Source organism: Podarcis cretensis (assembly GCF_951804945.1).
Source record: "Podarcis cretensis genome assembly, chromosome: 3".
NCBI classification, from domain to species: domain Eukaryota; kingdom Metazoa; phylum Chordata; class Lepidosauria; order Squamata; family Lacertidae; genus Podarcis; species Podarcis cretensis.
The window spans coordinates 65525197-65659808 of NC_137172.1; the positions used below are offsets into that span (position 1 = coordinate 65525197).

Here is a 134612-nt window from a genome sequence, read left to right on the forward strand (position 1 = left end):
TTGTTGATTAGATGCCTCCAACTGCACCCTGCAGCTGTTCTTCATCCGTAGGTGATTTAAGTCCAAATGTCAAGTTCCCCAAATCTGTATCCGAGGTTGAATTTAAAACCCCTTTCACCAAGTCCTCTCCGTACTTGTGCAAAAATTGTTCTTTATCTTGTACTGTTCTTATCTTGACTTTCTTTCCTCTAAAATTAAAAGACAAACCCTGTGGAAATTCCCACCTGAAAGGTATGTTGTTCTTCTTCAGCAGGTCCACCAAAGTCTTGAACTGGGTTCTCACCTCCAGAATATATTTTGGGATATCCCTGTACCTGAGAGAGAGAATGCAGGCACAGGGATCTGCCCTGCATCTTCTCCTGTGAAGGTAGCTGCAAAGAGTTCATTCTGCTTCTTTGCAATCTGCTCCTTCTACCTTTGACTCTTTTGTCATTCACAGGTCCAACTGCCTGCATAAGAAGTTTCTTGTTTCTAAAATACCTAAAAGTTATATGAAATGGGTTTTCATCTTTTTATTGGTTTTCATTTATTGGTATTCATCTTTTTAGTGATGTGTTTATCAATTTGCCTTCTTGTTGTTGATAGCTTCCTTAACTATGCTGGCATATGATATTATATATAATATAATTCAATGGCTAATCTTATAACAAATATATTTAAAAATCTATTCTCTGGTTTTGTCTAGGTATGTTCCTTTTTGGGAACAAGCACAGTTGATCCAAAAGATATCAGAACCTTTGAGTTATTGTGTAGAGTTAATCCACAACCAGCCTCTCCATGGACTCTGCTATGGCTGTGACAGAAACATTCAGAAACAGTAAGTATCCTCTTTAAGGACAAAAGCAAGAGTGTTGCCTGCTAAATTGTCAGGTAATCAAATGGGGAAATGATTCCTCATGTCCAGAAATGACATCTGAAATGATTCATCATGTAACTACAAATTGTGTGCGCGCTAATATTTATTTGTCTACTTTGTTCTCCCATCTACAATCTCTGATGCAGGCTGATGTTTTGCATGATGCACTACAAGGCTTCTCTTCAAATATACTGAGGTGCAGGTGGTTAGATAAAGCACCTGCAGTTACATTAGAGAATACACAATTAACTCTATAACAATGCAGTGATTGTGTGGAGCTTTGAGGAGCCTAAGGCTGAAACCACATACAGTGGTACCTCAGGTTAAGTACTTCATTAGTTCCGGAGGTCCGTTCTTAACCTGAAACTGTTCTTAACCTGAAGCACCACTTTAGCTAATGGGGCCTCCTGCTGCTGCCACGCTGCTGGAGCATGATTTCTGTTCTTATCCTGAAGCAAAGTTCTTAAGCTGAAGCACTATTTCTGGGTTAGCGGAGTGTGTAACCTGAAGTGTATGTAACCTGAAGCGTATGTAACCCAAGGTACCACCGTATTGGGCATCAAACCTCTCCTTTGCTTTTCCTAATAAAGTTTAGCAGTACAAAATCTTTGCTGTAGCATCATCATCTTGCAAGGCTGGGATGCTACTTGACTTGATTGTCTACTAGTGCGGGTGGAGGAAACTAACAACGCATTAATGTCACATAATGCATGATGTCACATAATGCATGTTGCATTACTAAAGAAGGAGGAGCCAGCAGCCAAGAATTTGACTGTAGTCTTAGGGTCTTAAAAGTTATGCTGCATTATGTTACTGAATGCTAGCATGATATCATAGATGTGTTATCATAAATAACTGCAGTTAGTCCCTCCCAACTTTGAAACTCTATGTTGGTAGAGAACATGTATGTGGCTGGTGGCTGGTAGAAGCTAAACTGAATATATGAGTAATTCATTCTTTAGGGTGGTCAAGCCGTTCTTGGATATATGTGTACCTAGAAGTGGGGGGGAGGGGGAGAAAAATGTGAATCAGACTTCATTCAGATGGAGTCAAGAGTATTCTTTTTCTACCCGCAAGAATTAAGCAGTGATGAAAGTAGGTGCTGAGATATGAGCTGGGATTTGGACTGGGCTTGCCAATTTGAAGGTTGGCGGTTCAAATCCCCACAACGGGGTGAGCTCCCGTTGTTCGGTCCTAGCTCCTGCCCACCTAACAGTTTGAAAGCATGTCAAGTGCAAGTAGATAAATAGGTACCGCTCTGGCAGGAAGGTAAAGGGCGTTTTCATGTGCTGCTCTGGTTTTGCCAGAAGCAGCTTAGTCATGCTGGCCACATGACCCGGAAAAACTGTCTGCGGACAAGCGTCTGCTCCCTTGGCCTATAGAGCGAGATGAGCGCCGCAACCCCAGAGTCATCCGCGACTGGACCTAATTGTTAGGGGTACCTTTACCTTTAGTGGCAGTGTGGTGTTGTGTAATTTGACCCTGCGTTGATTTCACTTAATATGTTGATGCCATCCCTTAGGGGCACAACAATATGTGGAATCAATGGTCCATCTAATCTGTAAGGGAACCTGTGGCCTTCCAGATATAGCTGGACTGCAGCATCCATCAGCCCTAGCCAAAATGGCTAATGGTCAAGGATGATGGGGGTTGTAGTCCATCAACACCTGGAAGGTCACAGCTTTCTGATCCCTGATCCTGTCTAAATTCTGCTTCCAACAATGGGCAGCCAAAAGCTTCTTGGAAATCTACACAAATATGGTAGGAAGCAGCTTCCCATGTTGTTTGGCTCCCAGAATACCACCTCTGAATTTGGACATTCCATTAGCTATTATGAATTTTCTCCATGAATTTTCCTAATCAGCCTTTAAAGCTGTCAAACTCCATTTTAAGCCACACTGGACAGTAAACCAACACATGAGGGTCCCCACCCCGAAACATCACCTGTAGAGCAGGTCATTAAATTATAGTAGTGAGGTTGCAATTCATCTACCCCTGACTTACAACAAAATTCAAATTTTAGCCAACAGTGGTGGTCATTCTGTTATAACTTACTAAATATGTCTACTTTTCCCCCCTTTAGCATTGCTTTGAGTTTATTATAATATGTACCTACTATTGCTAAGAGTTTATTATAATATGTACCTGCTATTCTACACAGCTACTTATCCTGTCTCAATTCTCAACAAGATTTTTTTTAGGCTGGATCAGTGGTAAACCAACTTGGCTAATGATCTTAAATAAAGGAAATCTGTATTAGAATATGCTTCATTGTTTTCTACAGAAAAAAAGAGAGAGACCAAGTGCAAACATCTGACAAATGAGATTTCCTGCTTTATAGTACTTCCTGTGAAAGTTAACTGTAGCAAGTCACTTAATTCTTGAAAGTATTTCTTTGGAGCTAATAATAACATCAAAGAAAGGGTTGAGTTCTTTTTCTTCCCAAAGTTGTTAATCTTCCCATTGATTGAGGAAGCTGACTTTCAGATTACATTTCTTCCCCAAGTATATCCACCATTATTCTACCTCTTAATCTTCTGAAGTGTCTTCCGAACAAAAACTTGCTCTCTAATGCCTCAGAGGACAGGCTAAGTTCTAGTGGGACTGAGGAATAGGAGGTTGTGTTGTGACTGAACACGGAGAGTAAGAGCAGTTCATTACTGGGACCAATTACCGTATTTTTTGCACCATAACACTCACTTTTTTCCTCCTAGAAAGTAAGGGGAAATGTCTGTGCGTGTTATGGAGGGAATGCCTACGGGTGGCATGCCTACGGATTTTCCTCCTCTAAAAACTACGTGCGTGTTATGGTTGGGTGCATGTTATAGAGCGAAAAATACGGCACTTAGGGTGATGGTGGGCTCTCGATCTTCAAATACAGGCAGGACAGCCACATGTTGGACATGTTCTAGCTCTAGATTTTCTGCATTGACTAGATGGCCTAGGCCTCCTCCACCTCTATGATCCTAGGCCAGGGGTGCACAACCTGCAGCCCTCCAAATGTTTCTGGACTACAACTTCCCTTAGCCCCAGCCAGCCCAGCCAGTGACCAGGAATGATGTAAGATGTAGTCCAGCACCATCTGGAGGGCCACAGCTTGTTCCAGACAGATGCTCCAGGCCATAATCTACAAAATATCCACTGTACAGCAGCTTATTTTGCAGCATGGTAATGCTTTCAGACAGGGACGCGGGTGGTGCTGTGGGTAAAACCTCAGCGCCTAGGACTTGCCGATCATATGGGCAGCAGTTCGAACCCCCGCAGCAGGGTGAGCTCCCGTCTTTCGGTCCCAGCTCCTGCCCACCTAGCAGTTCGAAAGCACCCCTAAGTGCAAGTAGATAAATAGGTACCGCTTTATAGCGGGAAGGTAAACGGCGTTTCCGTGTGCTGCGCTGGCTCGCCAGAGGCAGCTTTGTCATGCTGGCCACGTGACCCGGAAGTGTCTCCGGACAGCGCTGGCCCCTGGCCTCTTAAGTGAGATGGGCGCACAACCCTAGAGTCGGACACGACTGGCCCGTACGGGCAGGGGTACCTTTACCTTTAATGCTTTCAGACACCACATTGTGGCATCATTTTATCGTGTGATAACAAGAATTGAAGCTATGGTCACAGCCCTGCAGTATTTGAAAGGGTCAAGGAAATGTTTGCCTTTAGGCAATACATTTAAATCACATTTAAAAGCTCTAAACAATGTACATGATCTATGAAGTGAGCATTGACTGAGTGATAATTTATTTCCATGTGATGAATATACTAAATGAATATTAAAATCAGAAAATACTTGGCACAGCCTATTTTAAACTCACAACGATGGTGACCACTGCCAAAAGGTTGCTGTATTCCTCCTAACAGGATTGCTCCTGTTCAGAGATGCTTTTCTTTGGGATACTGTAAGATGTTTGGGGATCCAGGAAGCCACTTCACTCTTCCTCCTGTTTTCCCATTTTTCTTTTCCAATAGACACTCAACATCCCATGGGTCTTTTGATGTTTGAGGATGTCCAGTTCTTATTGGGCTTTGTGGGAGTTGCCCTCTTTAGGGTTGTTGTGGTTTTTTAAATCATCACTGCTGCAATACTTGAGGTTATCTCAAGCATGCTTAATACCACTTGAGATCCTTTCTGGTTTAATTTCCATCAGCACAGGAGTACTGCATTTGCTATTAGAAGGAGTGATTGTCATAGGGGAGTGGGATAGCTCTGTTTCATAGGATCTGGGAAGTGATCTTTCTATAATATCCCTTCTTGCTTTATAGCTTTCATCATGAGAAGCCGATACGCACTGGTGGAGGGTACACATACTTTAGCAAAAAGACATTGGCATCTCCACTTCAAGAAGGTTGCCTGAGTGAGTAATAACAACTTTAAACAAATGACATGGAAGTTACAACATCATTTCACAGGTTGTGCTTGCTCCACACTCCATCAACTGACCTGGGCTCAGTTCCTGTCATTTGCACCAATTCACTGTTCCATCACAATGTTCAGCTTTTCCGGGGTCAAGTTATTTGTTCATCCAGCCCCACATTCCATGCCCTGCCCAGCAGCAGCCAGTCTGAGGCATGGACCTTTACCATCACCACCTGCTACATGATCCTTTTAACTGGAGATTAGATGCTGGGTATTGAGTCTCACATCTTCTGCATGCAAACTGTCTGCTCTAGTCTCTCCAGCAAAGTGCCACCAGAAAAGCAGCCCGCAAATCCTCTAAACCCTGGTGCTTTGTGGAAGCCTAATCCACAGTCTAAGCCAAAATCCAATTCCAGATACCACATTAGTTACAGCACTGTGGTGCCCACATCTATGTTCCCAAACCTAGGTTTGCTCCTGCGATCTCCAAGCTCACACAGTTCTAGCTCTCCCCAGGGCTTAGTACTTCCCAGCCTTGAAAACCCCCCATATACATTCATAGCTAACAAGGACCTTCTGCTGACTATAGGAGTTAAAATGGATTTTTTTTACCCATGAGGGCTAGAAACTTCTTGTTATGACTGACATTAGGAAACCGATTAAGCCAAAGAGTGAAGCACCCTACTGAGACACCCATCTGCAAAAACTACCAGGCTTATGAGGCAGGGACTTTTCTGCAGTAGCTCCTCATTTTTAATGATGTTAGGCAGGCCCTGTCTCTGAACTCTTTTCAACACACTTAAAAAACAAAACACCTCCATTGGTCTTTGTGGGTTAAATTTTGGTGCTGAGTAACATGTGCTATTTGTTCTGTGCTGGTTTTGTATTTTATTTTGAGAATTTACTTAGCTTTTGATGCTTTTAACGTTTTATTGTATATCCTTCCTAACTGTGGGGCAGTTTGGCCTGAGAAATGGCATAGGAGCCCCTGAGAGCCCTCTTTGTGCATTCAGTGAACAGAAATGGAGGGTGACACCACAGCAGCAGCCTCCAACCTCATACATTTATTATGGCATTTGCAGAAAACTTCAGCTGCACTAGAGTTCTCCCCCATAGACCATGCATTCGTAGAAAGATTTCTATCATGCTGCAATGCAGCATCTTCACACAGACAAACAGATGTGTCTTCACTGAGCATGTAAAGAATGTCTGTTAAGAACCTTATCATAAAAGCAGATGAGGTGCTTGGTATTTTAAGGAAATGTCCTTGGTGGAATGAACAGATAAAAGTTGCAGTCGCCAAGACCAGGGATGCTTCCAAAAAGCCCTGCAACTAGCCACATTTTCTTGCAAGTCCTAGTCCAAAATGTCCTAAAGCAACCAGTATATACTTCTAGTTCCTCACAGCATTGTGAATACCATTATTACTTCAAATTGACTAGAGAGGATGGTCTATTTGCTGTATACGAACCATAAAAACATCCAGCCAGTTCTCAGCTGAGGAAATTGTTCCACTCATCAGCCTTATGCATTGGCACTCTGGCTACTTAAAGAAGGTTACATCTCAGACTCAAGCTTTGCTTGGTATAATATGTGTCTTCTTCCTAGCTCATAGAGATGAGGACTTTTGAAATCACCATCTGTCAGACAAAAAAAATAAAAAACACCCTTCCCTGCTATTTATATTAAAAAATAATCCTCTGCATTTTTTCATGCTCATGGGATTGAATTCCTCATGGCTTTGGATTGTAGCAGCTATATTCTCACTTTCTGTGGCTATTTTAGTAGTATGTCCTTTGGTGGTGTTTCAGGTTGAGTCATCATTAAAAGTCAAAACATTTTTGTGGCCTCATATCAATGGACAGTTACTGTAGTGCACACACTAAAAACATTATCTCTTTGAGCAATGCAGGGTTATATATGTTATTTTGAGCTACACATGTATTTTTTTATTTACTATGTGTGCTTTGTTTATCCATCATAACTTTTAATTACTGTTACACTCTGTCATATCTTTTTTTAAAAAGCAACGCCAACACAAGTTGTTTGTTTGCATTAGCTGAAGTGACATAAAACAGACTCTCAGACCTAGACATTTCTTTCAAAATTCCTCTCCCACTTTTGATGTCTTCGCAGAAGTATTTAGACCACTGCCGTCCATCACCTCACGACCTCTTGCAATTGCCTCCAAATGAAATTATCTCCCCTTAATCCAAAAAGGAGGTTGTGGTTATCATAGCTGACCTCCCACTGCTAGGCCCAACTCTCTTGCGGTATTTATTTCAAGCTTTCTTAGCTCTCGTACCTGGAGTGGGAAGGGCCAGTCCGGAGTTTTAACTGGCATATTTTAAAAGTCTTGTCTATTATGTAGTATTTATGAGAGGAAGTAGAGTTGGACATTCCTGCTGCCCGTACGGTGTAAGAACACTATGTACCTTTTGCCACTAGAACATGTAAATGCAGATGGTTATTTAACAGAAGACACACATACCTCATGCCTTTACATCTGAAGGGAGATGCCAGAGGAATGTAAACTTTTATTTGGAGCAAGCCTTCAGGTGGAGGATTGCCATATGCCACACAAGGAAATTCCAGCCTACCCTCTAAAAATTATACTGGGGAGGAAAACTATGAATAGAAAGTTTGTACAGTGTAATGAACATGGAGCAAGTACATCACTAGGGATTGGATGGTGGCATGCAAGACTGAAAACACATACTTTGGATCACATCATGTTTTCAAAATTATACCGAGAAGACAACAAATTAACATTTTAATGTGTCATTGAAGTGTCTGAAGAGGCATTTTATTGTCTCGATAATTTTTTCTTCTTCAAGCATTTCAGAACATAGTGGATGCCTTTTCATAAAGGAATACCACCCACCCCCCCAGTTAGAATTGTGTTGTGTTGTCCATTCATGGAAACAAACCACATTTTCTCTGAAATGTAACAACTGAGCTGGTTTCATGATTGCAGGCTGAACCATTAATAAACCTTTGGTAAACTTATAGCACAGTGAGGATTAACAAGTAAGATCCACCCTCTATTGTGTGGGCAGGTAATCCCTCCCCTTACCTGGCCTGGTTTCCCTGGCAACGCTTCCCCCAGGTGGGATTGGACAACTCACTGGGGTAGGCGGGGACCTCCAGGTATCCCACCTGAGGGAAGGCAAAGCCTATGCTGATGGGGCCACTCCAGATCCAGGGCTGCACGCGTCCACGCAAAAGGCGCCCCCCATTTTAAGTGGGGAGCGGTCATTCTCCTTTGGTATACTGTCAAGACATAGAATCTAGCCTTTCTGTACATCCTTCACAACTGAATGCTGAGATCAAATTTTGAATTAAAATTGAAAGATTTTATTCACATTTTAAATGTTTAGAATTAATTGCTTCTCTCGGTGAAATGCATTTAAGTATCTTGTTACACAGACCTTGCTTGCTATCAATCATCTCTTGTGGTATTTTAGAAACAATGAATATGGACTGGTGGCAACCCATCCTGGCTAAGCTCTACACCTACATACATAATACAGCTCAAATTCCAGCTGGCTGGAAATTGAACATCATCATGCCAATCTACAAAAAAGGAGATAAAACCCTCCCCCAAAACTACCGCCCCATTAGCTTGCTGGATATCCCCTCCAAACTCTATGCTCGCCATCTGCTCACCAAAATAACAATGCAATGCTTCTCTGAAAGCCAATTCAAACATTTCACCTTCCCACAAGTAGACCACAATGCCTTTGACCACCACTGCCAAAAGAAAACTTTCCATACGACCATCCCCCATATAGGCTATAACATTTGAAAACTGCTCACAGTTTAACTGCTGTTGCTGGTGTAAAGGCAGCTCTTGTAGTTGGGACCATCCCATGGGGATACTGATTCCAGACATTCTGGCCTTTCAGTAGGTCACCACCATGCATAAACATTTTTGGGAGCTTCTGTGGTGAGGGATTGTAGCCTTTGAATTGGTCTTCAAATAATACCATTTGACAAGTTCCCTCATCTGAGCAGCCAGGCTGATCAAATCTGCTAACAGGTCATAAATATTATCCCGAGCAAAAGAATTGTACTAAAACAGAACTTCCAGAAGAAGAATATCATGACCTGCTGACAGAACAATCACCTCAGATAATTCCCTTTGACGTGAAACTAGGTCAGTTTTCTGGGAACTGTGCTCCCAGAATGAAACTGTGCCATCCCAGTCATTGGTAAGCAGGCGTAAATCATTTGCTTCACAGCTGCTGTACTTGAAGGAATGCTGCTTTTGTGTTTCACATACATTTATTATTACTTGATATGTATTTCCCCTCAGAAACATATGGGATTCCTGAAGATGATCCAGAATCTCTGACATTGCCTGTACAGGTCTGTCCAATTGCAGTTTTATCATTCTGTATGTGGGGGTGGTTTGGGTTTGAGCATATTTCTCTAACTACAGATGGTAGTGATTCAAAATATAAGCCAGCTGATTAACATTTTACACATGTACCACATGCTGTTTGATTTTTGCAGAAATGTTGTGTGTATATGAACCTGGTAGCTGTGAGAAAATACACTAAACAAGAAAATCAGCAGCACAACTGACCATTCCAGATGCCTTGGTTCAGTGCCTGGAATAGTGATAGGTACCAAGGAGAAGGTGCAAAATGGAGGCAGGCTGGCAGGGAACTGGTACGAAGGAGGAAAAAGACAGCTTGATAGTCTTCCACATTCTTTTAATAAACTGCCTATGTTGAGCTACAGCAGGCAAGGAAGCACTGGCACACGGGCTGATTTATTTTGATTGCACCCTATTTCATGGTCTTACTATTTGCATGTTATTGATTGTTTTAATGTTTTGAATTGCGTATTTACATACTTGCATAGTACAGTGCTACCTCGGGTTACATACGCTTCAGGGTACATACGCTTCAGGTTACAGACTCTGCTAACCCAGAAATATTACCTTGGGTTAAGAACTTTGCTTCAGGATGAGAACAGAAATTGTGCTCTGGTGGCGCAGCGGCAGTGGGATCCCCATTAGCTAAAATGATGCTTCAGGTTAAGAACAGTTTCAGGTTAAGAACGGACCTCCAGAATGAATTAAGTTCTTAACCCGAGGTACCACTGTACGTGGTTTAGTTTATCTGCTTATCTTTGCTGCCTTGTGAGGATTCCCCCCCCCCAAAAAATAGGATAATAATAATAATAATAATTTATTATTTATACCCCGCCCATCTGGCTGAGTTTCCCCAGCCACTCTGGGCGGCTCCCAATCAGTGTTAAAAACAATACAGCATTACATATTAAAAACTTCCCTGAACAAGACTGCCTTAAGATGTCTTCTGAATGTCAGGTAATTCTTTATCTCTTTGACATCTGATGGGAGGGCGTTCCACAGGTCGGGCGCCACTACCGAGAAGGCCCTCTGCCTGGTTCCCTGTAGCCTCACTTCTCGCAATGAGGGAACCGCCAGAAGGCCCTCGGCGCTGGATCTCAGTGTCCGGGCTGAACGATGGGGGTGGAGATGCTCCTTCAGGTATACAGGACCGAGGCCGTTTAGGGCTTTAAAGGTCAGCACCAACACTTTGAATCGTGCTCGGAAACGTACTGGGAGCCAGTGCAGATCTCTCAGAACCGGTGTTATGTGGTCCCGGCGGCCACTCCCAGTCACCAGTCTAGCTGCCGCATTCTGGATTAATTGCAGTTTCCGGGTCACCTTCAAAGGTAGCCCCACGTAGAGCGCGTTGCAGTAGTCCAAGCGTGAGATAACCAGAGCATGCACCACTCTGGCGAGACAGTCCGCGGGAAGGTAGGGTCTTAGCCTGCGTACCAGGTGGAGCTGGTAGACAGCTGCCCTGGACACAGAGTTAACCTGCGCCTCCATGGACAGCTGTGAGTCCAAAATGACTCCCAGGCTGCGCACCTGGTCCTTCAGGGGCACAGTTACCCCATTCAGGACCAGGGAATCCTCCACACCTGCCCGCCTCCTGTCCCCCAAAAACAGTACTTCTGTCTTGTCAGGATTCAACCTCAATCTGTTAGCCGCCATCCAACCTCCAACCGCCTCCAGGCACTCACACAGGACCTTCACCGCCTTCACTGGTTCTGATTTAAAGGAGAGGTAGAGCTGGGTGTCATCTGCATACTGATGAACACCCAGTCCAAACCCCCTGATGATCTCTCCCAGCGGCTTCATATAGATGTTAAAAAGCATGGGGGAGAGGACGGAACCCTGAGGTACCCCACAAGTGAGGGCCCAAGGGTCTGAACACTCATCCCCCACCACCACTTTCTGAACACGGCCCAGGAGGAAGGAGCGGAACCACTGTATAACAGTGCCCCCAGCTCCCAGCCCCTCTAGACGGTCCAGAAGGATGTTATGGTCGATGGTGTCAAAGGCCGCTGAGAGATCCAGCAGAACTAGGAAACAGCTCTCACCTTTGTCCCTAGCCCGCCGGAGATCATCAACCAGCGCGACCAAGGCAGTTTCAGTCCCATGGTGAGGCCTGAATCCCGATTGGAAGGGATCCAAATGGTCCGTTTCCTCCAGGCGTGCTTGGAGTTGTTCAGCAACCACCCGCTCAATCACCTTGCCCAAGAATGGCAGATTTGAGACTGGGCGATAGTTGGCCAAATTGGCCGGGTCTAAAGATGTTTTTTTAAGAAGCGGTTTAATGACCGCCTCTTTCAGCGGGTCTGGGAAGGCTCCCTCACAGAGGGAAGCATTCACCACCCCGCAAAGCCCATTGCCCAGCCCTTCCCGGCTCGCTTTTATCAGCCAGGATGGGCAAGGATCAAGAAGACAGGTGGTCGGTTTCACTCGTCCAAGCAGCCTGTCCACATCCTCGGAGGTAACAGATTGGAATTGATCCCATATAACAGGACCAGACAGAACTCTAGCACTCTCCCGCCCTGGCCCTGCTCCCACTGTGGAGTCTACTTCCTTCTGAATCTGAGCGATTTTATCTGCAAAAAACTTTGCAAAAGCATTGCAGGAGATCTTGGGGTCCCTACCAGGCCCCGGTGGTACAGGTGGTTCCGATAAACTGCGAACCACCTGAAAAAGTCTCCTGCTGCTGTTTTCTGCAGATGCAATGGAGGCGGCGAAGAAGGCCCTCTTCGCCGTCGCCATTGCCACTTGGTAGGCTCGACGTTGAGCTCTAACCCGTGTCCGGTCTGATTCAGAATGAGTTTTCCGCCACCGGCGCTCTAGCCGTCTCAACGATTGTTTCATCACCCTCAGCTCCGGGGAGAACCACGGGGCTGTCCGGGCTCCATGCAATCGGAGAGGGCGCTTCGGAGCCAGACAGTCAATAGCCCTGGTTAACTCCGCATTCCAGCGTGCCACCAGGGAATCAGCTGAAAGGCCATCAACTTGGGATAAAGCATCCCCTACCACTCTCTGGAAGCCAATTGGATCCATTAAGTGGCGGGGGCGGACCATCCGAATCGGTCCCACCTCCCTGCGGAGGGGAAGGGTTGCGGAGAAGTCCAGTTGCACCAGGAAGTGATCTGACCATGGCACTTCTTTTGTTTCGCTTTTAGTTAATGTCAGATCACCAACATCCGTAGAGGTAAACACCAAGTCTAAGGCATGTCCGTGGCTATGAGTTGGGCCAAACTTATTCAGGGACAGCCCCATGGAGGCCATGCTTTCCACGAAGTCCCGAGCTGCCCCTTGTAAGGTCGTGTCGGCATGGATGTTAAAATCCCCCAGGACAACCAAGCTAGGTGTCTCCAGGAGTATATCCGCCACGACCTGAAGCAGCTCAGACAGGGAATCCTTGGTGCAGCGGGGAGGTCGGTACACCAGTAGGAATCCTGTACTGCCCCTATTGCCCAACTTCCAGAACATGCACTCAGAAAACTGGGTCTTCCCAATAGGACGCCTGGTGCAGACTAATGACTTCCTAAAAATCGCTGCAACCCCCCCTCCCCGCCCACATGACCTGGGTTGCTGTGCGTAAGAGAAACCTGGTGGGCAAGCAGCGGCAAGGACAGGCCCATCTGCCTCATCCAACCAGGTCTCTGTCACACATGCCAGGTCAAATCCTCCATCCACAATCAGGTCGTGGATGGCAGTGGTTTTATTCATCATTGACCTGGCATTGCACAGCAACACTTTCAGGTCATGTGGGTTTCCCTTGCTGATTACTGTATCCTTCCGGTCAGGACCAGACCTGGAGGCAGGGATAGTCCTCAAACAACGACTAAACCTGCCTCCTCGGTAATGACATGGTCTGGTCTTAGCATAACTCCTCCTCCTGCCCGTGATCACTGAGATCGGGTGTCCCAATACATCTCCCCCTGTGGAACCTGCCCCACCCAATCTATTGGCTGAGGCCCACTCCCAGGCAGCCATGACCCTCCCCCTTAAAAGGCAAAATACAAACTATATAATAATTTAACAGAATAATAATAATAATAAAACAAAACAGAACAAAACAAAACAAAACAAAACAAAGCAAAACAAGGAACAATAGTGCTGACTCAGTGCTTATCCCACCCCAAGCAAAAATAAAATAATGAAATAATATAATATTATAAAAAACAACAACCACCATTTAAAGTGCTGCAAATTAAAAGCGATTAAAACATTTAAAACCATTTTGTCCATTGCTGCCGGTAGCTACTCAGGCCTCTTATGCTGTGGCAGTGAGTGCAGGCCCCGCCCCCTAGGCCGGATGGAGTTGGCAGGAGAGGGAGCGGTCTTCCCAACACTCACGCAAGCAGCAGCAGCAGCAGCAGCCGCAGTCGTGTCCCGGAGGCCTCTCTCAGGCCTCTTATGCTGTGGCAGTGAGTGCAGGCCCCGCCCCCTAGGCCGGATGGAGTTGGCAGGAGAGGGAGCGGTCCTCCCAACACTCACGCAAGCAGCAGCAGCAGCAGTCGTGTCCCGGAGGCCTCTCTCAGGCCTCTTATGCTGTGGGTGCGAGTGCAGGCCCCGCCCCCTAGGCCGGATGGAGTTGGCAGGAGAGGGAGCGGTCCTCCCAACACTCACGCAAGCAGCAGCAGCAGCAGCCGTGTCCCGGAGGCCTCTCTCAGGCCTCTTATGCTGTGGGTGCGAGTGCAGGCCCCGCCCCCTAGGCCGGATGGAGTTGGCAGGAGAGGGAGCGGTCTTCCCAACACTCACGCAAGCAGCAGCAGCAGCAGTCGTGTCCCGGAGGCCTCTCTCAGGCCTCTTATGCTGTGGGTGCGAGTGCAGGCCCCGCCCCCTAGGCCGGATGGAGTTGGCAGGAGAGGGAGCGGTCCTCCCAACACTCACGCAAGCAGCAGCAGCAGCAGCCGTGTCCCGGAGGCCTCTCTCAGGCCTCTTATGCTGTGGGTGCGAGTGCAGGCCCCGCCCCCTAGGCCGGATGGAGTTGGCAGGAGAGGGAGCGGTCCTCCCAACACTCACGCAAGCAGCAGCAGCAGCAGTCGTGTCCCGGAGGCCTCTCTCAGGCCTCTTATGCTGTGGCAGTGAGTGCAGTGAGGATATAAATTTATGTGGCAGTGAGGATATAAATTTATTAAACCAATAAAATGAAAGGTATCTTCTAATTTCAATAAGCAATGCAACTAACCATGCCTGAGAGCATTCCGATCTGTACTGTTAGCACCCCAGCTTGAACTGCTTATGGTTCCTTCCTTCAGAAAGCGGCCCTATGGTGCAGAGAGCAAGGAATCTCCACCTGGCGGTTGAATGGGCTCTTCAAGTCTCATGATGCCTAACACCATGACCCTTATAGGATAAATTAACAAATACTCATAAAGGAAAGTGAGAACCATGTTGGACCCTTGAAACAAGGGAGAAAAAACGCTTCTTCTGTTTGTGTAGGAGGTCTACAGCTGATCCACCTTTCTTTCTTCACGTGGACATATGTGCGCTGTCTCTTTTAGCTCTGGAATCACCCTGGAGGGGAGATGAAGAAGCTCCAGTTTCAGAATTCTGAAACAAGCAATGGAAGACTAAATGTAACTTGCTTGTTGTTCTTCTCTGCAGCACCTCCCCACCACACCCCAATGTCTTTAGAATATCTAGAGCCACTTGGACTTTGGCACTGCACACTTTTCTTGGTAACTTTAGAAATAATAATCAGTTTGAATGCCATTTCCCTGGTCCCAGATTCTGCCAATTAACTCTCTGCAATTTTTTTTTTAACATCAGCCACAAATATTTAAAGCTTCTGAGATTTCCCCTTGTAAATAATCCGACCCTCATTTTCAGTCACCGCCTCTCAGTCCGTGTACACAGAGGAGGAGGAGACAAGGACTTGCTGTGGTTGCCAGGATTCAGGGTTTGCTGTGAAATTTTAACATTCTGTTGTGAGCCATGTTGATATGCCGCATGAGCATAAGTCAGGTGGCACTGGTAACAACCTGAACTATTTCACTTGCCTCTGCAAGTGACGCATATGCATTGTACACAACATTTTTTAAAAAATGTATAGATTGGAGTACAGCTCATAGTACTGTAGGACTGTTTGATCACATGCTCATTTGAGGAATGCAAAAAGCTGAAACTAAACCAAGGCATAACCTGACCATCTTTAATGCACTGAAACATATTTGAAGCATTTTGGCCCAGCAGCTAGAAGCTCAATCTTTTTAACACTGATTGCCCTATCAACATCTGTCTTTTTTTAAAAAATAAAACACTCTCTCTCTCTCTCTCTCTCTCTCTCCATACCTTAAAATTTGCATATCACATGCTAGCTTTACAACAGCTTCCTGTCTATTAAAGTTTTAATTGGGAATTCTTCAGTAGTGTCACTGTTAGAAACAATGGGCAACAGCCCCAGAAAACATAACTTCCAAATAGGGATGGCTAAGGATGAATAAGGTGAGTTGGGGATTGCTAGCACTGGAAGCAGAAATCTTTTATCCACGAGCTTGGTACCAGTTCACATGGCTTGCATTTTCAGCTTCCCACATCGCCATGGCAAGGCAAGTGATCTTGGCTCGGACAAATGGTGCTCTGTCATTTTTTTGGAACTAGTGCATCTTCAGAAAGCAAATGCTGCCAAACAGGACAGTGTCCCTTCAAATTCCATTTCATCTCCTAGATTATAGTGATCTTATTGAGGAGTGCATTTTGCCATGCCAGAAAGAAATTTAGGCATTCACTGACTGGCCACTTGAGTGTTTTTGTGTTTGGGGGATAGTTCTTCCTTTCCCCTACTCTTCTTCACCAGCTCCACTGCTTTTTAGGACAGCAAGACAATTGGCAGAAGAATATTTTCATAAACACCCTTTTCCAAGCACTCATCCATCTCTGGAAAATAGTTGTGAAGTGGGCACATCAGACCCACACCTTACACACACCTTACACACACACACACACACACAGAGAGAGAGAGAGAGAGAGAGAGAGAGAGAGAGAGAGAGAGAGAGCGAGCTTGTTTCTCTCCTCATGGGATGCAATTTCCATTCACGCTGACAGTTTACAGATTACTTGTGGTTTACTGCTGCCATGCCTCTTCTTGTTGTTAGGTAGCTTCATTAGCACTGGAAGAAAAGGACAGTAGCTTCTTGCTCTTTGACCTGGAAACTCTGAAAGATGCAGTCTTGAGAATTCTAGCATTTACTGCTTGAAATTGCTGTAAACTCCCTTTTCAAAAGCAGAGTCCTTCTCATTTCTTCACTCAAAGCAAGGAATTGTGGGGTACTTCTTCCTCAGCATGGGAGTTTAAGCATAACACAAAGGTGCTGAATCTGATCTCTGTGAGACATGGGGGTTAAGTGGCTCCCAGTGGCACACTGAAGTAGCTGAGACTGTTGTAAAGGAGGCCTGTGGCAACAGTCAGATAGTGTCTCAAAGGACGATGGGCTAAGTGTTTTAATTGTCCTATGGGGAAGGGAAGGATTGCAGAGGATTGTAGCATGAAGCTTGAATGCCACGCAGTGGCAAGGGCTCTGTTTGCAGTGGAAGGATGCTTACTACAGCATGATTTATATGTATCACAAAATTCATCGGTTCGTCCTTAATTGAAGTTTGTACAGATATAGGCTTGGATCCTAAGATAAGTATATGGAAGAAAGTTCATGGAAAGAAGGGGGGAAATCCTAAACCACCCCCACCACCTCTAAGCTGCCTGTGCCCCCTTAAAAGCCTGTTCAGAGGATATGAGGCTCACCCTGAACTCTGTCTAATGGGCAAGGAGCTTGCTGGGGGAGAGGGAATTACCAAAATGTGGGGGGAGGCTCTGTTCAGATTTGGGGATTGCACCCCATCCCACACTGTATATAGGACAGCACACCCAACCATGCAGAATTTTCAGGAGGCACAAGGAGAGAAGATGGTGGGAATGTTCTTTCCATTAATTTCATTCTGTTCACTTATTTTTGGAGCTGAGCCATAATAAACAGCTGGGGAGGGAAAGCAAGGGGACACAGGTGAAACTCAGGGATAAGAGGGGTTGGGGGCTGTTTTGATTTGCATGTAACTGTCCCTAAAGGTATGCTTGCACAGGTTTAGTTTGCACATAATACCAAGCCATGGTTTATTAGAGGTACTCTTAAAAGTGTAGCAAATTGTCCATGTCTTGGTTTAGTTGTAATAAGATTTAGCATCACTGGAGGGTCACCACTGGGATTTTCTGACCTAGGAAACAAACTAGTCTTTCCCCCATCTCTTGTAGCTTTAACAGCATATTCCAAAGTATCCCTGCTGATTTCTATGGGTTTGATTAAAGCAAGCCATTTGAGCTTTGCTGCCCTGTTGTGTTGCACTGTTTGGCATTTCTCTCAACTCTGAGCCTCAAGCCACCCATGGAGCTAGCTAACAGTGCCGCTGTTTATGATGTATGGGCACTGCTGTTTATGATCTCTTTTCCGTTGCCAGCTCTGAAAGGAAGTAGGAATAAATTTGTGGGAAAGATTGTACATTGTCCATACTTACACATACTTGAATTAATTCCCCATTTTTAATAAGAATAAGAATAATAATCTGTTTGAGTCACTATTTGGGATGAAACTTGATTTGTACTGGACTAATTAATTCTCCCAGGATTATCTTAAGAGGAGATGGCTAAAGTGTGACCTGTCTTTGGGTTTTCTTTTTCAGCACCTCCTGCGTCTGGCTGCAGAAACCGACCTACTCCAACACATGAGAAGACTTGCTTCCTGTACTATGGTACATAAAACTCAGGACATGCTTGGTTTGGAATTGCTCAAAGAGTTTTTAGAATATGACTGTGGGATTCAGCAGGAATGCATCATAGAAGGTCCAAATGTCAGTAAAGTTGTGGAAGAAGCTCAACGGAGGTCTATCGTGGATCATTCTGAGCCATTAAACTCACAACACATCCAGTCAGTAGAGAATTCAGCTGTGCTTCTAAGGTTGTTGAGAAGTTGCCATGTCAAAGGAGGAGATGCAGCAGCTGTCATCGAGTTCCTTAGAAAGACTCTAGTCAATAAATGGCCTGATGGAGAGAAGGCAACTCAAGAAACTTCCAACAAGGAGCAACAGATTGATGATGGGCGCTGGTTTGTTTTTCAAAGGATATGTCTACCAGAGCCTTTTCAGAAGAACTTGGATAAGGGCAAAAGAGGATTTGAGCAATCCCATTTCAAAGATCTAAGATGTGCAGAAGAACAAGAAAATAAAGGAAATAAAATGTCAACTGTTTTCAACTCCATAATGATGTTACCTAAACTTCTTCGTGAGGAAGAGGAAAAAATGCTGCTCCAGTCTTTACGAAATATGTCCAGAGGAGAGAGAACAGTATATCTCAAACAACATGGTCTTTTGCAGAACAGCCCCCACAAGCCATTCATTCCAGGACTAAGTGAGAGACCTCGTGGTCTTTGGACAGGTAGCTTGCCTTTCAGCCTTAAAAAAAAATAAAAAATACACGCTTTAATCTCACTCCCCCTTTTAAATACCTACAGCAGCATCTGTCATTTGGCAAATTTTGGAGAACTCGGCAAGCCTTTCCCTACCAAAGGAAGTTGGCAACCATGATGAATGTGCCTTTTAAGGTCAAATCAACCTTGCATTTGTAGTGACCCATTAAAAATCTTACAAAGGCATTTTGTTTAAAGTACTTACATGCTGTCTTTCAGGACTAAGCCTCCCAAGGTGGCATCTGTAAGGTAACTTATTTCACATACATAATCAAGCCTCATATACACATAGCAGGAACGCTGAGCTCCCAAATGATTCACAGTGCAATCCACTTGGCAATGCTTCCAGTTCAGATCCCCCGTGACCTTCCTTTTACCTATCCAGTTGGAATGCAAAATCCTGGCATGCAAAGATGGGATTGTTGCTTTGTGCCTGCAAGAGAATAGAAGACATAAATGGCCAGTTAGCAGTCTGAGAAAGAGATGTTACTGCTGTGATCTTACGCTATACCAGGCTTCCTCAACCTCGGCCCTCCAGATGTTTTTGGTCTACAACTCCCATGATCCCTAGCTAGCAGGACCAGTGGTCAGGGATGCTGGGAATTGTAGTCTCAAAACATCTGGAGGGCCAAGGCTGAGGAAGCCTGCTCTATACTACCAAGTCTGACAAGTCTTTCAAGCCATGTGGACTTTGAGCCTGCAGTGCGCTGAGGCATTTCATGTGTTTGCTGACATCTCTTATGCATAGAATTTTGGCACTGACTACCATCCTGACCATTCAAAATTCCACTTGCACAAGTGGGACTGTAACAAAGCATTGCCATGTGGTGTAATGTGGGAACCAGTTATCCAAGCCCTCTTCCAGAAAAATCCATTCCGTTCCTCATTCATTTCCCCTTCTGCCATACTCTTCCATTTTACCACCTCTCAACATTGGTCAGCATTCTGTGGTCACTGAGCATGATCATTCTTTATTGGACTATGTTTAGGGTTCCCCCCTGAACTTTTGCTCCTTTAAGTTTTTGGTACTTCTGCAAACCTTGGGGTTTCCTTAGGCATGCTGATATCACCATCTTGTCAGTGGTGATAAGGATCCACAGTCAAGTAATGAATTTGCAAACACCAAGTATGCATAAACAGATGTTGGTGAACTACAATTTCCATCATCCCTGACCATTGGCCATGCTTGCTAGCAACATCTGGAGGGCCAAAGTTTCCCCACCCCTGGCATAAATGAGAATAGTGTGTTCAGGGGGAAATCCTTTCTCAGTGAGAATTCAATACATGTAGCACGCCCACTGTATAGAAGCCATTACATGTTTTTCCTTGTGTTTTAAGAATGCTGTCAAAAATCCATCTCTCTCCCTCATTTCCATATCTAACAGAGCCTAAAGCCTTTAAAGTACAACACAAGAAAATCTTCACAAGGCCTGTGTCTCCTTTCTCTAACGATCGTATGTACAACATCAAATCTCTGAAGGAAAACTTCCACGTGCATAAGAGTGAGAAAGAGCCAACACAGTTCATCCAGGTCAAGTTACCTCAGGTACAGGAATATTATCTTAAGTTCCACCTGAGTTAAAGTGAGATCTTCTGTAAAAGCAAACAACAGAAGTAGATTGCTTGATTTCATGCTTGAAATTTAAAAAGAAATACATTTCCTTATGTTTTTTTCTATATCTGATTACTTCTCAGCATATTATCTGTACATAAAAAAGATTCCCCATATTCAGACATATACAACCCATAGCTTTTAAAAGTTCATTTACATAAGGAGTAGGGAACCTTTTTCTCCTGCAAAGGACTGCATTATCTAACAATAACAATAACAACAACAATAATAAATTTTATTATTTATACGCTGCCCATCTAGCTGGGTTTCCCCAGCCACTCTTAGAGGTAAACTGGCACTTTATTCCAGTGGTGTTGGGATAAGAGCCAGAAGTGGGTGGAGTTTGCCTCATTACATGCCCCTCCTCTTTCTGCAACCTCATCACTTTCTCTAGTTATTTGTACCCCATATCTCCCTCCCAGCCCCTGCTCTCTCCTCCCTCTCTCTCCCTGTTTTTCTCTTTCTCTGTGTGTGCCACCCCATCTCTTTGATGCTACAGGTGATGAATGTGACCCAGATCTGACAGAATCTTGTAGGATTTTGGAAAAGCTGCCAGAATTTTTCAGCAAGATTCCAAACATGTGATGCCAAAGAAAATTTGACCTAGATTCTACTTAGATTAATATCGGCGATAGCACTAAGTGCGTGTGTTTTTCTACATGGGCACATTCTTCAAATCACTCAGTGCTGACCTACACTTAATAGCCATAGTCCAGAGAGCAACTTTAGGTACGCTGTAGGGTTTAAGCATGCCCAATGGGATTTTCTGGGGGTTTTATTATTATTGAAGAGCAGGCCTGCATGCAATATAGTTCACAAACTGCTTCTGAAAGCATCCTTAGTTTCACAAACATTGTGTTCCATAAGGCATGTTGGCTGCTGTTTGAAAAACATAAGCTCAAGCCTTCTTTTGGCACACAGTACTAGTTGTACTGTTCTTTGGATCCTGGCCACTATGTTGAGCAGAAGAAGATGAAGAAGAGAGATGCAAATCAAAGGATTATAACCCCACTCCATAAACATTCCAAGCAAAGCTCGAAAAAACGTTCAGGGAGCATTCAGGGAGCTGGTTCTTTCACTTCTCAGTCCTTGGGGGAATCAAAATATCACATAACATGGATTCTGTTCAGTGTTTTTTGCTCCAACAGACATTTCCTTTGTAGGTGTTTAGGAACCAGCTTACCAGTGGGAAAGAAATAACTCTTTGAAGAGGACTCTGCTTACACAGTTACTTATTCACTTTCAGTTCAACTCATCTTCCCACAAAAATAACAAAGATGGGAATGCATTGAGGTAGGCTGCTTTTCATCCCAGCTGGTGTTGGCAAAACATAGGTATTTTCACCTGATTTCAACAGATTTTTATCTGTCATTTCACTGCTCATGTGGGTGGTCTGTCCTTCTGAGAATATGATGGACACCTAGCTGCTTAAAAAGCCCTCGTGGCTTCAAGAATCAGATACCTTTTTCAAAAAAATGCTCATATTATGCTGTTAACTGTTGGTAGTGTGCCAAGATATCGTTAGAAACTTCCAAGCAGTGATGAATATACTGTAGAGTCCAGATCAACCTCTCCCTGAACAAAAACAAATCGAAAAAATTCTTGTAAATCTCCAGCAAGCCACATCAGTGATGCCCTCACCACATCAAGACCTCATAAACATCTTGCAAACAACATGTGGACCACATTAATTATGCGCGTGTAATATTAGATATCTGAAGCATGCATCCTGTTTCTTTTGCAATGTGCCAGCCATGCTCATGGCATCCAGAAACCACCTGCAAACCACATCAGCTAAAATTAATCATGCAAACTACATAGCTGTGGATTTCCAGCTTATAAGAGACATTTTTGCTAAACAGCAGTTTATCAGTTGGGTGGGTTAGTTTCTGGCTGCAGGTAACAAAAAGTAAAATTTAAATTGATCAGGGAAGCTTGCAGTCTATAACAAGAAGGCATGTCGGTAACAAAAAAAAATGCTTTTCCTAGCAGCATAGTGGAGTAGCACAAAATAGAATTCTATATACATTTGCAATCCAATAAACTTTCAATCTTCATATGCACATTCAAAATCTGAAGATGTGGCAGGTTCTTTTTCAGCAGCATTCATTTAACTTTTATTTATGTTATAAAGTACAGTACTTAAAATTGTTTGGTACAAAATCCATTATTTCAGATGCACATTGAGAAGGACTCAAAGTATTACATGGTATCTTCAACAAAGTGCATGGGAGTTTGATGTTGAGGTATATAAAATAGTAGGTGGATTTCATGAAACAGTTGCTGTTTCAGACTGCCTATCCTTTCCTGATTCTACAGGCCATGGTTCTGCCTGGCTGAACTAACAGGAATGACTGTGGCTGGCTGTGATTTGTGAATATTAGATGTGTCCAACCAGCCTGTTTAACATTCAGGAAAGTGCTGTCTGGAATTACACGTAGGTCACCAGTATCACAGATAATGTACACAACAAGTGCCCTGCTGAACTAATTTGGATCATGTCAAACCACTAGACAAGTAGTCCTGCCCTAAAATATCTCCCCGTTAGGAAGTTTATTTTGCTGTGGCTCCTGTCTCGCTCATTTTGTAAGGAGGTCTAATGTACTACATTATCACTGATGTGGTTTGCATGTGTTTATCCAGTAATTTTCCCCAACTGTTTGCATTCAGCACTGGATCTGATTGGAGTTCCTTTTTCCTTTACCACAGTGATACTTAGCATGACTAGAGGACTGTAGCCAACACTTTGATTGGTGAATTCCATGGCTTCCCACCCCTCCTAGCCATGTAATCACCAGACTGTGGGGCGAAACCTCTTATTTATTTGGTACCCTGCTCAAAAATCCAAGATTCCCATGGTTACTCAAAATAGAGAATGTAAACCATCAAAACAAAAGACAAGCCATTAAAGCATAACTGATAAAGCAGTGTTGAAATCAATTGGCCCTTTTTGCCACCTGGCGTCAGACAAACTCCCCTAGAGATAGAACATTCCAGAGCCAAAGTGCCACTACAGAGAAGGCTCTGTCTTCAGGGATTACCTTACTTTCAGGAAAAAGGCAGACCTTAATCCTCCTCCTCCTCCTCCTTTTTCTTCTTCTTCTTCTTTCCAACCTTTCCCCAACTTTTCTTGTCTGTCTGTCTTCTATGTGGCACACACTTATCCATCTGTCTCTGTTCCTCACAGGCCTTTCCTTTTTCTTCTTCTCTCTGGCTGTCCAATTGGCTTTCTAAAAAATTTTGTGCAAGCTCTGTTCTCTCCCCCCCCCCCCCCGATGCTTCTGACTCTTTGCTTCCTGTCCTTCTGCCAGTCTAATACACACACTGTTTGTAGTGAGGCTTCCTTCATTACAAGCCCAGGAACTAAGCAATGCCTTAGATGGGAGGGGGCTTGGTAAGAATATGGAAGATAATTGTTTGTTTGTTTGTTTTTACTGAATTTATATACCCCCATACCCAGAGGTCTCAGGGTGGTTCAATATTAAGCTCTACTTTTGCAGATGAGCCACAGATCTGCAAATCTGGTACAAAACCTTGTCGAGAGATCTACACTTCTTTATGCATGATTTGTTTTTGAAATATTTGTTGCTGCTCTCAGTGGCTTAAAGTATATGAGAAAATAATGTGGATAGTAATAGGTCTGGCTGTCTCAATTCACTGGGCATTCAGTTCTGGTTTGGGAACTATTTTTGGAAGCCAATTGTCCAATGGGGCTTCCGTGGCTTCTGATTGGCTGCAGGAGCTTCCACCAGCTAATCAGAAGCCGCACTTTGGTTTTCGAATGTTTTGAAAGTCAAATGGACTTCCAAAACGTATTCCGTTTGACTTCCAAGGAACGACTGTATCGTAAAACAAATTGCAGGATACTTATTGTTTTGGATTAAAAACCCAACACTGAAGAAGAAGAAGAGTTTGGATTTGATATCCTGCTTTATCACTACCCTAAGGAGTCTCAAAGTGGCTAACATTCTCCTTTCCCTTTGTCCCCTACAACAAACACTCTGTGAGGTGAGTGAGGCTGAGAGACTTCAGAGAGGTGTGACTAGCCCAAGGTCACCCAGCAGCTGCATGTGGAGGAGTGGGGAAGCAAACCCAGTTCACCAGATTACAAGTTCACCGCTCCTAACCACTACACCACACTGGCTCTCACTGGCAACTCAGTGAGTGTGCAGTAAATGGTGGTGTGACCGCAGCCTCATAAACACTATCTAACCCCAATATTGCAAGGTCTCTGTAAAACAAATGTAGTCTTTAGCTAATTATGATGTTCCTCTTCCATTGCTAAAGCAAATGTTTGAAATTAGAGTTTGAAGTTCTTATTGTCTCACTCAACTAAGTATCAAATACAAAAACTTGCCACCCTCATAAATAAGTGTATAGGTTTGACCACCATCTTCTGGGATACCACAGTGTCCTGTACAATGATATTACATTGCCACTGTAAGTAGATATATTGGTCTAAATGTTTTAATACTGGATTGTAAACTGAAGATAAGTGCTCCCGCCTTTCAGCTATCAAATTTCCTGCTGTTGTTGGAAGGTAATGGATGCTGGAATATTAATGGGCTGTGCTTGTGTGAACATGGAAAAAGGATCCTCCCTTTTTGGTATTTCAGTAATTACCCCGTGTACTCTGCCATATCCTATGCTGTACCCACTGTGGGAACTATTGTGTTGACCCAAATACTTCAAATGCTTTAGTTAGTTCTCTGATTTCATGTTTGGCAGAACAAAGTGGATAAAATTCTTCTTTCATTTCTTCACTACAGTTTGAAAGTGTGCTTTCCCTGTTTTTAGAAACATAATACCTGTGCCAGGGTCCCAATGTGTCTCTTCCTACCAAAACATCTTAGCCCAGTTCTTTCTGATAGGGAGGTATTTTTGGTTCTATACAGGTTTTAAAGAAGATGTTGCAGCATTTCAAGATTCACATCTCACTGTACAAAATCCTTTGCTCCACTCTGGAGGCCACCCTGTGCTTTAAAGGATATTCCCTCTCCTTTTATGAGTTTATTTCTTGATAGAAGACCACCATGCCATCCTGCTCTATACACTGGAACGCAGTAGGTCATTTAAAAGAGAGAGGGGTGGGGTTAATCACAGGACTGCCTAGAACCATGCAGAATTTAGCTGAAAACTTTGACACCCCACAATCTTCAGTGTATATCGACTGTTAAAGGAAAAGCATTCCATAAAAGCTCGGAGGAAGTTCAGTTATCTTTGTTATTCACCGTTTTCCAGGACTGAGTCCTGGCGGACAAAGCATTTTACCGGTGAACCTGGCTCAGATTATGGGCCCAATGTTCTGCACCTGACTACTCAGGGAAAACTCTTAGGTTCACCCTGCTATACTAATCAGAATTTAATATTCTATAAAATTTTGCTTTCCATTCTAAAATCCATTCTTCCCGCCCTCTGTCATTTATCAGATTTTGTGGCTGAGAGTGTCTGCAAATTGCTAGATATACACACTGCTCATTTATGCCTCTATATTGCATGATAATATGGAAAAACCTGTTCCAAAATCATTTCAGGCAGTGTTACACTTGAGTGTCTGGTCCCTGAAGTCTAGCCTCCCTTTGTTGTTGTTGTTGTTGTTTAGTCATTTAGTCAGGTCTGACTCTTCGTGACCCCATGGACCAGAGCACGCCAGGCACTCCTGTCTTCCACTGCCTACCGCAGTTTGGTCAAATTCATGTTGGTAGTTTCAGGAACATTGTCCAACCATCTCATCCTCTGTCGTCCCCTTCTCCTTGTGCCCTCCATCTTTCCCAACATCAGGGTCTTTTCCGGGGAGTCTTCTCTTCTCATGAGGTGGCCAAAGTATTGGAGCCTCAGCTTCCAGTGAGCACTCAGGGCTGATTTCCTTAAGAATAGATAGGTTTGATCTTCTTGCAGTCCATGGGACTCTCAAGAGTCTCCTCCAGCACCATAATTCAAAAGCATCAATTCTTTGGCAGTCAGCCTTCTTTATGGTCCAGCTCTCACTTCCATATTTACCACTGATGTGGCCTCCATTGCAAAGTTCACTACTATGTTTTCTACAGGCTTCTGTATATATTTCTCAATTTCATAAAATTTTAAAGCAATGGTTCCCCAACTTCCCCTACCCCCTTGGCCATTTCAAAGTTGCTGAGGGTCTTGGAGACTGTGATGTGCTCTGCTAAATGCTGTAAAGTTTTTTTAATTCTATTTTTACAGATGTGCCACAAAATACCTGAACAAAGCTCGTGGACCACAATTTGGTAACCTCTGGGCTAAAACTTTGTTAGCTAACATTATGCCCTCCAGATGCTGTAATTCTCATCAGCCCCAGTTAGCATGGCCAATGGTCAGCGATGATGGGAGTTGTAGTCCAGCAACATCTTGAGGGCGCCATATTGGCTACTCCTGATCTATAGGCAGAATAGCAATGGGAAAACACCGAACAGCATTTGAGCCAGGGCTCTTGCAAGGAACTGATTAAAACTATTTTTTATTATGTTGCATATGACCAGCTCACTGCTGCTAAGCTTTGGCATGAGAAACTGATTAAAGAGAGGTTTGTTTGCCTTCTTTTCTTTTCTTTTTTTACATCAGTTATAGTTTTTAATAGTTTCCCACCGAGAAATTTATTAGCACCATAATAGCGGAAGCATTTTGTGGTAATGGAGGACAAAACATGAAAAGAAAATAATGTGAAAACGAGCCAACAAGTTTCTTTAGGATGATTAGTCACAAACAATAGTGACCATGCTTTCATTCCACCTCCCTCCACCGAACGCAGCTGTGAGCAGAATTAGTGATTGTTCTTTCAAAGTTCTGTGGAATTGTAAAAAGTGACAAAGTTGTTGCACTTGTTTGGAAGGCAATCAGAAGGAAAATGGACGACACATTGCTACCATGTGTCTAAATCTAATCCAAGTTTCAGCTTAAGCTATTGCCAGTTAAGATTAATGCAAATTCTGCAAAACAGAAATTGTCCTTAAAATGTATACTGGAGTCTTGCATTGCTTGGCTTTAGGTTCATTTTTCTACTTCAGCTTCTATGTACTTTCAGATATTTAAAATGTAGAGCAGGTTGTTTTTTAAAAAATGTGACTGCAATTAAGATAGCTATATCTGAGTTTCATGCATTCAAGTGATGGTATATCAAGAACATGCACATGGTTTTATAAAAAAAACCTTTTATCATCTACAGTTAATTTGTAATTATTTCACAATTCTTATCTATTATACACCAACAGACAGCACAACTGCTGGAAGATAACATTTGATGTTCTCAGTATGGCATATTAACATGCAACCTGAATTTGTTATATTGCTGCAGGTCACCCCAATCTCCAAGCAGGGTGAGATTCCAGGGATTCCAGGGTTTGGTTTCCTTGGAATAAGGGATAGCAGAGACTGTGATGTCTTTAGGATATATGGTTTATTTACAAAACCTGACCCTGTGATGGAGGGTTTTGGTTCTTATTTTTACATTGTAATTTATATTGTTTTTACATTGTAATTTATATTGTTTTTTTATATTGTAATTTTGTTTTGCGAACCTCCTTGAGATCTATGCATATAGGTCTGAAACCCCTTGAGTTATCCTCTTAAAATACCCATGATTCTCAGATTCCATGATATGGTCACATCCAGAAGGTGTGGAAGTAATCTAGTTCTACTAGTTTGCAGCCAGTTGTTATTTGAAATCACCAGTCTCTGAAGATCAGCCACTGGCCAGGGCCCATCCTTCTCCTACACCAGGGTGGTTTCCCCAGTAACTGTCAGAGACTTCATCCCCACAAAATCCCTTGGTGCATTGGAAGGAAGACCATTTTATGTGCCCGCATATACAGGCACCCAGCCCTGCAGCTTAATGCATCTTCGTTTTGCTGACACAGCATTCAGCGTTCCCTGAGGGACTGACCTAAGGACAAAAGCACTATTGAAGCACTTCAGACTTCATGCTTCACCAGCCCTTGTCTCAATGGATAATCTCATCATTTTGAGTCAGGGTCTGCATTTCTGATTTAGCAGAGCAGTTCGCGAACTATTTCAGTGCTCTCTTTCAATATTCCACCCAGTGTTCAGGTGAAAAATATGTCAGGAGGAAACATAAAATTCAAAATTTTGTAGCATTTTAGCACTTAAATGTTCACATTTTGCTTTTGAAGTCTGCCTTCCAAGAAAACCAACAACAATAGCAACATACAAACCTAATTCTTAACTCTTGTTGAAGAATATAAAGATAATGGTACTCAGGAAATATGTTCATATATTTACTTGGACTGCTTAGTTAATGTAGAATAATGGACACCAGGTGGAGACAGGCACTTCATTGTTGCAGTTTGTGTTTCTTCTTGTGAATTGATGCTTCTGTTAACTAAATACCTTGAGCTAATCTTGTGAATAGGCAAGAGAACATTAACATTTGAAGGACTTGTTCCTTCTGCATCATCTCAACTCTGAAGTGTTCATGTGAGTTGTCAGAGGTGGGTAATCTGAAAGCTGCTCCTAACCAAAATTATCCAGAAAAAGCTAAATCTCTCTACTCCCCACCCACACATGGCAATTGGTGATTAAACTGTATTCAAATGCTGTTAAATAGTATAGAAGTGGATCTGTTAGACTGCTCAATGTTCACTTTTTGTTCCACTTTTTATGCTGATTCATAGGCACCAAATGTCATTTGACAGAAAACAACACTGCTAAAGTACCAAGGTCAAGAGATGATGAATTTGATAAATATTGTGGCATGTAAAATAAAGGCTTCTTCTCCTTGTCCTTCCCCCTCAATGGTGCTCACATCCCAGGAGGCTAACACCGCTTTTGTGTTGGCCCTCTTAGGCAGGCCAGATCGGGCCAGACCAAAGGCCCAGGAGCTCACAGGGGGCCACCACCCAGGGCCCCACCCCGCCTCACCACAGCACCACGAGCCACTAGGCACACTCCTTGCTAACCTGATGCATTAAGTGGTGCAGGAAGGTGTATGGTGCTGCTGCTCTTGAATGAGAGCGATTCAGCTCCTGAGAAATGGGCTCCTAGGGTAAGATTACCCAACACACAATGTCCCCTGGATGATGGGCAACGTGATCCCAGGCAACCACTGTGCAAGGGAGCTGAGTCTCTCCCTTCCCTAGAGCACCACCACCAGATGCCTTCACACCAAACCAGGTGTGCAGGAGCGAACAAACTCATTTAAGAACACTCACACTGAGGGCTGGGCAGAAGCAATGGAGGCAGCAGCTTTTACCCAGTCTACACATCCCCTTTATCTCCTTCCTCGTGCTATGAAGGGGATTCTTTGAGGTGCAACAGAGAAAGTCCAGTGGGCTCTTCTCTTTTCTGCACCCCGTCCATGGCACCTTCTTAAAAATTTGGATAAATCCCTTTCCTCCCTAAGACTCCATTGCAGAGATGGGGCTTGGCTTGGATTTGTTTACACATTTGGGTCCTTCCCAGGCCCAGCCCTATGCATATTTTCACTTTTCCGGAGCAGAGCCTTTGGATTTTCCAGTGGCGGCTGGTTACTGGGGGAGATGTATGACTCCACCCACCCACTCTGCCCCACCAGTCAAAACCATACAGGACCAAATTTCCATTCTATTCTACACTACTTTTCGAAAAGAGTTTTGAGGAGTTGAATTGTGTTCAGGCCATTTGACTGCACCTTAGCTACTATTAGTACTATTACTACAAACTGAGGTATATTTGAGCATGCAGGGCAGATAGCAAAACTGAGCTGATAAGCATCCTCCAAAAACAAGGAGTTTGGCTGGCCAGCTTCTCAGCACTATTCTAGGCTTGTAAAGTTGGCACAGAGTGCTACTTGTTCCTCTGCACTGGGGGCTCTTGGGTTTTAGAGCTATTGAGCTTTCTGTAGGGATAACATTTCAGTACGTGTCCTAAATGCTCTGCATATAAACAAGAAGGCCCCAATAAGGAGTAACTTGTGAGTCATTGAAAGCCGAAACCAAACTTAAGAGAAGCTATTTTGTTTTCTTAAGGAGGGATTTTTTTAGAGAGAGAAAAGAAAGTACAATTACACACTTGAGCTATTTGGCAGGTTTGTAGAGACAGGCACGGCTTGCAAATTAGAAAACCTTCTCCTCCCTACAGGAGTGCGTCATTGACTTGAAGAACTGTTATAGAGGCAGTTTCTAAACTAGTCCTGTTTGCTAGCCACAGAAACTTTATATATATATATATATATATATATATATATATATATATATATATTATAAACAGGCTGTTTTGCATGAGGCAGATGCCTGCAAATTGGCTATTAACTGACTTCTGATCCCTAGGAAATTGGGTCATTCTGTGATAAAAGATATCTCAACTGTGAAGTAATGGTACTGGGTAAACACCAGATAATGTTGGCCTTTCCTAGAGGAAAAAACATTAACTGCTTAAAATTACTGTACCATAACACTCCACTTTTACTTCTGTGCTACTGACTCTCAAACTTTGGGATTGTTGAAATATATACAATAATAATAGTAATTTGAGTTGTGTGACTCAAATAAGGTCTACTAGACCCAATTTTTTAGAGTAATGTGAACTTCTGGGACCCCTTCAGGATTAGGGGCCCCGAAGCTGAAGCTTCATTAGTTTCACAGTATTGTTATTATTATTTATTGAATTTATATACAGCCCTATACCCGGGGGTCTCAGGGCGGTTCACAGAATAAAATCAAGATATAAAATCACAAAAGAACTAATAAAAATAAAAACAACAACCCACTAGCTCCCCCCCCCAACACATTTTAAAAGGGCATAGGAGGTAAATCGGATCAACCAAGGCCTGGTTGAAAAGGAACGTTTTGCCTGGCGCCTAAAGGTGTATAATGAAGCATTCCACAGACAGGGAGCCACTGCAGAGAAGGCCCTGTTCTCGTGTTGCCACCCTCTGGACCTTTTGAGGAGGAGGCACATGAAGGAGGGCCTCAGAAGATGATCTCAGGGTAGGTTCATATGGAAAGAGGCAGTCCTTGAGGTATTGTGGTCCTGAGCCGTTTAAGGCTTTATGGGTCAAAACCAGCACTTTGTATTAAGCCTGGAAACTAATTGGTAGCCAGTGCAGTCGGACCCAGATCGGTGTATTATGCTCAAACCGTGAGCAACCTGGCTGCTGAATTCTGCACTAGCTGAAGTTTCCGAACCATGTTCAGAGGCAGCCCTATGTAGAACGCATTACAATAATCTAACCTTGAGGTTACCAGAGCATAGACAACAGTAGTTAGGGGCATAGCTGGGCCACCGAAGCTGATGGCAGGCACTCCGAGCCAGTGAAGCCACCTGAGCCTCGAGTGACAGCAAAGGATCCAGGAGTACTCTCAAGCTATGAACCTTCTCCTTCAAGGGAAGTGTAACCCCATCAAGAGTAGATCCATCCCTGTGCATAGTCAGATTAACCAAAAACACCAACCCATCAGTGGCCTGTCAAGGGAATTGGATCCACTGTGCTAGATTTCCAACAGGTGGGTTGCTATTGTGTAGCAGGAGAAAGAAGAGTGAAGCAGAGTGGAAGTTAGCACAGTGTTAACTTATTTCAGATGTTCCTTTCATTTCAACAATTGTAAGTAAGAAGTGGATTGGAAGCACCTAAAAATATTTCCCCGCCCCACCTGCCACCCAACATTATGCTTCTTATTTCACAATGTAATAGACATGAAACATAAAAGAAAAATGAATGGCATGGGAAAAGGAAAACAAAAGTTACAGAAAAGTTACAGAATTGATACTCTAGTCACCAAATGGAATGGCTGCTGAGAAGATAGTTGTGCAGGAGGAAAAGCTAACCAGCAACTGACTTCATTCAACCCCATGGCTTCACTGTCTTTCTTTAGCCTCTCACAGGAGAGACTTGCTACAGTGCTACTAATGTAGCTGATTGGATGGCATACAAAACCCAGACAACATTTGACGTACAGTGGTACCTCAGGTTACATACGCTTCAGGTTACAGACTCCGCTAACCCAGAAATAGTACCTCGGGTTAAGAACTTTGCTTCAGGATGAGAACAGAAATCGTGCTCCGGCGGCGCAGCAGCAGCAGCAGGAGGCCCCATTAGCTAAAGTGGTGCTTCAGGTTAAGAACAGTTCCAGGTTAAGAACGGACCTCAGGAACGAATTAAGTACTTAACCTGAGGTACCACTGTATATTGTTTCTAGGATGCTTGTGCTGTTAAAAAGAGCTTAAAATGAGGCTTTTTGTTTTTAATGTAGGTGTTCTTTCTTTCCCCCCTCCCTCCTTCGTCTGGGTGGCTGTCTCACATTTAAGCCAAAATCTTAAGTACAGTATGCCCTGTACATGTAGCTTCGCCTTTTCCTATTAGTTCAAATATTTTACTGTACTAGTTCATTTTAGTCAGAAACCGCTTTTCAGTTCGGAAAGGAGAGACAGGAAAACAAAATATCCTTTTAAGGTGGGTGGCACCTGCATGCTGCATCTCATTGGAGCGTCTTAAAAGGCAACAGTGGATGAGGTTGGTGGCGTCAGCAGTGTCTCTGCTGAACATGTCATAGAAGAGGGTTTTTTTTATGTCCAGCATGCAATTAGGGTTAGGTAAAGGAAATTGAGCAATCATGCAATGGCCAGTGTTATATAACTCACTAGGCTGTGGCCCAGGGAACAGAGTTGTAACTTAATATTGCCACAGAAAATGCACTGCCGCAGCCAAGGGTCAATAGCTATTTCCATTATAAACTCTGTCTTGCAGTTAATTTATAAACCAGACCTTTATATTATGTCAGGCAAAGACTTCGCATAGGGTTGAAGGAGGCATACTTTTTAAAAAATACTTTCAGACATTTTTTTTTTTAAATTCTCAATTTCTTAAATTAGACCATTTTAAAGAGCAAGAAGAACATTAGTGGTTCATGGCATTTTTTTCATGAGCAGCTTTGGGATTAAATTGTGTTTCCTTGGCCGCTTTTGTCCCATAGAACTAAATATGTGAGAAGTAGATATTCCAATGACAGCCATATCCTGAGAATAACTCTACAGTACCAAATGGCTGCCCGGTACCTGTCTTCCACATTCCCAAGCAACGTGTGAGCACTGATATGCAGAAATCACATATGGTGTGGTCCATCTGGACTGTACCACTGAAGGTTGAAGTCTGGAACTTCATATTAGAATGCTTGGTCATGTAAAAATACTCTCTATGTAGCTATTCTATAGCCCTAAGTAGCTACTCTGCTCAAGTGTAAATCTTGCACACAAGTGGGAAGAACAGGGACAAATGCGCTAAGCTTTGTCCTCTATTCCTTCCAACTCATAGAGGGTGACAGCCTGAAGTGGGGAGCCTCCAGTACTGGTGAAAGCTCCTCATGCTACTGGTGATTGCCCTCCAGGAGTTGGTGGGCAATGGGATATTGAGCTCAGTGTGCTCATCTCCCCTCTCCCTGGTCATGTGCAGGCTTTACAAATGAGCAGAATGTCTGCATCACACTCTGGATATCCTATTTTTCTCCTAGAGGGAAACTTTAAATAATGGAGGGATATTCAACATATGATCCACTCCTAGGCTGAAGTGATACTGTTTAGGAGAGGCTGCACCTTGTGCTATTTGAATGTGCCAAGGGATCTGAATCTCTTGCTGAAAATGACCACCAATTTCCATTGTACGTATTTATCCCCAAACTCAGGGAGCTGCCTTATATTGAGTCAGACCATTGGTTCATAAAGCTCTATATTGTCTACACTGACTGGCAGGGGCTCTCCAGGGTTTCAGACAGGAAGCACTCCCAGATGTACCAGGAGATGCCTGGGATTGAACCTTGGACCCTCTGCATGCAAAACAGAGATTCTTCCACTGCACCACAGCCCTTTCCAAATGTTCACCTGCGAATGTGTGCATATAAGAATGAAGCATTCTTCCTGGTGCTCATAATGGAAAGCTAACTACAGAAATATCTGCTCATCTCTCTAATCTGATGCTACAGTATTCACTAAATTCTACAGACCGCCTTGTACAATAAGTCCGCTCACCCTTCTGGTGTGGTGGTGTTGCAGGACAGCAGAGGCTCCACTGGGGACCCCGACAAGGGAATCTTAGCTTCAGTGCCCCTTCCTGTTGGGTGGTGTGGGCGTAAGCCCATGCAGCCTATCAGGAACCAGATCCTGGCCTGAATTGGCCAATGGGGATGCAGGCATGAACAATTGCCTGGGTCAGGGGGTGGAACTGATGGAGTGGAAAGGCTTTCCTCACATCCACTCCCTGGCCCTCGCCTTGAAGGTGGGCTGCAGTATTCATAAATTGTACAGACCTCCTTGTACAATAACATGGGCTATAGGTCGACAGGTGAAGAGTTAGCAGCATTTTGGAAACAGGCACAATAGAGTGTTTAACATATAAAGCCTCTGTCCTTGATTCATGTTGATCCTTTCTCAAAATATAACAGTGTGTTTGTTGTTCAGTTGTTTATCTGAATTTGCTCAGTTGTTTATCTGAATTTACTACATCCATGTACCATATATTATTCTCAGACCTTAAAATATGAAAAGAGAGAAACACTTCACAAAATTGACCCTCAGACACTTGGGTGGTAATTGGCATGAAGTGAAAGGAATTTTGTCAAATACTGTAATCTTTTGGCCTGATGAAGAGCAGTTCATTTGTTTTTTGTTCCTGTTCCAGCATAGTATAACATTATTGAAGATGACTTCATAGGTCAAATTGCACTAAGAAACAAAACTTGAATTTAGCATTAAAATCTTCTAACTTGACAGTCAATTATGTTTATTAGCGTTGCTCCATTCCAATTTCTTAAATTTTTCTGCCTGACTTAATCCCATTCTGAAGTTGACTAATTTAACATCCACATCATACACTGAAAGCATATGGCTTTCCCAAAAGAATTCTGGGAACTGTAGTTCATTCCGGGTTATGGGTGTAATTATGCATTATCAACTAAATATCTGACACATGGTTCCTTAAAAAAAATGAGCTATGACCCAGGACATCAGTACTCGGAAAGGTGTGACCTGGCTGGAGGATTTAATTTCTAATTTGTCCATGCTCCCAGGCATTATCAATAATGAAGTTTAATTTATCATTATCTCTGAAGTGAGTTCTTAAATAAACAGCAGAAGACAATACATGGAGTGCTGTAGCTCTGTGTAGGGTAAACTACAGCTCACAGGATTCTTTGGGAAAAGCAGCATGTGCTTTTAGGGTATGGTGTAGTGAATTTGGTGAATGGTCTGAAAATCAGCTCTGCTTTATCACAAAGAGGACTTGCACAAGGAACTGATTAATTAATTAATTGAAATAATGTGGTTTCCAAGAGTACATACAGTATGTCTTGACTATGTAGGACCAAATCAGGACTTAGTAGTGGTTTTGTCCTATTTTGAGATCGGTACACAACATGTGTCATTCAGAATGCTGGCATTATAAATGCTCATGTCATTCAAACATAATCTTGGCACAACAGTGATTAAGGAAAAATATTAATTTTCTTATAATGGCTTCTTCATTCTCCAGGCTTTAAGTGTAGCAGGAAACATCACTGGAGCATACAGTTTCACTAATACCCTAGCGTGTGTGGCTTTTTTCATTCATGTCAAATGCATTCCTTAAAAGGATACCATATGTTTACACCAAAGTATCTGTTTGCAGTTGAAGACCATTCATTTGCCCCCTATTGAACCAAATTATTTTAAACACAAACCAAGCTCTTAATTATCAAAAGATTCTATAGTTACTTTTAATGATCCTGGAAATCTCGAAGTATGGTGTATGTGCCTGTGATATTTCCTGCTTTGATAAATGCCTAGAGAAAAAAGGGGAATTTCCAGAAAAAGTTATGTTCTAAAACAGCTCCAGCCTTTTTTTTTCTATTCTGTATTCATGTTGACTAGCTTAAATCTCCCACATTGAAACAAAAAACCTGAAACCAACCAAAGATTTGAGGTTTCCCCAGAATGTCATATATGCTTATCAAGTAGTTAAGATGAGTACTGAGGAAAAAAGCTTGCAATGTATTCTCATTACAGTTATGTTTTTGAATTTTCCCAGTATGTTAATCCTACAACCAGCTTTAAGATTTCATAATGTCTCTCTGTGAAATGAAAAGTAGGCCAGTGATGGTATGAGTGAAACACTTCTAAGTCTTAATGGTACACAGATTTTGGATGGTGTTTGCTCATTGTGATCATAGGGCTGGATGCTAAAATTACCTGTTCAATAGTGTATTGCATATGTAAGGATTTGTTTGTTCACTTTAGTAGATCTGTGTGCAACAATTCTTTCCACATATGGTGGAAAATCTTTCAGCCTAATATAAATAGAGACCTTATCCACTATGTTTCAACTATAGACTAAAGATGAATTTGGTTGAACTGGCTTGACACTTGCTCATGTTCTGTAGATAACAGAGTGCCTTCAAACATTCTGAAAAGCATAGGGATCCGGGACCAAGAGACCCATACACTTCCTGCTTCCTTTGCTTTCTGATACAACCCAAAAATTGTAATGTTTTGACAGCCAAGGACAGCATGTACTTCCCACATTCTAGAATGCCCAAGTCCTCCATCTCTGGGGGAAATGTAGAAAGAAATATTTGTTTTCAACTTCTGCAAGTAGTTCATTTTTTCTTATTTGTTATATATTCCCAGACATTATTAACTGAAATTAAGTCTTAACAACCATCTTTAAGGGGACAGAACTTTGATGAATATGAGTTAAAGTGAGAGGTTGTCAGTGGTTCTGTTTTTTTAAACAGGTAACCTAGAAAGCAAAGAAGTGTTTTGTGGACTGCTTTATATGAATAACATTTGTTTTAAAATTTTGCATTTTTTTAAAAAAACAGATGGCATCAGATAGTTCTTCCCTACAACAGATGAGACTATCAGAAGGCAGCAGTAGACAGAACCCTTCAAATGCTTCAAATCCTCCTCAGCATGAGAATTTTGATAAGAACTGTCCGGTAATGCAGACTTTTACTCAGTTCAGTTTGCACTGTGTTATCAATAAATTATTTACATTGGAATGGACTGAAGCTAAGTTAGTAAGTCCCACTGAAATTGGGTCTGTGAATATTTCACAGACAGAAAGTTGGTCCTGTCCCTTTTTCAACCTCTGTGTGGATTTTTTGAAACTTTCAGAAAAGTACTTACAGTTTTATAAAGTGGTCCAAGAACTGCCTTTTATTTTGTCTTTCTTTTTAAAAACTATTAAAATAATAATAATAATAATAATAATAATAATAAACCTTTATTGTCACTACACCACCTGTGTGCAGTGAAATTTCTAGCTATTTGGAGCGGCTATGAAGAGCAAGCCTTTTTCCAGGCCTGTTTTAAAATGTATCTGAAAATACCCTGGAAATAGTGGTATGTTGTGACACACACAAAAAAGATGGGGTAGCCAGATTGGAGTAGCCAGATTCTTTTCATACAATGCCCCTGGGAGGCTACCAGAAACAGGAGAAGGTTGATCATTTGGAACTGAGAGGGAAGAGGTGTTTGGTAACAAAAAGGAGACAAATTGGCCTGGATTCCTATGTATTTTTAGCAGCTGGGAGTATGATCTTTTTATGAACATGTTGGGCTGGTAGTCACCATTTTAGATTTCACAGAATGCCTTGTTCCAATGGGGCCATTTTTGCAAGAAATGGCAGGTATCTCTCTCTCTCCCCCTCCCTCCCCTTCCTCTCTCTCTCTCTCTCTCTCTCTCACACACACACACACACACACTTTGCATTGTTTTCTCTTTCTTTTTTGCAGTAGCTGTCTTCCTCCCTCAGCACCCCTCATTTGCCAGCCTGATGCTACATTAAGAGCTCCGGGATGTTTTGTCTACCCCCCTGAAGATCATTCTGCCCTCCAAACAAAAAATATATATGTTCCCACTCCTTGTGGTGAATCAAGTCACAAAATGGAGAGGCCATTTTGCCTAGTGGTACATGAACACACATAGATCTTTTGGCTTTAAGTAATTATATAAAAAGAACCAAAAACCTTACTCAAGTTCAAATTTTTCTTAAGTCAGAGGTAGTATGATTCATGGCATGGTGTACATTCTCCTTTTATCCATTTCCTTCTTTATTGAAATGCATTATGGAAGTAAAGTTCCCAGAGAGGATTGTGAGACAAGAGTGCACAGTCCAGGCACTGGTGTTTCTTCATGAAGCCTCCAACTCTTCTGAAAAACAACAACATGATCTTCCTTCTAGTCATACAATCAGAAAGATCTTGTGTTTTTTTGTGCTGTTCACCATTGTCTATGGCAAAATAGTTACTTGGAATAACATAGATCACTGACTGAGAAGCTATCATGCTGAGTCTTTTTAAAAATAATAATAATGCAGGCATCTTGTCCCTTCTCCAGCCTCCTTTAACGTTTCAAAAACATCTAGCTGGAAGGAAAAAGTTACTTAACCTTAAACAAAACAAGAACTGGAATTTAAATTTGATGGCACAGCTGGTCACAAATTAGAGCAATAAAATGAAAACTGTAAATGAGCTAACTAAAAATAACGAAGATTGGCTGGCTGGCTGAGAGACAGTTTTGAAAATCTGGAGTTACTCTGGAGCCTTGCAAAATAATCCAGTAAAAACCCATTAGCAGATCACTGAGATTTGAATGCATTCATTTCCTTATTCCCTAGCTGAGTCCTGTTTGCAGTTTGCTCTTCGTTGCTTTGATATCACACTCTGCCGAAACAAGCTTTTATATCACACTCTACTGAAGCACTAAAAGCAGAACCTCAAGAAGGATATCTCTGTTCAGTTTGTCCTCTAATAACCACTATATTATCGTTAACAGCTTATTCACGTCTATGCTGCACATGTAAACAAATTTGAAATGTTTATCCCATTGAAGGTTCTCCCTATTGAGAGAGCATGCGTATCACTAACCAGATCCAGCATGCTGAGGTGGCCTAGCCCTTCAAGCAAGGTCGAAAGCTTAAAAGCTCTTTTTGTGCCAGGCATCCCCAAGCAGCTCTGGCACAAAAAGACCTGCTACGCTTGCAGACTTGCTTGGGACTTGATTTGCACAATTTCAACCATCCTGCCTGCAACCATGTTGACATCATTAAAGTCAAATGTGCCTAAGATGATGTATGAATGTAGCTTCACACCTCCCGCAATGGACAGCAGCTCCTCAGTGAAGTACTTCCCATTGTGCTTCTGGCTTGCCTGCCACTGTTCCTGAGTCCAACAACTTCTGGAAACACCCTGAAGAGCTGACGTTCTAAAAACATCTAGTATGTTGTCATTCTCTTTACCTAGTCTTTCCTTCCTGTGATGGAGACACCTGGGAACCAAGAAGTACCAAGTTCTGATAGAGATTCAGAGATCCTGCTGGAACAAAAGGTGAGAGAATGAATACTGAAAGAAACTCAGCAGCAGATGGAGGGCCAGAAGAAGAGGAAGCATGATTTTGGAAGGCAGCTGAATTGGGAGAAAAGGTATCCTTTAGAAGGTTGCGGCAACCTTTTGTCATGTTCACGTTTCTCCAGGTTCAGAAGCCACAGCAGAAGTTAACCAATGAGATGCCAGCTCTGGAGCAGCAAAGTTTCCTTCCTTCCAAGTTTCCTTCTCCTTGGAATGAAGATAAAGTGGATGGAGATAAAGGCAGACAATCTGATGACTCTAAGGTAAAAACTGCAAAGGAAGAATATGATCTGTTCTAAGGCTCTAGTCACACGTTCACCCTTTCCTAATGAGGAAGCCGGTAGGTTTGACCCTTCATCCATTAAGTGACTCTGTTTGTGGCATCATAACAGCCACAAGAATGAACCGGAAACTTCTAATAAGTGAAGCACTGTGCCTTCATTTTAGCTGGGTTGTTTTATTATAAAGCGGAACAGCATGGCTAGGCATATGATGTCATGTCAGTTGTAGTAGATGAAGTCAAGGTAGATCATTAGCACCTTCCCAAAACATAACTGCAGCCATTATAATGCTGATGGAAAACAAGCAGCCGATAAATCTTCATTGCTACCATCACATTAGTTTTATGCTACAGAACAGATTTGTAAAAGAAAAGATTTGTAAAAGAAGGCAATGCATAAATATCTTTTTTATTGCTGGCACTACAGATATTTAATAATAACATATAATGCCATTAAAAAAAAAAACTTTCTTAAATGTACTTGCAAAGGAAGCACTACAAAAATGCTAGAAAAAGCTAACAATAGATTTATACCAGTTAGTCACACAATCATCTTTGTATGTTCAGTAAACAAGTACGGGAGATGTGATTGGTGCTCCCCCCATGTTCAATCTATTTTCTTCTTCTTTTTTGCAAGCAATTTTTCCTAATATAAAATATTTCGTATATTATTTTTATTAATATATTCATTCTTATGCATACTTTTACCTAATATATGCATTTCTGTCAACAGTGATTGGTTGGAGAACTGCATCACAAAATTTGGATAACATTTCTAAGTATTTCTAACTATGTTTTAGTTCTCAAATTGTTTGGGAAAGTGAAAATATGATAAATGTGGCTTTAAATGCAAACTGAATTGAATTTATCCACCATCCCCACACCTGACCTACTCCAAACTCATCAAGTTGAGTTTTTCCCACCTAATATCCACTCCTGGTCCTGACCAGGTATTTTATAAATATAGGCTGGCATCTCCATTTGAACCTCCCTAGAAGTTGCTTGTCACATTAAGAGAAGGAAGTTCTTATGGGAAGTGTATCTCACATTTTATCAATTTCAAAGCATATTTAACCATATGAAAATGTTCTAAAATTGGCTTGTGCTCTTGTGACTGAAGTTTATTTCATGAAATGCTTGCTTTTTGTGCAAATCAGTAATTTTTATCAGATGAGAGGGAGCATGCAGAACTCATGATGCTAAAATATGAATGACATATATTTGCTTCCTGTTTAGCACAATTAGGTCTTTTGATATAAAACCCATAAGATTAGTGGGGTTAGGGACAATATTTTTTGTGGCAGTCCTTTCTCCTTCCAAAGTCAGTTTTACAGTTTTTTTTATATATAAACTAAAAGAAGCTATAGGTTGATGAAAAGGAAAATCAGATGGAATATGGAAGCATTGTAGTGTGTTTGTGTAAATAGAAAGTCAGGAAAGTCAGGATAGTGGGATAATTTGACTCAGAGGGTACATATTCTCCCAGGCCAATTACTGCTGTCTCTTGCAAACCTTTAAATGGTGGAAGGTTGCCTGCTGGGGAAATGGCTTAGAGGGCATGTGCGGCCAATTCATCCTACCCCCTCCCTGCAGTCCTTTAAGCTGCCATCCCCGAGGCAGGCCTTTTATGGCTTTTGATTTGATCCTGGGATGTCCCTATTTCCTCCACCAGTGCCAGCACCGCCAAGCTCAGGAGGGAGGATGAGCTGGTGTTTGTCCTGAGCAGCCATGGCAGGAGTGGCGAGGGAGCATTCTGTTGCCTCTCCATGTCCTCTCCATGGCCGCTGCCGCTGGCCTCCTCCCTTGGGCAGCTTGTAGTGACTGCTGGACAGCAGTTGAGGAGGAGGAGAGGCTGCTGCCACCAAGGCCCAGCCTTGCATGGCGTGTCCTCTCTGAGGGAAAGGCAGAGGGCAGGACAGCTCTGGGCAGGAAGAAGGGGAAAGCAGAGCAGAGGGCAATGCTTTGTGCACCCGTGTCTAATCTTGTCCCTTTCTAAAATATATTTGTGGGTGCTTTTCTTTTTTGTACCAAAAGATAAAATAATATAAAATTGTGATGTAAGGGTTTTCTTATGACAGTGGAGGGCATTTATGCTGTGCCCGTTGGCCACAGTGGTGGCACTCTCCCTTCTTCTGACAGGAAATGCTCTTGGGGTGGGAGCAAAAAAATGGGGGATCGAGAAAGGTCAGTTGGCGGAGGAGTGAGAAATGTCTCTGTTTTCATCTGAGGAATGTTGGAGGGTACACTACACTGGCCTAGGCTGAAGGGAGGCAAGCAATCTGCCTTCAGCCTGTTGTTGTTTAGTCGTTTAGTCATGTCCGACTCTTTGTGACCCCATGGACCAGAGCATGCCAGGCACTCTTGTCTTCCACTGCCTCCTGCAGTTTGGTCAAACTCATGCTGGTAGCTTCAAGAACTCTGTCCAACCATCTCGTCCTCTATCGTTCCCTTCTCCTTGTGCCCTCCATCTTTCCCAACATCAGGGTCTTTTCCAGGGAGTCTTCTCTTCTCATGAGGTGGCCAAAGTACTGGAGCCTCAGTTTCATGATCTGTCCTTCCAGTGAGCACTCAGGGCTCATTTCCTTAAGAATGGATAGGTTTGATCTTCTTGCAGTCCATGGGACTCTCAAGAGTCTCCTCCAGCACCATAATTCAAAAGCATCAATTCTTCAGCGATCAGCCTTCTTTATGGTCCAGCTCTTACTTCCATACATCACTACTGGGAACACCATAGCTTTAACTATACGAACCTTACGTAATTCCAAAACCCAACTAGCTGGTGGTTTGCTGAGAAGCACGCTTTTCTCTGTTGTCAGTGTTCGGTAGAGGCAGGAGAGCAATGCATAGAGTGCTGGTTCAGGGAGCGGCAGGGAGCCATTTTAGCCCAGAATTGCTTTGTGGAAGTGTAGAGTGAAGAACTGGGTAAGAATCTTAAGCTGGAAACATTAAATCGAAATTAGACCAGTTCCTTCCATACCTTCAACCCTCCCTTTGTTCCAAGTGCACCCATTTGCTCAATACTATCTTTTCTAATATAGAAAGTGATGTTTTTCTTTTTTCTTTTTTTATAAAAATAAACCCTAAAAATAAAGCTGTTACTATTTCAGTTCCAAATATTGTTTAACTGGAAGTTTGCTTTCCAGTGACAATTTTTCTTTTTAAAAAGTGATTTCCGAAGACATACTTTCTTACCGAAAATAAGGCTTCCTGGAAACGGGGCACTTAAAATGAATATGGAAAGCATAATAAAAATAGCTGTAAACCTCTCATATAAAAAGCTCTAGTAAATTTTTGCATGGCTTGAAAGTTGGTATACTTGCGGTATGGAGAGAAAATAATGTAATTTGAAGAGTTCAATTTTGTCAAGAACGACCAGCAAATTCTTTATTTGTTCTGATTGTTCTTTGGGTGGGTCCAGATCTAGGTAAACCATTTTCCTCTGAACTGACAGATACAACTCATCACTCTCCACTCCATAATGTGCTTTCCCTACACCATCATAGTGGATCTGGTGGTTTTTTAACTCAAAAGTAGAGCATATATTCTGCATGCAGAGAGTCCTAGGTTCAATTTCTCCAGGAAAGACTGTACCAATAATCAGGGAGTTTTGTAACTATGCTAAGTTTTACTACCCGTGCAACTTTTCTGACTGGTGTTTGGAAAAACACATGAACCAGACCTTTGAAGAGTTTGTAAGTAAAGCAATTTTTAACTTACCAAATGTGTGGTCTTTTTGAATGCTGAAGGAAGAGGAAAATCTTTGGAACTCACTTGCAAGGGCAAATTTTAAACACCTAACAATCAAACAGTAAATAAATTTTGTTGTTTTAAAATAAATATATAAAGTTTTGTATTTTGTATTATGTTTTTGTATCTTATTTCTGTAAACTGTCTGCGTGTTCACAGAATGTATAGCAGTTTATACATTCTGAAATCAATCAAGCCATCAAATCCAACTTAAAAATATATATTTATGAATTTTATACCCCACCTTCCTTTTATAAGCTTTCTGTTGTTTATTACAGGAGACATCCTTCAGGCAAACTGACACTTCACTGGCAAAAAAAGTAAAAAGAAGAAAGTCCTCAACAAAAGACATCGACATTCACCTTGGGCAGCAGAATAATTTAACCGAGATCAACCAGGTATGCAATCCATCCCATCTCCCCGCCAGAACAGTGTTATTTGTTAACTCAGGAATCTATCTTGAAAAACTTACAACAGAGGTGGGTTAGATAATGTTTCCAGGGCCATTTGGGACAGAAAGAGATTCTGTAAACATGACACTACAAGTTTGCCTACCCATGGCTTAGGGGATGCACATGTGAGATTGCAGCCCGGAAAAAGCTATTTTGGGTTTTTGTTTGTTTTTGCTTTTTTGCTTTTTTCTGGGCAAGATCTTGGTGCAAAATCACACAAGATCATGACACCCAAAATGGCCACCATGCTTTCGTGTGAGAAAACAGGATGTCCCTTCTCCCCCCACGAACAAAGGTTTGATGTATACTTACTTCTGTATTGATTAGGTACTTAGAAGTGGGTACCTTTTCCTTTCATCTAGACTTCAAAATATAGGGCAAAATTAGTGCTAGCACAAGATTTCCTACCTCTCCTCCCCCTACACGTCATCCCAAAATCTATCTTTATTTGTGTGTTGCCTGAATCTTTACCAGTTTTGAGTATACACATTTCACAGACTAAATGTGTAAATAATATCATGATTGCGATTTTGAAATGGGAATTATTTATGTTTTAGTTATGATTTAAAATTTCCCCAAAGAAGAGGTGCCGTCTTGCTGTTTGAATTGTGTTGCATCCTTTTCATTAAGTACATTTCTATTGCTGTAAAGAGGCATACAGAATGCTGAATACTCCACCCTCTTCTCTCTGCCCTAGAAGTATGTCTCAAAAAAAAAAAAAATGCATCGCGTAGCATTGTGCATTGTAGAATGATTTTCATTCTCTGAAAAATGCAGGAATGTTACACCACAGGGTGCTGTGGCCTCGTGCTGCTGCCACTAGCATTAGAACCAGCAGATGCTGTTGGCAAAACATCATGAGTTGTGGTATTGTGCAGCTCCTGGAGGCCTTGTGCAGTATCTGAAGGGATGCTAGGGGTAAAATGTCAGCATCCGGCCTGTCATTTCTGAATTTTCCCATGATGGGGTTTTCTTTGTATACTCTCATCTGCTTTCCCAAAGATACATACAGCTATGCAATGCAAACTCAGCATTCAGGGACTGCCAGCTACAGATTTTTCTCCCTCTCCCCTTCATTCATTTCATGAATCAATGTGTGTGTGCTGTGGAAGAATACACACATGTGTATGCATGCACACACCCCTTCTATATGTATTTGGCTAAGAACAGGTAAAGCAAAAAGTTCCATTCAGTGAATACAAAACAAATGAGCTTGCGAAAGGAATGACAATCAGCGGGGAAGAATGCAATTGTTTGCAACCCTAATTTGAGAGGGTTTGTGATCTGTGCAGCTTTGGAGTCTCCTTTGGTACAGAAACAATAATAATCAAGGTTGGAGCCTTTCGTCTTGTTACCAAATATATGTACATGCAACATTACTGTGGCTTAAAAGCTCCTTGTTGTTGTTTGAATGTCTTCTGCTCATTCTCTGGGTTTGTTTCCCGCAGCAACAGAAAGAATGTGTCAGGGTGTCATAATAATCCTCCATTAAATCTGTAGTATTTAAATTTTAATGCTATAATTCAACAGCTGACAAAAGCCCATTGAGCAGAACTAAGGAGAGGAAAAGAGCCAGCCCCATTTTCTCAAGGGTGATGCTATAGCAACACAGAATGAATTTGGGGTCAGGGAACAAGCTGTCTCCATGCTTTGTTTGCACTTCCTGGCTAAAAGTAGAATCTGGTGGTATAAATTTTACCAAAATAAATGGTTATTTGGATTTGTACAGAAATAGTTTGTTTTGTATAGCCTCTTCTCTTGAAAAGATGAGCAGGAGCCACAGAATCGCCACTAGACCAAAGATTTTAAGGATTGTCACCAAAGAGATTGTTTTAGAGTCTCTCTGGTTTGCCTCTGTGTTGGTGCATCACAAACAACACCCTTTGACTGTATTAATGTTTTAGAAGAATTAGGGAAAGCAAAGAAGGAAATAAGCTCCTATAATCCTGTTTGAGTGCAATAATTTAATATTCCCATCCAATCTATTATTTGTATTCATTGCTCCCATAAACATGATGCATGAGATTTTAGTTGAATGAATAATTTTTTAAAAATACTTAAAATCAGTGCTTCCCCCCCCCTAGAAAAATAGGTGCCAGTACTCATCATAAAGTAGTTACAGTAAGTGCCATACTTAAAAAACAACCCAAAAAGGTGCTGGTACTACTTACCCTGAGTAACCCCTGAAAAAAGCACTGCTTAAAATGTGATTCTCTTTTAAAAGTTCAGCAACAGCAAAGAAAATCATCAACATGATCTTGTTCACTAACTATGGTTTCTTTAGCAGGGCTTTAAAGAATTTTTTAAAAAATAAATAAATCATAAAATGTACTTTAAAAAATTGATGCCAAACTACTAGCTACCAGTTTAGTCCTTTATGCCAGTACAGTGGTACCTCAGGTTACAGACGCTTCAGGTTACAGACGCTTCAGGTTACAGACTCCGCTAACCCAGAAATAGTACCTCGGGTTAAGAACTTTGCTTCAGGATGAGAACAGAAATCACGCGGTGGCAGTGGGAGTCCCCATTAGCTAAAGTGGTGCTTCAGGTTAAGAACAGTTTCAGGTTAAGAACGGACTTCTGGAACGAATTAAGTTCTTAACCCAAGGTATCACTGTATAGAGCCTCTGTTTGCCTGCACAGCTTAGGACCAAGGATGTACCCTTCTATGGAAGTAGGAATAGCAGCCAGCTGCTGTTGGAAGAGGATATTGCAACAAAGAGCTAACCCTTTCTATAGCACCACTTACATGTTAAGTGGGAAAGGATTTGCAAATTCACTGATCCTTGAGTGTAAGCTTTCTGCGGGGAGGCAGGGGAAGCAGATTTATATTAAACACAAGCTTGTTGCATCTGTTGCTGTTGCAGAATCAATTTGTTTTTTGAAATGCAACACCAGTCACAACTGGTCCTTTAAAACTCTGAGCATTATCCAGTTAAATGTTAGCATTTGAAGCACTTTGAATAGAGCCCATGCAACTGAAATAAATGGGACTGAATCCCATTGTGGTTTTTGATCAATCATGTGGATTTTAAAAGTTATTTTTTTTCTGGGCATCCAAGTGACTGTTCAATATTATAGATACTAATAGATATTGAGCAGAAAATGTGAAGGTTCAGGGTGGGGCCTTCCCCCCCCCACTCATTTTACCCAGTACTGCTAAGATGACCAGATGCAAAAGAGAACAGGGATCCAGAACCTCTAATAGCTGTTCAGAGGAGGGATTTTCAGAATACCGGTATATAGCTTGCATGCTGAAAATCCAACATCTAGATAGCTATTCAAGGGCCAGAAGCTGTCTCCTCTTTTGAGTTCAGGAGAAACACCAGTTTCTAGTGTACAGTGGTACCTCGGCTTACATATGCATCAGGTTACATATGCTTCAGGTTAGAGACTCCACTAACACAGAAATATTACTTCGGGTTAAGAACTTTGCTTCAGATATAAGAACAAAAATCCTGCTCCGGCGGCGCGGCGGCAGCAGGAGGCCTCATTAGCTAAAGTGGTGCTTCAGGTTAAGAACAGTTTCAGGTTAAGAACAGACCTCCGGAACGAATTGAGTACTTAACCCGAGGTACCACTGTACTATCATTCACATCTATTAAACTCTCTGATTTCCTTAATTGTTGGATAGCACAACTCTGATACTTTTATGTTGATAGCTAATCCTGCTCTGTCTCTTTCTGGCAAATTCAAACCCCAATCCCCATTGAAGTTACACATATGTTTCTTAGACTTGCCACCATGTGACAACTAAAAACACAGGTCTTCTCTGTTATGTGCTCATCCATACTGATATTATTTCAAGGTCGATTTTTATGGTATTTCAGAACTACATTTGCTTCCCAGTGCCCTGTCCCGCTTTTTCTTGTGCTCCCAAGACAGATGGATCAGCTCACTTGACTTTCTAACCCCTTTGTTCAAAGCATTCCTGCTTAAACTAAAAAGGAAGAAGTTAGTGTGCAAATGCCACTGAGTCATTGCTTTTAGAGTGAGCCCATTTGGAACATAAAGTGTAACCACAGGAGATTCCCTTTCACCCAATAACAGTGTTACTTATTGATTATAAGTGTGTGATCCTAAGCACACTTATTAGAGAGTGAACGTCATTGGAAGACACTGGGTCTTACTTCCAAGTAAATATTCATAGGATTGTACTGAACATTCTAGTCCTGGCAAAATGAGGAACGTGGCATTTTATTGTTAGTGAATTTCTGGAGTGAATTTCCAAAAGGAGAACAGTTTTACACTGGATTGTTACCTGTGTGGCTAACTGATAAGGGAATGAGAATCTTACCTGCCATTTAATTCTAAAGCACTGCGGGCTATAAACATTGTGTTTATCCTTATTATGGTGATACAGCCGCCACCAAAAAATTTGATTTTTAGTTGTGAAAAATGTAGGGAGACTTGAAAAGGGCTGTGGGAGGGCATTTCCCCTCACATTCATACACTAATAAAATTAATATTCCTGGTTCATTTGTGAGACCAAAGTGGAATCAAATTCCACTGTGCTGAAATCAAACTCTGCTCAGAAAAAGAAACTCTGCATTTTGCATTCAGTAATGACCATAACATTGCTTTTTTAAACGAGGGCATGCCCCCTTTTGGCCTGACATTCCACAACTACACTTGAATGACACTGTCTGGAACTCACTCAATGGACCAGATGGTGAACCTTCAATTCCTGGCATTTGATAGTTTATCCACAGGTGATGGTCCCATAACCTTAGCTTGAATTGAAGTATTGTTGAAGAGCAACAGGCGTTATTGTTTGGAAGTATGTTTTGCTTTTGTGGGTAGAAAAAAAAGGAAGCAGTAGAATCAAGCTGGAGAAAGACAGATTTAGAACCAAATTAGATGTATCATGCCAACCTGTATATTTTCCATTTGTTTGTTTAAAATCAAACAGCTTCAAGATACAGTTTGAGAGGAACTGGCAGCAGGAAGCATGGAGTGTTTCTGCTTAACTATTTTCTCTTCAGATGCTTTTTCTGATTGTGGTGATTATGAATGGTGATTATGAATGTGGAAAATGGTGGAAGAAAGGTTAAATAGCCCTTCCTCCTCTTCCACTACCACCACCAATCTTCCACTTAAACTTTCATTCAGCTAAAGTTGCATTTGATTTTTTTTTAAAGTGAAGAAAACACTCCCTTTGTTCCTGTATCAGCCAGTTCATTCCACTGATCTCAGTTTAGTTCCAATTTTTTTTTTGAAAATTGTTGCTGTAGTGCCTCAGTCATTCACAAGACTTTTCTTCCAAGCTTCCTCAGAAGGCAGTAGGAAATGCTTGTGTTTCTTCCCTCCCTGTTTCCCTTATTGCAGATGTCATGGCAGAACTTACTCCTTTACTTTAGCCACCTCCTCCCTGCACCTTTATAGAGAATGGACACTTACCCCTTCCTGGGTGGGTGCCTGTTGCGGCCTTTTGAGCTCAGCTGCCATCCCCGGACAGTGAGAACAGAGCACACATGGCCAGGTGGCTGTTAGGGAAATTCCTCTGTCCTCCTGGACATCCGGCTCAAGTTCCCGTCTCCTGCAGCATCTCAAATGGGCCAATCAGTGGCCTGCCTAGTGGGTGTGCCTCACAGGCTGAGAAGACATTGACTGCATGCTTACTCTTGCAGCCGGCCAGGCATAAAAGCTGGCAGCCCTGTCCGGTCTCAACACAGTTGGCAGAGAAGCAACCCACCCCCCACCCCTTATCATTCATCTTCTTTATTTTCCAGGTCAATTTCATTTTGTTCTAAAATGTTTTCTGCCTTTCAGGTTGCTGCTTTAACAACCCTCAATTCCTTTCATTCGCAGTTTAACCTTATTTTGCTTCCCCTGTTTCTCCTGACCTTGCTGTGGTCGCAGATGGATGCCATATTCGGAGCCGGGAAAGAATTTCCCCTGTAGACGAATTGGCTGGTCTGGAGGTTTTGCCTTCCTCGTAGCAAATCATCACAACTATGGTGGTTAAGGCATTGGGTGGAATCCTAGTCTTCAATCGTGGGGTGAAGTGGTGCATCACCCAGTATGATCCAGCGGCGTTTTCAGGGTACCCCATTAAAGGAGTCTCAGTGGATGTTCCTGTCGTGAAGCCAAGCATGTGACGGATGGTCCATAGGGCTTCCAGGAATGGCCTTAGGACGGCCAACTCAGTAGATTAACGCTTGGAGAGGCCACAATCCTGGCACAACCCTGCATTGGTTCTAGCCCTCCAGTAGGAGGCTGGAATGGCTACAACCAGTGCCTGAGCCAAAATTCCACCTACATTCTGTAATCAATAAAGTTGTGGCCATTTTTTAATCCAGATCGTTGTCTGCCTGAGTTATTAAACATATATTACCTTTAGATACTGATACAGGGTGGGCAGCACTGCGACTGGGCTCTCAATTAGGAGCCTTATGGTCTGAGCATAAACCCTACCCTACTGATCCTACTAAAGTCTCTGCATATTGAGTCAGGCTGAGACTCCTTCAGATTTGGATCTAGGGGTTATGGTTTCCTCTGCCTAACTAGTCTTCGCTGCTTCTGGAATGACCTGTCATCTCCCACAAAGCTGCATGTTATTTGTTCTTTCTTCTGCATCTTGAATTGGACGAGGATACCAATCACACACATTTCTGCAGGAAGTGATACTTCTGACTGTGCAATGTACACAAGGGCATAATTTCAATTTAAGGAGAGGCAAACAATACCTCTCTTGTATCTTCCCAGCTTCCTGTTACCATTTTTTCCCATCTAAAAGACTTGGTGTTTTGTTTAGAAATGGTGAGACTGGCATGGGAAGGGGCAAACATTTCACCCATTTGTTTGTTGTTGTTTTGAACTGCCTTTTTCAAGTATTTCCTAGGGAAGCTCAGAGAAACAAACAAAAAGAATGTTATTGAGCCAATTATAGATTGCTGGCCTGGCAGTAGAAGCAACAGGAGTGTACAACCTCAGCCTTTGTGATGGAAACATTAACCTTCTGGATCATAGGAGCAACAGTAGGAACCTGGCTTTCTGGTCTTCTGCCTTTTCTTGGTCAACACAACAGTATTCTCTGCATTCTGTGCTTCAGGCACTAGATCCCAGTTCAAGTTATAGAACTTAGCAACCAGTAGTAACCATAGAAGTATGCTCCTGAGATAGATTTGAGTGCAGGCATCTCTGGCTTGGCCCTGCTAGATCATCTGAAATGTGATGTCATTGGCTCATGAGCTGGAAGGCTTTGTTTTCTATTTACAATACAGACGCCTACCATTTTCCACGCTTCTGATTGATACATGACCACCAATGTGCAGGTCATTTTTGACCCGGAAGAGGGCAGGGGGTGGAATGGGGACAGAACAGGGTATAACGGGGCTCATGTGCCCTCTACCGACTGGCACAGGGGCCAGGAATTGAACCCCCATGCAAAATGGTTGCTGCCTGTATATCACAATGGATAAAAATGACCTTTCTATAGATGTCTACTATGAAGTAAGGCCCAGTTAATTCAATGGAACTTTCGAGTAAGTTTACATTGAATTATATTCTTAGGAGATAAAAAAAAACCCTACATTCAGAGCTGCTGCTACATGTTGTTTGATCAGGAACCTGTTCTGATGTGACCAAGTCCTTTCTCCATCAGGAAATACTTTTTTAAAAAAACTTATTAGCAAGCTGTTACCTCAAGCCATCAGTGAACTAGGAACATTCCAACAAAGAAGGAATACTGACTGCAAATTGTTAATGACAGATATCTCCCATCCTTTATGAGAACATGGCCAGCCCAGCTACTAGAATGAGACCATTTGCCTCAGACTGCTGATTTGGGGTGTCATGAAAAGGCAGCAAATTGCTAATTATTCAATTTATTATTATATTTTTATTGTCAGGGAGTGGGGAGAGGTGCTTGTGGGGTTTTTTTTGTTTTTTGTGTGTGTTTTTTTGCTTGAGATGTCAAAATAAATTGGTTGGAGCTTGGACAAGAGCATAATTTGCTTCCCTACCTCAGGCAGCAAAATGTTTTAGTTCAACCCTGCATGAGGCTTTGCTCTGTGATAAACGTGGACCTCTATGCCAGACTTGAAAACTTACCAAATAAATGTCTGTGAGATGTTTTCCTAGAACTCCATAACATTTTGCTCCAGTTCCATATTCATCTGTGCCTTTCTTCTGATTTGCACCATACTCTGCCAGCTCAAATGCAATGAAAATCTACAACTTGTCCCACACCCTACTCATTTGTCCAAGCTTGCAGTGCTGGGAATTGGGGTTTGTCTGACTGGCCACCCACTCTCATTCCAGTTCGGCTAAAGTCTGTTTGCACCCTTTTATGTTGAGAAAGTTAGAATAGCAAAGTATGAGCAAGCTAAGCTAAGCTGCCAACAATCCACAAGCGTCTGCTTCTTTCAATGGTGCAAGGATCCAAGATCAAACAATATTTTCTTTAAGATTCCCTGACCAAGTATTGGATTTAATAAGTGTTCTCATGCCCTGTCCAAACTTTTGTGCATTTCTCCTTTTATAGAGACATATGGAGCTGTTGCTCTTTAACAGAGACAAGAATGTTAACTCAAAGTCAGATGCTTGAAGCCTAAGGTTTCCTTCGCTTTCAATTTTTTTTCCAGATGCAAAGAAGGATGAAACACTCACAAGAACTGGATTCTGCATCCCAGTCTAATTTCAAGTCTGATTCCGAAGGTGGGCTAAAAGGGGTTTGGATATTTTTAGCCACAGAATATGCAAACCACAGAAAGTATGTAAACTACATGTGCATATTTGCCTGTCCTTTTCAAAGGAACTGCAGTTGAAAAAATATGTTGCCCACAGAAAGCTGGCGGCCTGGCAGGTCAGTATCGCAGCAGAAGCCCCAAGAATGTTCCTGGCTGCTCTGCATGCTAAAATGTACAGCATTATAAATAGTGTTAAATATCTCAAGGGCTAAAAAAAAAGTTGCACTTTCCTAAAAAGCATATGTGCAATGCACCCCCAAAAAACATGCTAACCAGCCACTCGTAGCTGCTAATCCCAGTCACTGTTTTAGAAATATAAAGCCACCTAACAAAAGCATGTATTCCATAAGAAGACTTGCTCTTCCAAACTTGCTTTTGATGCTTGTTCTGTAATATTGGTGATCAGCTGGTCACAGAAACCACCCTAAAAAAACAATCTCTGCTGAACAGTAGCAAGACTCAAGGGGCCTTCTGGGCACTCAGGGTTGTGTTTCCATTGGAAAACCAAGGCACAATGGAGTCTGCAGTGTCTTAGAAATATGGCTTGTTTCCATATATTTACACCTGAATTTTAAAGAGAGGGAGTTCACAGCATTTACATCCCAAGAGGGGGCTTGCCCTCCCCAGCAGCACAGCATTAGACTCAGAGGCATCAGCCAACAAGACTGCTGTCCTTCAATCCCCACATGGAATTCTGCCCACTTCCTGCTCGTTCTTCCCAGAAACCCCTGTTCCCCAAACCTCTGCTGTAAAAGGACACTCTCTCTTCCTGTGGTGACATCACACACCCCGTTACCCTGGCAACTGCCCTCTGTGCCTGCCAGAGCATTCTGCCTGGTTGATGGCTTCCACTGAGGGGCCATCAGCACCATTGTTGGCCGTCAGCATCAACCCACCACCACCAGACTGGCCCCGTGAGGAAGTTAGCTGGCGTCATTCCCAGCCCTTGCTAAATTCAGAAATTTATGAATTTTTCAAATTATGATGCGTCAGTGAATGTAGAGATTGTAGAGAGTCTGCCCACTCCAATTCATAACAATGTAAATCACATAGCATACAAGCCTGCTTAAAAGCATATAGGAACATCATTTGTGAAAACAACTGAACAAGTGCTCACATCCTGTATGATTGGCTTAAGCTGAGGGGATATAATAATGTGCTATTTACCATACCCTGCAATATACTCCATGAACATCACAACCCAAGTGCTATTTCTGATTGGCTCTGCTTCTCAGCTGGGCCTTTGGAAGACAGCACCAATAATGGGGTAGACCCAATATTAGACATACTCAGAGCAGACACATTGAATCCAATGGCCTTAAGGAATTTGATTTTAGCAGGTCTGCTGAATATCACCCAGTATTCCTTGTGGTGTCTATGCAGCCCCAGGATACATTTTGCTGATATGAAAAAGAGGCTAGGATACTTTTTCACAAACAGATTTTCTGAAGGGTGGCTCTTTAAGCAGCACTCTAGCTGAGGTATCCCCACACATCACTTTGCTAGGTGAGATGTGATAAATCATAGGATTTACCATGTTGCTTTCTATTACTTTCTCTCTAAAATCACCATTTCATATCCCTTATTAAGGCTGCTTTCTATACTCTGTTCTTAGGAGACAAGAAAGTCAAACTTTAAACATGTAGCTACTTCTAGGGGCAGACGTGGTACTTACTGATCCAGTTTGTACTGCTGTGGTATACAGATTAGTACAATAAAAGTTATTCAAGCACTAATCCAGTTACACATTCTTAGCATGCATGCACATTTTTCCCCCAGGGGATTATGCATGCATAATAACTTACCATGTTAAAAACTTTCAGACATAGGATTGAATTATGGGAGCATTCCCATGACGCAGTATGGGAAACAGCCCTAAGTGTGTTGATTTTCAGTGGCATCACATCAACATAACAAAACTTATTACCATATTCTTACTGCCAAAATTAACTAAGCACAGAATTGCATTGTTATTGTAGCTGGAATCTCTGTTCTTTCCCACCCTGTTCCTTTTGACTCCCATCTATCCTTTGAGTTCAGCCATTCAGGGTTCCACTTGAAGGACTCCTGCTGCTGCCTCATCTGCGGACTGCCCTGGCTTGGATGAGCCATTGTACCAAAGAGCTGAGAAGTGCCATACTGGGCACTCTGCTCTGCTGCAGCAATATTTATCGTTTAGATAGTACTTGAAATTTGAAAATGCAGTACCTCCGTTTGGAAAGGAAGGTAGCATCATTCCCATTGTATAAATGAGGAGCTGAGACTGAAACTGGCTTAGGTCACTTCCAGGTGACTCATTTATTGAACATACATCCTGATTTGTTTATACAAAGTTTGTGGGGAGGTTAGATGATAATGGATATTTATTTAGTATTCCTTCTGATTTGTTTGCAGAGACATCACGTGATGTTTCATCAATAATTTTTTTACTGGCAGTGAGTTGCTTGCTTGTTTGTTTTTTTTGCATACAGGAGAATTAAAAAATGGCACCCTTTACCTGCAGCATGGAGACTTGCAGTCCATTCAACCGCTTCATTCCACTGCAGGTATGTAAAGGTAAAGGACCCCTGGACGGTTAAGTCCAGTCAAAAGCGACTATGGGGTTGCAGCGCTCATATTGCTTTCAGGCCGAGTGAGCCAGCGTTTGTCCACAGAAAGCTTTCTGGGTCATGTGGCCAGCATGACTAAACCACTTCTGGCGCAAGGGAACCCTGTGATGGAAACCAGAGCACACGGAAATGCCATTTACCTTCCCGCCACATCAGTACCTATTTATCTACTTGCACTGGCATGCTTTCGAACTGCTAGGTAGGCAGGAGCTGGGACAGAGCAACAGGAGCTCACCCCGTTGTGCAGATTCGAACCGCTGACCTTCTGATTGGCAAGTCCAAGAGGCTCTGTGGTTTAGACCACAGCGCCACCCACGTCCCTTACTCGCAGGTATGTAGCTAACATAAGACCATGACCTAGGGCTCTTGCAGAGGCCTCTGGAGATATGTTCTCACACCATACATTCCACAGAACTTTACTAGGAGCTGTGTTTGAGTCCAGTACAACTGTCCTGGTGGCCTCAGCCCCATGGTGGCTCTGCTGCCCTTTGTCGGACTAGCTGCAAACTCAAAGGAAAAATACAGGGAAATGCATTACTCCTTTGAAAATAAGGGAACACAGTTTTAAAAAAATGATTATTCATACTTTATGAATCACTCTCCTGCTACAGTTGGAGAAGATCTGCCTCTGAATATCAGTTGCTGGGGTTCACAGGTAGGAAGTATGCAGCATCACAGATGTCCTGTTTCTGCATCTCCCCATCAGCATCTGGATGGCCACTGTGAGAAATGGATGCTGGACTAAATGAACCTTTCTCTCATTAACTCTCTAAGGTTCTTTGATATATTTCTTGAAAAGTAAGAGAATTAAAACACATTTAGGGCAGAACTAAAAAAGTGTTTTGGTCATATACCTGCCCCAGACTGTTACCTTGAGGATAGGGGAGTTGTTGCAAAGAGGACGACAGATAGGTATTGATCGGGGTTCTATTTCTCCCCCCCCCATTTTTTTAAAAATGATTCCTAAGCACTTTTGTATACTGCTTTCATAAGGTGAAACATTTACAGCAATTGAGTGGGGGAAAAGGTTAGCGTTTCCTCTTTTTTGAACAGGTCTGGTGTCAAGCAAACAGTTCTGCTTTACAATGCATCTTTGTTGCCACTGCAGCGGGGACAGAAAGACAACTTTGGACTCACTTAAAATAATCTGCAAAGAATCATGAAAGAATATGCTTTTTTAATTGTTTGAGTGAAAAAGTCAAAAGGTGAAATGGCAGCAGTTTCAGCCTCTGAGTGATAGGTTGTAAAATGCCTGCCCAAGTAATCCACAGAGATCTCTGACTGAGAAAGCATTGTGTGGTCAAAATGTAATAACAATAAGAGCTCAGGGACAAGCTGGTTCCATCGTTGTTTGAAAGATATTTTGTCCCCCCCCCCCCGCCCCCGTATTAAATGCACAACTACTAGCTTTGCCAAATTGACAGTTCAAGACCCAGGGACTCTTTGGAGCTTTAGCATCTGAAAAAGGGGAAATCTTCAACGCCCCAAAACTTCATTTTAGAAGGAATAAATCTGCAACATGAAGGAGTTACCTAACAGCAAGTCAGTGGGTCCTCAAAAAAAACCCCATAAAGGCTTTGTAAACTTTAGAAAGTTTGGAAAATCCTATTCTAAATGATGCTTCTATGTTATTTTCCAAAACAGTGTGTGGATGACAAGGCTGGAAAGTTTCTGGAACTGTAAAGTACTGGGAAGATGACTAAGTAAATCAAAGCATCAGTAGCACACCCCTTACCTTACTTTGGGTCATGACAAAAAGAGTTTCCAGACAACCCTTATTTTAAGGTAGACTCTTTATTTTAAAGGGATCTTATTTCAGATCATCAAGTTCCATGCAGGACATCAAGGAAAAGGAATCTTGTTCATCATATTCATTATAGATCTTTGTATTGAGGGACCACTAATAAGGAGGAAACCCAGGAATCTTGGAAACCACTGATTTCTAACAATATATGTTTGCCTTCAAATAAAAATGGACAGATACTGCCTTTCTTTAAGGCTACACATGCTACATCACTACTATGTCAGATAATCCCACACAGAATCAAAACAAAATAAAAAAATTCCTTCCAGTAGCACCTTAAAGACCAACTAAGTTAGTTCTTGGTATGAGCTTTCGTGTGCATGCACACTTCTTCAGATACACAGATGTGTATCTTCAGATGTGTATCTGGAGAAGTGTGCATGCACACGAAAGCTCATACCAAGAACTAACTTAGTTGGTCTTTAAGGTGCTACTGGAAGGAATTTTTTTATTTTGTTTTGACTATGGCAGACCAACACGGCTACCTATCTGTAACCACACAGAATCAGTCACTGTACATGAAATTTGTTCATGTGTAAGCTGTTAACAATACATTTTCTCCATGCTAACACAAACTTTCATTTTTGACATTGGCTAGAAGAAAAATTGCCCCCAAAACATGACAGACCACCTTTCTCTGGCAGCTGCCCTTTTGAAACCATTTAAAACATCTGCTCCATGCTTTTGTGTGATGCACAAAGAATCCGGTATACACCATGGCTCTCAAAATTTTCTGCTTTCATTATATAAAAAAGTATCTTGCCTGTGTCTTGCCTGTATCTTGACTGTATGCAGAAGAACTTGAAAAATGAGGGTTTTTTAAATGTCAGATGAATGCACTAAAGGCAAGTGGGACTGTGCCAGGATTTCCAGGGCTCACTCAGTAGCTGGCAACCCAGTGCCCTTCATAATACCAATCTCCGGTGACTACCCTTTCCTGGCCTTGGAACAGTTTGGGTGCCAGACTTCACAACTTTAAAGTGTACTTGGCTCCAGTTCAGTTAACATGTAAGATTAATTAGGAACTAACCATTTCATTGAAGTGCATCCAAATCCAAGCCAGCCTTTCCCCCCTTTCTTTTCAAATTCATGGTTTGCCTCTCCTCATTATGGTGGATCAAGGTGTGCCTGCATTTCGAGACATTTCCGTAAGGATGTGATTATGAGAGAGACCTTTTTGTGGTCCTTGGTCTGAGAACGCTCCAAGAGCTGCCAGTTTCAGTCCATTGCAGCTGCAATGTTCTGAGGAAACCAGGATGAATATGGCTGATAAGTCAGGCATGCTTCATCTTTTCCCAACAACATTCTTGTATGGATTACAGAGTAATCTGACATGCAGGCTTTGCCAATTAAAACAGCCATGGAAATGACTGAAAGTGTTTTCCTTGGCTGCATCTGGCCATCCTCTTTACCGATCGAAAGGAACAAGGGTTAATTTGATTTAATGTGTGTGAAAAGTAATATTCCTCATACGAGGATACCTCTCTCATTTTTGGCGTTCCCGATCAATCCGTTCCACTAATCCTGTCCCAAAATCAATGAATAAAACCAACTGATTTAAACCAGAAAGAGCTGAACAGCTCTCTTTTGTTGGAAGTGAGTAATGGCAATTTAATAGGAGACAAGCCACTCAGAAAGCCTGTGCTCAAAAAGAGCTAACGTTCAATTGTCCCAATCAGAGAATTTTGTTTAAGAAAACATGTTAAAAAGCTTCCCGTCCATTGTCTCTATTCCCTCTGAAATGCTTGACGACGTTTAAGATTTAACTTTATCACTGTGGAACAGTGATGGGTTGCATTCAAAGCAGCTCTACGAGAATGTTCCATTGGCGCAAGGTTTTCTGCTTGTGCCATGGAACATTTCCCCCCTCCTCCCCGCAGTGTGCCCCCTAAATCTGTTCTAGAGGTTCTCTCAACCTTCTGGAGCAGATTTGGGGAGGGTGCACACAGGGGGAGAACAGAGGGGAAAGTCCCACTGCCTAAACAGAAATCCTTGTGCTGGCAGGATAAGTTAATTGAATGCTGCCCTGTGTATTGCTGGACTACAATTCCCATCATCTCTGAACATTGACATGATAGGAATTGGAGTCCAGCAAAATCTGGAGGGCCACAGGTTTCCCACCTCTGCTGTAGGAACACTGAGGAGCTGCAAGTTGCTGACTGACATCAGGATAACGTTGAGCGATCTAAAGTACCCAGGCAGAGAAATAGTAAACCAAGTAAATAAAAAATAAAAAAGATGCTCCAAGATATAGGGAGCACATGTCTCTGGTAATTAAAAAACACACACACTATTCACCCTCCTGTACTACATTTGGTTTTAACAGATTTTGTCAATTATATTTCTGTTCTTCAATTCTTTCAGGAACTCATGAAGTAAATAGAGATCCAAATAAAGAAACCTCATTGCTGTCAGCTGTATCTCTTCAATCAACTGGCAAATCTGAAGTTAGCAGCAAATTAGGCATGGAAAGTTTGCCCCTACAAGTGAGAACAAAAATCGGATGCATTTTAGTAGATTTTTACACAGAATTGCTTAAATCCTACTTGTTAAATTTGGAAGGAAATTTGCAATATCATGTACTATATACAGACTGGGGTTTTCTGTTTAAGTCAGAGGTCATTGTAAATATAAGGATGGCTATGCAAGGGCGGCTGTGGCTATAGGAAGTGCGCGCTCTCTCTCTCTCTCTATATATATATATATAAAACACATGCATGGGAGTTGCTGGTTCTGTGTTGAATCTACAGGTGACTTTATCCACTACATCCAGCTTTTCTAATAGAGCCAAAATATTCTGGGAAAAGGAGAACGAAACAGCTGTGCAAATAATGCTTGCTCAATTACTTTTAGACATTTTAGTATTTTTGTTGAAACATCTAAAAATGATTTCCTTTGTACAATTACAAGATCCATTACATCTGGTTGCAGCAAGATTACCTTTTTATTAGAAAGCAAGCATTGAACCAAGTAAAACCAAATGGTTTAGAAAGTTATCGGTGATAGCCAATGCCAGTAATATTCAGAGTAGACTCAACGTGAACTCAATGAGCCTAAGTTACATAAACTCAAAGGTTTAAGTAGGTCTACTCTGACCATTAGTAACATTGGATATTATCTTATTAAGAGTTACTTACTGCAATTAAGTTCACAATCACTCACAGGTCACAGCTACAATATCTATAATAGGTAATTGGAGTGTAATTGTTTTACTTATTTATTACTTTCCTTAATTTCATAGCTCACTATACAATCCAGTAGAATTATCAGCATTTTATGGAATATTTTGCCTTCACAGCTAGATTGGGCTGGGCATCCTATGTGCATCAGATGTTAGCTTGCACAGTTCATCATACATTTTTCATACAGCTGTATTTCTGTACTGTACATATTTTTTTGTTACCAGCTGAATTTCTGATTCTCACCTATGTCATCAGGACTTTTGTGATGCTCTTTGCTCCAAAGCCATAGGTTTCTCTTTCATTCAGACCAAGAGAGATCAGTTGTGTGTGCCTCCTATAATTTCTGTAGCATGTTCTTTTTCCCTAATTAAGAAATGTTCCTCAATATTCCAAAACTGGGTTAGCTATTTTTAAAAAAGTAATCTGACTACCAGAATATATTAACTGCACCATTGACAATTAGGGGATAGAGGGGAAAATCTCCAAACTTGAAATGAACACACAAGAGCCAGGTCAGATTTCAGGTTTATCCACCTTAAACCATGTCTAGGGTTTTATAAACTACAGGGCATGGAAACTTTTTTCATGGTGATGATTCATGGGGCTACATGATGTTTCTCTAAGCCAGTGATCAGCAAAGTTTGCTTTCACAGGATGTGCTATCTTCAATGAAACTGGAACAGGGGAGATTCACTGTGTGTGGGTGTGGTCCTGTCTACCTTATAAAGTGCTGTGTCTTCATGAAACAGCCATCTGTGTTTAGTTACACAGTTTATTTGAAGGCAGCTATTTCTGTCCCATTTCAAGGAAGATTCCATGGCTGGAGTCCTCTGAGTCCATATGGCAACCCCCAAAATAGTTATTTCCTTAAAACATACACACACACACACACAGAGACACACGCACAGGTGCAAAAGAATAAAGTAAACAAAAGACAAACAGTAAAAAAGAGAGAACTTGTTCAGTTCTGTGCTATGTGTGCATCTGTATAGAAAAAGCAGAAGGAGCAGAAATGGGCGGGAAAGAGACAAAGGTTGCCTTTTTCTGATAAAGCGTGTTCTCCTTCAGGGAGAGCACGTGTTGCGGTGGGGTCTACTGAGCCACCCCTTTGTTGCTGGTTAAGTTCTCCAAGATGGCCGGGGGGCATTGATTGGATTGCCGAGTTGCTGGGGCAAAAGTTATGTTGCAATTTTGGTGGGAGGGGTAAAAGGTTTAAATACTCTGCACACAGCCTTGTACTTTCTCTTTTGCTGCGTGCAACGGATCACCCGCCCACCCGCCCTAGAATAAGGGGTTTGTTGCGTTGACCTTGCTATGCCTGTCATGGGGTCGTCTGCCTTTGAGCAGGGGCCTGGTAGGAATTTTTCCACCTGGCAAATTGGCTGGCTGGGTGGTTTTTGCCTACTGCGTAGCAAATCGTCACAACTTGTAAGGTTGTGGTTAGGCATTGGTTATAAATCTGGTGGAGGAGGGGTTAGGATAGGCTGGGCCTACCCCTCCATGGAGGGGTTCAGGATAGGCTGGGCCTGCCCCTCCATGGTTGCTGCGGAAAGGGAATTCCGTTAAAGGAATCCTGGGGCTTGCCATCTTTTCGTCCAATCCCTGGAATGGGACTAGGGCCGGCAAGCCTTCGGGGAGCAGGCGGGTGAGAGTTGAGGGTCTGTGTCTCAGCTCCAATTCTTCCCCGACTTGCTTTCCCCCGCACTGTCTTTCGGTGGTGCCCGGAAGTCAGTTCTGTCCCCAGGCGGGGGGACAGATAGTCTTAACCAATGCCTAAACAACCACTCACAGTTTGTATTTTAATAAAGTTGTGGCCAAAATCATGCCAAAAATCTTAAACAAAAATTACGTGTCCGTTGTGAGTTATTTTGGGGGGTGGATTGGGGACCTCAACACGCAAATGCATTTTCCAACCATTTCCCCAAAATGTGTAATAAATCCACAAGGCTTGAAAACCATTTCCCTTCAGGCAAACAAACACCAGACCTGAAATGCTCTAGATGTTTGATTAAAATAATATTACAGTCCCTTTGAATTGTTTGAACCATCCTCCCATGCTGCCTTTAGGAAGCTGCCGTCAGTTAACACTGACTAGCAATGGCTCTACAGAGTCTCCAGCAGGAATCTTTTCTTGGCTTACTTGGAGATGCCAGGGATTGAACCTGGAACCCTCTGCATGCAAAGCATGTGTGATCTGATGGCACTACACCCAATCTCCTTGGTAAGCAACATAAACAGAGCCAGTTGCTTAGTTCCTGCCCAATCAAAATTTCTGTCCTTCCTGACCTTGCAGTGATATGCTAGGAAGGTGTCAAGTAATTGGTTCCTATATTTCTATATTCAGATGCTTACCAGAAACCTAAAAGAAGGTGTCTGGAAGTATGGACTGTATAAGTGTGTGTGTGTAACAGCATGTTACTATATATATCCCTTTATTACCTTTGTCTCTCTTCTGTCCTTCTCACTTCATGCAGTATAGAAGACAGGCAGTCTGGTATATGTCCATGGACTTACAATGCTTTGTAAAGCACTGATGGTACTGGGGAAATAATAATTGTGTCGTTGAAGTAGCCCTCCTAAATTGATTTACTTGTGTCCAAGACTGAGGGGGCCCAGCACGTGTCATGCATGTGTTATGTCATGTGCACTTCATGCCTTGCTTGTGTGTGATGTCATGCGCCCAGTGTGCGACATCATGTGCACACACCATGTGCACTATGTGACATTCTTGGGAGGAAACCAAGCGCAGAGTGGGTTCAGCTCCTCCTCTCACACACTTGGCTTTGCGCTCAGCCTCCTCCATCCTCTCCATCTTGAGGGTGGGTAGCCCTCCTGCCAACAAATATTGAGGGGGCCAAAGACACCTCGAAGGACATTTTCAAAATATGTATTGTGGATTGGATACAGTGGTAAATTAAGAGCAATCCTGAATTAAACTTGCTAATAATAACCATCAGGACTTTCACTCTGCCTTGTTAAATAGAACTGCTCTTCTATGACGTCCTGGAAACTCTGGGACTAAGAAAAGACACTGTTGGCCACAACTTGCAATCCAGTCATGCACAATTGATACAGGAGGGGTGTGTGGGGACAGATTTGCATTATAATGTTAATTGTTTAATGTGTGACCCACCAAGCTGAATGTAGCCTGCCAGCTGAATATTGTGGTGCTTCACACACACACATATCCCTTGTCCTAAGCAAAGAGCAGAAGCAGGAAGTTCATCAAGTCCCTGACTCCCTGGTAGAACACAGAACCGTGGATAGGTAACATTCAGCCTAGTGGATCACAATATATGCAGGCCTAGTGTAGCACTCACTTGAACATCTTTGCGCTCTCTCTTTCTCTCGCACTCTCTCTCTCTCACACACACACACACACGCACGCACTATACATCTAGGGTTGCCATTTGAACAAGTGGGAATGGAACATACAAGTCCTATGAATAACTTATGCAAGCAATGGGTGAAAATGGAATGAACGATGGAAACAATATTATGAACATCCACCTTTTGCTGGCATAAATTCATTTCAATACTTTTGTGTTTGCTTTTTGCACAGCAAAAAGAAAGTATTTCCGATACTAAGAAGAACAAGTATTTGGTTTTTTCCACTGACCCCATGGAATATAATATGCCACATCAAAGAGAACCAGATTCCCTGGTACATCAGTATACTTCTGCTGAAAGAACGAAATCACATCCTGTTCAGCCAGTCGCATTCATACCATCGGATGCATTCAAGGAATGTAACGACAATTGCAAACAAAAAATAGTAAGTATATCAAAACCAAATTCACACCTGAAAACAAAGATTTTGCTTTAAAAGGAAAGGACATCATGCATACATATGCTTTAAGCTGCCCAGAGTGGCTGGGGAAGCCCAGCCAGATGGGTGGGTTATAAATAATAAAATTGTTGTTGTTGTTGTTGTTGTTGTTGTTGTTGTTGTTGTTGTTGTTGTTGTTGTTGTTGTTGTTGTATAAAATTGTTGTTGTTGTTGTTGTTGTTGTTATACATGTAGGTAGATAAATACTGTACATGGATAGTTGAAATTACCACCTTTGAAATAAAAACATCAGCTAGCAGCCTTAAGGGAAATATTCCCAAATCCACACTATTGGGTTTGTCATTGTGAAACCTTACTGACAGTACAATCCTATACATAGAATCATAAAGTTGGAAGGTACCCTGGGGATTATCCAGTCCACACACCCTCTGCAATGCAGGAATGTGCATCTGCCCCATAGGGGGTTCAACCTGCAACCTGGATGTTATCAGCACCATGCTCTAACTAACTGAGCTAAGCTGTGTAATGCCTGTTTAGAAGTGTGCCCCAATGAATTCATTGGAGTTTACTCACAGTATAGGACTGCAGCCCTGAGAACAGTGTTATGTGTGAATAATGGGTGATGCCCAACATTAATTCCATTGGATGGTATGCAATGTTAGTCCTACACAATATAGACCTGTTGGAAGTGAATCAACATGACTTAGATTCATTGATTTCAGTGAGGCACTCTGACTAGGAATTAGTTGACTTCCACCCATTGAAATTAATGGGTCTACTCTGAGTATGACTAATGCAGGACACCACCCAATGGAATTACAAGCCTGGCATGCTTCTGAGGGACCACCCTTTCCAACCTCCACTGTCTGAAGAAAGGACGATTCTCCATGGCCAAACATTCCTAGGGACTGAAAACTAACATTCCAGAGAACTTACCACAAATTAAGTTTATTTTTGCCTTTCAAACTTCTGCATTTGGGTTGAAGAAAAGAATTTGCAACATCAGGGAGAATAAATTAAGCCACATGCACTGATGTTAGTAATGAAGACAGCAGGGAGTTCCGATAGATACATTTGATGTCAAAAGAAAATTACTCTTTGGTGAGACAGAAATTATCTCACTTGAATAATATTTTTCCTGAAGCTCTTTTCTCAAAACCAATGGCAGTCCTTCCAAAAAAGAGAAAGAACAAGAGAGGTTCTTGGCATCCAAAAGGTCTTCCCAGATTTCTGAGTTTCCTTTTAATACAATAAACTGTGTCCTAACAAAACACTTTCTGGAGAGCCGGCTTATGTTATTGTTAATCCAAAAAAGGGAGAAAGGACAGGGCTAAGTTTTGTATATGGATCTAGCATATTGAAAAGGGGCAGAGCTCAGTATATTAGCAATGTCATCATATTTCAGTGAGTAATCATGCTGAATTAAAGCAGGCAATCATGAGCAGGGCAAGGCAAAACAAATACAGAAATATACTTATTGGCTCTGAAAATTCAAAAAAACTATTTGGCACCCACTTCAAGAGATGATTGGATAGATGTTTAGGACAATGAAATAAGGTGCCTCTTCACACAAAGTATAACTAATACTTGCAAGCGACTCCATGGATCCCTGATGTACTATGGGTTTTAGAAACTGTTGTCTTCTATACACAGTGGGCTGGATGGCTTTGGGTAGAGTGATATAGTGTAGTAGTAGATGAGAGCCTATTCTCTGAATGTGCTTACTTCCATGTAATCTTGCTCAGTCGACAAATGTATATGAAGTGGTCAACTGTGCTGTTCACTTGTGTCTTGGAAAGTGGGCTTCAATTGTTTCAAATACTTGACTGGAATAAGCAGAAGTACCTAAGATGTCCTGTGATAAATAAGGGCATTGTGCTTTATGAACAGACTGTTTCCCTCGTAAGCTGCTTAAAATCTTTTCTAATGTTTCAGTTCTATTTGTTAAAAAGCCATTAAAATTACAACATGGGTAGCACAGAGGATGATGACAATATGAGGCCAGGGACTGTTTGAAAGACTAGCAAGTAGCTGCCCTGAATTGTAATCCTCAACAGGACCAGTGATCTGGTTTGTCTCCTTATTTAAATATCACCATCTCCTGCAGTTAAATAATAAGGCTTCTTCATGTTTTTTTTAAACTGGCTTACTTTGACAAATTTATAAGCATTGAGGTCTGTCTAGAATCAGTTCCAAGGTCTTCTTGCTCTCATTCTCTTCCTGCTCCCCAAACTGCATTCTAGAATTTTTGCTGCTGAAGCAAAAGCCTTGTGAAAAAGGAAACTCTGAAGCAAAACATTACCAAATATGTCTGCTCTCCTGCCCATGTCTTTTTTATTTCCACAGGAAAAGCCTCCAGACGCTGGTGACGACAGGCTAACCAATGAACAAGCAGCAGATGCTCTCGTCACTGGGAAACAGGAGGGCGAGCGCCTGCCAAGAGCTGGTCTCACGAAGAGGAAGCCCTTGTAGGTACCACAGTCAGCTAGAGTAAAAGGGACACTGTCAGCTGAAACGTCAGCATAGTCAAAGCGTATCTGTTTGAAATTGTGGCCTACCTTCGGGAATGTCTCTTATTTTCCTAGCCAACTTCTCCCACTCTTAAAAAAAAGTTCTCTTTTTCTTTTCAAGCTGCACTTTGCAGTCAGACACAAGCGCTATGTGCTCTTGTTTCTTCTCTGCTTTCCATACAGAAGGTCCAAAGTTCAATTCTCAACATCTCCCAGTAGGGCTGGGGCAACCTTCTGTCTAAACCCATGGATAGCCTCTGTCAGAAGATGGTCCAGTGGTCTGACTTGGTATAAGGCAGCTTTCTGTGTTCCTGTGTTTGCCCTTCTTCATTTAATTTAAATCCATTACTTCTAGCCTTACTCTGTTGGGCAAGAGAAAACAAGTCTCTGTCCTCTTGTGACAGCCTTTTAGGTACTCATCCTCCTCTCCTCTGGTGTTCTTCTGTTCTCCAGGCTTAAATATGCCCAGTTCCTTTACCCTACCTTGTAGGAGGACAGTTATTTGTTTACTTATTTTTACCCCAAAACCATCTTTGTTCACCTATGAACAATTTGTTTACATCTTTCTTAGCATGGAAAAATATTGTCGGTTTTATTTTAGAATGCTACATGAGCGAATGTGTCTGCCATTTATTTTCTAATTGCTTGCTTATGCAGTTATGTAACTGGATGCTAAAAAGCAAATAATTTGGTTTGAGACCTTGGACCCCATCAGTCTTAAAGGTAATGGGAAGAAGAAGGGATAGGACAAAATGTGGAACTCAAATTCTCTGAGCCCAGGTAGCTCCTACTTGTCTACCAGATCCTTTAAATTGTGATGGGCAGAGCCCTGCTGCAGTCTGGAAGGGGAGGGGGCGTGGATTTGATGCTTGTTGATAAGTGCATCTCCTCCATGTACTAGTTCCTCCCTCATGCAAGTCAGCCATGCAACTGCAGGACAGGACACTGGTGTCAGAGCAGGAGTTCCCCAAGCCCACCTCGTCCAAGCTCCTTTCTTACTCCCCAAATATACTGTAAATTGCAAATTTAAAGGACAGTGGGATAAGCTGAGTGCACATCCATATACGCAGTCAAGTGGAGATACAGCCTATTGGTGATGCATTGCTTTTAGTAGAAGCCGCATAGTTTTGTATCCAAGTGCTCATTCTGCAGAAATCAGTGCCATATAATTATAAAATATCTGCTCTCAAATGGACATTTGGAAGCCCATCTAAATGCAGATGTTGTCAGCAAAGCTGTTCTGTTAGACAGCATCTGTTCTCGGATGCACATTTTGATGTGCATCTGATTTCACCTGGCACAAACCATGAACATTTTTTCATGGGTCTAAGCTTGTTACATATTTATTCAAGGAAAAAGCCTCTGCTACAAAGAATTTACACTGTTGTTCCAGCTTGCCCTGCATGGCTTTAGGTCTTGGGATGAAGCTGTGATCTGAAAATTACTTTTCCATATATTTATGAGTGTTTTTGAGTGCATATATGATGCTATTAGAATAACAAAATCTGCATGTCCACTTTGAGTTTATTTTGGTCTCTGCATGGTGCTCCACACCACTCAAAAAGTAAACATGACAGACACAACATCTAACATCTGTATTTAGTAACGCCTCTGTTCACAGCATCAGCAAAATGCAGCCTGGGGCTGCTTTTTATGTGGAGGCACTTTCCCCTAAAAATAGATATGTTCTCCCTCCCCTTTAAATGTGTCCATTTCTGCACAGTGGGGACATCACACAAAGGGGGGAAATGGCACCAAATTGCACATGCCAATCTGCTCTGAGAGTTAACTCTCCACAAGTTAATTCTTCCATTCCTGTGTTCCCAGAAACAGAAGAGCCTGTGTAAAGTTCCTTGTATGTTTCTTTGGGAAAGTGATTCCTTAGTTTCTTTGAGCTGCTCTTTGTTAGAACTTTTAGGGTCCATCACTATTTTTAGGTAGGATTGAATCACTTACTGGCAAATTTGGGTTATGCCGTTAAAGTGGATTTGGTGTTCTTGCTCAACAAACCTGTTCCCCATTCCAAAAAGAGAGTGCGAGTTTTTCTGATAAAAGAGGTGGCAGGAAAGTCTATTGAAAAGTATGGGTTAGGCATAGGATTGCTTGAAGTGATATCACGCCAACAAACAAATCAGAATGAATGTGTAATCAACAGATGATCAGGAAATGAACTAAATTTCCCTTCCTAATTATTATGCTGGACATTGACTAAGGTGGGTGAATACTCTCCATTTCCCCTTTGCTTTGTCTGGCACAAACGTAGATGTGAGCATGTGTGTTTGGTTTTAATGGTCTGGTTTCTTTGTTTCCATGAGTTCACAGGCCAAATAGACAGTAGGGAAGAGAACAAGGCCCCTCCCTTCTCATGCAAGCTATTTCAAACTATTAGGTGCTTGCCTCCAGGAAAGTAACTGTTATCTTAAAGCATCTTCCTATCACATCCAAACCAAGTGGCCTGTGATAAACATGAATGCCACCACAGTTACTTGGACATGTGGACGTATACTGGAGAAAGTGCATCCCACATTATGTAGGCATAGAGGATTTTCAGACCTTACTCTTAACCCTTACTCCTCAAACTCGGCCCTCCAGAAGTTTTTGGTCTACAACTCCCATGATCCCCAGCTAGCAGGACCAATAGTCCGGGATGATGGGAATTGTAGTCTCAAAACCTCTGAAGGGCCAAGTTTGAGCAAGCCTGTCTTACCCAGATAGATGGGACTCATCAACTTGGGACGGTAGCCCATCTAGGAGGAGGAAAACTCTGATCCTAAACATCCACTGTCATGAGGCATGTTTTTTGGGAGAAGAAAAAGTTAAGGAGTAAATCCTACAAAAATATGGAGTGGAGTCCCCAAGGTGACTTGGACGCCTCCTTCCGGCAACTCCTGCAGCCAAGCTGGTGCGAAATGTATTGCTCTGCTTTTCTTTGGACCACGATCAGCAAGGACAAAGGAGGGATGTCTTGTCAAGTGGGCTGACCAGGATCTCCATTCACACTGCCCAGGCTTGTGACCCAGGGAGGTCACTTCAGTGTTGCTAATGCAGCGGTTTAAGTTCACCCCTGGAGGAGCACTCCATTGTCTCTCGAGACCAGACAGATGCCAACAACAACTCTTAGCCAATACAAAGATCGCCGTTTATAAGTTCCAGCTATGCCTGTCATTTCCTATTAATTGTAGTCCTATGTGGAATCCTATTTCCTGTCTGCATCCTTTTTTGTTTCTGAGTAGAAAGTTGCGGAGAGAAATAAATTATTGGGGTGGGGGACTGGTTGAGTTCACAGTGTTCCTTCAGGGCCTTGCCTTGCTTAGATGCTTTACTCTGGCACTTGTCCAAGTATGGCTTAGATAAAAATAGCCAGGGCTAAATATTTACCCCTCTTCTAGTAGACGAAACTCAGTATCAACCTTCTCACTGTGCAAATCCCGGGATTTACCAATGTTTGTCAGCTGGAATTCTTTCAGAGGTCCAATCTGATGAAAGCCCAAATAAATGATTACTTCAATGCAGAGTTTCACAAGATGTTACAAGGGATTAGAGCAGGACTGAGCACAGGGATGCCATTTTTGGCAGCAGTCGTGTGTCTCCATAACATTTAGATATGACCCAAATCTGTTAGAATCACAGATTCCAAACTGTGTTGCTGGGAAACATATCAGGGTTTCCCCAATAAGAAGATCAGTAGTGGACAAAATTTCCTGCACGTATGGATGGGGAGAAATTCAATTCAGCTCACATTTAAAAGCAAACCTACCTGATTCACACCTTCCAAAACAATGTACAAACCAAATCAAAGCTAGCCTTTGAAGTTCATACTTCTTTGAATTTTGGGACAGTTTTCTGTTCATCTGTCTGTCCCTCCTTCCTTTCCTCTTTAATTTGCAAAGGCCGATATAAATAAAGCTCAGTTTGCCTTTCCATTTACATCTCTGCCATGGTTATGTAACTGGCACACCTTGTTGCCATAACAGCTGCTGCTTTCAGTCTAACCCTTAACAAACAGTTCTACCCATCAGGCTGGGGAAACTCTTATATTGGCATTTCTGAATTTAGAGAGCCAGTTATGTTGCTGCTGTCTTCTGGTTATGCACCTCCCCATTCCACTGCCCCATATGCACACCTTTTACATGCCCACATGGTCTCTCCTCTACATTTGGGCTTCTGTGCCTGGTTCAGGAAAGCCGCAGTGAATTTCTGCTCCTTGAACTTTGTTTTCTTGGATTTCTCTCCACATCCATTTCCCACTCCAGACTCATAATATTTTTCAGACTCTGAACAATGGATTAGCTGTTCTCTCCAAGTCGGTTTCCAGAAACAGGCTTTAGAGTTTTGCCATCTGTTTATCTTTCTTAGTATTCCAGTGAGTAGCTCCTTTATAAACTTTGCATGCAAATAACACCAAAACACTGAAAGGAGTTGTTTGTTTTTACTTCTGAGGTGGCTACCATTGCACGTGAGTATCCGTGTGGGCAGCAGATCACAGAAGCAGTGACAAAGGTGACAAACATTACTTTGGGTCAGCAATGAGACGTGCTTTATTTATGAGATACAAGGAACACGGACTGGATGGGGGAGGAACACTAGCTAGTCACAATTTTAGATATGGGATGACAGTTTCAATTGAATCATAGGGCCGAGAAAGGGCAGGGGGAACATCCAGATGCCCCTTTTCTTGTGCATTCATGATGTTTGGTGCTCATGATGGTATCAGAGAAGTTATATGCGACCTGATGGAGGACAGGTTTCTGCACAGCACTACTTGTTCCACAAAAGGGACGTGGGTGGCGCTGTGGGTTAAACCACAGAGCCTAGGGCTTGCTGATCAGAAGGTTGGTGGTTCGAATCCCTGCGATGGGGTGAGCTCCTATTCCTCGGTCCCAGCTCCTGCCAACCAAGCAGTTCCAAAGCACGTCAAAGTGCAGGTAGATAAATAGGTATCGTTCTGGCGGGAAGGTAAACGGCATTTTTGTGCGCTGCTCTGGTTCGCCAGAAGCAGCTTAGTCATGCTGGCCACATGACCTGGAAGCTGTACGCCGGCTCCCTCGGCCAATAAAGCGAGATGAGCGCCGCAACCCCAGAGTCGGTCATGACTGGACCTAATGGTCAGGGGTCCCTTTACCTTTACTTTACTTGTTCCACAGAGATACTGAGGGATTTCCACCATATAAATCACACTGTCCTTCATTACAAGGACTGGCTAACAACATCCTATCTTCTTCCCTAGTTTTTACAAATTCATACCTACTAAAATTCCTGATCATCTTTGGCAAATGAACCCACCCCCCCATGTGAATTATTGTGAGGTGATCTCAAAGATGTGAAGTTTTCCTACAGTTTTCTGGTAAACAAATCAAAGCAAGGGATTCAGCATTCAGCTGAAAAGGATATCAGCTGCTCAAAAGCGTTGACAGTGGGACTGCTCACATGCCATTTAGCTTGGGAGGTCTTCAATTTGTAGGTCTGCTTACCCATTATCACTGACTTGTGGCAAGACATTGCCTCACTCTCTGGCTTCTGTAGGGCTGCTGACATTACTGCTTCCAAACGCCCCCCCAAACAATGACGTGATTATGTTTGTTTTTATTTTTAGCACATCTTTTGCACAGATGGGAGATGTGGTAGTCTTGTATCATTAGTTACACCCATATCGTGTATAAAGATCAGAGTTCCTGTCCTTTGCTATTTTGTTTGCTTCACAAGATTCATGAGGGTTTGAAATATTTGTAAACATGTTTCTCAGATTGCATTACCGGCATTCAGAAAGCAAGCTGAATACACAGTAAAATGGTCATCATCTGTTTTCCTTTTTTGCAGCAGCAGCTTCAGAACTGTTAGTCTGGTAATTCTGAGCATTCCCCACTCCTAGTGAATAGTTCTTTTCCTCAGGGCTGGATAAGATGGGGAGGCAGGCCTCAGGATCATGACATCCCCCTGGGCCATGCTCACTGATAAAAACATAAGAGGAGCCAAGCAGGATCAGGCCAGTGGCCCATCTAGTCCAGCTCCCTGTTCTCACAGTGGTCAACCAGATGCCTGTGAAAGAACAGTCTCCCTTCCAGCTACATGATGATGGGTGCTGTCTAAACAAATACATATTTATATTTTAAGGTTTGAACTCAACAGAGTAACTGAGTGAGCGGGATGTCAGGGACTGGCTGGGCACTCAGGGGTGGTGGTCAGATACTGATACATGGGCACCAGGTGAAGTGGGGTTGGAGATGACTTGCAAGAAGGGTTCCATGGTCTGGAGGAATCTGTAGCAGCCAGGAGACAAGAGTTAGAGGCAGGAGAAGTTGCAGGATTGGAGAGTGAAGGACACTTGATGCAGGAGGAGGGAGAGATAAGTAAGGCTGGTGTAGACACAAGGGCTTCCTCACCTCCTCCTCCTGCCCCTACTTCTCCTGCTCCACTGTCTCCCAGGACCAGGTAGAATTGTAGAGGGATGAGCAGAAGCAGGTTACACACAGATGTAATATTTGCCTGCTTGCACACAACTCGGGTGGGGAAGATGGATAAGCTGAAGTTGGGACGGGGCCTCTCTTTTGCTGCAACTGCCTCATCGAGTGCACACCTAGGAGGAGTTGAGAATCAAAGGACTGATAGACGTGCTTTTCCCCAACTTATAAGTGTACTTTAGACAACAACGAGTTAATTCCTCATTTTGCACGTTCCTTGACTGACAGTGCCGTGACATGGAATGACTTCTGCTTGCGCAACAGAACTTCCCCTCCTCTCCTCCCTCTGTGTGCACCCCACATCCCCTCAAATCTTCTCCATAGGGGTGCAGGAAACTGAGAGCAGATGGGGGAATTGCGGAGGTGCATGCAATACACGGAGGTGGAAATTAAGTTACGTGGAAGGCATTCTGCTTGTGCAATAACTAGTTGAATTCAAACCTGTGACACAGTTTTTCAAGTGGCAGTTTCTACCACAAAATAACTGCAGGTAACAGGGGACGTCATGCCTCGGAGGCCTCTGCTTGCTGCACAGTCTGTTACGAACACATGGAGGAATTGTGCAGCTTGGGATCAGGAAACATTTTGTTCCCTGATTTTGCTTTCTCACTTTCTTCAGGCGGCATTCCCAGCCAGAAGAAAGTGAATTTCTGCCAGAACATAATGGATTTTAATCACTCTCATATTCAAACATAGGGTATGCTAAAAAGAAAAAAAGGGGGGGTAGAATCCACCAAGCCTTCTACTTAGTTGCGGTTTGATTATTTGCTATGATGAACAATAAACCAGAAGAGCGACATTTCTTTTATAATACTGTAAACTTAAATGACATTTTGGTTAAATAATCTGACAATGAGGGAAATGATCCGGCTGCAGCTCCCTTCTATAAACTCCAAAGAGCAAACAATGATCTCATCGATACTGCAGTTGCTTGCCAATGGTAGTGGGAATGAGCAATTTGTAAGTGCAGGAAGCAAAACTCACCCCAGTGAAAAGTTCAATGAAGTCAACAGTACTCCACCAAAAGGAGACTTTCCCGTCTATCTAGAGTACAGTGCTCGAATATATTTCAGGAGTTTGCAGATGTATGATGCTTTTCAACTGACCTGAGCTATTACATATGAAGGTTGAGTTGAGTTAGACCATTAGTCCACCCAGTCCAGTATTGCTAGCAATGTCTGGCAGACACTTTCCATGGTTTCAGGCAAGGGTCATCTAAGAGGGAACGGGCCATATAAAAGGCTGCCTTATAATATTACAGATATTAAAAGTGGAAAGGGTTGAAGGAATGGGAAGAAGCATCTTGAACTACACAAGGCCACAACTGGCCTAGTCCGAATGATTGCATGTTACCTCCAGGAAGCAGAAGCAGCACACCTCTGAATACCAGTCCTGGGGAACAACAGTGGGAGAAGGCAATTGTATCTAGGACCTTCTTGTTGGCTCTCCATAAAGTTTATGGCATAAGCATCTAGTTGGTCATTGTGGGGAACAGGATGCTGGACTAGACATACATTTGGTTTGATCCAGCTCTTATGACCAGCTCACTGCAGCTATGCTAATGCAGCTATCAGGGTTTGGCCCTAAAAGGTGGTCTATAAATATTATGAACGAATGAATGGACGGACGGACGGACAAACGAACAGAAACCCCAGGACACCCCCTCTTGCAATGATGATGTAAACGTTGCCAAGGCTTCTGCCATTCCATAGCCTGCTTGTGCTGTATCAATTTTGCCATGGGGCCTACTAGAATACAATTTGCACACCATAAGTTGCAATCTAAATATATAATTAAACCATTACAGCGGTACCTTGGTTCTCGAACGCCTTGGTACTCGAACATTTCGGCTCCTGAACGCCAAAAAATCAAAGTAAGTGTTCCAGTTTTCAAATGTTTTTTGGAAGCCGAACATCCAGTGTGGTTTTAGGTTACTGTTTCTGGGGCACCTGCACCAATTGGAAACAGCACCTTGGTTTTCGAATGTTTCAGAAGTCGAATGGATTTCCAGAACAGATTACTTTTGAGAACCAAGATACCACTGCATTTAAAAATAATGACAATATTTATATCCCGCCCATCTGTCTGGGTTTCCCAGCCACTCTGGGTGGCTTACAATACATTAAAAATTATAAAACATTAGACATTAAAAATTTCCCAATACAGGGTTGCCTTCAAATGTCTTCTAAAAGTCAGATAGTTGTTTATTTCCTTGACATCTGATGGGAGGGAATTCCACAGGGTGGGCGCCACTATCAAGAAGGCCCTCTGCCTGGTTCCCTGTAACTTCACTTCTCGCAGTGAAGGCCCTTGGAGTACCAGACAGGCATCTAATATTTAACCATGGCAGCAGGTGTGGATATTGGTTCCCCATTATGTAAGAGATGCAATCCTTCATTAGATAGAAGGTTCCACTCCAGCTGCTGCTATCTGATTAGGATAGGCAGTGGATTGTTTTATGTTGTGAGGTATTGTTAAGGGATTCCTGTCCAAAAGGTTTGCATTAGTCTACCTCTGTTATCTTTGTCCATGGAGTTTTCTTGGCAGGGATACTGGAGTGGCTTGCCGGTTCCTGCTCCAGGTGGATCACGTTTGGTCAAAACTGTCCACTATGACCTGTCCATCTTGGGTGCCCATGCACAGCATAGCTCATAGCTTCTCTGAGTTATTCAAGCCCCTTCGCCACAGCCACCTCATGAGAAGAGAAAACTCCCTGGAAAAGACCCTGTTATTGGGAAAGATGGAGGGCACAAGAAGAAGGGGATGACAGAGGACGAGATGGTTGGATAGTGTTATAGAAGCGGCCAACATGATTTTGACCAAACTGCAGGAGGCAGTGGAAGACAGGAGTGCCTGGTGTGCTCTGGTCCATGGGGTCACAAAGAGTCGGACATGACTAAACGACTAAACAACAACAAAATCTCTGTTATCATTCAACAGCAGCCACATAGGTGAATACCAAGCCCATTCAAATAGATTTATTGATGGGGCACTTTCTACTGCATATCAAATTTATACTTAAGATCCACGGAAAACAATGCAACTACACAGATGTATGTGCATCTTGGCACTAGGCTGGGGTGCAGGTGTGAGAAGAAACTACCACCAGATTTTGCTATGCAGTTATTTGTAATATTCAGAGAATTTCCTCACAATGCACATTTGGAAGCATGGGCTTTTTGTTCTGCTATTAGCATAACTTACCGGGGCTGGGGAGTGGGGGGAAAGAAATCCCAGCTTCTGATAAACCTGTGGAGAATGAAATGTCTGGGTTTAAATGAGCTTTTGTGGTAAACGTCACTTGGCTATTTTCTGATTCGTCTGCTAATGAGCTGGTTTTGCAGTGACTTTTCTTAGTTGATATTCCTGGAGGGCCCTTGACATTCCATGAATGTTTTTGTTTTTATTTTTTAGAAAAATGTTTTTGCTGCCTCATGGTCACTTTCCAGTTGCAAATCTTTCATTCAGATGCTAAACAGATGGACAGGTTTTAATTAGCTGGAGTCTGATTGCCAAGGAGACCTCCTTATTTAAACCCAACAAGAGAGTCTGCTTTCAAATCCAAATGTGCCCATAAAAGACAGCTTTATACTAAGGAGGGAGCAATAGTTTTATCACTGTGTGGTCATTAGCACAGTTCACATGGGTTAAGTTGGAAAAAGACCTGCGATAATATTCATGCCTTGCTCCCCATTATAACCCATTTGTTGCCAGTCTGCCAGGGAAACTAAATCTCTCTTTTGCAAAAGCACAGGAAACAGTTGGCATTGGTCTCCAAGCATTTTAATTTAGCCTCTCTTGAAGTTGCTGTAATAGTACCTATATTTTTAGTATGTTGCCCTTGGCATTTCGCATCCTGAGGGGCAGTTATAAAAATAATAACAAGTAACCTAACTTGTTTTTATACTGTTGAGAACAGTCCAGCCTTCTGGCCACGTAGGCCCTGGCCTAGGAGGTGTTGAATGACCTTTCCCCCTCCTAATGGTAGTGAAGGTCAAAGTAGGAACCGAAAAACAGTGCTGTAATGCACAACATTTCAGTTTCCCTGAACACAGCCCTGGAGAAAAAGCACTTTTGTCTAGAAGTCACTTTGAATGAATTCTTTTTACACCGTATCCTAGCTGACTATAGCAACACAAGTATGATTTAACAGCAAAGTAGGTGTGCATAAACTTCACAAAAGGTACTCCAAAACTTACAATACTGGACCCTAAATAAATTTCAGTAACTTTCACCCATAATTTCCCAAGATGCCTGTCAAGTCAACAGCAAGCATTCCATGCAGTCATTTAAAAGTGAACCTACTTAATTCACACTTTCTGAAAGAATACACGAACCAAAACACAGCCATCCTTCAAAATTCGGACTCTTTCTTGAATTTTGCAATGCCGTACTCTAGCCCCGTAATGTGTGCAAAAATGCATATACTAGGATAAAGCGTGCAATAAAATGTATATATTGTTGAAAATAGTATTCAAAATGCATTTTATCAGGGGAATTTGCATTGCAAAAATGTTGATATTGGGATAAATTCACACATGTTGGTGAATTTTTGTGAGGTTTTCTTTATTAAACACATTACAAAGTTCTGTGGAATGTGGAGAACTGAGCCTGGAGAGTTACTAGCACAATGGTAGCCTATCGTTCAAGTGCTTCTGCTGTTGCATGTACATCTGGGGCTGGCCCTGATGGCAATTCCTTCTCTGAATTCCCAGCCCCATTTCTTGAAGAAGGGGGGTCTAACCATAGGGTTATGAGACAGCCCATTGTTTTAGGAGTTAGCAAACCCCTTGGCTTTCTACCCATGTTTTGTGACTGTAGCTACCTTGGATACTCATGACTCCTGGATGGGAGAAGGCTGCTGCATTGAGTTCCATAATGGAAGAAAGATGGAATATAAATACACTAAAATGAACAGATAAAAATGAACAAGAAAGGGCATATAAATCAGAGATTTCAAAGGTTCTTGGACACGATTCACTGTATTTCAGAGCGTTAGATTTCTGGCAAATGTATTTCCCCACATTACTGCTTTTCCCGTAACCTGGAATTGGTCCCAAGAGTTAAACAGGACCCATTTGTGATGTATGGGCACACTTTATTTGAGATGCTATGTGATGCTAGGGATAGCAGTGTTGACCTTGTCAGAATCTCTCCACAGTTAAAACGAAAACATGAACCCGCCTCAAACAGAAAACAATAAAGGTCATTTTGCCTTCTGGAAACGTTTTGCAGTAGCTGTAATCTTTTGTTGCCATTGACAGAAAATAAGCAGCTAACCGGTAAACAATAATGCTTTCAATTAGTCATTATGATCATTCTCTGGGAGTGCTAATGTCATTTTTCTACAGAAAAAGAACATTAAGTGCCAGCAATGATCAGTTTATCCCAGCTTATTCTTCCAGTAAAGCTCTTTAATGCAGGAGTTTTATTTCTTCTTATTCCTTTTGCATTTGTACTGTGCGTAGGCCTTAAGTCTTCCAAATCCTTTGGATGATCACATGGATTTACAAAGAATGGAAATCTAACACATGCTGAAGATCTTTTTTCTAATATTTAAAATGACTAACTAATGGTGGTGTGTGTATATTTAATGGAAGTATTTGTTTTGCATGAAAACTGAAGGGAATATTGAAAAAAATGGTGTGTGCATTTGCTGTGAAATAGTTACTTTTGTGCTTAATGTTAGGCTGACTGCCATGTGTGCAAACTTCCAGAGTCCACCATGAGGACTTCACTATATAGGCAGTATATCAATGCAATAAATAAATATGTGGTATGCAGTAGCAGATGGCATGGTGGAGCAGCAATGCTCACCTGACCTCTGGTTTGTTGAGTTACTGCTGCTTATTAGGTCAGTGGGGGATGCAATGGTGGGGTTCGTTGTTGTTGTTGTTTAGTCGTTTAGTCGTGTCCGACTCTTCGTGACCCCATGGACCAGAGCACACCAGGCACTCCTGTCTTCAATGGTGGGGTTAATGCAGTGCAAATGCCCTGGTTGAGCCAATCTAATGGTCCCACCATTGCAATTGCATCACACCAACATCACTGCTACATCACCCCCTCTACTTCCACATCAGTAGCAGCAATGTGACCTCCGTTTTTGATACTACTAACAAATGCACTTCTTATACCAAATAATCACTACAATTCCCACCTTTGCCCCAAATTAGAAGAGGTAGGGACCATGTTTAGGTGGCCCAGATATACCAAGCTCACTTAAGCAGATACATCAGAGCGTCTTTGTATAGCCTAGTTGCAGACCGTACACATTCGTTGAGCAGATCTGCAGCAGGAGCCTACTTCACTGTGCAGATTGACTGCTCATCTGGGACCCAATGAATGGGCCAGATTTGTCTTTTGATAATGATTATGGGACTGGGCATCGCAATAAAGTAGGTACAACAAAACAATTTCTTTTTTTCATAAATGTATGGAGAGAGGTTGGCAGGGGGGCAGAGAATGCAGGACAAAACTTTGGATACCACTAGCCTTATAGTAGCTGCCATCACCACCAAGGTTGAGAGAGCATAACCCTCATGAAGGCAAAGGGAGGGGGAGATGATGATTATGGGGACACTGTACTAGATTATTCAGCAGGGTGACTTAAGGACATGGCATCTGCTTTCCTTGTGAATGTTCTGGCTAGAACTGAATCCCTTTATTAATGCATTTTGAAAGCTTATAGACTAAAATTTCCTGTGATCCTCCTCACATTAAGGCATTTGTCCCACACACAAGGAACTACCTAATCTTTACAGATGCTCCATTGTAAGCCTTTGCACCATATCCCTACGGCTGTCCTGTTTCACATAATGCTCTAATTGAAAGGCACGATTTCAAAACCTCTTGATGAGATCATGATGCATGTTTTTAAAAAACTGTGTTAATAAAACAAAGAAAGTCTGAGAGGCGCGGGTAGGATGATTATTCTGCTTGTTTGGATTACAGAAGGGATTTTCAAAATACTTCGACACTGACCTCACTGCAGAAAAGCATCCTTGCAGTAGAATACCACTTTAAGTCTCATTCGAGAATAGCCATAGTCTTCTTATTGTTTGTGTCCCATCTTTCACCCTCACTCTCACCCAAGGGCCAAGGGCTGAGATGAAGTTTTGTGCATATGTAGCTGGACTGAATAATGGTCACTTTATTCAATGGTAGATCAAGCCTGCAGAGGGAAACAATAGGTGTGGGAGCTGACCACAAACCAGGAAAATCCCCCAGCTATAAGGGTATCACACAACCAAAGAATTGTAGAGTTGCAAGAGTCATCTAATCCAACCCACTGCTATGCAGGAATCTTTTTCCCAACATGGGGCTTGAACCTGCGACAACTGAAATTAAGGGTCTCATGCTGTGCATTCTGAGCTATCTATACTTTGTAGTCCAATCCCTGCCAGGTCAGAGGCAGTGAATCTGCATATCCAGATTATTCGGCCACACTATGAACGTGAGCAGGAGACTTCCTGCATCACTACCCCACAGGCCTCCCAAATTCCAGACTGATAAGGCAACTTTGCATCAGAGGTGGTCCTGTCTTGTCCCTGGCCCTACAGCCCTGCGCTGTAGGCTTCAGAAGCTGCCAGTCACCCTCAAAGGAGCCTAAGTGTGTGTGGGGGGGTGTCACCAAGCTCCCCTATTGGGCTCCCCTTCCTGAACCTTCCTGCCAAAGTGACCAAGTCAGCCTCTCAGCCAATCAACAATTAAGAGCCAGATAGCCACAGTCTCCCACCCGGACGTATGGCAGCTAGAGTAATTTTTAAATAAATACCCCCTCCCCAAATGTTCCTCAAAAAAACCCTCAACAACTTTTTTTAAAAAAGGTTGACATCTTTGTCCAAATTTTCACTTTTGGGAATTTGGCAACCCTGATATATTCATAGTATGGAGCAGGCTGGGGAAACCCTTTGCATGCAAGGCATGTGCTCAGTCACGGAGCTCTGGCCCCTCCCCTGCATTCCTTTATCTGCATAGCCACACCCTCTTTTTCATTTCTTGGATTGTGTACACAGCATACATAAAGCATCCTCCCCAAAAAGAATCCTGGGAACTGTAGTTTATTGAGAGTGCTGGGAGTTGTAGCTCTGTGGGAGGTTAACTATATTTCCCAGAATTATTGGTGGTTGTGGGAATGAGTCTGGGAATCAGTCTGGGAATCAGTCTGGGAAACCCAGGGATAAACCTTCTATAGAAGAAGAAGAAGAAGAAGAAGAAGAAGAAGAAGAAGAAGAAGAAGAAGGAGAAGAAGGAGAAGAAGGAGAAGGAGAAGGGTTTGGATTTGATATCCAGCTTTATCACTACCCGAAGGAGTCTCAAAGCGGCTAACATTCTCCCTTCCCTTCCTCCCCCACAACAAACACTCTGTGAGGTGAGTGGGGATGAGAGACTTCAGAGAAGTGTGACTGGCCCAAGGTCACCCAGCAGCTGCATGTGGAGGAGCGGAGATGCGAACCCGGTTCACCAGATTACGAGTCCACTGCTCTTAACCACTACACCACACTGGCTATATTATTTTCTTCAGCCATTTTTCAGTGTTTTCTCCTCCTTTGTTGTTTGATTCCAGTGCCTTCAATATATGATAAAATAAAACAACTGGCATTAAAACAGCAATAGCAAACAAATTATAAAGCATGGGTAGGCAAGCTAAGGCCCAGGGGCCACATCTGGCCCAATCGCCTTCTAAATCCAGCCCGTGGATGGTCCGGGAATCAGTGTGTTTTTAGATGAGTAGAATGTGTGCTTTTATTTAAAAATGCATCTCTGGGTTATTTGTGGGGCATAGGAATTTGTTCATTCCCCCCCCCCCAAAAAAAATATAGTCTGGCCCCCCACAAGGTCTGAGGGACAGTGGATCGGCCCCCTGCTGAAAAAGTTTGCTGACCCCTGATATAAAGCAAAGCATTTCTCTGCCCCCTCAGGCCACAGTTGAACGAACTCAGCTTAGTATGGTTTGGCAGGGTTGTAGGCAACATGAGACCACTGAGAAACAGGAAGGAGATATCAGCATTCTTGGGGAAATTATTCTATATTAAAAAATATGAGGGAGGGGCCTATTGCAGCCCTAAAGAATAACCAACCCATACTCAAGTCACAGAATATTAAGTGTCTTCTGAAGGAAAACTAGAAAACCAGGAAGGGAAATGCAATGCCGTATCCTGGAAGAAGGTATTGCTGGTTGGAAGACTAAACACTTGGGTTTTTTGTTTTTCATGTCCCACTTGTTTTTTGTCAAAATGTTCTGTGCTCTCTTTCCAGATATGCTAGCATAATAAGACAGGGAGTGGGATGAATATCCATGTCAGGGGTTGTAATGGGGTACCCTCTAGCTGTTGTTGGATTCCAACTCACATGAGCACCAGCAAGCATGACTAGTGGTCAGTTCTGATGGAAGGTGCAATCCAACAATATCAGGCGCACCACATGGTCTCCCTTCATCTATATTATTTTGTCTTTATATAGGAGGCAGGCAAACAGGTGTGCTCACATTCCCGATGTCCCCTGGATTGCCCAGATCCAAAAAGGAGCTGGTTCAAAAGCCCTAATAGGAAATTGCATGTTAAATTACTGGTTGAGTAGGATAATGGGGACTAACAGAATCTCCTAGAGTATGAGTGGAGTTGAGGGCAAATTAATGAGTGGGACCATACATTTTCCTGCTTCTGTTCATTTATCTAATTTCAAAAATACTGTATTGTCCCACTATCCACTTTAGGTACAGACAAAGAATAGTGCTTCTTTCAAATTATGTCATCAACCTTCAGTGAGGCTTATGAATTAACCTGATATCCTAAATTCCCCCAGAACTCCATAATATGTTGTCATTCTTCTAATGGAATAATTTGTGAAGTGTGTCTCTCAAAACCCCACTTATGACTCGCTTTCCCCCAATACGTGGGTGTTGTTCTTGTTGTGTTGCCACAGGCCACATATCAAGAGAGGCTTTTGGAGGAAGAGCCAGAGTAATAGAGTTATGATGGAAGAAACACAAAGAGTCAGGCCAGCCATTCTGGATTTTTTAACCAAGTACTGCATCATTAAGTAAGTCTAATCCACTGTTGGTTAAAAATAGACACTTGTGCTTATCACATTCACTCACTGGGAAAGAATGTAAACCAGTCTAAGAATGAAACACTGCCTGAATAATATTAGCAACTTCATGGTCGAAAGACACGTACTCGTATACTTCCCCCTTCCTTAGCCGAGTGGAATGACGTGATCGTTTATATACAAAAAGAGTTGAAGGAAGGTTGTGTCATTAGAAAATATGTGCTGAAATAAGGTCTTTTCCTTCTCGTTGGACTTTAAAGGAATTTGGGTAGCCAGAAAATGAAACACAGTGAGTAACAATGCATTTAAAGACCTAAGGCCATCTTGGTCAAGGCATAAGATGGAAGGCTTTCAAATGACACAGAGAAAGTGGGGAAGCCCCATGCCTGCTCAAAAGTAGAGGCGGGGGAGAAATTTGATTCAGTTCACACTTAGAAGTGAACCTACTTAATTCATACTTTCTGAAACAATGCGCAAACTATTCTACATAGCTGCCCTTCAAAATTCACACTTCTTCTGTGCCACAGAACTTCTACTCCCTTTCATTCCCCCTTGTGTACCCACAAATCTACTTGGGGGGGGGGGTTAGAGGGAAAACCCGGAACAGATTTGGAGGGGCATGTGGGGAGCAGAGGGAAAGGAAGTTCCATTGTGCAATCAAAAGCTGTTGTATGGATGAGACAACTTCACTGGGTACAACCAGTGCTTTTTTCTGACCTAAGTGCTGGTTTGTAGAACCAGCACCTTTTTCTTGGAATGATTTTCAACATCAACTTTTAAATTAAAACTTTTTAATTAATAGTTGATCACAAATCAAATGGAGAAAGAGGGAGAGGTGCAGGGAGAATGGAAAAGTGGGAGAGGCCTTTTACAATTTAGCAAGCTATATGCACTGGAACCTCATTTTATTTTTACAAAACACAGCACTGGATGACATCCAGAAACTCTACCAGTTGTATCAGTGATGTGAAACATGGGCAAAACAGGAAGTGTCGGAGCAAGTCCAGAGCAGCTGATGGAACTTCTAAGGCCCTCCACCTCTCCCACCTAAGCAAAGCCATGTGTGCTACTTTGCTAACAAACGCCCTAGCATAGAGAAAGTAGTAAAAATGCAGAAAACATATATATTTTCAGACAGGTACGTTTTTTTCCAAATAACTATAACTGCAGACAAGGATCCCAATGCTAAGGTTCAGTGTTCTCGTGTTACCAGACTGTCCTGCATCAAAGATTCAGAGCTACGCCCCAAACTAATACACCCTTCCCTTTGCGCTTGGAAGCTGCCGCCTTTGATCTCTTGTTACAGTTCAAACCACAGGCAGGTTCCAATTTCCCTTTCTTCACATTTTAAATGTCTCAGACCCAATGTCAGCAAGTTCTCATCCTCCCCTGCACCTGGGTAAAGTCCAGGCCAAAAAAGGCAGAGGGGACCTGCCAAAAGGGGGACCAAAAGAGTGTTCTTAGGCTGCCTTCTTATTTTGCTCCTTTTCTCTCGGATAAGAAAAATATACCCTGGAGGAAAAGGTTGAGTAAAATAATACTGTCTAGGAATACTACTTACCCCTGCATTATTTCGCTATAACCTCAGCAGTTCCCGAAGATTAGTCAAATGCAGATGTTAAAACATGGAAAGTCTACAAATTGGTGGGTGAAGACAGATGTAAGATTAAAGAGCAGGCACAGCAGTTTCTTCACCCCTGGTGCGAGGCTGGCTTGGCAATTTGCATGACAGACATACCATCTTGCCTCTACCTTCACGTTTCAAGCAGACTTTTCGCTCCCCAACTCCCTTTTTAAAATGGTTTGTGGGATGTACTAGGGTATATATAGTAATTTGTCGGCTTATTTTAAAACCTGCAAATGTTGCAAAACTGCTCTAAGGTTAAGATATGGTCTCAAAAGAAGTTACAGTATCTACTGTAGTTTTTTGTTGTACCCATGATAACATAAAGAAAGGGTCTTCCCTGAAACAATGCCAGTGAGTTTTACAGTCCTAGTTTTGATTAGGTATCTAAATGGCCCAAAGGTCAGGTTGTGTTTTGCCTGTGGTGCAAGGATGGTGAGCCTGTGGCTCTTCATAGGTTGATGGGTTATCATTGGCCATGTTGGCTGGGACTGATGAGGCTTGGAGACCAACAACATCTGCAAAGCCTCAGGTTCCCTGCCCTAGCATGAGGTCAGAAATATATGCTAGGATATATCTCTGCTTATTTACACACCAGCCTCTGCGGTGAGCATTGCCATTCTACCAGCCCCATGTCAAGAAGAGCTGGACATGTGTGTACATAACTCAGCAGCTCATGGCTGAATGTGTGTTGTGTTTGAAATGACATGTCGTGATATTAAAACGTGGTGATGATAAAATAAAAGCACAGCAGTTCAATCTGTTGTGGCTGTTTTACACAGGAATGTGATGTGAAGTAACTTTGCTTTCCTGTTTTTTAACATCGTTTTTTTCCTTTCAAAGTCCAGAACGCTTATCATTTTACGAAAGAATTTTCCTAAAGTACTGCAGTCATGAGGTAAGATACTTAGGAAGACCAAAGGTAACTTAATTTGTGTTTTCTACAAATAGTTCAGCCTCTACCAAATATTTTTCTGTTTTAAGCCATGGTTAGAGTACTGTGTTAAGACTGGGACTAATTCCATTTCTGAGTCAGCCATAAAGCTCACTTGGTGACCTTGAAGCAGACATCATATCTCACCTTAACTACTCAGAGGGTCTTTGTGGTGATAAAATGTGGGGTGGGATGAGAAATCGTGTATGCTGCAGAGTTAAATTGAGTGTAGGATCCTTACTTATCATGGTGCAACAGGTTATATATGATTTTTTCTTATGAAAGAAAGGAGAAATAGTTGCTAACAATACACGGGACAACAGAAACGTTTGGTGACCTTGAGGTTGTGTACTAATTTCCATTCCCCTTTTTATCTTGCCTGCTTTGCCACAATCTTACCCTCTGTTTTGATATTCTGACAATCAGAAACTACAACCTTTCCAGTCTCTCCTAATTTTGACTGGAGCCATAGCAACTGTGACAAACATAGTCCGCTAATAACACAGAAGATAAGGACTTACATCCTGTACAAGTTTGGAACTTCATCATCCCAAGTGTATCTCTTAGCTTTTATCTTTTTCTTTTCAGTGCCACAGAATAGTTTATTTCTCACTCCTTTTGTCCATTTCCCTGAGAATGATAAAAACCTCATTGCTTTATCTATTCTGGCAGCTCTTTCCTTACCGTTCTATTTTTGTTGTCTTTAGGCTAAAAACACATATCCCTCTCACTCACACACACTGGCTTTTTTTTTTAATTATAAAAAATTGTATCACATTTTCTCCAGAAATGGTAAATGAAGATGAAATTGGGAAGGTGAGGAATGCAGGATGGCAATCTGATTGCAATGACATTGTGTAGACAAAGCAAAACAAAAACTAAAAAATCTTGCATGTATGAGGAGGGCCAGTTCCAGTCTGGAAGCACTTTCTGTCACACTCTCTGCCTCTTAGGGCAAGTTATTATATTTATTTTTGTAATGAAACCACCCTGAGACATTTTAATGTAATGTAATGGAGTCTCCACCTCCATCATTCTGCCCGGACACTGAGGTCCAGCGCTGAGGGCCTTCTGGCGGTTCCTTCGCTGCGAGAAGCCAAGTTACAGGGAACCAGGCAGAGGGCCTTCTTGGCAGTGACGCCCACTCTGTAGAACGCCCTCCCACCAGATGTCAAAGAGAAAAACAACTACCAAACTTTTGGAAAACATCTGAAGGCAGCCCTGTTTGGGAAGCTTTTGATGTTTAATAGGTTATTGTGTTTTGGTGTTCTGTTGGAGGCTGCCCAGAGTGCCTGGGGAAACCCAGCCAGATGGGCAGGGTACAAATAATTAATGATGATGATGATGATGATGATGATGATGATGATGATTAAACTACCATTGCTACACTGAAGAAAGATGTTTCAACACGTTCGTTTGATGTGGTGAAACTTTCAGACCCTTCCGCATTTGCATACTGGCTCCCCCTTTGTGTCGCTCCCACTTTCAGAGCAAATGTTCACCAGCTCAGAGTACGCACCATGGCGCACTTGGAGCTCAAAGTGCTTGCATTTTAAAAGTATAACAGTTCTTTCTTTGTACTTTTTAAAAGGACCCTGATGAAGAACCTAGAGACCAGGAATCTACTGATATGCCAAATGCAAATTTCGATCAGGTGCCTGGTGGTTTTGATCACGTAGAAGAAATCCTTATACAGAAAAAGGCAAAGGAAAACATTGACATTGAGAAAAAGATCCAAATGATTCTTGAAAGTGTGAGTGGAGATTTGTAGTTGTTGCGATCAATCTGCATTCCATTAATGCTAATCATGAAATTTCACTCAGGTGCATATATCTCTGTAGAGGTAAATGGTGAGCCTGACATCCCCAAAGCTCCCAAACTCAAATATCATAATTTATTTTGATTTGTTGTATTCTACGCTGCTTTTCATTCAAATGAATCTCAAAGCGGCTCCAAACAATGAATAACAATAACATAATAGAACAAATACAACATAAATCATGTAAAGTAATTAACAAATATAATTTGCTTAACATCACACATTTTTCCATTTATTTGCATTAATGGATGCAATTATTCTGACCTGCATTTTTATGCGTATTACTTGCCTGGAGATCTGCACTGCAAAACTTGGAGAACTGTGAATTTCAAAAGACAGCTGGGTTTTGGTTTGCCAATTATTTTGGAAAGTGTGATAAATTTCATATTTAAATAAAAAGCGAATTTATATTTCTTAGGAACCCTGAGCATTAAGCTCTGCTATTGCAGTGGCTTCCCTGAATCCCATTTAAAACAAAGGAGTGGTGAAATGCCATGTCACTAAAAGTCTCATCTAATCAATTTCCCAAGAAAAAAATTTAACATAACAAGATAATGTGCAGCCTTCTTAAGGTAATATAACGAGCATCTTGGGCTTGTCAATCAGAAGGGCGGTGGTTTGAATCCACACAACAGGGTGAGCTCCTGTTGCTGTCCCAGCTCCTGCCAACCTAGCAGTTTGAAAGCACACCAGTGCAAGTAGATAAATAGGTACCGCTGTGGTGGGAAGGTAAATGGCATTTCCGTGTGCCAGAAGAGGTTTAGTCATGCTGGCCACATGACCCAGAAAACTGTCTATGGACAAACGCTGGCTCCCTCAGCTTGAGTAAAAACATCAGGCAGGCCCCACAAATAACCCAGAGATGCATTTTAAATAAAAGGGCATATTCTACTCATGTAAAAACATGCTGATTCCTGGACCGTCTGTGGACCGGATTGAGAAGGCGATTGGGCCGGATTTGGCCCCCGGGCCTTAGTTTGCCTACCCATGATCCTAGCTAGGGTCAGGCTCAGGGCAAGATCTAGTCAGCTGCATGACAGTGATTCAATTGCATAATTTTTAGATTATGAATGCAAAACTCTACAGTCATGGGGAAGAGACTTGGCTATTCAGAAGCTGATTTACTAAAAGAAAACACACACACAGAGAGATGCACATTTTGTGGTAACTTTACATGAAAATTAGAGTAATCCAGCATAACAATACCATCCTTTAGATATTTGATAAAATGTATTCAATGGGACTTGTTCCCAGGCATGTGGTATTGGATTATAGGCCCCTCCTTCTTCAATTGCTTTTCTCCTCAAATGCCACTGAAACTTTTGTGAGCACCAGATCTTTAGCCCTCAGAATTTCTTTGATATTATTTGTAATAAGCAGATGGCCAAAAAGCAAAAAAGGCCTTTTTGATTTTTTAAAAACCACTTACTAGAATAATAACTTGGATCCAAGAATTCTGTGGTGATTGCATTTGCCTGGGTCCTTTTGATACAACAACAGAAAAATGAAACACCAGCAGCTTTAAACAACACAGACACCCCAAGCTGTGTTCTGACATAATTACGGATGATAAGCCTTTAATTTCTTACCTCACATTAACAGGAGAGAACAAATGTTAATGGCTGAACTTCTTTTCCTCTCTTCTCCCTTTAAAATCCCAAGGCGCTGTTTGTTTTTTTCCCTTTCTCATTCTTTTTTTACCTCATAGGGATCTGTATCAGATCAACTGGAAAAAATGCAGTTTAAGATGAAGACACTTTTGGAAAGAAAAAAGGACATTGTGAACACAGTACAAGAACTTCAAGGCAAGATTATTTAAACAGTGAAGAAGCTCATTGAAAAACAGGAATAATGCTATGAAAAAGAAATTGTAATGGAAAAGAACAGAGTCTGTAGACACTTGAAGTGCAAAAAAAAAGGAAGAAGTTAGGTCTCTTTTTCACTTTGCACTGGTGATGTAGGTGTTGCTGCAACACAATCATTTCCATGTAATGTGTTAAAGCCTTAAATCACATAAGCGAAGCGACACTGCAGCTCTTTCCCATGCTGACATCCCTCTAGGAATAGGGACAGTGTTGCTATGCGGGGGAACTACAGTGTTGGCTTCTTCAATGTAGCCCGGGACTTTTTCCTCTCCTGTTCTGCAGAAGAAAATTGTGACCACTACTGCCTGCACATTGTGCAGAATGAAATGGTAGATTGTGGGCACATTCACACCATATATTTAAAGCACATTCAGCACACAGTTAAATGCATGACTTTTCTGGATTGTGGATTTAGATTGGTGGCTTTTGTTTTTGAATGAAATGCTCCCTACGGGTACTAAATTAGTGCATCAGTGATATGATTATGCTAAACTTTCCTTTTGGTATGCTCTCACATACAGAGGATTTTGTTTGTTTACATTAGAGAGGGTTCAAGCACTGTTCTCATGTGCAGTCTGAAATGGTACATTCTGGAATTTGACCACCACAGTTTTCCTCTTTTCACTACAGTTTGTTTTGTATAATGGCAATGATGCAAAAGGGGCAAATGGAGGAGATGAAGGGAAGCAAATTCAGATAGCATAATGTTGAATAATGAAGGGATCCTTCCTTTCTCAGCTCTCCCTCTGATGCAGCTAATTGGAATGGCTGGTGACAGAATTTGTGTGATGGATAATGTGTTGAATGGCTCTGTGTCTCATTAAAGGCAATGGAATGAGTCCAAGCCTGGTGCCAGGAATCAGGGGCCCAGAGGCTCTAAAGAGCTCCTTACTAGTCTAGCCTGGCCAAACCACCATTCACTGCTATGGCCCACAAGGCCCTCAGACATCTGTTTTTAGTGGTGGGCAGGTGATGGTGCCGTTTTTGAATGGCAACAAAGCTCAGTGCCCATCCATGGTGGTGGCTCACATTTATCCACACTGCAATGCCACAGTCTGTAGGTGTATAACATCTATCAAACCCAGCTGGGGAAACATTTTGGATAAATAAAGATGGCAGGTAGCCACCACAGATAGGAACCAAGCTTGGTTCCCATTCAAAAGTGAGACTGCCACCTGCCCAACCACTAACATGCTTCCAGGGGGCTGGCAGGGTGTTGTTGCTGCTGCAGCAACAGAAGAGAGAAAATACTGTGTAGTCATGACCATGAGAGTAGGGGGGCCCAGTAGTAGCACTGTGCTGAGGGCATTCTGGAGGTCTAGTGCCAGCCCTGAATGATACTGATTGAAGCTCACTTAAGTCCTGCCAATGTCAAATAAACATTTAGACCTGTTCTGTGTGTTCTTCTTCAGAGCTTCCATTGAGGTTAATGGGCCAGGTAAGCATGCATGGGACGCGGGTGGTGCTGTGGGTTAAACCACAGAGCCTAGGACTTGCTGATCAGAAGGTCGGCGGTTCGAATCCCCACAACGGGGTGAGCTCCCGTTGCTCGGTCCCCACTCCTGACAACCTAGCAGTTCGAAAGCACATCAAAGTGCAAGTAGATAAATAGGAACTGCTCCAGCGGGAAGGTAAACGGCGTTTCCGTGAGGTGCTCCAGTTCACCAGAAGTGGCTTAGTCATGCTGGCCACATGAGCCAGAAGCTGTATGCCGGCTCCCTCGGCCAATAAAGCGAGATGAGCGCCGCAACCCCAGAGTCAGTCATGACTGGACCTAATGGTCACGGGTTCCTTTACCCTTTACCTTTAAGCATGCACAGGAATACAGTTATAGTCACCGCTCCACTTTTGCTAAATTGTGTGCTTGTTTCCTGATAGATAAATTACACGCTAGCCAATATATTACATGGATTCCTCACTCTTCCTCCCCGTCCCCAAAATAAAACCTGGTTTGCAGCCTATCTTCAGGAACAGCCTCTAGCCAGTCAATACACTAGATAGATTTGATAGGCAGGCAGGCAGGTGTCACACAGAATGATGTACAATGACCACATTATAAGCTACAACTTGTCCACCTGCATTTGGCAAATAGAAATGTTAAATCCTTTGGGAAATGCCTGTTTGGGGAGTCCAGATAAACACCTCCTGTCAAATGCTAGGCATGCAGAGCTTTGGCTGTACTTTTGGTTCTGCGGTGGCTGAAATGCCTTTAGGAAAATACATATTAAAACCACGCTCTGTCTTCTTGCTCAGTTGTCAACATTTGTTGATTCATACAAAGCAGTTGCATGTTAGGGGTGCAATAAGTCTAATTAAGTAACTTTGTTGCAGCCTACTCCTCTGCCAAATTGAGTTGCCATTGTGTTTATCCTCTAGAATTCTGCCCCTGACTCCCAACAGGTTTCTGATAAAATCTGCCTCTCTGGTTGGATGCTTTGCCCCTTTGGTGCTCTTGACGCATCATCAGTATCTGTTGCAGATTAAAAGCAGGAGTCATGTGCATCCTCCTCCATTGGCTTTGCCAAGTGGTTTCATCACACAACATACCCCTTTTTCAAAGCTGGTTCCATTCATAGTGCTAAATTGAGTTTCCAAAGCACAGAGTCTGCATTTCTTCATAACTTAATTCTTGATTGCACAATCTGCTCATTATTCCACACTGTGAACGATTTCATGTTCATGTTCTGGAGCTCAGACACTGTGCTACTGGGGAATGGAAGAATGTGCGACTACCGCATGATCTCATATTACTGTTGACCAAAAGATCACAGCTAGCCATGTTCTCCCAGAGATGCCCTTTTATTCTTCTCAAAAAAAGTCCTCCTCCTCTGAGGCCACAATGGATGGTTGTAGCTCACCCAGCACAGCTCAGATAAGCTGCCAAAGCTTGGGGACAAAAGACTTGTGTGATCCTTAAGCATGCCTGGCCAAGAGTTAGGAACTTCCTGAACCCAACTCAGTGAAAGCTTCAGTAAATTCTTTTTGCATACTCACTGTAAGCTCCCAACTCCAGCTAGCTTGTGTGACCGATTCCACCCCAAGCCTTGCCTGCCTTCACGTGAACTAAAAGCAGACTTACAAAAAGCATATAAAGGCCACTGCCTAAGCTTTAGCTCAAGTGGCTGTGGGACCAAACAGTGTTTGGAATATTTTGCCTAGCTCTGAATTAACTGTTATTAGAATCCTTAGCTTAGAGGGCAAACAGAAAACACTTCCCTTTTTTGTAAAATTTGATTAACTGCTGGGAAAAGGTTATGTCATTTTGACATGAGAATGAAACCCATCTGCCTTAATGCTCTTCTCTAATTTCAAACCCATCTGGGGCTATTATGCACTTCTGAACATGGTATTCAAGAGAACTGACTTTCACATACATAATATATGCCAAAAAAAAAAAGCATTTTTTGTGCAAATGGATGGCATGTTTTCATATCTACCTTCTTCTTTTTCAAAAAAGAAAAAGTTCCTCACTGAATAACTTACTCAAAATGAAGGAAGAAAGCCCTCACTTGAGTAGATAAGTTTCCTTTATGTTCAAACATACTTCATACTTGGTTATAAATGGTGAGCCAATCCTGGTGTTCATAAAAATACATACAAGGCAATAATTTTTTGTGGGTCAAACTATATAACATGGCGAATATGTGACTGCATTTCAGGTTATCTTGTTTTGTTTTGTTTTGTTTTGTTTTGTTTTGTTTTGTTTTGTTTTGTTTTGTTTTGTTTTAAAATCCAAATGGCTAGTATTTAAAAAGCAGCTGTGAGGATCAGGATGATGGCAATGTTAATCAATGGGAGTTAATCAATGGCAGCTTCACTCTCTAAGTGTAAAGCAGTTTTGGAGGGCAATTTTGTGGGGGCTGCAGTGCAGGAGGGAAGTGTTCACCACACATTCCATGTATCATCTAATTTGGCCCTAATTTGTCTACCTAGCTGACTTTGACGTATCAAAATTTCTAATATGGTCCTTGAGAAGATATAAGTCAAATTTCCAAAAATCTGAGAAAGCCTTATCCGATCAATATAACTAGTCATCCATACACAGTTGCTTACACTCTCCTGCCTAGGTTTGGTGTCAGTTAACATTCAAAATCTACCAGTGCCAGGGACTGCTTTCTTGCAAATTGCATGATACACCTCACAGTGTAGTCCTTAAGAATGTACAAATTAATTGGCCACATTATTTACCACTCTTCTACAAACAACACTAAATCGTTCTTGTTTCATGGGGTATGCCTCATGGAATATCCAAACAAACTGTGCCAATAGCTCTCATAATGTTATGCTGGCAGTTTAAGCTTAGTGATGAATGTGGGCAAAAATAGACGTTATAAATGGCTACAACCTGATCTTTCTTAATGGTCAGATCAAAGAATGCAACTCCAGGCAACAATGACAGAGCAGTTATCCAAAACAACTAAGCAGAAGAAAGGACAGAAGAGGCGGAAAGGCAAAGACACGAAGCTTCTTCTAAATATGGATGGAAAGGGGGACAACCTTTGTGGAATTCCATCCTCTAAACTTTCATCTATGCTGGTCAAACAGGTAAAATAAGCAGCAAGCATCACTCCATTCATGATCATTGTTTGATGAAATGTTGAAAACATAATAAAACAGTGATGTTAATTCAAGAGGGTAAATACATTTTGTACTTAGCTATATGGTCGCAAGTCCTGTTAAAGTCAACTGACTTTGTTGCATGTATATAATAGGAAGTGATAGTTGGCCTCTAAAGCTTCACCTTGAGCAAAATTACTTGTAATCACTCATGACATAACATATTAATTTATACAAGGTTCAAAGGCACTAGCTTTCTAAATGGGCATTTGACCATGCAAAGCCCAGCTCTGCTTCCCGCTGGATCGCATTGTACATCCTGCCTTCAGACTGACAGCCAGCTGTTCATTAATAGTAGTATTGTTAATTGGACTTATAATAAAAATAATAATTTATTATTTATACCCCACCCATCCGGCTGAGTTTCCCCAGCAACTTGCTAGTTGCATTTAGAAAAATGAATATAAAGATATTATAAAGACAAAACAACAACCAATCCCCCTAATAGTAAGAAGCAGCTTTGGCAGCACACTAGTAACAGCATCATCTCAGTCTATCAAAAGACTGGGAGGGGTGGGGAGGATAAATCTTTACCTGGCACCAAAAAGATGTCAGTGAAGGTGGATCTCGCTGGATCCTCCTATTCATGAAAGAGAATAAGAGCACTTCCTGTTCCAACCAAGCCTTCATTGAGCAACATGGTCTTCCCAAGTCCTGAAACATTCCAGTATCCCTAATGGTTTACATAAATTTTAAATTGGCCCTGATAGCCATACTTCAGGCTGCCGCACACAGCCTAGCCCTGGCATAAACATGTTCAAAAGAATCTCAGAAAAAAATGCCAAGAAAGGAGTGCCTATTTTGATGATGCTGAAAATGTTCATGAAAAACAGTAATTACGTTTTGCTTCCTAAACTTTTGCTTCCTAAAAAAATCCTCAAATGTTTAACCTGAGAATCTTAGATTCTCCTTGTAAATTTCACGTTGGGTAAACTTTGGTAGCAACTAAAGGAAAAGCAATATTTGGGGGATGGAAGGAAGTATGGAAAGATTTGCACAAGAATAATTATTTTTTCACTTGCTTATGAACAGCTACACTTCAAGAATCACTTCAGGAAGTATTTTTCCCTGCCCCACTGATAAAGCGGATGGCAATAAGTCACTTGTGGTGCTTATTAGCACAAGAAGTCCATGTGATCTACAGGTTTTAGGTTGTTAGAAACCAGATTACAGAACCACTGCAAAGTGACAAGAAATCTTAATTATCATATGCAGGTATCAGTGAAGGTATCAGAGCAGCCATTTACCAACACAGGATAAGGGAAACAAACAAATATAATTGGCTGACTTCTCCCTTTTTTTGATGAGATCACATAAATTAAAGAGTGAGTCTAAGAGAATCCAGATATTGTAAATGGTGGGAGCTCTGTTTCTGCACTTGTAACTTGGTATCATAAGAGTCTGTTAAAACTTAAAGGCTTGTTTTCTCACCTTTCCTTGCCCACAAAAAAATTACTAGCCTGAAAATCCATTGCACTAATGCCAGGATGCTGTTGTGCCTGTGAAGAAGGAAATATGTACGAAAACTTGCTTTTTGGGGTCCATTTAATTGAAACTAACCTTATTTTTAATTTGAGGCTAATGCATATGAAAACCTTGACCTTAAAATAAAATTCTTCTGGAGCAGGTATAAAGAAATTTGTTCAAGATTATCAGAGCTGAGTGGTAAGTATTTTGATGAACATGACTTTTTAAAATAAAGAACAGTAAATCACAAGCCATTTTTCATTGCACAAATATGATGAGTTCTATTCCAACCTCACATTTCCTGACCTTATTGTTCAAAGTCCCACCGAGGGTCATGAATGTTAAAGTGATGTTGGATTTAAAGAGAATATGGCATCAGTGATCTAGTTAAAAGGAGTATGTAAAAAAAATTAAAAAGAAAAGGGGGAAAAGATCAGAGTAATATTATGTCAAACTTAAACAAAATGGCATAAAGGTTTAAGTTATTAAGAATAGTCAAAATTTGATAATGAAAAGAGAAGGAAAATTGGAGACATAATAGGTTGAAATATATAATTATAAACGAGGTCTGAAAGAGGGTTAGAATTTGCTGAACTTGATTGTGTAAAGGGGAACACAAAAAAGGGAGATGTGAGGAAGTCAAGAAAGGTTACATAGATAATAAGTTTTTTAAAAAATGGATTCTTTTTTGTTTATGATTATGTTTTTATTGTCTTTTTCTGTTTCTTTATGATGTACTTTTTCCTTTTGTTATATCTTGTTATATCTTTTTTCTCTTCGTATGTCTGTTTTATTATATAAAATCTTAATAAATATCTTTAAAAAAAAAAAGTCCCACCGAGGGTCAGGGATGACGGAAATTGTAATCTCTGGAGGGCACCAGGCTGGCCGCCCCTGCCATAGAGGAACAACCCCCATTCATTTTATTTTTATTAACAATTTCCCCCAAAAAAAATCCTAATACAAAAACACAGAGAGGTGATACCATGTGAATCTGAACTGATAGTGCTATTTGCATTTTTCTGGTTTCAGAATATTTGCCCTGTTTCATTATGTACCCAGTCAGGAAATCCTCTTCTTTTTTTAATGACTTGCACAAGGATGTTGTGGAGAAGGCATGTCTTGTAATATGCTATCAGAGCCCTCCAGTTGTTTACCATGGCCACTTGCGAGCTGAACTTGATTCTTACGGATCTTCATTTACTGGCAAGAGTTGTCTTCATTTGGGAAACAAAAATATCCCCAGGCAACTTCAGGACTTCCTTTTCACTCTCTTATCTCATCATGTCACAGCACTAAGGAAGAAACAGAAATGACAGCAGGCTGTTTGCTTCCCATTACTCCTTATTCACATAGTAATGGGACATTTGGCCCAACAGAGTACATCTCATCCTTTTAGGATAGGGGAAGGGGGGTTGTAGAATGGAGTTGGACTGTGCCCAATGCTTCCTGAAAACAACTGAACCTTATGTGCTGCTGTGGGCTAAGAAAAAAATGAAGATTGTACCATGACAACTGTAAGTAAGAGTTCAAGAGGGTTACAGAAAGAAAGAAACAATAACCAGAAAACATTCACAGTAGAATATTGTGATATAAAAAAAAGAGATGGGGAATCTGAGGCGTGGGAGCCAAATATGGACATCCATTCATCTTTCTCTGGCCCTTGGGACTGTCCCCTGACCACAAACTCTTCCCAGGAGAGATTCAATTTTGTATGCATTTTAAGGAGAAACTAGCCAACTCACACATCTCCACCCAATGCACAGACTGAAACCGTGCTAGACTTCAAAATTCTCACTTTGCCAAATTTAGCAATGCAGTTCTCCAACTAGACAATGTGTAGAAAATGCGTATAATAGGAGAAAGTATGGATAAAATGCTGGTGAATTTTAATGAAGATTATTTTAATTAATATTCACAAACAGCTGTGGAAACTGAATTTAAGACTGGAAGAATGGGAAACTGAGGAAACTGACACTGACAGAGTCTTCCATCCTTAGTTGCAGATCAGGTGGCTTTATATAATAACTAGAAATGATTTCTCAAACAAATTTCTCAAATTTCTTTGTGGATGCCATATGCTTCAGAGCCACAAAAAAACTGAGATGCTGCAGAATCCTGAGAATCTTACTTTATTTGATAAAGTTGTTTTACCAGTGTTTTTGTTTGTTCATTTCCTGTCTCCTTCACTTTCTGTTATCTAGATACAAAGAGGATTTTAGAACAGAAAAATAAAGAAGCTTATTTAGAGTCAATTGTTCAGAATTCCAAGATTCCTCCAGAAGAAAGAAGGCTACAAAGTGCTCTATATCAGAGATTGCACCCAGATAAGGTACATGTTAACTACACTGCAAACATACTGAAGTTTGTGGGATATCATCTTTGTCTGCTGTAACTTAGGTAAAGGTAAAGGGACCCCTGACCATTAGGTCCAGTCGCGGACGACTCTGGGGTTGTGGCACTCATCTCGTTTTATTGGCCAAGGGAGCCGGCGTACAGCTTCCAGGTCATGTGGCCAGCATGACTTACCCGCTTCTGGCGAACCAGAGCAGCGCACAGAAATGACGTTTACCTTCCCACTGTAGTGCTACCTATTTATCTACTTGCACTTCATGCTTTCGAACTGCTGGGTTGGCAGGAGCAGGGACCGAGCAATGGGAGCTCACCCCGTCGCGGGGATTCAAACCGCAGATCTGATTGGCAAGCCTTAGGCTATGTGATTTAACCCACAGCGCCACCCACATCCCTAAGCGCCACCCATGTCCCTGTTTTAACTTAGTGCTCAAATAAATGTGAAAAACCAGAGTGTGAAGGCTCCCATAATTTTAATGGTGAGTGGGGGGAAGTCTCATGATCAGAACTTTATAAAAATTGTATAAAAATGATAAGACATCTATATACATCAAGAAAAAACGTAACTGTAGCTATTAAAAAAGATTAAAGTAAGGTTCTGTGCTCCTACAATTGCTTTAGTGAACTTGTAAAATAAGATAAATTATTTTATGATTTATAAGCTGTTACAAAGCTGTGTTCCACATAGCTAATTAGCTAATATTTGTCAGCCCTGTGAATGTACTATTGTGCCAGAGAGCGTTGTGTTTCCACTTTGCAACTGCACTGTCACATCATTTTTATCAGTGACTTGGGAGACATTCAAGGATTAAAGCAGAGCTGTTCAGCTTCTTTTCCAGAATACTACTATACTGACCTGCAAAAGCCAACACTGACTGAGCTAACTTATCCAGTCTCAGCCCTACCGCTAGCCAATTTGAGCCCTTTGCCTCAGGTTGCATATTGGGAGGGACGACAGAGTGAATGTGCACCTAGCCATTGCTCTCTGCCTGCTCACCACTGCTGAAAATCCACCACCCCCAGGAAAATACATTTGGAAACTGCCTTCTTGCATTGAAGGGTGCTGCATCACTGCACACCACACTTCAATCCAGCACAAAGGCTGTTGGCTGCCATTTTGCCCCTCTTAGGGAGAAACCAGTGCCACCTCAGATCTCACCCCTGAGAAGTGAAATGCCTATAAGAGCGCCACCGCTGCCTTGCAGTGACAGCGAAAACTCTTTCAACAAATGAGAAGAGAAGGGCCGTCATTGGCATGCCTGTGGCTGAGTACAGCTTATTCTCAAATCTTGCCCACCTCTGCCTCATTCTTTGAGGATGTCCACATCCTGTCTCAAAGTGAAGGCACTGAAGGATGAGATCTGGATGGCACCAGACTCACCTTCCGGAGTCACTATGCTACAGCTCATGAGCCAATGGGAACACAGTCAAGGGGGCCCTGGGTGCAATGGTGGAGGAAGAGTACAGGGGGAGCACACCGCCCCCCGGCAGCGCAATCCTGGTAGGGTGCCATCGCAGCTACCCCCCCCCCCCCGCATGAAGCTCCGCCACTGCCTGGGTGACAGAGAACATCCAAGTAGGAAGGCTACTGGGTGTGGCTAATTTAGACTCTGCTATTCTACTAGCAGTGGGTTGTTAGCAGAAGGCCAGAACATGGCGTCTAAACCATGTTGTACAAAGCAAGAAGATGAAGATGGGGTATTTCATCCAATATAACTTTCTGTATTTTATTTTTTCCCAGGATTTTGTGCTTGACCTAAATGACCTTGAACAAGCTCTCCAGGATGTGAACAAATGCCTAGTTTCTCCAAAAGAGTTCTCTTATATTTTCCATGTAAGTTCTACTACTGTACCATTTGTCAGCAGTTAGACTGCTATCACACAAGCTTTTCCAATACTTCTGCAGCTGGGCCAAAGGCAATATGTCTGAGCTGTCTTCTATATGTCTTGGAGATTACAAAAAAAAAAAAAAGTTTGGCGGCTGACTCATTAGGTTTATATTTTATCAATTTTGCCAACATTGTGTTCAGTGTCTGGGAAGCTAATGCAGTACATAGCTGTGTATATTGGTAATGGCAGTGATTCACTGAAATAGTCTGAAGTATATTAGGCTCATGTAACAGGATTAAGATTTTTCTCTTACCTGGTATAAGAAATTTTAGGAATCCTTCAGCTATTGTAAATGGTCCTTAAACTCTTCCTTTTACCTTAGATGCCATCTGGGTGAATCACATGTGCCAGTCAAATGAAATTCTTCCATCCCACCCTGCCCAGTATAGTTAAGGAAGTCGGAGGGGCTGAGCTGTACAAGTCAGGGCGTTTGCAAAAGCTGAGAATACCTTTTAGTCTGGAATGTGCCTCTCATAAATATTGTTATTATTGTGGGAGAAAAGGCACTATAAGGCTGTTTGTAAATCAAATATACATTCCAGTCATTCTGGAAGGATTCTAGCCAATGTCTGTTTTATATTCAGATTGAAAATATAGACACTCATACACAAAGCACCCTGGAAAAAAGTTTAAAAGTCACACATGCAAAAATGAGCTACATTTCCGCTGCCAAGTTCCTTCATCAGCCTTGCAGTCTCTACGCCTTTGGTCTGTCCTTTCCCATTCTCTCTGGCTTTGCATTCGTAGAGTATTCTTGGAGTGCAAAGGGCTTCATCAGCCCTGCAGATCTACTCTAGTACACTATGTAGTGCTTCTGATGGTATATTTGTTCTATTTTTTAAATTTATCTAAGAAATTTATAATACCCTGCTTTTCACCATACATCTCAAAGTGGTTTACAGAAAAATCCAAGCTTGCAAATACGTGTTTAATACATAGATTGAAACACCAGAGACTAGAACCTTAGAATAGTATTGGAGTAGTGATACCTATCTACTGAACATCTTTTGTAATTTATACCGTGTTTGAAACTGAAAGCTGTAAACAAAAGCTTACATTCTCCACAAACAGATCCCCCCACCCCTTTTTTCTGAACAGGCATAGTGTGGTGACATCATCTTGTTCTCAGTGCTTTTTTATGCGGTCATAAGCTAAAGAACAGCTCTTTTAAGTGCAAAGGTTTCAAAGATACCATTCACCTGAACTCCATCATCTGTGTTTTGGTTATACCAAAGTACCATTTAGTACAAAATGGTAATCCCATTCCATTGTCAAGCACTACTATTTCCAGGATCAGAGGTGAAATGCCTCTGAATTTCAGGTAATGGGGAGCAGGAGAAGTCTATTGAAGAAGAGATCTATTGCGTTTAGCTCCTGCCTAACGGCCATCTGTTTGGCCGCTGGGGGAGGCAGGTTGTTGAGCAAGACAGGACTTTTGTCTTAACCAACAGGGGGTTCCTTGTGTTCTTATTAAGAGCTTTTTTTGCATTCGACTGCATTTACCGTGCTTGCTTTAAATTCTGAGTGTATTCCATGGTATTGAAATGAAGCACTCCACAGTTATGTGGACTATTGCACTTAATAAATATAGCTTCATCTTCAAAAAGAAGAAGCAGAAGAAGCTAGAAAAAACAGTAACTGGAAAGGCTGTTGGTTGGTCTGAAGGACCGAATAAATCTGGACGTAAGATATTCCAGTGGTTTCAAGAGGGATCTTTCCTTGGTTCATTTGTGGCACAACTCATTACATACCCTTTTTTTCTGGGTGTGTTATTTTCACTCTTAGCAACATAATTAGGGTGTTCGTTATTTTGTAAAGAAAATCTATGGAGAACATGCCGTACTAAATAATATTTGAGGCTGATGTGACCAAAAAACCAAAACCGGGCCTAGAGTTTATAATTTGTGAATTATAGGTTCAGGTGTATTGGGAGGGAAATGGTTTAGTACATTTCACACCCTCAAACATCCAAGCTTTCCCTCATGTTACTTCAGCCTAAGTTGTGGAGCAGGCCTTCAGCCTGAGTAACATGTGTGGATGCCAACACAGAATGACATTGAACTGGTCCTCTCCTTCAGCCCCCAAACCGTCTTTAACGGGAAGTGTGAATGTTTACAGATTAACTGAAGGCTAATCACTGAACTTCCTAGCTGAAGAAGAAAACAGTTTGGTCACATTTTGCCATCCTTCTGGGGGGCTGGAGGGGAGATGTAAAAACATTTGCATTGGCCAGAAATAAAAGCTCATGCTTCACACACTTGTAACCAACCCCAGAAAGTGGGGGGAGCCCTCAGTCTTCTTGGCTTTGAACATTTTGAACAGGAAGCCATTTAGAGCTGGAATGCCTGCCTAGCCAGTCCAAGAAACACCCGTTCTTATTACTTCTGGGCTATCGAGAAAGCTTGAGGTGAAAAAAGTATAATTTATAAGCAGCCCCTCTTTTCCTGTTTTGTTTAGATTTTTTTTTCTCTGCATCTGCCAAGCCTGTTTTTCAAACTTTGCATGAGGAAACACATTTATACTTGCCTTTCATTTTATTTACTCAGCTGTACATCTACCTAAATTGATAGCTGCTGCTCCTACCTGGCTTCAAATCCAAACAAAGAGAGAGGAAGGTGCATGTTATACTTTCATGGTTTCTGAGGCAAAGGAGGAATCTGGGCGGAGGGCAGGCTGCTGTGGGATTGATATCAAGGGGAGTTACCAGCAGACTTTCTTCCTTTCAGGATATCCACAACTGTATGTTTTAGGAGGAGAATGCTCTATAATTTGCCACACATTCAAGCTGGCCAAGATCCTCATTTTGTGGAAAGGATGGCAATGTTCCCTGAAGAGACCAGTGCTTTTCAAATGCTATTAAAACAATAACTGCCAGCCACAGAAAGAAAGAAAGAAAGAAAGAAAGAAAGAAAGAAAGAAAGAAAGAAAGAAAGAAAGAAAGAAAGAAAGATCACCAAGGGGGTGTGATGCAAAGCATCCCCTTGGGCTTACCCCAGTACAGAGGGTTGAATCTGGAAAAGTCATTGCACACACAGAATTTCTGCTCATGCAATGGATCTTCCCCTCACACCATGCACCGTCCCCCAGTCTGCTTTGGAAGGTTGTGGGGAAGCCCAGAGCAGATGCTGAAGGCACAAGTGATGTGGGGGAGATGCTCCATTGCAGTGACTTTATTGGCTGTAACCTAAAAGTTTAGAAAATCATGGAAGCATAGAAGGGAAATCAGGACCACTCAGCTACACATGCATGTCATTGCTTGAGTCTAGTCCAACCAGCTCTTGGAATACATTTTATTTATAGGCAATGGCCATTGAAGTCTGGAGCTTATGATGTTCTGCATCTAATTTAAAGTATGAACAACAATTGCATTGTCAAGTGATGTTTGAGTAGTGTGATTATTAGTTTCCCGTCTCACCCATGATTGGCTTAGGAAGTCAGATATAGGGAGCCTATGCTGCTGCTGTGGCTGCTGCACATACCAGGTAGCACATGAGAAAAAGGTATTGAGTGCTTACTATTTGAGATATTTTTTATAAAAAAAAATCTGCAGGAGATTAATCCAACCTTCAAACACTGTGGAGGAAAAAGAAGACCGCTTTAGTCTGTCGAAGTATTTGCAAAACAAATTTGAATTACAACTTCTCCTTACAAACTGTAGTATAAAAAATGGCTCACATCATAACTATTTCAAAGGCTAAAAGCTAACCACCGGCAATAAACATATTGCGCCAGTAATTTAATGCAGGAATTATGGTGGGGCAGATGCTATTTGGGGTCTGGTGTGGAATGCTTCAATAAAAACCAAGACTTGGTAGAATGTCCTCATTCCACTGAGAGGACTTGCACACACACACAGTTTTTATTGCTGAAAGGGGACATTAACATTTTAGAGGGAGGGCTATTTTCAAGAACTCTGATAGTGGCACCACTTTTGCTAAGATCCGCCGCCTCCAACATGTATGATTCTATGTGCTGATGTCACTGCAGGCTGGAGTAGTGTTGAGTTGGTATCCTTCTGAATACCAGATGCCTAGGACAAACCACTAGGCACAGTCATGATCCTAAAACTTTCTGTGTGAGCTTCTCAGTGCAGTGAAATGCAGGACTAGGGGGAGCCGTTTGGGTGTCTGGGGCTTCAGCTGGCCGACTGTAGCTGAGGCCAGTATAATGTAATCTTTTAAAACCTTACATTTGAAACAGAAATGTTAGGCAGCTGCACTGGACTATCCTTCCCTCTGGGCCCTGCTCCCAGCATAGCATCCCACTATGGTCATATATCAGGGCCCAGAATCATTGGAGGGAAAGAAGATGCTTCTCCTGAGTGCTGGACCCTCTAAAGAAAAGAACAGCACTAAGCCCATCAGCCCTGAAGCACAACCCAGAGAATTATTATTATTATTATTATTATTATTATTATTATTATTATTATTATTACCTTTCTGATAAGCACTTTCCAACTTTCCTTAAAATAGGCAAACAGATGATTCAGGATGCAGTGAAGAAGACACAATAGAGGCCAGTTCTATTAAATGGAAACTTTTCTCTTCTTAACTATGCTTCCCATTGTGCCTCAGACTGGTAACCTTTTCAAGAGTCCAAAATGCTTATCATTATGTCTTAGATCCACAAAATATTTCACTTTTGAGGCTTGCAGTCTTTGTTCCAAATACAGCTTCAGTGTCCATAGATTCTGCTGCTGACCTTTCTCACTCCACCATAAACGAGGCTATGTGGATATGCAGCACTATTTGTAGTTGCAGTTCTAAAACTCCTCAGAAACGTACTTTCTTTTATCCACAGGATTTATGCTTTCTGTTAGCTTAACGCAATTAGGGCATACACTACAATGGTTACAAAGGAAATGGCCCATAATGGTGAACAGTTGTGTTTCCTAACACCTTAGTTTAAACACAAAAATGGGCTTTCCCTTTTATATATGAATTCCTGACAGCAGCTTTGGAGATTACTTGCTTTTTATTATTTTATCTTTTTTAGGTTATCCACCTACACATAGTGACACATAGTTCATTTTTAAAGCATTGGTTCATTGGTCTTGTGTTGTGCACATGGTTCCTGATCCACTGTAGAAGCATGAATATTACCTCCAAGTGGTGGTGCTGGGGAGAGTGCCACCTCTGGGAACCATGCATTTGGCATCATTTTCTGCACATGGCTTCTGATCCAACAGAGGATTCTCCATCTTTCCCATCCACAATGACCTGCCTTGATCAGCCAATGACTATTGCATAAGATCATCATAGAACCATTATGTTACATTTGCTTAATAGGCTTGGGACAAAGGTTTCATGAGCTGACAGGGCTCATCAGCTGATGACACTGATTATTAACCCAAGTGACTTTCAATATATGCAAGCAGCTTTTTCTTTCTCTTCCAGATTCTTGAACTCCCAGGTCAACAATACAGGCTAAACCTCGAACTGTTCTGTGTAGTGGCAGCTCTGTCTGAGAAAGTGACACAGCTTGAGTAAGTGAAAATATAAACCAAAGCCCATCTGCAGTGACCAAACTGATTAGTGACTGTGGCTATTTTGCAGCTTCAATTTTAGGAAAAGAAGGCAGAGCAAAACAGCTGGTGGAAAATATTTAGATGGAAACCAGTTCATATAATCAGAGCCAATCCATGCCATCACTTCTGGGGCTTTGGGACATGTATATGGTTCTAGTCATTCCAATTAAAATGTTCCCATAACAGTTAATCTGCAAACAGTTTAGCAAATAAATCTTGCTGCTCTAATACAAATGATTTCCTTGTTATTTAAACGTCAAATGAATGAATCCATGTGTATATAGTATAGGAACAGTTATACCTGGGGTTGTTTTTTTCTACTTGTTTCTGATTTATGATTGTTGTAGGATCCATGTCTTATTGCTTTATTTGTAACATATATGAGAAGTGTAAACACAAGACACTTAATTGTAAAAAATGTTTACTGGAACAATAGTAATTACAGAGGTACTCGGTCTGGCTGAGCCTCGTTCTTGGTCTTAGCATGAACCTGCTATGGTTTATTGGGTTCATCAGGAAGTGATTCAAGTGTTTTGTCTATATATTTAAAAGCCCAAAATAAATGTTATCATCTTCCCAGTGACTTCATATCAATTTATTCATTTTACAAGAACCAAGTTGTTTATTTGTCTGGTGGTCAGTTTGATGAAGTCATCCTTGGATGAGAATGTCAAGTCTTCTCGTTAATGTGTCATCTTCATGCTTTCTGTCAATAAACATTTGTCAATTGAGGCAAAGCATAATGTATAGTTAGGTTGTGGTAGAGAGCTGAATTCACAATGCGCATCACTTATGAAAATATTTTGTTCCTAAAGGAAGTTCATTTATTCTTACAGTTAGGGCTACCATCAAAACCAATCAAATGCAGAACTCAGGAATTGCTAAAAAAAAATTGGAATAATTTCTTGAATCCACTTTATTTTTTCTCTGGGATGTATGGATGTTAGGGGAGTGGTAGTACCTCTGGTGGGGGGCACATTGTGTTCCTTCTGGAGTATTTCTCCACCTTTGGTCCCACCCTGCACTCAGTTCTCACCTGTGGCTCATGTGACAGCAACCATGCCCCAGCTTTAGCCTGGCCGTCTAAACCAGGTAAGGGTAGCTGATGGGCCTCAAACCCTTGGTGAGTTAGGACCTTCCCCTGTGTGTAAAGTTGTACAGGCTCTGATGTATAGATACCAATAGTGGGTCCAATGGTCATGAAGGCAGTTTCTGTATGTGCTGTAGACGGAAGCGAAGGGCAGATGAGGCTCATCAACCTAGGAGATGGAATACTGTAATCCTAAACCTCCACTGTCTTGTGGGATAGCTTTGGGAGAAGAAAGGGCTAAGGAGTATATCCTACAAAAATATGCAGTGGAGTCCCTAAGACTCTTGGATGGCATCTTAAACGCCTCCTTATGGCAACCCCTACAGCCAAGATGGTGCTTAACATATTGCTTTCCTTTCCTTTGGATCACATCAGTGATGCCAAGAGGGGGGTTTTGTTGTCTGGGCATCCCAGGACCTCCATACACCCTACCCATACATCCTGGGAAGGTCACTTCAGTGCTCCTCACTTCATTTGCCTTCTTCTAAACTTAATCAAAGAGGCATATGGAATAAATATGCATGTCTAATAATAGCTCAGGCTTTTAAAGTCAGCTAGTTTCATGTGCAACAACCATTTGTATGCAGAATAACGAATCCTTCAATATTCAATTTTTAAAAATAAAAATTCATCTCTGGTTCCAGATCAGCAGAAATAAGATAAGGCTTCTTTGGGAAGTTTTGAAACAGGACTCTTAAATTCGAATGATAGAAGCAGGCAAGGGAGTTGGATCCCCTAAACATCCTTATAATTGCCCCCTTTTATATTGCCTTAATCACACAGGTTTGAATCAGAATCAAACTGGTTTGAATCTTAAAAGAACAAGGTGTATTATACTCTGTGGAGCTCCCCCACTTGCTAGCTCCCACTGCAGCTTCTTATATCCCCTCTCCACAAAGTTCCTCCTGAAGGTCAGAGAACCTTCCCAAACAGCATGAGATGTGGTACAGAGGGTTGGAGCAGGAGGGGAGTCAGTGGAAATTGGGGTGAGGAAGGTTTGTTCAAGCCCAACCACATTCCACCAGTAAGCAAAGACGAGTTGAGGGGATTCTTTCCATCACAAGCACAGTATGCCTTCAGGCTGGGTCTTGTTGATTCTCACAGGCAACTAGTTCACTTTAGAAACTTATTTAAAAATATTTAAATGATAAAATGAAGACAGAAGTTATAAGCCCAGGTCTGGAGCATGTATTAAATTATGTGAATTTGGGAATGTGCCCATATACAGTCGTACCTTGGAAGTAGAACGGAATCCATTCCAGAAGTTCCTGCAGCCAATCAGAAGCCACAGAATGGATGTTCGGCTTCCAAAAATAGTTCAAAAACCAGAGCACTCAGTTCCGGGTTTCAAATGTTTGGGAGCCAAGGCATTTGAGATCCAAAGTACTACTCTATATGATCTTGAATAGTGCCCAGTCTCCAGTTACTCTGTTGTGGCTTTCAAAATGGGGCGACTGATGCAGTGTGACTGTACCCCAGGTGCTTCTACATGTGGGCACCCAAAGTATGTGTAAAACACACAGCAGCACACCAAGAGAGACTGAAATGTGATGGGCCAGGTGGAACTTTGCTAAAATCCCTAGCCTCAGATACAGGAAAACAAATTGAAAACAGCTTTTCAAAATAAGTGGGATTTAAAGATAAATTTTAAAGAGAAGATCGAGTTGACTTTTATGGACAGAGTGGGGAAGACTGACATCTATTAGATATGCCATCTGGACTGTTAGAGACAATGACAGAGGCATGATTGCAAATGTATTATACTGACGTCATATGTCATAAGCAAAATTGTATGTGGCAGATAAAGTGGGACTTCCCAGACTACTTTTGACTGTCTTGACTCTTGATGAAAGTGGCACACTGATGTCTTTTCAAAGCAAGTGTCACAGTCAAGATGACAAATTTCGACTCCTGGGTGGGTGGGAGGGGGACATCCTTAATTTGGATCATAAAAGGTTGCCTCTTATTGACAGCTATTCCATTTGCCTGATAAAAGTGTTGCACAGTGGTACCTCGGGTTACATAACGCTTCAGGTTACAGACTCTGCTAACCCAGAAATAGTGCTTCAGGTTAAGAACTTTGCTTCAGGATGAGAACAGAAATTGTGCTCCGGCGGTGCGGCAGCAGCAGGAGGCCCCATTAGCTAAAGTGGTGCTTCAGGTTAAGAACAGTTTCAGGTTAAGGACGGACCTCCGGAACGAATTAAGTACTTAACCTGAGGTACCACTGTATCTATGAAACCTGACGGGAATGTGATAGCAGCTGTGTATAAGGAGGCCACCAATAAAAAGCTTTCATGATGTTTTCCTCCCCCGATTGCAATATTGAAAACAAGCTTGTGGCTATAAACACTGCTGCAGCTGATGCTTGAAACTTTGTTGTAGGATAAACGGTCTGTTCCCTTCCACAACACTTGCAAATGTAAGAGACTCTGGTCTCAGACAGGAGTTCTACCATGGTGGCTCATTAGTCCCTGTGCCCCCTGAAATTAAATGATACCCTTGGGCAAAATCTAAATTAAGTTACTGTGAAAAACTAAAAATAGAACACATTGCATCCCTTTGCTTCTTGCTGTAGGATTGACTATTTTCTTGCACCTAAGAAAGTGGGACATTTTTGGTCTCCAAGGAAGTTAGCTTGTTTCCTTGGAGACTGTTTCCTTTAGACACATCAGAGTTGCTGAGGGGATGCCTTCACTGCTTACCTTGGCAACCATGAATCGCTTAATACTCTGCCCATGAATGCAGGCCTTTCAGTGCATTAGCCCTTGCCCGCAGGTATAAACATTCTTTCATGAAGAAAAAAAAAAGGTTGACAAGACTGTATGCTACATAGATTTCATTTTTAAAAAACGATAAACAAAAGCATATTATCCAACAGAATAATTCCATGAAAACATGTTAGCTGTGAAGCTGAGGCATGCCTTTTATTGTGCAGATCCTGAATATGATCAAATGTCCGGTTCCATGACCAGCAGCCATATTGTGCTACGGCCATGAAGAAAAGGACCATGGGAAAGCTTAATGGGATGTTTTGTGGCTTCTGTAAAATGGGATACCATGGGTGATGTTTATGAGGAAGACAGATGCAAAGGAAGAGCAGGACTCCCGCTGGTCTTTCTTACTGGCGTGAGGTTTGAAGAAGTTGAGGGCAGCAAAGGTATGACTGAATAGTCTTACCAGCCGTACGACTTCACAGGCATTTTTTAAAAATGTCTCAGTAGGCAAACACTACAGGCAAAATTCTCAAAATATTTACCAATTCACAGTCCTTATGCTGGAATAAAAAGGGTTTTGTTGTTCTCTTCCAGTAAAGAAGGCAGTTGAAAAGGGGCTGCATCAAAAATAATCCACTCTCCTCCCTTTAGTAAACTGGAATTTGATGCAATACTGTATCAGTCATGGGGCTTACATTACATTTTCTAAATGAGTTAGCCGTTCCCGTAACTTCATGAATACTTTACCAGGGCAGGGGGTGGTGAGAGTTAAAAAAACATAATAGTCATAATAGCTCCTTTGTACCTTCTAAGTGGAAGATGTCCATATTGCACAAGCAAAACACAAGGAGAAAACTTCCACAAAAGTATGGCTGGTGTGTGTGTGTGTGTGTGTGTGTGTGTGTGTGTGTTTCTGCCTATGAGATTGAATGATCAAGAGCCAGTGTCAGTGGGGCTTTTTTTGAAAAAAAATGTTTAGGGGTACTCTCGTTTTGACTCAAGAAAATCTCCATTTTATAGTCGAAATCGGGGAAAATAATTACAGTAAGTGGACAGAAGTACAAAGATTCACAAAATGTTTAGAGGTATGCGTACCCCTGCATCCCCCCAGAAAAGAGCACTGGCCAGTATGAATGTTATTAGAACCTAAAACAGATAGTACCTATGCTTGAGAAAACAGCCAGAAAGTGACTTGTGCACTTGTGATAGCATTGATTTGATCCTGTCAATTCTCGGATTTTAGACTTCTGTTCAAAATAAGCTTCTTGTGGCAAAAAAGAGCCAACTACACAAGTTTCCATGGTGTCTAGACTGAAGGTAGTCGATAAAAAAAGAAGACCCCTGAAGGGTCGGACCATATGTTCATCTCGTTCAGCATCCATTTTCCTAAATTGGACAGCCAGATTCTGAAAGCAATATTAATTCCCCACTTGCCTCTGCAGCAGCTGATAATGGCATTTTATTATCATAAAAGCCTCTCTAGGTATCATAGGTAAAAACCATCAATGTAATTTCACCAATATTATTTTAGTTATTGAATACTAGAGGACTGGCCTTTTTTGTCAAGCCCCTTCCTATTAATCTCTAACATGGAAAGTGCCCTTTTAACTGATGCAAAAAGCAAAAGATCATGGCTTTCTGTATTAGCTTATCTGACAATTTTATAATTCACCAGCACCACCTAGCCAAGGCACTCAAGATGCTGCATACAATTAATCCTATTAATAATGATGGGACGATAGCAGTCAAATTCTTGGGTTTACAAATTTTGCTTCTTTGCACCAACTCTTCTACCCAAAGAGCTTATTGTTGGTCATTAGTTGGGCCTTGGAAAAAATAACATTGTGAGCAGTTGAGACATAAGCAAGCACTCCATACAAGAGGCGGTCTGATGCAAGCAACGCTCCATTAGGTCAGAGTTGCAAGATTCCATGCATAAATCCATTTAAAATGGATTCCTCTCCTATCATCAACAACTTGGGGATCAGAGCATGTAAGTCAGGGATAGCCAACATGGCACCTAGCAATAGGAGGATGGGAGTCATTATCCTAAACATCCAGAAGGCACCGCATTGGTTACCCTTGATGTGAGCCCAGCATTGCCAAATAAAGCATGACGAGCACAAACACACCAAGAGACTCCAAGGGTGATCTATCAACACCATAAAAATTGGAGGCTTTGGTGATCCTCTTCACTTCCCAGATGGAATGTGAACATGCCAGAAGGAGAAGGAGAAGGAGAAGATAGACAGTAACTCCTAAACCTAGCTAGGAACTAGGTACCAAAACAAGATGAGCAATTTTGCTGGCATCCTCCCCAAACAGGAAGCATTATTATACTGATAGAGAAAACATTTCATTTTCATGAATTTTCTTCTCACAGTTACACACATTTTTCATTCCTTGTTTAGAACCTAAAGTTGTTCCATGTGTATTTTTAGCAAGTTCATCTGCAAAATAGTGTAACTAACACACCCAATTAACACAACAACATTTTTCTTTGGTAGTCTCTGTAGGACATACCAATCACCTCAGGATGCACTCCCTTTCTTTTCTCCCTCTGTCCCTTAGTGTCACCTCCTCTTCAACTGCTTTGTACAGAATTGGCTTCCTCCCAGTAATACATCAGGCTGGCACCATCGCACTTCAAACTATGTCCCAACTGGAAGGTTGCCCATTGCCTTGTGAGTGCCAACAATTAATCCAGCAGCCTGTGCCATTTATGTGGCACACGTTCATCTCCTCTTTACTGTTTTCTTAAGGCTTTGCGGAACAAAGCTCTGTGCTCATTGCTTGGGAAATTAAGGGAATAATGGCACTAAGTTGCCACTGAGGTTGCAATCCTGAAAGTGTTTCTTTTGTTGTCATGACTCATAAACAGTCAAATAGTCACAATATTGCAGGCTTTTCCCATGACTGACATGCACAAGAGAGTCCAGTTCACAAAGGGCTCTTGACCTCTTCCTTGAGCATTCATCTTGATTTACTTGTGGGGTGTTTGTATGTCAGCATTCAACACTTGCATTTTCCCATCACTTTCCTAAATGCAAAAATCCCATTGGAAAAAGTGGATTTGTTGCACTAGGGCAGCAGAGCACTTTTATTCATTTCAATTATGCAAACCTCAGTTTCCAGGTTATGATTGAATCCCTCCTGCAAAATGATGACACCCTGGAGACACACACAATTATTTGTGCAATATGCATCCCTTCATCTTTGTGCTCACTGTTGGAGATCTACAAAATGCAGAGCTGCATTTGCAGAGTTGCAGAATCTTCTAGAAAACTGTGCTTGCTACTAATCTGCAATAAGCAGTTGTTTGAAACTGTCACCACTGCCTCATCCACAAAAGGTGGGTATTAGTGTCAGTAGCTCAGGAGGCTTCCAACCAAAAATACATTTTAAATAGCTGCTGGTGCCCTGTAGGTGCCGGTGGCAACCTGTTGGGAATAGAGAAATGGCCAGATCCATGTACAATTAATAAACATTCTGTTGAGCCAGTCCAGTAAGAAAAGTGCTCAAGGAGAAAAAGACTATGACATCAGTGCTATAATTTTGTCAAACCTTGAATTAAATTCTTGCAGCTTTAATTCCTTATGTGAAACATTCTATCAATGAAAAATATTTACAATCCCTATCACTCTACTGCTAAAAATCTGAAGAGTAATTTCATTTATGTAATTCATAAAAAGGAGCAGATGTTGAAAGATTCTTATCTTGGTTTCCTCACCCATAGCCCAGTGATTAAGAAATTGGTCAATAAATTGGATTTTGAAGCCTTAAGCGTTCGTATTGAGAAAGCAAAAGATCTCTGGCATCTCCTCCAGGACGATGAAGGAGAGAAAGGAAGGAAAACAAACAGAACGACTGGAGGATCAGTCAGCATTCGCCGACTGGCACTTGAGCTGGCAGCAGGTGGATTTTCATTGGAGGCTATTAATTTTGTAAGTCAAACCCTTAACGATCCCATTTTCTTTTCATGGCTGCATGGCACCAGTTCAAAATCTCTGGTTGCATTTCCTGAGATGATCACTTTCACCCATGCCCCTTGAAATATTTATATACTTATATGATACTTTTCAGAGGCTGGGGCACTTTGACAGTGAAGAGCTAAACATAAAGCTGTAGAGACGGATATCCTTGCTATGACTTTAGTCTTCCAGACCTAGGCTTACTGTACCATGTATGATCCAAAACATCATATATGCCTTGGAGATAATAAAAACCAAAGTTCGTTTGGCCTAGTTGTTTTCAGCTGAGAGTAGCATTAGTAGAATGAGAGAGTATCAAATGGCACTAGTATTTAGTATAAATTATATACTGCAGGTATATGGCAGGTAAGGCAGATTATAAGGTCAGATCTTTTCATTGACACATACAGTAGGTCAGGTAGATTCAGCTGTTTTTTCTCTCTTAACCATTTTGCTTCTTATTCATAAACTCTTCAGTTCTCACTATCTTCATAGAAAAGGATATAGGTCACATTTCCTTCTATTACAAAACAGATATAGGGCTTTATTGACCCTTAATTTTATTTTGTACATTAACTGACTGTACTCTTATTATGCCCATACATACATATTCTAACTACCTTTTTGGAGCAGATGAAAGATTGAACTACCGGTAACTTGGTACTCTATAGCTGAAAACAGAGAAACACTGCTTCACTGGTTTTGAATCTTTTCATAATGACGCCGAAAGTTTTTCCATTGCCAAAGATCGTTCAGCTGATGCTACAATGAGCTTCCTACTGTGGTCACTTTTCTGAGGAACTGAAGCCACATCACAGCACATGGCTTGTATCAGGAGTGCCAGCTTGCCCTCACTATTAAGGGGCCGATGTCAGATGTCATGGACCACGTGACACTACGCGCTGAGGTAGAGCACAGCAACATTGGCGCTCAATATTGATGGGGTCTGACCCCCTCCTTAAGAATTTCAGGGGAGCCCAAAGTGCGCCCCCCCCAACTGGCACACCAGGCTTGTATCCAATGTTAGTCATACTCAGTTTAGTCCTGATAAGATTAATGATCATGACTAATCTAGATATGTTAATGTCAATGGGTCTACTCTACTTAGTTGGCTACATGCATGCTTCCTTGGACTTATTGTGCATTATTTCACATTATTGACAATCTTATCTGCCATTCTTTTGCCCTCCGTTTCTCATGCCAGAACTCTTATTGGTCTTCTGCAATCTGTTCTCTGCAATCTCAAGCACATAGTGGTAGCCCAATCCTATGAGCTGCTGCTGCACTGACATGGTAGCTCATAAGGTCAGATGCAGGAGCTCTAGCATTTTCACATGGAATACAATGCTTCAGCTGCACCATTGCTGGCAAAGTGAAAGCCACCATCACTTGCGACAACAGCTGCAAGGATGCTACTAGCCCAGAGACAGAAAGAAGAAGTCGTCCCTACCAGAGAGGAATGGCAAACCAAGCTGTTGGACTATGCCGAAATGGCAAAGCTGACTGGAAAACTCTGGAACCAAGGGGACAAAAGCTTTATAAAGGAATGGAAAAAATTATAAGTTATTTAGGAGACCACTGTAAGCAGATAGAAACACTGGCAGGATTTTGAGTCTACTTGTAGTGTAACAAATACCATGGACAATATGGATTGCTATAATATTTAGAGTATGGAAGAATATGCAGTTGCACATGTTTAAAATGGGACGCCATGGAGGTGGTGGGGGGAAGTCGCGACATTTGGAGTAATCTCTGTATATGGATATCTGTTCAGATTATTACAATTTTTTATTTGTAAAATCAAATAAAAATGACCCCCCCCCCAAAAAAAGCTACCAGCACTCGTTGGCTAATGCTTTCTGTGCTAATCATGTATGTGACATCCCAGAAATGAAAGTGGATGTGATTATGATCAACTATCATTTCTATTATTATTTTATTTTTTGATGCACAGAGTGCTTTGCAATTCATACCTCATTTATTCTTGCAATGACCCGTTGGTGGTTTAGGTTGGCTGATTATGACTTTTTCCAGGCCACCCAGTGAGCTTCGTAGCTGAGCAACTACTTGAACCTGAGTAACCCACTGTGACCAATTTCAAATTATACCGTATCCAATGCACCACATTACAATTCCTAAGCACAACCTCGTGCTTCCTTTTAAACCCTGTTCCAAGGATTTTATCTGGCAAGCAGAGTGGAAATGGCAGCTTTGAACCATTTACCAGGAAACAGATCCAGCTGTAGTGGTAGCAACACAAATCACAGCCAATCAATAGGATTGGAACGTAAAGCTACAATTCTCAACTCAGTCCTTGAACTGTCCAAACAGAAGCCAATTGGACATGTCAACTGGAGTAAGTAGGTCAGAAGGAGGAGGAGATGGAAGAGGAAGAGGAAGTGGAAGTGGAAGTGGAAGTGGAAGAAGAAGAAGAACCTTTGCAATGCAGGAATATTCAGCTGCCCCATACAGGGATTGAACCTGCAACCTTGGAAAGGAGGAGGAGGAGGAGGGATGCTAAGGATCATAACAACTAGCAATCTGAATGAAATGTGAAGAGAACTTGTAGACACTTTTTTAAAAAGTCACCACTTTGTAGGAAGAGAGAGGAAAACTTTAATATAATCCCCAAGCCCCCTGCTTTTTGATTTAATGGAAGGAAAAACAACAACCGTGAAAGTCAAAACCATTGGGTTCAGCTTCATCTGCCAACTCCTAAAAATAGGCCTGCTTTCTTACGGAAAGGTATACAAAGTAGAAGAGAAAAAAACAGGCAATTTGAATGAAACTTCTCCAAGTCGTCTGAATTTGGTGCCAAGCATACAGGGCAGGATGATAGTTAAGAGGCCTCCTGTCCCATTTTTGGATCTTTAAAGGCACTAGTGACTAAATACTCCATGCTGGGAAGCAACCATGGAAAATAATTTGATCTTCAGTGAACAAGCAGTCTAATCATTTTAACCATTCTTTGAGGTTTGCTTTTATGTAATTCAGCTTAATGACTTTAGCAGGCTCCTTCATCAGGGTTTTGTTTTCACATACTGAATGATCACTGGCCTATGTGGTGGTTAAAAGTAGAACAGTAGAATTCCAAATCCTATCTGGATGCAACCTTTTGGAGAATCCAAAATGTACTCTGCTTCATTCTTGGGCATCTCTGCTAACTGCTCCAAAATAGCCTTTGCATAATCTTTTTTTCAGTAGTTCCATGCTGAGGGGAAAGGGAGCTATTTCTCCATTGGTGCAGATTTTCATTCTAAACACACATCTATACACACATTCGGTTTTGCCAGCATATATTCTCATGAGCTGGGCTTTGGTCATTACATGATAAAAACGTTTCCCCCTTCAAATTTAGGGGCAGCTATCAAGAAGCAAGCACAGCAACCAACAAGTAAAACAGAATGTAACCAGGTTGACATGGAATTTTTCCTGCTAGGCCTATGCTCATGGTACTTATAAATATACCAACATAGGTTCTTGGATAAATAATAATCCACAGCCTTCTTAAAGAATTGACAGGATCTGTAGCAGGCTAGTGAGAATTGTTTAACTTCAGTGCCACTCTCCAATGTAGCAATTATGGATGAGGAGCTGGTAGGCATTTCTAGCTATCACACTTCTATGTCTGACAACCCAACCCTAATCCAAAGTCCCTGAACAGTTGCTAGCACTTCTCCAGTGCTCCTGGCTTCTCTAGGTGCATTGAGGGAGCCCTGTCTATGGCAGTGGTGGACCTTGGGATCTCAAATGACAAAATTTGATGCACCCCCACCTGTTAGTTGTGGTGCCCCCAAGGCACTGCACCCTACTAGATCAGGGCATATATGTTGCTAAGTCCATTGTGTGACATCGTCAAGCAAAATTATAAGAGGTTCCATGCATTTCTAACTAAGAATCTTATTATGAAACCAACTATCATAATGTTAAAGCTCTCTTTGAAATTTTCTTCTCAGGCCCTGCAGAAGTTCAACCGCGGAAAAGCAGGTGTTCTATCTTTCCTGGATTTTGTTACCTACATCCCCTTGTTTGTCGAAATCCACGAGGGCATAGTTCAGAATCCTCTTTCACTAGTCCCAAATACTATTCCAGATCTGGAAGATGAGCTTCATATGAGTGTGATTTAGAAACACAGAACTGCAAGGTGAATCCAGCAATGCAAGAAGACCCAGATATGGAAATCTCAAATATATATATATTAATTTAATTAAGAATTTGCTTAAAGTTATTGTTGATTGCTGTACAAACCTCAAATAACGTTGCTGTAGTCAGTGCTGATCATTAGAGATTCCCAGTGCAATAGAGACTTAGGTGAAATTTGTGGTAAGATTGTTCTACTTTCTTCAAAGACTATATATGATTCAATATATTTAGTTACATTATTACCCTATACAGTGGTACCTCGGTTTTCGAATGTCTCTGTTGACGAATATTTCAGTTTTTGAACGCCGTAAACCCAGAAGTGAATGCTTCGGTTTTCGAACACACCTTGGAAGTCAAATATGCTACGCGGCTTCTGCTGAGTGCAAGATCCTGAGGCCTAGCTGTTGACTGTCGAGTTTTCAGTTTTTGAACGTTTCAGAACTCAAACGGTCTTCTGGAATGGATTACATTCAAAAACTGAGGTACCACTGTACTCATGTACTGGGTAATATTTTCATGAAACATCTGCTTCCTTGTAACACTAGATCAGCTTAACTCCAGTAACATTCACAGAACCAATAACAGCTCTTTAAATTCAAATTAATACTTTAATATACCGTACTATCATTGGCACACAGTTTTTTTCTGTTCCCAAAACAACTTCGGTTTGCCCTTTAGCAAAGTTATCTTAACTACATAATTGTTTTAATTACTTTTAGCATAATAAAATTCATAGTTTTAATAATCAATATACATATTGGCATGGCTTTTATGTTATTTCCTATATATGTGTGTGTGTGTGTTTGTGTGTGTGTGTGCTTTTATGATTAAAACAATGAATGCAATCCTATGCAATTTTTCTCAAAAGTTAATCCCACTCAACTCGAATGGTACTTACTACTGAGTTTGTGTGTGTAGGATTGCAGCCTAAGACACACAAAAATTGTTTATGAGCATTTTTTTTTTTTTGTAAAAGGCATATGTGTCTGTCAGGTGCCGGCGTGGTTGCTCGAGAGCGAACAGGCAAGACTCCCACCGGTCTTTTCCAGGCTTTATTATCTGTACAAAACCTTTACAGTGCAGACCGTCTCAAGTCCATGTTTGCTCAATCGCTAGCAGATTCTGGCAGTGGGCGGTTCTTAAACTTTCCCCAGCAGAGTAGTCTCTTGACCCCCATCCTACGCCTTCCCTCTCTGCGCGTAAACCAACTGCGCAAAGAGGGTGTGGGCAAAGGGGGACCTGCCTCCCCCCCCCCCCGCTTTGCTCATGCACGGTGTTTTGGCTCTCTCTTGCATCCTCAGAGCCCTACATCTCTTCCCCACTAGAGGCGGGGCTTCCCTCCTCCGCAGAGGAAGTGCTGCTTCTCAGGATCTTCGGAGGCTCCCTGTAACCCAACTGCCCTTCCACCTCTCGCCTCTGAGCTGATGGCAGTTCCCTGACAGTGTCTATAAATAATAGTTTGGTGTCAAGACATTTTCCCCATCACGACTGTTTAGGCTGCTTTGCTGACAGGGGAGAGAAAATGAATATATTATCTAATAGTTTCAGCTTGATGGGATTTAACAAATTTGCCCATCTCTGTTTCAAAATCAGAGGGAGAAATATTTCATCTTTAAAAATACATTTGGTCATATATCCAGAACCATTCCTTTAAAAAAAAATGCTGTTTATGTATTAGCATCTAATCTACAAATACTAAACTGTTTCTGTTATTATTGAACTACATGATCCTCCCTCTGAAAACAAGAGCTGTTTTGTAAATGGGGTTTTGGTAGACGTAAGCAACAAAGCAAGTAATCTGGTTTGTGTATTTTTGCTGTTTCATTGTGTTCCGAGTCTGAAGCTCAGTAAGATTTTGCTCCTAATCCACCTTACACAGAAATGAGTTTTAAAAGGGGAAAGGGGGAAATTGAGCACACCACCTAATTTCATGATGTGCACATCAGTCCTTACTTCTAATGCATACGTTTTTCTGGAACTCATAGACAAAGTTCTCCATTTTAAAAGCACACGTCATAATCCCTTTATTGACAATAATTTAAGTAATGTGGTAATGTTCACATCTGAGCTTTCAGAAGTCTTCTCAAGCCATTTCACAAAATCATATTCTGGGAGGTGGGGATCATTCTAACCACAGTATAAATGATACATAATTGAATCTAGAATACGTTAAATCAGTCGTGCCAATTCCTTCATATTTCAAAAGCTAACAATCCATTATCTTTCTTGAGTTTGCTTGAGTGAAAAGGAGAAAAGCAAGCCTTCATCACTACAGAAAGAATCCCAAGAAGCTCTAAATTTATGTTTTAAATTAAGTATATTTTATAGTTTTATTTTGTAAGCTGCTTTGAGACCCAGCTACAGTGGAATACAGAACAATATCTATAAACATGGAACGAGAGAGACATCTTTTGAACTAACAACTGAGTTATGGCACCTGAGCATTTTGTTTGATAGATGCAGCTAAATTTGGTGAACAGTTCAAAAAAAGAGAAAGCATGACAGGTGTTGTGGGTCTGTGTACTGGAACCCTCATAAAAAATCATAGACCCCCAAGACTTGAAGCCTGCTAGTATAGTGGAAGACCTGGGGTATACAAGTTTGCCATCTGGGTCTCCTGAAAACCTGGTTAGGATCATAGAACATATCCTTCAAAACCACTTATGGAAGGCATGCAATTGGCATCAAGTGCAAAAAAAGGAAAAAAGAATCATGTTCCTTGCAAATAGTGTTGCCATATGTTCAAAAAACAAAACCCTTGTTTTACATTCCAAGGACATGTCTCCTCCCATTTCAGACAACTGACATTCACATTTTTATTTTTATTTAAACCCTTAGGATTTGTTTCAAGGAATAAAATAACCCTTAATGTTATTGTTTAGCCATTGGTACATAAAGCTTCTTTGGAAAAATAGTAAATTGTCAAATATCCATCACTATCTATTTAATCATGAACAACGAGTCACTTCTTTCTGAGAATATCCTGTCATTCCATCTGTATTTGATTCTGTAAGTTAATTCAAGAATTTTTCACTGGTCTGTAGGTTAACATTTGGAATAACTAGTGTATGAATGGTGTACTTCCCAGCAGAACTTGGAAACAACCTTTTTTGGGCTCCCTTGCATTGCATAACAAACCTCTATTGGCTTGTCTTCAGGTGTTATATTGTTTCCTCCACTCCAAGTCAAACTTAATAGACTGTCTGACCAGTGAAAATAATGTGATCACCATCCCTGTTACATAGACTCATGTGCTGAACAACCTGTAAGACTTGCAAGGAACATTTCCATTTCCACTTCCACCTAAATGCGCTATGGGCAGACGTGTTCCAAGAAATAAAACGGCAAGACACAGAAAATACTCATTATAACCTTTTGAGATGTCACAATGAATGTCAACACTCCAATGAATAAGGCCCGAATTAGAACAGAAAACAAGGCAGATACCAGTAAATATTTGTGTCGGGCAATCGTTTCATAATTTGGAAATTCAGACTAAAGGGGAAGACAATTTGGGAGCCTGACTTCCACTTGTTACACACTACTTGAAATTGTCCATGACAGTTGAAGACTTTTGTTCACCGGTGAACAAACACTGTTTTTTTCAATATACAAGAGGAAGAGAATGAGACTGTTTCTTTTCTACAGCTGGGAGAACAGGGTTTCCATCACTGCCAGTGAAATCACACTCCAGCTAGCTCCCCTTCTCACTGATTATGAACAAGGTGGGGTGGCAGAACGATTGATCCGGGTAGACCTGATTCCGCATTTCCTGCTGGTGCAACCACATAGAGAACAGACACTGCACGGATTGCCACCAAGCTTCATGTGTCTGGTTGCAGTCTAAAGAAGTCAGAGAGGATATTCACATTGCAATCAACACAGCTTTTTTGGTAATGCAGATCCTAAATCTGCCTGGCGATCATGCCATGATAGATCATCCATTCTTCAAAATCCCTGGACATCTTTTCAAGGAGTGGAAATAATTATATATATCAGGGATGTCCAGCTCCCAAGAGACTGTGATCTACTCACAGAATAAAAAACTGGCAATGATCTACCCATGGGGGGGCGGGTCAGGTCAAAGTTGTTGAGCTTTTTTAGATGTTGACTCCCATATATATCCCGTATATACCCATGCAATTAAGAATTTGCACTCTTCAGTTATTCCATTAATATGCTGTTCTGATTTATCATAATATTAAAACCGGAGGGTTATTAGCATTGGGATATCCCATTCTGACAGTAATTGAACAGATCCATGAGATGAACAGTATCAAATATTCATCATATATCAACTTATGAATCAGTCCATTTGCTGCCACTCCTCTTGTCCATGTGTTTTGTTTGATGGAGACTGCTTATAGTTCCAATAATAGATTGCAAACAATGGACATTCCTGTCTGATTCCTCTATTTTACTTAAAAGCAGGTGGGTCTATCCCATAAATCTTTCCTGTAGCTCTCTGACAATTATAGCATGTTGGTTTTATACATATTTCTATTCTTTTTTATTTCTACACCAAACGGAAAATTGTAAACATCACTGCTTGGAACATTGAATGGAACAACAGTAAACCAGTGTTATTGCTTTCACCATCATCAGGGCTCCCTTTTGCACTGTGCAGTTCCAACATCTGTCAGTATTTCTTTATTAATCTGTGTTTCAGAATATTGTTATTCATCCAAAACTGTATTGTTTGAACTGATACCTAGAATAAGAGTCTTCTATTTGGAAATAGTCCTTTTCCATCCAACTTCAAAAGCAGTGCAAGATATAACCCTACTTTAAACACATAGGAACATAAGAAATAGTCATCTCAAGAAGTTTTGGGATCTGTCTCTTGTCACAAAAAGAAAGGAATTGGACAAAGACTTAAGGACAAAAATAAGCTTCAAATGACATGAAATATTTCTGACTCCCACTGATGATTCAGCTTCTGGTTAAGTTTTAAAATTAGACGCAGACTTCTGCAAGGAAGAGATTATAATTTTATCACTTTCATAAACTATTCTCTTCCCACCCCACATACACACACATGCTAACACTGGTGGGGGTTTTCTCCTCACACACCTATTTTCAATTCTCCCAAATGCATCAACACCAAAGCTGCATTAACACAAATGAAAGAGAAAAGAAACCAATCACAAAACTAATTTCATTTCATTATTGCACTTTTGCTTTTTGATCATTTATTTATTTAGCTCACTTATTTATTTATTTATTTTTAATGTTTATCCTGCTTTTCACCATACAGGCCTCGAAGCAGCTTGCAACAATAAAATATGCAAGATACAAAGTTTAAAACATTAATTAATCCTCCACAATGTAAAATCTCCATGAGAAAGCACATTCAGGTTCATAACACAAGTCCACTTTGTGTGGGCCATCGCTCAACACTGTGAGTGATGTAGCCCAGTGGCAGAACATCTGCTTTGCATGCCAGAGGTCTCAGGTTCAATTCCTGGTGTTTCCAGGTAGGGGTAGAAAATATTTCTTGTCTGAAATCCTGGAAAGCTGCTGTCAGTCAGTGTCGACAATACTGAGCTAGATGGACAAATGCTTTGACTCAGTCTAAACTCATGCTTATTTAACTTATATGCAGAATTCATCATGCGAAAGACTGGGCTGGATGAATCCCTAGCCGGAATTAAGATTGCCAGAAGAAATATCAACAACCTCAGACATGCAAATGACACAACCTTGATGGCAGAAAGTGAGGAGGAATTAAAGAACCTTTTATTGAGGGTGAAAGAGGGGAGTGCAAAATATAGTCTGAAGCTCAACATCAAAAAAACCTAGATCATGGCCACTGGTCCCATCACCTCCTGGCAAATAGAAGGGGAAGAAATGGAGGCAGTGAGAGATTTTACTTTCTTGGGCTCCATGATCACCGCAGATGGTGAGAGCAGCCACGAAATTAAAAGAGGCCTGCTTCTGGGGAGAAAAGCAATGACAAACCTAGAAAGCATCTTAAAAAGCAGAGACATCACCTTGCCAACAAAGGTCCGTATGGTTAAAGCTATGGTTTTCCCAGTAGTGATGTATGGAAGTGAGAGCTGGACCATAAAGAAGGCTGATCGCCGAAGAATTGATGCTTTTGAATTATGGTGCTGGAGGAGACTCTTGAGAGTCCCATGGACTGCAAGAAGATCAAACCTCTCCATTCTTAAGGAAATCAGCCCTGAGTGCTCACTGGTAGGACAGATCCTGAAGCTGAGACTCCAATACTTTGGCCACCTCATGAGAAGAGAAGACTCCCTGGAAAAGACCCTGATGTTGGGAAAGATGGAGGGCACAAGGAGAAGGGGACGACAGAGGACGAGATGGTTGGATAGTGTCTTTGAAGCTACCAGCACGAGTTTGACCATGCTGCGTGAGGCAGTGGAAGACAGGAGTGCCTGGCGTGCTCTGGCCCATGGGGTCACGAAGAGTCAGACACAACTAAACGACTAAACAACAATAACAAGGTCATGTGGTTCTATTCATCTTTTCTACTGTGTCCACATCTCCAACCTCCATTGTTTTTCTGCCATGGCTGTCTTTTATCATCTTGTTGTTCCGTACCTTCTATATCATCTTAGGTTATATACTTTAAAGATACAATAAACTAACTATAACTCCCCATCAGAGCTGGAAACAAAATATTAAGTGCTCAGTGCTTTTTCAGTGGTACTACTAAAACTAAAACAGAAACAAATCTGCTTGGTTTTTCAGACAGCTCTTTCTTTGCACCCATAATGCTTGCTAGTTCTATGTTTCAGTGGCAGATACTGGATGCTCAGCAGTTTTGGGAATCCCTTGATTATTTTAATACTTTAATGAGAGTTGAAAGCTTTGAAAATCTGGCTCTGATTTAGGAGTGCTAAGCAGTTTGAAACCCCCAAGTCTTGCTCCACCTGGCTTTCCCTTTGATGGAAGAGTTTAACTGAGTTTTAGACACACCTGTCCAGTTTTAGCGCACTGAGAATTGCTGTTAAAATTCTGGATTCTGCAAGAACTGCAGCTGCTTTATTTTCCTGACAAGGTCTGTGTGTTTCTAACACAGCAGTTAATGAGATCCAGGGAATCTGTGAGATTGCCAGGGCTGGCTGAGAATGCTTAAAAAATGACAATTCCCAGGATTCTTTGGGGAAAGCCATATGCTTTAATTGTGCTTTTAAAAATACTATGGAGTTATGCATATTGCCCAAACAATATGCTCCTTCTCTCATTAACAGTAATTATATCCCAGTGACACCGAACAATGTGCTGCATTTGATATAATGTACATTGGATGGTCAATGTGCAGAGTCTCCCATGTCTGAGATGAATATATGAGGCTATTCCTTGCCAACCTTGGGGAAGCTTTTAATGTTTAATAGATTATTGTATTTTAATATTCTGTTGAAAGCCACCCAGAGTGGCTGGGGAAACCCAGCCAGATGGGTGGGGTATAAATAAAAAAATATTATTATTATTATTATTATTATTAGCCTACTCAGACCCTTTGTCAATTGAATCCAATACTGCAGCTTTCCAGGGTTTCCAGGTGACTTCTTTCCCAACCCTGCTACTTGAGAAACTGCTCCTGGAAGAGTCTGGGATCAAACTTGGAGCCTCTCGCATGCAGAGCATATACTCTACCAATGAGCTGTGGCATCTCACCATTAGTTCAAGCTAGAGCCTTGCCTCCGGCAGGGAGGGCCCAGTGAGTCCTTATACCAGCAGCTGAAGAAGGGTTTGTTCACCAGCTGGCTCCACCAGACAAGCCTAGGCAAAAGACACATCCAAGAATGTACACACAATGACGGCATAAGCAGAAGGTTCTGTACTCTCCCCGGGAAATATGCAGAGTCTCCAAGGCATGCCAGAGAATGTGTAAGAATTGGCAGGACAGTTGGGATTTTTGTACATGCTCAGGCAATATGCATACTTTCCACTGGATGTGTTCTATATTAGTTCCAGTCTATATGCTTCAGCTGCAATCCTATACATACCACTCCTTGGAGTAAGTCTCGCTGAAGTTAGCAGGGCTTTCTTCTGAGTAGACATGCTGATAGCAAAGTGACATTGAACCAGTATGAATTAATTTGATAACATAAACTGGGATGCTTTTACATTGGTTGGTTGGTATAACAGTCTACAAGTGACGTCAGAGAAACAGCAAGTGATTAATCTCAAGTTTTGATCATATGTGTGCATATGGTGTCACATTGGAAAACACATCATCTGGCAACAACCAGGAAAAAATGAATACTATCAATAGTCTTTTCAGTGGTTGTAACAATACTGTGGAATTCCCCCCTTAAGGAAATTTGATAGATCCAGTCCATTGCAATCTTCATCACATGTGCAGAAACACTTTTATTCAATCAGTGTTTTGAGAATTAATATTGGTTTTTATTTTAGTATGAGATGAGCTGCTAATGTGTATTTGCATTTTTTGCCTTATTATTCAGATTGTAATGCTTTGGTTATGTTATTTATGAGATTATTGTAAGTCAGTTTTATGAGTTGTATCCAGTGCTTTTTTTCTTTAAAAAATGTTTAGGGGTACTCTCATTTTGACTCAAGAAAATCACCATTTTATAGTTCAAATTGGGGAAAATAAATACAGTAAATTGACAAAAGTATAAAGATTCACAAAATGTTTAGGAGTATGCATACCCCCTGAAAAAAGCACTGGTTGTATCCAAAGTGTTATGTACTGAGTTGAATAGGATCCAAACTGCAGCAGTCTGATTGGTCCTAGAACAATAGGATTCAGAATGCAGCAGTCTGATTGGTCCTAGAACAATGCAGCAGTATGATTGGTCGGCAGGAGCCACCCAATCCAGCTCCAGATAGAAGTGAATCCACAACCTGATTGGCTTACAGTAGAATTCCGGAATTAGCCAATCATGTGCAGCCCATTGTGTAAATAATGTATATAAAGAAGATACTTTGAGGGGACATTCATTCATTCCTCCTCACCACTATGAGCTGAATAAAGAGCATGAAATCACTTTGCGACTCTGAGTATATTTCACAAAGTTTTACTTGGATATGAATAAAGCAGTTAGTCATGGCTAGTAATTTCAATGGATCTTCTCTGAGTATGGCTAACATTGTATACAACCTTGTTTTTAAAAAGCTGATACATGTAAATATCAATCTGTCAATCAATATTTACTGGGCAATATAATCCTGTCACTGTACAGTGGTACCTTGGGTTACAGATGCATCAGGTTACATAGGCTTCAGGTTACAGACTCCGCTAACGCAGAAATAGTACCTCGGGTAAAGAACTTTGCTTCAGGATGAGAACAGAAATCGCAGGGCGGCGGCAGCAGGAGCCCCATTAGCTAAAGTGGTACTTCAAGTTAAGAACAGTTTCAGGTTAAGAACGGATCTCCAGAACAAATTAAGTTCTTAACCTGAGGTACCACTGTATCTTGGAGCTTATGCATATTGACCAGGAAATGTAGAAATTCTTCATTATCTCTTGGAGACTATGCATATTGACCAGAGAAAGTGCATACTGACCAGGTAATGTGAAAATTGTTCTTAATGGCTCCATTATTGGAGACTCTGTATATTACCTAGAGAAAGCACATTGTTCCCTCTTCATGGGGTTATGATGTGCAGATTTGTCTACATGCATTTTCTTCTGTTAGACTGGAACCTTTGTGGAAAACTAGACATGCTGTTTCTGAGCGCTGGCATTGCAAGCATCTGCGAATCAACAAGGAAGCCCTCAATGTTTTACTTCAGTCTTCCCAGGCTATCTCCAAAGTTTCCTTCTGCGTCATCACCAGTGTGGCTATATTTGCACCATGTGCATTCTAGACATTCTCTACTGGGAATCACGCCAGCTAGACTTAAAAATCAAATCTGAAATATCTTCCAAAACAGAGGGCAGATGGCTATATTAAGTTATTAATATATTGCAGCTGTTTAGTTGATTTTTCTTTCAGATTCCACACTTTGCTTGTCATTTTCTTTGGGTATAGATATGTTTCTAAACAGAGTAAACAGCCATCACAAAACAGAAAAGGGGACTGTGTGTGTGTGTGTGTGTGTGAGAGAGAGAGAGAGAGAGAGAGAGAGAGAGAGAGAGAGATTCTCTGAGTCAACACAACACTTCGGTGAAGGCCTGAGTAAACAGATGTGCCCTACTGTGTGATTCTATGCCAATCAAACATATTCGTGCGAGATCAAGAAAGGAAGTAGATACCAGAGTTAAAGTTCCTCCACTTACCTAAGTTTGATCACCTCAGTCAGGCATGGGGCAGACCCCACAAATTGACAAAAGCATGGTCTCAAATCACAGAAGCTGCTACAAGTTGAAACGTGAGTCCAAGTTCTCTAAGGTCCTAACTATATTGCCCTTATTTATGGAGGTCATTATGGAGGCCAGTATAAAATCCTAAAACACTTTTAGGATGTCAAAGGAATTAGCTGGTAGATTATTAATGCTCTTTATAACACAAATAGTCATGTCTTGTTCAACATGCTCAAGGCTATCTCATTAATCAGCTAGGGCCTAATTGTATTCTGTAGATGCAGAACAGAAGCCAATATACAGCAGAGAGTAATATCTGAAGAGGTTTTTTTCTTTATTTATTTATTTTTAAAATCGTATTAAAGCTGCTGGTGGCAATGGCATAATTTAAGTCCCATTTCTTCTAATGATTACAATACAATTCAGGAAACAACAGAGATTGTTTTTAAGGCATTCTCTCCCTGCCTTCACTACTGAGTTCAGAATTACCCCTTCCATTCTCACAACAAAAAGCAGGCTAGTCTAAGAACCCACAGCAAGCTGAGCAGTAATTTGAATACAGCTACCCTCAACCAAAGTCCAGAAGTGATCAAGGGATCAAGAATAACATACATCTTCCCACTGATATAAGCTATACCTTTAAGAAGATCTAAGCATGACCCAAGGAGTTATGCTAGACCTCTCTGTAGCATAATGCTCTCTCACACATACCACTAAGCCACAGTTTGTTTAACCACAAGTTATCCTATTGAGGCATCTAATCATAAGCCTGCATTTTTATTAAGGCTTGATCAGGGCCTGTATCTTAAAATGAGCTTAAAGATTTTCAAATGTTCATGCCAGGCAGAAGAGCAGCTGCCTAAGAACCTTGGCAATGTTTTTACTCCTAGACAAGGGGGCCCCCTGATTTATAGCAGAAAACAATTCTCAAAGTCGTAAAAAGGGAATTACAGGCTGACAGCCAAGGTTACACTGACCCTACATATTACAGAAGATAAAAAAAGAGATAAACATAATTAAGAGTGGGTAAATAGTAAAATAAAACCATGTGCCTCCCATTAAACTTGAGCCATATTTTCCTAAGGTTGAAAGGTCAAGAGCAGTGAAAAAGGCAACTGGCTTGGCTGGAGAAGAGAGTATTTTGGGAAGTCTTTTTCTAAAGTTGTTTCTTTCTTAAACTGAGATCCTTTTAAGATTTCTTTTCCTTTTAAAAGGTTATCTATGTTATGTATTAAATATATATTGGCTTAAATGTAATTATGCAAAGGAATTAGAAGCTAAGAAATGTTAAATCCTTATGCTAGATTCTTATTTCATATAGTTGGAAGAGATCACAGGGGCCATCAGCCACCAGCCCCCCTTGCCAAGCAGGAAACATCATTAGAGCATTTGTCAAGCTTTTGTTTAGAGACCTCCAAAGGAAGGAGATCTTTCAATGATGATCCTTGACATCTGTTTAAGATAAAAATTTGAGATTAAACCATTTGTTTTGGAGGGCAATAGGGCAAGGAGGGCAAGAGGTGAGCTGGTAATTAAGGTTCCTTGTTAAGACACATGTAAGATATATTACTACTTATTTGTCATTTATAGATAGAAGAATATATAGCTTTTTGTTTCCCAAAAAAGGGCATGAGGAAATGGGTGTATCTTTTGTGATTGGTTCTAGCAAACAGCCAATAGGAATTTCAACCAGGCTGATTGGACAGAGGCAGCCACAGGAGGAGCAAGGGGGCTGGATTAAGGAAATATAAGTGCTGGCCAGAATGGCAGGAGGCCAGGCCAGAGCTTGATAACCATATACCACTGTGCCTCATATTTATTTGTCTGACAAATAAATTATTATTTTAATTTCTGCGTTAATTTTATTGCTGCGTTGAATATTTCATTCCAGCTAAGCGTTAACCACAAGCAGGGTGCTACACTATGAAATGTGCTTTGTTTTTTACCTGGTCTTGCCAGTTTGGTGTCTATCAGGAATGGGCTAACCAAAAAAAGATAATGGTTAAAGAAGGATGCTGGCTGTGTTCAAACACAATGCCAAGCTGTAGTTAAAACAAGCCAAGGTTCATAAGCTAAAAACAAGGGTTTCAGATTGTGGTTTGTTGGTAGAAAAGAAACCATAGTTAAGCCAGGGGGCAGAATTTGCACATAATGCTAACCAATGAGTTGATAACCATAGTTGAAGAAACCATGACTTGGCATTATTGTCAACCAGGCCTAGGTATGTCCAGAGTTGATTGCTGAGTCTATTCCTGGTGCTGCAATCAATTCTAGGTTTTTCTAAGTGCGGAATGGCTTGTTCTCCACTCCACTCTACTACAATTTTTCAGAATTTAACTTGCTGGTTCCACTCCGTCAGATGTTGCCATGTGCAATCCATCCAAGTTGGTCACTTTACTTAGCAGTGAACTGGGTGAGAACCTTTGGCTCTCTTCTTCAACTAATAAAGCCCAGCATAAATTAACTGATTAGTTGCAGATCTAAACAAGAACACTTAAGCAGGACAATGCAGGAGTCATGTCAAGATTTAGCATGTGTGCATTGATGGGGAGAGGGTGGGAAGCATCACAGTGTGGCTCAGGACCTGGTCTTGAATAGATTCAAGATTAAACTGCCAAAAGGGAGTAAATATTTGTAGCATTTGCTGTGGTGACTTTTTATATACCTCATATAACCAGTAATATAGCTGTTTCTGAGAAATAATCACATGGTTTCTAAAACAGACCATAAGTGACAAAATAGGTGAAAATCTTGGAGCTCTCATAGCTGGTGTGTTCAACTGGGAAGCTTATATCATTTCAAAACACATGCACACTGTATATATATATGTGTGTATGTATAAATGTGTGTGCGCGTACACACACATGAGCCAGTGAATGAACTTTTAAAAAAATAAACACGAGAAGCAAATTCCAGATATAAAGCAAACGGCTTTATTTGTACTTCATTTCCAGCTCCGAAGCAGAGCAGCAAGCCCTGCTTGGAATCGGCACTTTAAGCAAATACACATTTAATGTATGGGGCTGAGCAGGATCCTTGAGGAGCGCAAGATAATATTTATTAAACGTTTTGGGGAAATATTCTGGCAAGCTTTTGGAGAGGGGCATTAATGTACATCATTAAACCCGAGGCAAGCTAGGAAGGTTTGAATCGCGGCAGCCTATGAGCCCATCAGGATGATAAATAGCTCAGGGTCCAGATGTCCATACACGGCTAGACTTCCTCTAAGGCTGACCAGTCCTCTGTGTGCATTGCGTACAGTACTTGGATCAGCTTCACATTCTTTGGGTGTGTTTCTCTGGGAGCTTTTGATTTCCGCTCTGAGGGCTGGCTCAGACCTCCAGTGGCTCTTATAAGAAAATAGCCGCGACTGAAGGTTGAAAATGTGCAAGATTCTTTCTTTAAGTACACAAACACTCTGAGTCTAGCCACTTTCCTGCAGTTCTGCCAGGATTTTCAGTATGTCTGATACTTGATCAAGTGACTTCTTTAGGGAAGGGGGCAAGGCATCGAATGAGAGGAGGAGAGGGGGGGGGAGTCGGGTCGAAGAAGCAGGATAAACATTAAAGAAAGAATGCCACAGATCCACACCTGTACTTTCTACAAGACTTACCACCAGTTCAAGCGAATGTCGAAACACACACATTCCACATATAGCTGTACAAACACAAGCGTGTTGCCAACATAGTGAATTCCTAATTCTACCAGAAAAAATATACTGTCTGAAAAGGAGCTGCTGTATAAACACCTGCATGTAAGTCAGAATTACTCCATTTTAATAATCCTATGTATCAATGACAGCCTGTATGTATATGCATATGTATATGTATATAGAATCATAGAATCGTAGAGCTGGAAGGGACTCAAGGGTCATCTAGTCCTACCCCCTGCACTGCAGGAATTTCAACCAAAGCATCCATAACAGATGGCAAACATATACAAATATAGTGGAACCTCAGTTTTCGAACGCCTCGGAAGTCAAATGTTTCAGTTTCCGAACGCCGAAAACCTGGAAGTAAATGCTTCCGTTTTCAGAAGTCCAATGGCTTCCACTGAGGTTTTTTCCCTTCAGTTTTCTCTATTGAATTTGCAGACTGCCCTTTGCGCCTCAGTTTTCGAACGTTTCTGAAGTCGAATGGTCTTCCAGAACGGATTATGTTCAAAAACTAAAAAACCAAGATACCACTGTATGTATATGTAAATATGAATGATGGTGCGCCAGAAGTTCCTTTGGCATGGCCAAACAAAGGCTAGTGATGCAGGCCCCAGTTTATATTTTGTCAGTAGCCCAATCTGCACAAAACATGTTCGGTGAGGTGTTTTTAAACAAAAACAGCCAACAACCACATATGGAGCAAAACAACATATAGATGAGGCCCACTGAATTTCTTTCTGATCCATGAAAGACACACCAGATTTAGGTTTGAAATGGTATCCCATAATAAAGCACCATTTGAAACTGTTGTTATTCCTGTGCAACATTAGGAAGAGATTCTTGGTGGTATAGGCTATTCAACAGTGGAACGAACTGCTGCAGGAGATGACTCACTGGAGATTTTAAAGCAAACTCTGAGGCCAACCCTTTGGGATGCTGTTGTGGTGGTTTTCCTGCATCAGCAGGGAATTAGACTAGGTTACTTTGAGGAATCCAGCTTTTATGATTCTATGATTTTGAAGCACCCACCCTAAAGTACTAGATAAATGGTATTTTAGGAGTTTTTGTTTTGTTTCGACAATGAATTGCTATAGATCGTGTTTGTATGGAAAACTCACTGGTTTCCAGTCAAACTTCATGAAAAGATAAAGCTTTTATTCAGCTTAGCATAGCCTATCCCTTCCCCACCACACACACTTTTCATGGGATTTTGCACATCCCTCTACATTCCAATAGGCTATTAAGAACAGCTCAACCAGGGATAGATTGTTGGGTTCCAAGGATGTGCGCCAAATTTTAATTCTTCTTGGGATGACTTGGGTGGAATGTTTTTGCTCATGCTTAGAAATGATAATAATTGAAGCGGCCAAATGGACCGTAAATTATACAGGGTAATTTGTAAGACAGGGGTGCAAGCTTTAATTTATAATCAGCATGTGATGCAATTCTATAATATACCTGCCTGCTGAGAAGTATGTCCTACTGAGTTCAGTGGGCCTCAGCTCACACACCCCCAAAACACACCTCTCTTGTGAGCATGTTAGAATTTACGTATTTAAATATAACTGATTGATGAATCAGTCCATCAAGGCAGATGATTGATGAATACACACACACCAGTTGGCAGTCTTCATTTTTGTCTTCCCTCTAGTGTGTGGCTCATTGGCATAAGCCATCTTAAATTACTAGCCTTTTCTTTTGGCCCTTCAAAACAGTCGTTTCTGAGTCTGCGGTAAGTATGATCATTTTATTTTAAAAACCCTTCTCTTTCCAGAGATCATCTACCATATTTGGGCATTTTTAAGCGGCATTCTGTTTACCTGGTAAAGTTTCCATTTTCGTAAGCATGTTATGCATAGTTTGGTGTGTCTATTATTTACTCAGAAGTGGGTAAGTGCAGCCTTTTGCTTGCAGCTGTCCAAGTAAATAGAGGTTTTGGGATGCCTCATAAATTTGGAAATATGTATTACTTACCATAATTCCCTTTTATGGGATTTTTACAAATGAGATGGGGGGTTTTTCCTGCTAAAGGGGTGATTTTATTTTATACAAAACCAATGTGGTATTGGAAAGAGGCTACATCCTATATTATACTGTGGTAGAGAAGAAGAGGACAGATTGCAAGCCAAATCATCTCCTGTACATGCTTGTTTTGAAACGGATGGATGTGGAGGACACAGGTTGCTACATATGGATATAATTTCAAATGCCAGATCTGTAAGGTTTGACAACCACTATCAAGAGACCTTCAAAGGCCCGTAACTGGCTAATCCTTCCAATTCCAGTACCAACCATTTTCAGAGCAGTGTTCAAGCTTCCCAACGACCCTGTAGTGTAGGCTAAGCAGCTGAGAGACTGTGACTCGTGCAAACATTCTGATGAACTTCCAAGCTGAGGACAGGGCAATGGCACACCCACATTTTAGGGGGCCTGAAGCTTGGAGTGTCATAAGAGCCCCTTCGCAACCAGCAATGAGTTCTCGGTAACTGCTGTTATCGTCTTCGGTGGGGTTGTCCCATGACAGATTACCACCTTTAAAAAAAAACACCACATACACATTAACTACTACATCTCAGATTTTGCTCTCTTTTTTAGCATTATTATTATTATTATTATTATTATTATTATTATTATTATTGAAGATCATTGGTGCTGCTTCCATATTTTGTTATTTCCACCCCCAACATTGAGATGGGCGCAACTTTCTCCACAATATCTCATTTATACACAGTACTACGGACAAGCACAAAGCTACTATGGCAGTAAAGAGGAAGGGGGTTTGTGAGTCACACGGGAGGGCCCCCCTCAAATTTTGATTAAAATTGATGCCTCATGACCTTTGTATCTGTAATACTAGCTCTCAAACGCTGGAATTGTTGAAATATGCACAAAAAATAATAACTTTGAGTTGTGCCACTCAAATGGGGGTCTACTAGACCCTTCTGGGGCCCTTCTGGGATTAGGGGCCCTAAAGTTTGAGATCCATTAGTTTCATAGTAGATCCACCCCGGGACAGGGGACCAGTTCTGTGCTGCCTATGCACAAACTTAACTGAGTCCCAGATTCAGGTCTCTGCTCAGCTGCAAAGCTTATTGAGTAAACTCAAACGAGCCACAATTTCCTAGCCTAATGTGCTTCACTGGGCTGATGTGACGATAAAATGGGGAGA

At 41.7% G+C, this 134612-nt stretch overlaps 1 protein-coding gene across 1 annotated transcript; it reads left to right on the forward strand.

The window, feature by feature from the left end:
- The first annotated feature begins 9527 nt into the window (after positions 1-9527).
- Positions 9528-118209, forward strand: LOC307213007 (uncharacterized protein). The gene is made up of 23 exons (XM_079970627.1): positions 9528-9575; positions 18235-18985; positions 20402-20562; positions 37422-37538; positions 39847-39930; positions 40077-40214; positions 44257-44376; positions 53019-53091; positions 55595-55669; positions 59901-60022; positions 64281-64493; positions 66855-66976; positions 83401-83517; positions 85994-86048; positions 87676-87837; positions 89612-89708; positions 94135-94313; positions 95963-96050; positions 98057-98184; positions 99946-100038; positions 105491-105579; positions 113165-113372; positions 117356-118209. Exons 2-23 carry the CDS (start codon positions 18277-18279, stop codon positions 117524-117526), a joined length of 3321 nt encoding a protein of 1106 aa, XP_079826753.1. The 5' UTR covers positions 9528-9575; positions 18235-18276; the 3' UTR covers positions 117527-118209.
- Positions 118210-134612: the final 16403 nt, after the last annotated feature.

Excerpts from the sequence above, each read along its gene's own strand:
- LOC307213007 (XM_079970627.1), top strand. The coding sequence starts at position 18,277 with ATGAGAAGACTTGCTTCCTGTACTATGGTACATAAAACTCAGGACATG. Across the intron at positions 89,709-94,134 it reads CACAGTACAAGAACTTCAAG|ATCAAAGAATGCAACTCCAG; the intron begins GCAAGATTATTT and ends CTTAATGGTCAG. Across the intron at positions 98,185-99,945 it reads AGAGATTGCACCCAGATAAG|GATTTTGTGCTTGACCTAAA; the intron begins GTACATGTTAAC and ends ATTTTTTCCCAG.